Genomic DNA, 135793 nt, shown 5'->3' on the forward strand with positions numbered 1-135793 from the left:
TCAGCGGGCGAGCTCCCTTTCTGGGTGCCTCCGGCCCTTCTCCCTCCTGGAGGGTCCCTCTCCGCCTCTGCCCGCGTCCTCTCCTGCGCCGGGCCCACTCCTGTCTGCTGGCGGCAGGCCACCTGCCCCCTGCTGCGCCACCCCTGCGGCCTTGTGGCCCCAGCTCCTGCGGGGTGGGGCACCTCCGGCCTCCCCCGCCGGGTCAGCCTGGGTCAGCCCGGCTGCGTGTGAGGCACGAGCCCAACGGGAGGCCGGTGAGGAGCCGGTGAGGGCCAGGCCCGGTCTCTGCGTCCCAGCCGTGCCGGGCAGGGGCCTGGCCTGGGGGACAGGCAGCCCCTTTAGACTTTGCCTAGAGACGCTCCCGGCTCAGCGTGGCCGGGGGCACATGCTCCGTCCCTCTGTCCGTGCAGTGCAGCCGGCCGGGGGCGCGCGGAGGCCAGACGCGCACAGGCCGCCACGTTCCTCGGGCGCCTCGGCGAGGCCCTCCCTCCGGTCCGGCGGCCTGTGAGGGGCCTGTGAGGGGCCTGTGAGGGGGCGTCAGCACAGCCCGGCCCGCCTGCCTCCGCCTCTGCCTCCGCCTCGCCATCCAGCTCCCCGGACGGTGTCCGGCCCTGCCACAGGCTCGGGAGGACGCGGTCACACCTTGGACTCCGACTCCGGCGGGGGCAGCCGGCCGTTCCGCTCCGTGTCGCCGCCGGGCCCCGCGTCCGCGCCCTCGCCGGGCCCCTCCTCCTCCGCCCGCTCGTCCAGGCGGCTGGGGATGGACCAGTAGAGATGGGCGTCGAGGCGGGCGGCCGCTTCGGCCAGCTCCCGGGCGCTGCACGACGGCGTGGGCACCTCGAAGGTCTGGTGGAAGCTGGCGTAGTCCACCTCGTAGAAGCCGTCCTCCAGCGTGAGCACCGACGTGAAGCGGTGGCCCCACAGCACCTCATCCACCAGGTAGGAGCTCCGGGCCTGGCAGGTCATCCCTGGGGGGAGGCGCAGGGGTCAGCGCGGTCCCGCCATCCCGGCCGCCCCAAGGCCCCGGCCCGCCCGCCTCTGCAGCCCCAACTCCTACGAGGCGCCGCTCAGGGAGCTTCCCCCGGACGCGGCCCGGGCATCGTCCAGGCCGGGCCCCTGCACAGGCCTTCCCACGGGGCCTTCCCAGCCTGGCCGGAGCGCCTCCTGGGGGCCACCTCCTCTAACGGTGCTCCTCACAAGAGCTAAAGCCTGCCCCCCCCCCCCCCCCCCCCCGTCCCCCCCATGACCCCCCCTGGGCTCCCCGCCCCCCTCACCCCGCCTTCACCCCCGCCATCTGACACCCGTTCAGAACCTCGGCCTCGTGTCTTCTCTTCCAGCCGAACATCCCTGGCTCCCCCACCATTCCTCGTGTGATCTGCCTTCCAAAAACGTGACCTGCTCGGGTGCACACCGGAAGGGCCGCGCAGGGCCCCCCAGCGCTCTGGGGGTGCCAACACGGGCCGCGGCCCGCTGGGTGCAGAGGCGAGGGCTCGCCACTCTCTTCCAGCCGCGGCGCCTCAGCTCATCGGGCCCAACATCACGTTACGTAAACATTTTTGGAAGCTGTATCACATTTTGCTGCAACATTAAGCCTGTGGCCAGCTAAAACCTCCAGTTCTTTTTTCACCAGAGCTCTTCAATGCGGTGCTTACATAAGTGATTTTTTTAAAGCCTAAATGTAGAATTTTATATTTATTCCTTTTAAATGTCATCTTGTTGGGCTTTGGCTCATTACACTTGCTTTTCAAGAGCACTTTGAATCCTGACTCTCTCACCCAAAATATTGCTGTCCTTCCCAGCCTCGTCTCTCTAGACAAGTCAGGCGGGTCCCATCCTTATCTTCTCCACGCCGTCCTCCCCAGTCCTCTGCACTCTGGGGCCATGTCCCGCCCTCCGTGTTGGGTTGGCACACCCACCAGGGCAAGCGACCGTCCTGCTGCCCCTGGGTGTCTCCCACGGCCCACGTCCAGCTCAGAGCAAGGCAGAGTGGAAGACCGAACCTTAGCTAACAGAGCCTGGCTCTTGGCATTGCAAGCCCTGCCCCGAGGTGTCCTGGGGACGTGGGTCTTGCTCTTCCTCGGGCGAAGGCTGCAATGGCAGGGATCCAGTGGGGGAAGGCGGAAGGGGGAGAGGGGACACTGGGGAGAGAGGTCGGTGAGGAACAGAGGCAGGGGCTGGGGCGCCAGGGGGCCGGGCAGGGACCTCTCTGCAGGGACAGCAGATGCCTCAGGGCCTGGCAGGAGAGTGACAACTGTCTAGACAGCAAGGAGAGGGCCTGGGTGAGTAGGAGAGGCAGGAGCTAGAGGGAGCAAGGTGTGGGGTGGTAGAGAAGCACTGGGGAGCACTGGGACAGAGGGTGCTCGAGGAGAGGCTTGGCCAGAAGGGCCAGGGAAGGGGTTGGAGGGCCCCAGCCTGGGAATCCAGCAGAGGCCACGCTCGGGCCACACCTCGCAGCCCCGTGTCACCCACTGCAGCGCTCCTATCCTCCTCCTGCTTCCAGATCCCAAGCCTCAGAGCACCTTGTCTGTGCCCCTGCGTTGGCCTTTTGCCACTGGCTCCCAAGCCCCTCCCAAGCCTGACTTGGAGGTCCTGACAGCTCCTTCTGGAAAGGGTTAGAAATGCTGCGGTCATCTATTTCCTTTGTCAGTGGAAGTTGAGAAAACCTTGATGGGTGGGGAAACTGAGGCAGAAGTGAGCCCAGCAGGCCACCTGTTCCTAAGATCCAGGCTAGTAGGAGTCCCTCAGAGCACCACGTTCAGGGGCCTGGACCTGGAAGCCATGGAGAACTCTCCGAAGCTACCCCTGCTCCCTGGAGCGCCGTGCCTGGAGCCGCGCAACCCCTGCCCTGTGGCCTTATGTCCCCCTCTCTGGCGACAGGCCTCAGGCTCCCCGGTGGTCTCTGCCTTGTGAAGGGGCACGATGCAGGAGGTGACCTTCCTAGGAGCGGGCCAATTGGGGGGTGCACAGCGCCTGGGCCCTGGCTGCGTGCGCTCGGGCGCTGTCCCAGCCCGGTGACCCCAGCCTCGTGGCTGCCACCTGCCCCCCGCCCCTCCCGGCCGCTCCCCGCCGTGCGCACCCGTGGCTTCCACCATGCCCTCCAGGATGACCACGATCTCGAAGTCGTCCCTCTCCAGGGCGCGGCGCGACGCCTCCCAGAAGGGGCTGGCGGCATCGATCTCGTGGCTGATGACCAGCGGGGACACGAGGAAGAGGCGGTCGTCGCCCGTCTCGAAGCCCACGCTGAGGTCGGTCTGGTGCAGCGGGATGAACTCGCCCTCGAGCGTCTGGCGCGAGCGGATGAGCTTGGCGCGGATGGAGGCCTCGACGATGTGCGAGGAGCGCAGGTCGCCCACGCGGAACATGAGGCACAGGCGGCCGTCGCGCAGGGACACCACGGCGTGCGACGAGAAGACGAGCGTGGCGGCGCGCTTGTTGGGCTGCGAGATCTTGACGAACATGCAGCCCACCATGAAGGCGTTCACCATGGAGCCCAGGATGGCCTGCAGCAGCAGCAGCGCGATGCCCTCGGGGCACTGGTCGGTGATGACGCGGTGCCCGTAGCCGATGGTGGTCTCCGTCTCGATGGAGAACAGGAAGGCGGCCACGAAGCCGTTGAGGTTGTTGACGCAGGGCGTCCAGGCCGCGTCGCCCAGGTGCTCCAGGTCGCCGCGGCCGTAGGCCACCAGCCACCAGATGGCGCCGAAGAAGAGCCAGGTGAGCGCGTAGGCCAGCACGAAGAAGAGCAGGCTGAGGCGCCACTGCAGGTCGGCCAGCGTGGTGAACAGGTCGGTCAGGTAGCGGCCCGGCTCGCGCACGTTGCCCTGCTGCACGTTGCACCGGCCGTCCTTCTCCACGTAGCGCTGGCGGCCGCGGCGGCGCGGGGGCTCGCGGCCCGGGGAGCGCGGGGCGCCGGCGCGGGCCATGGCGACGGCCGCAGGGGGCCTGCGGGACCCGGGGCGCGGCCGGTCAGCGCGGGGGCGACCCCCGGCGGCGGGACGGTGGCCCTGCGGCCGCCCCCCACCCCTCCCGAGGCCCCGCCCCACCCCTCCCGAGGCCCCGCCCCTCACCCTCCCGAGGCCACGCCCCCACCCCTACACGACCCCGCGGCCGCTCCCCCTACACCCCTCCCGCGGCCCCGCCCCCACCCGCACGCTTCCTGAGGCCCCGCCCCACCCCTCCCGAGGCCCCGCCCCGCCTCCCGATGCCCCGCCCCCGCCTCCCGATGCCACGCCCCACCAGAGGCCACGCCCCCTCACCCCTCCCGAGGCCCCGCCCCCACTCACACGCTTCCTGAGGCCCCGCCCCCACCCCTACAGGACCCCGCGTCCACTCCCCCTACACCCCTCCCGAGGCCACGCCCCCCACACCTCCCGAGGCCCCGCCCCACCCCTCCTGAGGCCCCGCCCCCACCTACAACCCTCCTGAGGCTCCGCCCCCACCCACAACCCTCCTGAAGCCCCCACCCCCTTACACCCCTACACGCCCTTGCGGCCGCCCCCCACACCCCTACACCCCTCCTGCGTCCCTCCACCCCTCCATCCCCCTGTGATGGTCCCCCACCCGGAGCGCAGGGAGAGGGCTCTCTCACTCCGGAGCCCAGGTGCTGGGGAGGCGGCCCTCCCCTCCCCTCCCCTCCCCAGACGGGACACCAGCCCTGCAGCCCTCCCCTGTCCTCCCCGCACCCCTCCCTCGCACAGCTGCCTACTCCCCACGAGCTGGCGGAAGAGACAGGAGATGCGCAGGGTGGGGGGGGCAGAAAGGCAGGCGCTCCCGCCCCAGGCCACAGGCGCCCCTGGAGGTCCCCGGGGACAGGGTCGGGGACGCATGGGCCGGGTGCGTGCCCCCTGTGCCCTGGGTTCTTTCCGCCCCCGAGGGAGGCAGCCTGACAGGGGGCAGGAGGGCCGTGGGCCCGGGAAGAGCAGCCGGGGAGATGCAGCCCAAGTTCATCAGGAGTTGGGCTTGTGTACCCTGGCCGGCACCCCGCACCCCGCACCCCGCTCGGCTCTGGGTCCTCAGGGGCCCCGACAAGCAGATCAGGTGAAGCACGAAGCACCCACATTTACCTCCCGAGCACCTCGGGTTTTGCCCCGGCAGCTCCCACCCCCCCACACTACCCTGAGCGCAGCCCCCACCATGCGCCCCAAGCTCTCATCCAAGGGAAGCCCACCTGATTTTGCTTCAAATGCTTCCCCCTGAGGAGCGATCTGAGCTGCAGTGTGCCCTGAGCGGGAGGTCCGGACCCCTGCCAGGGAAGGTTCAGAAGGACCTGTTTCTCTTCAACCTTCTCCTCTTCCTGGGAACGGTTCTGGCCTCCCGCTCCAGGGGAACCTGGGTGATGGGGCGGGGAAGGGGCGGGGGACGGGGAAGGTGACAAGGATCACAGATGGCCTGGATGTCTGACCAGGTCCTGGGGAGATACCGCCTGCATGTGCAGCTCCAGCCCCAGCGCTCCAGCATTTGAGTTCTGGGATGAGGTGCTCTGCTGCCAGACCTCGGAAGGCCGTGTGTGTGTGTGTGTGTGTGTGTGTGTGTGTGTGTGTGTGTGTGTGTGTGTACTGGGGTAGAGGGCAGGAGGAAAACCCAAAAAAGATAGTTTGCACCTTAGGGACATCCCCCCCCACACATTTATTTTCCAAGAGGAGTCAGGGGGACACTGTCCAATGAAGATTTGGGTCTTCCTCTGGCCTGAGAGTGGGCTTCGCTTTCCCTTCCCGCCACCGGGATGTCCTCTAGAAGTTCTCGCTAAGCACACACTGGCTCAGAGACCCCAAGTCACGCAGAAAAATACCTGGGTCCCCCGTATCCCAGCGGCAGCCCCAGGAGGGCTTCCGATGTTCTCCCGGGCTCCGAGGCAATCTGACCCCCAATCTGCCTGCTTCGACAGATCTCTCTTTCCCGACAGATCTCTCTTTCCCGGGGGCGGCAAGGAACCCCGCGGTCTGGTCACCGCCAGGTCTCTCACTCTGCCTGGCCCAGGGGGCTGGGGGAGCCTTCTTCTGACCGCGTCCCCTCTCCTGACCTCCTGAGTGGAGGCTGCATATTTCTCAAGGGGGCAGTAAAGGTGTGAAATAGACTTCGCTTCTGCACCTTCCTCCGAAGATCCCCGTTCCCACTCCTTCCTAGTTCCTGCGCATGCCGTGACCCCTCTCTGGAAGGCCCCGGGGCCACATTTTCCTGGATGGCCCTTTCTCCCCTAGGGAGTGCTGGTCAGCAAGAGGCCTTCTGTTTTGGAAGGGGATCTGGTGAAGTCTCCCTCGGGAGCAAGCTGCTCCCGAGCCCCCACTTGCCTTGGATTTAGGAGCCCAAACCCAAGTCCCCCGCAACTCAACTCACAGCGTATGGAGAGGAGAGTAGCCGGCAGCAGAGACCCCTGGGGGGTAGCGTCCATGCCCCTGACACCACCCCTCCCCTGGCCCCCTTGCAGGGTGGGAGCCACAGACACCGCTGTTTCTCCTAAATGTAGCGGCAGCTCTGGCCAGGACTTGCTATCTGTGTCATCCCCATTTCCCAGGCTCCCCTGCTCCTCTCTTGTTTCCACAGCAACCAGTCTGGCGACAGCTCTAGAGCATCCCCCTCCCCTCCCCAGTCCTGGGTACCACTAGAGGCTGAGCCACACGCCATAGCTATTTTTAACCCAAGTCCCTCCTCCTGGACAACTCAGAGCTCGCCTCCTCGCCCCCTCAGGAAAAAAAAAAAAGAAGAAAGAAGAAAAAGAAAGAAAGAAAGAAAGAAAGAAAGAAAGAAAGGAAGGAAGGAAGGGGAGCCCACACGGTCTTCCCTAAGAAGCTTCTTCCTCTGAGAAAATACCGGCCCTGGTGTGTCAGGGAGTAAGGCCTTTGGTCCCCTGGGGAGGCAGAGGGCCCCCTGGCAGCCGGCAGCTCATCCACCACCAGCAGGGGCCTCTGGGTGCAGGTACTGCTCTCACGCAGGCACCATCATGTCTCCCATTTTTGAAGAGAGCGCCCTGATCCAGAAGGAGGTACCTAGAAAAAAAGAGATTCACCCAAGGAAGGGAGGTGGGGTCGGGGGTTCTCATCTTTGTCACTGATTTGTAACGTGACCCAAAGGATTTGCTTCGTTGCCTTGAACCACGGTTGCTCTATTTTTCACAGGGAGTGGACACATGCAAATACCCCATTTCTGCCTGCTTCACAGGGTGCGCAGATCAAATGAGGCAATATAAATAGAAGGGCTTTAAAGTGTGTTTTGTTAATAGCGGAGATTCTAGAAACAACCCAAACGTCCTACAGAGAGAAAAGCCGAGGTTAGGGCTTAAAACGATTCATCCAACAAACTCCTGTGGATGGAGCCCAAGTGCTGGGCAATGTGCTATGTGGGGGGTGGTGACAGATATGACTTTGTCTCTGCCCACGTGGAGCTCGTGGGCCAGTGGGGGAGAAAGACACACTATCACATAGCACATAATGCTAATATTACCCCTGATAACTCGTCAAGCATCATTATGAACTAGAAGGACTCATTTAACAGCCTTGGGGGGGACCCTGTGAGATGGGTATGATCCTCTCCGTTTATAGATGAGGAACTGAAAAGGAGAAAGGTGATTTGCCAAAGGCCACAGAAGCAGAGATCGTAGCCAGACTCCCCCAAGTGTGTCCCCGCCTCACTGCGTGCTCTTCACAAAGCCACAGGCCTCGGCAAGGTAATAGCCGCAGCGGAGAAACACAGTCGGTTACTATGCTCACATATGTAAGTGTCCGTGTGCAAGAGGCACATTCTTGCATGAAAAAGAAGCACATAAAAATATTCTTATAAGTTGATCATAACTGTACAGAAATAGCTGTAGGAACAAGCATAAAAATCAGAACAAGATTTGGAGAAATACAAATAGCTCAATACAAATTGTTCCTTTTCCCCAGGGAAATAATTAAAAGCCGAGAGTGGTGTACAAGTGCCAGGTGTTATCATTAGCACTATCATACCAGCGATGTTGATCTGTTCTTTTCCAGATCCTTCAAGTTGGAATAAGGAGATACGAGCCGGAGGAGCGGAAGATGTAGAAATGGACCCTGGAGGGTGAGAAGTTGCTGGCTGATCCGGAGAGGCGGGAAAGGTCGTAGTGAATAATATAATCTCGGGAGGCAGTGGTTCAAGTCTCCACTCTATGTGGTTCAAGTCTCCACTCTGTCCACTGCCAAGTTTCTTCATCCAGGAAGTGAGAATATGTTATCCATCTCTTGGGGGTTGTCATGAGGCTTACAGGAGGCAATGCCTGCCTGGCATATGGGAAGGACTCAGCAAGTGCTAGCTGGATCTTCCTCACCCACCCTGGCTGCCTTCCTCTGCTCTGGTGCCACCCAGTGAGCCCTGCAGGGGGCACTCTGGGTACGCTGCCCTCCTCTTCCCAGCCCTCCTGCCCCTGTTTCTTGTTGCAAGTGGAAATACCAAGTTTTCAGCCCGAGATTGGCATCAGGAGGGCTGTTACAGCCCCAGTCAACATCCCCGTCTCCTGGGCCTGGGCCTGTCACCTGAGCCTTGAGACTGCTAGCCTGCCCTCCTCTGTCCTGCCAAGAGGCTGCTCACGTTGGTTCTGCCGTGCCAGCAGCTCAGAGAGACGAAACCGGACCCCTAGGCGAGAGTGCATTTGCATAGAACTGGCCCCATTTGTTGAGGGGGGGGGGTGTCCCAGGGCTGAAGGGCCACCCAGAGGGTGCCAGCCAGCCCCCTGCCTCAGTCGGGGTGCCCACCACCCCGCCTCTGATTTATCCCTCCCCACCCCACCCACTGCAGGTCTCCAACTTCAATTCCTTGTTTATCCTTGAGCTTGAACATGGGGAGGGGGAAAATGTTTTCTTAGGTTCCTGGGTACAGAAAACAGGCAAGGTCCCAGCTTTCAGGTATTGGGACAGAGAGAGCAACTGCGCACGGGACTAGTAAAACATGTCGGTACAGTGGTCAACGTGGTGGGAGATTGGGTTTGGAACTTGAGAACATTGAGGGCAGGAGGGGCATGGCCGGAGCCACGTCGGTGGTGGTCTGCAAAGAACCTTGTTACAGAGTAGGAAAGGGAGGCGGCTCTGGGCAGGGGCATTCCTGATGGCATGTAGCTCGGAGACCAAGTGGTACTTTGGGGCAAAAATAAAAAGGGGGAATCCCTCTCGGAGACATAGCTCCGAGCCAAGCTGCGAGGATTGGCAAGCCGAATGCAGTTCAGTTCTCAGCTTGCCCCCTCACGGAGTGCATTTGTGCAGTCCACAAGCTGTGCAGCTGTATGTGGGAACCCTGGGGCCAGCCAACCTGGGAAGGCTTTCTTAAGCGAGATCATGAGACATCGCGGGTACAATCTTGGAGGTGGGAGAGGAGCATGACGGGAAAACAGGAGATGGTTCAGGATACGAGTTTAATGGAACAGGGAGGCCCGTCTGTCATGAACTCTAACAATTTTCATAAATTCAAGGGGATTGAGGGCCCTAGAAAAGTCAGAGCAGAGGGAGGCTATGGTTAAAGTAGCGGATGCCACTGGAGGTTAGAGTGACATGGGGCGAAGCAGAGCCCAGTGCCAGGACAGGTGGGACCCCCCCCCCCCCCCGGGCACCTGAGGCTGGGACACTCTCTAGCCTTCTAGCTCTTTCCAGCACAGCTGGAGGATCAGAGCCTTCTCATAACCACAATCCATCTTGCTTGATAGGATTGGGTGCAGGTTGGCTATGATTTAAAAGTCCTCACTTTCCAGGTCAGGGATGGGTCCCCAGAGAACAGATAGTACTAAAACCTGGGCATCCCAGCTCTTGGGCCTTGGTTATTTCGTTTTATTTTAAAGATTTTTATTTATTTATTTGACAGAGAGGGAGAGGGAGAACAAGTAGGGGGAGTGGCAGGCAGAGGGAGAGGGAGAAGCCGGCTCCCTGTGGAGCAGGGACTCGCTCCCAGGACCCCGGGATCTTGACCTGAGCCAAAGGCAGACTCTTCACTGAGCCAGCCAGGCCCCTGTGGTTGTTTCTTTCTCTCTCTCTTTCTTTCTTTCTTTCTTTCTTTCTTTCTTTCTTTCTTTCTTTCTTTCTTTCTTTCTTTCTTTTAATAAATCTGTGGTTGTTTCTTTACTCCCTGTTGCCTTCCCACTACCACCATGGAATGGAATTCTTATCCATTGGACCCCACTGGAAAGACACTGGAGGGACCCCCAAGTGAAAACACTAGGGAGAGTCCTCGAGTAGTGACGAAGCATCCCCTGACTCCAGTCTAATGAAGGTGAGTTTGAATATATGGCGTGTACGGAAGGCAGAGGGTACCTATAAACCTCAGCAACAGTCCCTGCGCGCCCGGGGCCATGTGGCCCAGTGCGTCCCTCGGAGCCCTCCTGCTGCGGTTTCAGTCATCCCGCTACCAGGTGCCCACTACTCGTGGAGACGGTTCAGCTGAAATGTCGCTCGGGATCCCGTAGTGAGCCCAGGATAGAGTCATCCTTCGTCTTTCCAGAACAGGGTCAAAAAAGACATGAGGCCACAGTTGGACAGACTGAGCCCAAAAGGAGCAGTTGAGAATGAGAAAGACCCCATTTGCTAATAAGCTGACAGAAGAGGGGAGGCCTTCAAAGAGAGCCGGTTCCCCTAGCTGCCATTTAGAGGTGGTCCAGGGTGGGTCCTCCCTGCACAGGTGTGGCCCGGGCCCGCCCGAGAGACCGTCTTACGTGGTGGGCATGGACTTCACAACCCTGGCCAATTTTTCATACCAAAATTGGAGAAAATCTCCAAGCAGACTCCCCATTGCGCGTGTTGACGATTAAGATTCTATTTAACCCACATAGATTCACTCTAGTGTTGCCCTGAGACAAGCTTTGGAGTCAAACACATGTGGGTTCAAGTTCCAAAACTAACACCTTCTAGCTAGCTACGTTACGCAGGCCAGCCACTCACCCTCTCAGAGGCTTGCTTCCCCATCTCAGGTCATAATATATCTGCCTGGCATCATAAACACTCACAAATACTGATGTCCCATGCCCTTTATCGCTGGTTCCCTCCTGGGCCCCCAGTGACTATTCTAGAACTTCTTTAAAATTTTTTTTTTATACACGTGAGCTCTACGCCCAATGTGGGGCTTGAACTCACGCCCTGACCCCAAGATCAAGAGTCGCACACTCTACTGACTGAGCTGGTCAGGCACCCTTAGGACTTCTCTTTTGTAAAAAGATTTAAAAATTAAAAAGGATCATTTGACAATCTGTACAAAGGAATATACACGATGGATATGTGCATATATGTTATAGAACATAACTTAAGAACAAAACTCCATTTAAACCACTCTTTTTAAAGAAAAGATTTACTTATTTGGGAAAAAGAGAGTGGGAAGAGGGGCAGAGGGAGAAAATCTCCAAGCAGACCCCCCAGTGCTGGCGGAGCCTGACGCGGGGCTCCATCCCAGGACCTTGAGCCAAAGTGAAGAGTCAGCCGCTTAACTGACGGAGCCATGTGGGTGCCCCTAAATCACTCTGTTTTAATTAGAAACCTACAGTTCCATTCCAGCTATCTGCACTTTCCCACAGTCTTGCACCTCTGCTGTTCTAGAACTTCCAAGCTCTTTGTAATTGCCCAGTCCACCCTCCACCCTGATTTTTAGCAGATGGCTCTTCTGCTCTACAGGAAAGGCAAAGACCATTTGGGAGGAGCTTCTCCAGACCCTTCTCCCACACCACTAGGTATCCCTTCTGCTCCTGCCCTTGGAGTCTTTCCTCCCTGTCGTCCCAGAGGAGTACCCTAAGTGCCGAGCTGAGGAGCTTGGACTGTGCTCAGGAAGCAAGGGGCATCCTGTTTGGGGCTTGATAGGAGAGCATAGGGACTGACACGGTGAGGACGGGTTGCCTCTTCTTTGAGAATGGAGAGAGGGGTGAAGGGTGGGTGCAGGTCCTGGGCTGTTAGCGCCCTTCCTGATGGCGGTAGTGGCCATGAACTAGAAAGGGACACCGGAGAGAAATATAGCAAAGGGAGACCTGGCAGGATTGGGTGGCTTAGTTGACATGTCAAGGGATGGGGCAGAGGAAGGGTGAAGAGGAGAGATCACTTAGTTTTTAAACCTGTTTGGTCAGGAGAAACACAGAAATAAAGAAGTCATGTGGATTCCCAGCCTTGAGGAGGAAGATGATGAGTTCAGTTGGGGGCCCTGTCTGGGTGGCATGGAAATCCCCTGCCAGCAGCCAGAACTGTGATGCTCTGAAGAGAGCCTCAGGGTGCAGCTCAGAGGTGGTAGCCGGAGCCACATCAGTGGTGGACACTCCCCTCAGACACGGAAAGAGAACCCAAGACTGAACCTTTGGTGTCGAGGGAGGGAGCGGCTGTAGGTTTGGGTGGGCAGGGCCAGTGGGCGAGGATGAGGCTGGAGTGGCACCAGGCCCAGGTCACGGCAGACCTTCCGTCCGAGGTGAGGGGTTTGGATTTTCCTTCTAGGCAGTGGGCAGTCGCTGAAGGCTGTTACATTGGGAAGCGCCGCGGTCAAACTTGTTCCAGAGAGATGTACGCTATCACTGTTTACTCTTAAACGTGGGACTTCGTGGTCTGCAGGATTATTTGAGTGGAAGAAACTGGAGGGAGGAAGACCAGTTAGAAGGCAGCTGTAGGAATCCTGGACCACAACCCCGTGGTGCCGCGCACACCAAGGTGGGCAGGCCTGAGGTGCTTCACAGCGCGGATGCGCTGATTTGGGGAAGATGAGGTGAGGCAGGATGAAGACTCTGGGGTGCCGTCCGGCTGCCCCCTGAGTCCAGCCCTCTTGCTCACTTCCAGATTTCGCTTCCTGAAATTCTGCTGTGACTTTGTCTGCTCAAGAGCCCCTGTGGCCTTCCTTTGCCTTCGGGAACTCGGAGCTGACCCCGAACTCTCCTATTTCTCTCTCTTTACTCCAGGTCTTTCCCCAACACAAACACAGCACCTGTGGTGCCCCGGGGGTAGCCCACTGCCCTCCCCCAGGGGAGGGTGTCCATTTACCCTTCCTGTGGCTTTTAGAGGTGGAACTAAACTGACAATTTCAAGTTTCCTTGATTTTTTTTTTTTTTTTTTGCAACATATCCATCACCTCACTATGGTAATACTGGTTACCAGTTAGTAGTAGTTCAATAGTTCAGTCCGTAAATATCTGTGATCCACAAAGATGGGGAAACAATGTTTTCCTCAATAAATGCCAAGGGTGGGAGACTGTGGATGAGAACTTCTCAAAACACGCATTCAGATTCTGGAAGCCGTGTTTGGTGACAGAAAGGTTGAGGACCACCCACCACCTGGGCTCTGTCTCCCCCCTCCAGCTCCCCCCCCCCCCCCCGCTTCCCTCCACCCCCCAGGGGCGGCTGTTTCCCAAGCGGACTTGGTGATGTCCAGTTCCCTGGGCCTCGGCCGCCTCCGGACGCTGCACACCCCGCCATCGCCCCGGACCTGAACCCTCTGCACCCTTTAGGGCCCTGCTCGGATGCCCCACACCCTCCAGGGCCCCTCAGCGGGGCGACCTCGCGCTCCGCGCGCCCCCAGCGCCTTCGCACCTGCGCCCTTCCCTTAGGGACCGGGGAGCGCTGCGCACCTGGCGCCGGGGCGCACGCAGGGCGGGGGGGGGGGGGGGGGCGACCTGGCGGCCGGGGGCAGGGGGCAGGGGGGAGGGCGCCGGGCCGCCCGGGTTCATTTCCAGCTCCTCCTCGCCCCCCTCCCCGTCGGCGAGCCGGCGCGGCCCCTATCGCTTGGCCCATCGTCTCGCGGCCCGCTTCCTCCCGGAGGCTGTCTGGTCCCGCTCCGCGCAGAGCCCGCGGCGTCCGCGGCTCGCCCCCCTCGCCCCTGCGCCCCGCCCGCCCGGCCCCTCCAATCCCCGCGCCCCGGCCTGGCGCTCCACGTCCCCATTGGCCCGCCGCGCCCCCCCCGCGCCCGCCGCCGCCCCCTCCGGGCCCCTCCATTCACACCAAGTTTGGCTCCGGCGCTGCGGAGGGAGGGGGCGGCCCGGCCCGGCCCAGCTCTGCCCCCGGCCGGCCCGACCCCGGCCCCGGCCCCCGGCCCAGCCCTTATCTGATCCCAGCTCCGGGTTTAAGAGTCCCGGCTCCACCCGTCGCCCAGCTCGGTGCCTCGCTCCTGCCCGCCCCGTCCGTGCGTCCCCGCTGCCCATCCAGGGACCGACAAGGTAAGCCCCCGGGGCCCTGTCCACCGCGCCCCGGAGACAGCGGGGCCCCCAGCCCGTGGGCGCCCCCCCAGCCCGTGGGTGCCCCCGTGTCTGGCCGCACCAGTCTCCCACCTTCGGTGACCCCGAACAGACCCTCCTGGGAAGGGCTCCCCAAGAAGGAAACTCCACCCTGGCTGGTCACCTCAAGTGCTTTAGGCTAAGCAGGGGGCCCGCCCCGATGCCCTCCCTACTAGGCTGACCTGGCCTCCCGCAGGGGCCTCTCAAGAAACACAGTGACCCCCCCCACCCCACCGCACACATATGACCCTGCACCCCCACGCAGCTGCTCCAGACGCACCCCCTCTTCCCAGGATCATCAGGTTACTCCCACTGCCCTGCCAGCTGGGTGCCCCCTCCCCACACAGCGGCACTCACTTAGTGACACCCACTGATCACAAGTTCACACACGGGAAGACGGACACATCCAGCTTGGCTAGGAAGCACTGTAGCCTGGTGTGTCTGGGACCCCCCCCCCCAGCCCGCCCCTACTGGCCTGGCTCTCCCGGCTCCCCCTTCCCCACGTCTCGCCCCTCCTTCCCCAGCTCTCACCACCCCCTTCCCCAACTATCTCACAGTAAAGATCCCTAGGAAGAGCGCTGCAGGCCAGACTGGGCTCTGAAACATTCCCCCTCCAGATGGAGAAGCCCTTCCCCATCCCACTCCCCCCCCCCACACACACCGGAGGAACCGCCACGGGCACCAGGCACCGGGCACCAGGCACCGGGCTAGGAGCAAGAGGAGGGTTGGAGCTTCCGGATTTGGGGGCAGAGAACTGAGCCCTGGGATGGAGCAGGACACAACCGGGGCCGGATGGGAACAGGGCCTCTGGGCACTTGCTAAGCACCCCAGAGTGAGGCAGATGGGAAGTGGGGGTGGTGGAGAACCAGGGCCCAAATCTGGACCCGAGGGGCCAAAGGCTCAGGCCAGGGCTCAAAGCCTGATTCTGTTGCTTATCAATACAAATCCTGGCTAAAGCTTTTTTGGCCAATCTGCCTTAGCTGTGGTGTTTGATGTTTTTTCCCCACCGGGACTGCTTCAGGGAGTTCAGGGTGGCAGGGAGAAGGAGATGGGAGACTTGGAGCCCAAGTGCGAGGAGGCCTGGAGGCTGTCAAGGGATCAGCCTGAGGAGGGGCCAGCGGCAGCCACTGAGTTCCATTGGGTTCCATCCCCAAACCCTCTCCTTAATCTCTACGACTTTCTGACCACGCTCCTGGCACAGTGGTGGGCACCGTCCTGTGCCAAGGCGCAGGGTCTGCTTATTCCTTGGGGTGTCGGCTGGGTACAGGGGACCCAGGGTAGAAGGAAACAGGTGTCCTGGCTCCTCACTGGTTCTTCGGGGAGCAGGAAGTGAGGGAGGGGGAGGGAGGCATCATGCCAGGGAGAGGGGCCAGGGCTGGTCTGCAGAGGAATAGGCATGGCCCAGGCAGTGCCAACTCTCTTTTCCCCGCCCCTCTGTCCTTTGGTGGTGGTGGCGAGGGAGGGAGAGAGGGGGTGTTGGGGGGTGATCTGGGCCAGTCCAGCCTCCCAAAGCCCTTGCCAGCCTGGATCCTGAAAGGAGCTGCTGTTTTCTGAGCTGTCCCCCACCCCCCACCCCCCAGCCGAGCCCGAGCAGCCAACTTGTCTCAGTGGGTATCAAATGGCAATGACTCCATGGAATGGAGGGGTGAGGGGTGGGGGGTGGGCAGGGCAGGGTTATGGGCCCATTCCTTCCGTGGTTCTAATGCAGGATCCCACTGCTGCCCCCTACGCTGGGGAGAAAAAGCCCTGTCTTCCCAACATCTGGCTCACATCCAGGCCACGATCGGTCAGTTGTGTTAGGACGGGAGGGTTAGTTGCCTGCCCACTGGCATCCCCCTCTTCCCTGTGCCCCACTGAGCGGTGCGCGGGGACCCTACCTGCACCTGCTCACTTAGAGCCCCGACTGCTCTGGCTTGGGCCACAAGGGAAGGGCCTTGCAGATGACCCAGGGGCGTCCTTCCCTGTTCTCCCCACGGGGACGCTCAGATCCGGTGGGCTCGGACCAAGTCCTCTGGGGTCATCCCAGGACGGGTGGGATGACAGGCTTAGGGCCCTGGGGGTGAGTCACGGGGAAAGACCCACTTCCTCAGAGGAGAAAAGGCCTCTTGGGCCTCCTGGCAAGACGCTGTGTCTGCATACAAGGTGGAAGATAGGCCGAGCCCCCGGCGTTGGTGGGGAGGGAAGGAGACACGGGGCCTGGAGCCCCCAACGTTCCTGCCAAGGGTTATGTAGGACGGAAGGAGAAAGCTTCCACTGTCCCCCCCCCCCTCGCCTCCCCGCCGGCCTAGATTCTTCTCTTGCCTGACTGGTCAGTGCCACCGTCCAGGCTGAGGCCACGCTGTCCAGGGTAGCGGTGAGGCCCTGGCAGGGGCAGGGAGGCCGCAGGGATGGACCTGCAGGAAGAGAGCAGACTCCCGGCGTCTGGTGCCCAGGCAGGGTGGTTGTGGGGGCAGCTCCTGGAACCTGAGCCTTGCGGGCCGACCCCCTCACCCCCGCTCTCCCACCAGCTCAGTTCGGTGCTTTTCTTCCTTCATCCAGTTTCACATCCACGCGTGGCCATGGCCCGTCTCCGGCCCCTCCCCCACCAGAACCTTGAAAGGGCAAAGAGAAAGGGATTGTGGGAAGAAGTGTCCCGTGGGTGTCGGGCGGCGGGGGGCTGGATTTGGGGCGGTGGGGAGAGAGGAGCAGCTGGCTCTGGAATGCGAGGAGAAGTGGGAACGGACCGGTGTGGCCCGGAGCCGGGGCTCGGAGCAGGCTGGAGCATGTCTGGCCCCTTGGGACGTTGTTCCAGGGGCAGAAGGCCCGGGTGGAGGGCTGGGCAGCCGCCAGCGGGACTTGGGTTAGGCTTTGGGAGGCACATCCCAGAAAAGGAGAGATTGGGAGAGAGCAGAAGACCACCTTCTGGAACAAAAACCCAGCCCCTGAGCCCCCAGGCCGATCGCTACAGCCTCTGCGGGGAGTGGGGATGCTGGATGGGCCTGGGACGACAGGGCAGCTGGCCGAAGGCCCCTCGAGCGCGTTGTCCCCGGGCTGCCCCTGCTCGGGTGTCGCCTGGGAGGCCACGGGGCTCTGAAGGGCATGGCCTTGGAGCCAGGCTTGCTGGGTCCCAGGCAGTGCCACCACTCGCCGCCCCCCTTCCCCACCACCGGGGCTCCTCATCCTTTCAGGGGCCCCATAGCCGTTGGGGAATAAGAGTCAGAATGGGTAAAGGGCTTGGAACAGTGCTTAGCGCCTAAAAAGCGTGCTTGCCGCTTGCCGTGTGCTGCCTCCACCCTCTGGCCTGGCCGCGAGGGCTCCCCACGCCAGCCCGGCCCGGCCCCTGGTTCTTCTGCGGTTGGGTTGAGGTCAGGTCTGGTCCCTGTCCCTCCGCCTTTCCGGAGGAGTGACCAAGCAGCCCTGCCCCCCCACAGCTGGGCCATCATGCGGCCTGCGTGTCCACTCCGCAGCTCCTTTCCCTGCCCCACGCGGACATCCTTGCCGTCAGCCTAGGTCCGAGGAGTGTGAACTGAACTGTCGAGCTTCCCTAAAACCACCTGCTTGCCCATTCGGAGCAACTTCTCCCAGCCCGGCACCGGCTTCTCTGCCCCCACCCCACTGCTCCGGCGGCCCTGCGACCTGCCTGTTCCTCTGGGCCCTTGTTCTGTCCTCTCGGGCTCACCTCCTCCTCTACCCCCACCCCCCCGCTCCTTCCCCGTCTGTCTGGGTGCCCCGGGTGCCCCTGCAGCCTCCCTAACAGCCTCCCTGACTCTGGCTTCTCTCTCCTTGGCTCCCTCCCTTCACCGTGGATCGCCCCTGGGGCTCTCACCACCAGGCACCCGTTTTGTCTGGTCCCTTTTCCGACCCAGACACCCCTGTGGGTTTTCAGATGGACACTCCCCTTCACTGTCTCCAAGACACTTTACTGAAGCCTTGCCCTATCCAGACCTTTTTCGGGGGGGGGGGGGGGGAGATGTGTCCACGGCGGTCCCTGAGCCACCCCTTTTCTCTCTGTCTGGACCCTCACGGAGACCCTCCTGTCCCATCTCCCCACACAGCCCCTGCCTCGTTTCCCGACCGCCCTGTCCTCTGGTGCCCTGCTCCTCAGCATTTGGCTTCCCCTTTGTCGCTCGTGTCTGCTACTTTGCCCCAATGCCCAACGCGATGGTGATGTCGGGAGGGGACGTCCTGCGTCCTTCGTTGCACGGGGGCTGCCCTGGGATGGGGCCGTGCGTGCCCCCACAGCCCTGCAGCTTTTGGACGCCCTGAGGCAAAGGCATCTCTTCCCTCCCTGGACCCCTCTGCTCCTGGGAACAGAGTGGCCTCTGAGCCGCTGCACCCTGGGCAGGAAGCCCCTCTGGATGCTGATTCTGGGGGGAGGATCTGACATGCCTGGGAGTGGGGTGCATGAGTGTAAGACCTCCTATTCGTCTCTCCAGGGAAGTTCAGAATAAGCCCCTCTTCTGCTGACGGCCCCGTCCTGGAGACGGCTTCACCCTGAGAGTCGAGAAGCAGACCCCAGAACCCCGAGTCTCCAGTCCGTTAAGCACGGTCGGCCCAAACACAAAACCTCATGCAGGGGTGCGCTGAGCCTTCCTCTTCTCCCTCCTGGACGTGCCGATGCTGGGCTTATTGGTGGGCGCCCGGGGTGGGGACCGGGCGAAGGTCAGGGGTGAAGGTCAGAGGAGCCAGTGTAGTCCACTGGGGCACACACCTGGTGCGGGGGCTTGCGGGTTGGCAGACCTGTGAGGGCACCTCCCGGGGTCGGGGTACATTCTCCCTGGGGCTGACCACACAGGCCAACGGGCTGCTAGACCTGCCTGGCTGACCCTCCAATGAACAGGACGGGGCAAGTGGCCAGCAGGGCGAGCTGGTCCGAGGGCCCCCAGGGCAGCACTTCACCAGCCTCTTCATGTGGGGAGCCTGGCACACGCCCAGAAATCACTGCGGGCTGCGGGTTTCTTTGGGTTGGATTTATTGCTAGGTTAGAAATGAAAACCGAGGAGGCTGAAAATAATCTCTTGGTTCGTTGGAAAGCAACCCCAAACCCCCTCGCATGTCAACATGAACGATACGTTGTCAATGAAAAATAGCTGTGTTTTTAAAAACGAAGAAATGACGCGTTTGGTGAGAAGGGTGGCGGCGTCTCATGTTTTCACAAATCTTTTGGACGTGCGTCTGAGCGGCAGACAGACGATGCCTCAGGTCTGCGTCTGTGTCCCACCTGCTGCCGTATCCTGTGTCACGCAGCCTCTAACTCCACTGAACACTCACGAGACAATGAGCGCCAGCGAAGCAAATCCCCTTTAGTGTTATTAGGAAGACAGTTCTGACCCCAGCGAGCCTCTGAGAGAGTCTCAGGAACCCCCAGGGTCCCTGGACCACACTTTGAGAAGTGCTAGTCCAGAGGAACTTCAGAAAATAGTTTCAAAAGACCCGCAGCCAAGCAGGTGTCCTGACTGATCTCCTTCAGCTGCCTGGGCTCCTCTGAGCATTCTCACTGGGGGGATCCTACGGGGTGGGGGGATCAGTGGGAGGTGGGGAGATCCTACGGGGTGAGGGAATCAGTATCGGGAGGATCAGTATGGGGGATCAGTATGGGGTGGGGGATCAGTATGGGGGGATCAGTACAGGGTAGGAGGGATCAGTAGGAGGTGGGGGGATCACTATGGAATAGGGGATCACTACGGGGTGGGGGTTCAGTATGGGGGTATCAGTACGGGTTGGTTTAACACGTGGGGCCTGCTCACTAGCTCTGTAATCTTGGGCAAATCATCCACATCTCTGTTTTCTCATCTATAAAATGGGGCTTTTAGAAAGTGCCTATTTTTTTAGAGTTGTTGGAGATTACTTGACGTGATTCTAGTGTGGTGCTGCACCACGTGCGTCAGCCCTTCATCCCAGAGCCTTGGCCCTGAATTCCCTGGGCCATGAAGGTGGGAAGCGGCCCAGGTAATCCTCCCAGGGGGCTTCCCGGGCCAGTAAGGAAAGGGACTTGGCCAAGGTCCTGGGAAGGTTAACAGGATTGCTGGCCCTGAACCTAGGAGTTCTAACTCCTAGCCCTATGTACCCCGCCCCTCAGCCTCCCCCAGACTCCTTGGGGAGCAGGGGTGGGGTGGGGTGCAGAACCAGTGTCCTGACCCGGAGAAGGAAGCAGGCCTTCCCTCCCCCCCAGCAATGGCAAGCCAGTGCCCCAGCCCTGGGGTACAGCAGGAAGCCTCTAGGGCAGACCCAGAGGGCCTCTGGCCATCAATGCAGCTGAAAAGTGGAGAAAGTGAGCCAGCCCCAAGATCTCCTCTGTCCTGCCTTGTGGGGGGCAGTTCTGTAAAGTGGCCTCAGCCTGTTCTCCTGGGGGTTTCTGGCCCCGACCAGAGGAAGTCTTGATTGGGCAACACTGCCTCTCACGTGGTGCAGGAGCCCTGCTTGTCCTGGCCGCTGCCCCTTCCCGTTCCGGGCTCCTCAGCCCCTGGACTGCCCCCAACCCCCCAGCCGAGGTGCCCTGGGCAGTACCTGCGCCCAGCAACCCCTGTGGGCACAGATGGTGTGGTGGGTGGAGGAGGGAGCCGGGGTCCCCTGGGTGGGAGGAGAGGAGCCTCTTCCCCAGCATCGGAGGGGGAGGGCGGGGCAGGCAAGCATCCCGCATCCCGTGTCCCCGGGGAGAGCTAGTCCTGGCCACACTCCCCTGAGGCCCTGAGGCAGGCTGCAGGCACCACCTTGCTCAACTCCCCGACTCCCCGAGCCCTGAGCACACTCCAGGTCTGCACCCCGTGGCCGTTCAGCCCCGTGCACGGCTCTGCTCTCCTCTGCTGCCCACACGAGTCCCTGGGGTGGAGGTAAACCTGAGGCACAAGGTGGGTGGGCTCAGACTGTCCACCTGCTTCGTTCCAGACCCGGCCTGGCCCCACAGCCCCTCCGCCCCCATCGCCACCAGTCCCTGTGGCTTTTTCCACTTGCCAGGGCCCGTGTGGCCGGTGGCTGGTTTGGGGGCCCCTGGCTAGGCTCCCTCGGGGAGCCCCTATGGGCTAACCTCTCTCCCATCTCGGCGCTGCCCCACCCCCTGCCTCCACAGGCAGGCCAGCAGCCCCCAGCTCCCTCCTCTGGGCTGTGGGACAGGGAGAGGGCTGAGGGGCAGGCTCTGCATACTAATGGGCTGCCCATTGTCAAAGCCCCTTTGTGCCGCAGAGCTCCATTGAGGCGGCTCCGGGGCGGGCACAATGGGGGCTCTGTCCCTGAGTTCCCCCAAACAGTCACCTGCTTTCAAAGCCTCCCCCCACCCCCACCCCCACCCGCCCCGTGTCCGGAGGGCCAAGAGAGCGCGGGGGAGTGGGCCCGGGGCCAGGGGGGATGGGTAGGAGGCGACCCCCCACTGCCCTGTCCCGGGCCAGGCCAGGGAGATGGGCACTGGTGGAGAGAGGTCCCGGCTCACGGACGGGGTGGGGGTACAGTCTGTGGACAGAGCTGGAATGGGGGTTCTGTGAGGCCAGCGAAGGGGAAGGGGTGCGCCCAGCACCCACTCCTGGGTTCCACATGCCCGGCCTGGGCTGCGGCTCCCGCCCCTACTCCTCCTCCGCGGGCTCATATATGCAAGGACACACAGGCACACACTCATCTATGCAGCCCCACACACAGAGCCCGACGCACGCTGGAGCGGATGCGCCCAGACCCAGCAGGCCCAGCCGGGGCCCGCCGTGGTCCTCGGGCCACCCACGTGCATATGCACCTGCATGCCTGCCCGCGCCCCACCCCACCCTGTCCCTGGTGCACCCCTCTGCCAGCCGCCGCCGCCCCCCTTGCCCTCGCTGCCCCCTGCTGCTCCAACACAGGTTATAACAAGTTTGCACTTGTTGTGACCTCGAGAATGTGAATGTAGCCCTGGGGCGGGTAATGTCCCGCTGCCCCAGACCGCGCCGCTTATTCGTTAACCATGGACACAACCTCCTCCTCCTCCACTGGTCACTTGAGCACGGCTCCACACCCCACCCCACCCCACCCCACCTTGGGGGTCTCAGTGCCCAGGACCCTGCCCCACGGCTGAGCCGAGCACACTGGAGTGGGGCAGGGGGGCTGCAGAAACCTCGAACCCAGCCTGCCCAGCGCAGGCAGCCAGGGCCCCGTGGGACCGTCCTTTGCATCTGCCCAGTGCACCCGCGTCACGGCCTGAGAGGCAGCGGGGGCAGTTCTCGTTGCCCTGGTTCTCAGGATGGCTCTGAGGGGTGACATGGTGGGTCCGGGTGGCCAGGTGGCGACCACGAGGAGGCCTGTTGCCTCTAGGTGGAGGGTTTCTCCTGGGGTGGCTGGGGCTTACTCTCGGTCTCTTGGCTTCACTCGGGAGACTCGCGCCCCCGAAGGTGCCCGCCTCCCCTGGGAAGGAGCTGTGGGAGTGGTAGGGCAGGGAGCAGGGTGGACAATGGCGACAGGGTCTCGATTCTAGGGACCTCGAATCCTTAGGATTCTGGATCTAGAAAGAACCTCCGAAAGTCACCTTGACCTCCCCGGCTGCGTCAGCCTGCCTCCTTCCATTTCCCACCGGCCCGCCGGCCTCACTCCTGCCACCGATTCTGTGTGGCTGGCGAGAGAAACCCAACACCCCCCGGCCAGGCTCCAGAGCTCTCTGTTGACCCAGAGTCCTCGGAGACCCCTGCTCTGGCCTTCCCGCCCACAGCCCGCGTCTGTGTGGGGTCTGCGGGGACACCTGGGCCTGCCCTGCTCATCTGGGCCTGGGCATCCTTTGGAAGCAGGCAATCTAAACAGGGAAGAGACAGAGGGCCCACCAGGACCCCAAGACCTGGGGTGGGGGGCGGGGTCGCGGGGGCAACTCCCTCAGGTGGGGGGCAGTGCTGACCCTGGTTCGCTCGCCCACGAGTGTTGTCGTCGGACGTTCACTTCCGTGGTGTTTCCCTTCTATCAGAATGGCACAGTGCCCTCCACCTCTCACCCCCCCCAGGGCTCCCCACTCTAGCCCTCACATTCTGGTCTTCCTCGTGCAGGGCACCCCCCTTCCTCTCTGGTGTGTCCTTTTGCCGCTGGAGGTCCCCTCACACGTTCCCTGTTGGAGAGAGAAGCCCCCCTGCTGCCCTTGGCCACTGCGACGGGAGGCTGGGGCGGCAGCCACCTCCACACCTCGTTCTAGATCCATCTAGAATCTTGACGTGTCTAGTGTGTCTTCATGCCCCCCACCTCCTCCACTGCCCCATACTGGTCTTCAAATGGGGGCGGTGGTTAGGAGTAAGCGGGATGGTGGGGGTGGATAGAGAGGCTCCCTCCTGGTGATGGGGGCCCCTCAGACTTCCCCCCGTGAGGGTCGGCGTGGTTCTCTGTACGCGGAACCAGGAGCCCCGAGGAGGAAAGGGGATCCAGGGCTCAGTTCCCTAAACATGCATCGTAAGGACAGGGCACCTTGGGTCTCTGGCTCCACCGGGGTAATGATGAGGACAGACTGCTTGGACAGCAGTACGTACATTTAGATGCAACAGGAAGCACTTCCTGGGGGGAAGGTATTGCTAGGCCAAGGGGAGGGGGGCAGGGAGTGGAACGCTCCTGAAGAGATGGAGGGGTCCACCTTTGGTGTCTCAGTGAGCAGAGGCTGAGGGGCCTGGGAGGAAGTTCCCATGACACCCTGAGGCCCCGGGGGCCGTGAGATCCCCAGCTGTCCTCGCTGGCGTGGTTCTGGGCCAGCCGCCGCGAGGCCGAGGGGCTCTGGAGACCTCAGCGTAGGGCCGTGCCCTGGGCTGTGGCTGTGCATGGCCAGGGGACGAGCTCCGGGAGTCACGTCCAAGGTTGGCCCTATACCGGCTGGCCCTTCACAACCCCAGGTCAGCATAGGATCTCAGGGGAAGAAGTCAGGATTCATGTTCTGACTCTGATCGAAAATCACATGTGCTACTGGCCAGCTGTGTGGTCAGAGGGAAGTGACTCCCAGGCCTTGCTTCCTCTTGGGGGAGCCGGGGAAGCCCCTCGATGACCCGAGGGCCTCCCAGCACGTGCGTCCTGTGGCCCTCGGGTAAGAGGTGGTCACCTGCCTGGGGCTCCTCCTGAGCGGTCAGCTCACCTGCTGCGTCTGGGCTGCACACATGCAGTGTGGGCAGCGACACTGCCCACCTCCCTCCCGGAGCACGGGTGACCCTGCTGCGGGCAGGCCCCGGCTTGTGGCATGGTGGGGCAACCCACACGGGGTGGGGGGCACGTCTGCAGAGGCCTCCCGGGGAAAGTGGCCTCTCAGCGGAGGCCTGGGAGGAGGCCGGAGGGAGGGGGACAGGGCTTCCCGAGGCGGCCCCCTTGTCTGCCGAGAGCCATGGGCGAGGGAAGCACGGCCTGTCCAAGGCCTGAGAGGAGCTGGGTGGGCTGCGCAGGGGATGCCGGGAGGGCCGAGGGAGGACAGCAGGTGCTGGTGCAGGGGAGGCCGGCAGAGCCGGGTGACCCCAGACTCTGTCCCAGCTGCTATTGGGGCTTCGAGGTGGGTCAGCCGCTTCCCCTGCCCGCGCCCTCCTGTCCCAGCTTCTCCGGCCTCCCAAGCTCAGCCTCTTGTCCTAAGGTCACTCAAGGAGCACAGGGCCCCAGGGTGGTCTGGGGGGTCTAGGCAGGAGCCCAGGGCCAGAGCCGACCGACCCTGAACCGTGGGAAAGGGGTCGAGCTCCCACAGTGGACCCCAGATTCCTGGCATGAAGGCTCACCACTATGGGCCTCAGTTTCCCCATCTGGCCCCTCGCTAGAGAGTATCTGGGGAGCGTGATGGAGGAGGGCTGAGGGAAGCTACGGAAAAGGCAGGTCTTCACCCAGAGCAAAGGTTGATGGGGAGACCCAGTCAGTGGCCCCGAAGGTTCCAAAGTGAAAACTTGGACGGGAAGCTGGGAGGAAGGGCCTCCCAGGGATGAAGCAAGTCACGCACAGGGAGGGACCTGTGGGCGGGGGAGCTGTCTTAAGAAATACGTAGCCACGCTGCTGCAGAGGACACAGATAAACAAGATACAGGTCCCAAATCAGTTCAGAAAACACTCTCTTGTTTGGGAGGGTGGGCAGGGTCCTTCCCGAGGGAGGGGGCAGCTGCAGCGAGCCCTGGAGGGGGCCCAGGCGTGGGGAGGTTCTCCTCTGCACCCCCCCTGCCCCCTGCCCTCTGGGAGCCTGCACCCCCTCAAGGCCCAGCCCTTCCCCCCACCACAGCCAGTGCAATTTCTGAGACCACAGATAAAGAAGTGGGGGGGCCCTGGGCTGGGATCTCATAGGCCCCGTCCTCCTTCAGGGAGGGAGCCCCACGGGTCCCTGGGACCCTAAGGAACAGGTCCCACCTGTTTGGCCCCACTGGCAGATCTGGTGACCACTCAGTGGCTCACTGGCCTCCCCACCCAAACCCTTGTCTCCTGGGGCCTGGCCATCCTGGCTTTGAGAAGCCCGCCAGCTGCCTGGAGCCCCTCCCCCCCCCTGCTGGGGGCAAGCTGGAGGGCAGAGGGCTGAAGGGAGTCCCTGGGGAGCCTGGTCTTGGGCATCCCTCGGCAGGTTGAAGGGGTTTGGGAGGAACCTCCTCTTGGGAATGAGGAGCAGGTGGGATGAAGGAGAGGGGCTTGGAAGCCTCCTCCAACTCTGGGGCCATAGTCCGTCGTAGCCCATAAGTCCCTTACCCTGGAGGGGAGGTGGGGGGCTGGGGCTGGTTGAGTGGCATTGAGCCCTGGGGCATCGGGGAGGCAGGGCGAGGGAAGGGCTGCGTGGCTGGGAGATTGCCCCCCCCCCCCCCCACCGCCCTGCTTTCTCGAATTCAGGAGATACTTTCCTTCATCTGCAAAGTGGGATAATAGTAAAATCTTATGAGGGCATGAGGGCTTTACAGACTCCACACGCTCCATCCCACGTAGTCCGGACCATACAATGAGAGGGTTTCCTGCCTCCTTAGGGAGGAGATGGAGCCCTGCGGAGATGAAGAGATGGACTGAGCTCCAGCAAGGCAGGGACCCGAGGGGCCACTAGTGGGGAAGGGTGGGATAGGGCCACTAGTGGGGAAGGGGGGGATAGGGCCCTCAGCTGTGGCCCAGCATGCGGATAACACGTAGGCCTCATCTGTCAGGCTAACGACAGGAAACGGTGTTCTGTGTCACCATGTGCGGGACGAGGGAAATGGGCGGCAGGGGTGGCAGGGGCAGGGTGCGCGATGGCTAGGACAGCCGGAGGCAGAGAGTGGGGGCGGGGGGCAGCCTGAAGGTAACTAGGGCACCCCGCTAGCAGGAGCAGGAGCAGCAGGTGCTGAGCCCCTTGCAGCCGCTTGCAGGCAGAGGAAGCGCAGGAGCCCCTGGGGATGCAGTCGTGGGTCACAGGTGACCTAACCTGGCCGCTGCCAGATGGGGTGCTTAGGGACAAGGGCCACAAGAAGGGGCCGTGACCCCCAAGGTAGAATCAGGCGGGAAGGGCCTTGAAGGCTCCGTCAGGAAGCTCCCGGGGCCCTGGGACCCACTGGAGGGTTCCGGGGAGCGGTGGGATGCAGGCCGGGCCAGCTGAGGGGTGCAGGCCGCGGAGGGGGGTCCAGGTCACTGCAGCGCTCCCCGGGGGACCCACCGAGAACCCGCGGCTGGACTTAAGGCTGCTTGACGGGAACTGAGAGACGCCCCCAAAGGCAGGACTGGTGGGGCCCGGCGCCCACCCGGACGTGGGGCTGGAGGGAGGCCGGGGGCGACTCTGTGAAGGGGGGCACCCGGAGGGGACTCCCTCTGCAGGTGAGGGGAGCAGGCGGAGCTGATGCTGGGCGCTGCAGAGGGCAGAGGTGAGGAGGGACGGTGGCGGGGTGAGAGCCAGAGCCAGACAGCGGGAGGATCCCTGAGCAACCCCCTGGGGTAGGGGAGCCTGGGGGTACAGGGAGGGGGAGGACAGGCGGGAGAGGAGCGACCCGCAGCCCGCGACCCCCCACCCCGCACCCCTCCACAGGCCCGGCCTCCACCCTCTTTGCGGTGAAGGGAGTGGAAACCAGAGACTTCAAGCTGCTTTGCCCCAAATCTTGGAGCCTAGAAGGGGCCACTCAGGAGCCAGGCAAGGACTCCCAAACCAGGGGTCCCCGGGGGAGCCGGGAGGCCGGGATGCCCTTGCTGTGAGAGGGAAGCTGGGCTGTGCCCGCGGGGCGCTCCCTGCAGCGCAAAGGGCCGCGGCTCGGGGTGTCACCCGTGCAGCTCGTGCTCTCAGGGTGGCTGATACTTCATTGCTCATAAATATTATTATTATTATTATTAAAGATTTTATTTATTTATTTATTTACGAGAGACACAGAGAGAGAGAGAGGCAGAGACACAGGCAGAGGGAGATGCAGGCTCCACGCAGGGAGCCCAACGGGGGGCTCGATCCCAGGACCCCAGGATCAGGCCCTGGGCTGATGGCAGCGCTAAACCGCTGTGCCACCCGGGCTGCCCGCTAATAAATATTAGATGGGACCGTTTGATGTTGCTGACATGAGGCCTGTTGGGTTGTTTTCGGATTGGCAGTTTTTTTTTCTTTTGTAGAGCGTGGGGGTGGTGGTGGGGGGTGCAGAGGGAGCATCTCAGGCGGATGCCCCACTGAGCTCGGGCTCAAGCGGGTCAATCTCGGGACCTCAGGGTCATGACCTGAGCCAAGACCCAGAGTCGGACACCCCATTAAAAGGAGAGGGCTGGTGGGGGGCGGGTTGGGAAGGGTAGGGGTGGAGATGCCGTCCAGCGCTGGGGCGTCCTGCCCCCTGGTGGCGGGAGCAGAGGGCTCGCCCGGAACCCCCTTGTCCCTCCTACCCTTGCTCCCTGAGCAGTCCTGCAGCACCCTGCCTGTCAGCAAGAATGCTTGGAGCCTCTCGCCTGGATGATGCCCTCAAGCGGGAGGGGGTCCCTGGGGATGGATCCCATGCGGCGACCCCACAGCCCGGCAGGTGAGGCAGGTGAGGGCCGGCTGCCACAGGGAGAAGAGGTGAGCGGACACCTCGGTCCCTCCGACAGTTGCCCTGTCTCCACGCCCCCGCCGGACCCTGGCCATCTCGTCTAGGTCTCGGTGTGCTGGCAGCCTCCATGTCCTGGCAGCCTCCGCAGCACCCCCTGGCTGCTGATGACCCTAAATAGCAGCAGTGGTGTCTGACCCCGCACTGATGGGGGTCTGGCTCCTCCGTTGAGGTGAGGAGGGTGGACTGACATTGGGGACAGCAGTTCTTCTGAGGCGAGGACACGGATGGGGCCGGCGCTGGAGCTGTGGGGGCACCGGGGCATCCTGTGTCCTCCCGAGCCAGGTGCCTCGCACGGAGTGAGCCGGGGCAGCCCTGCGGCCCCAGATGCGGGGTGGGTGCAGACAGCGGCCGGGTGCCCAGCCGGGGAGGGACTGTGCTCCGAGTGGGGTGGCAGGTGGGGCGGGGGCGTCCAGAGTCCGTGCCCAGGTGCTGCATGTGCCAGGAAGTCATCCTCGCTCCAGCTGGGGAGGGGAGGTCCTTGTGATCCCCCCCACCCCGGGGCGGTTCTCTGCAGGATTGTGGGGACAGGAGACCCTGCCTGGGGGTTGGGGCAGAGCAAGGGGCCGTGCCCCCGATCAGCCCACACCCACACACAGGGGTGGTGCCTGCACAGCCGAGAACATCGGCCGTGGTCCCTCTGTGTCCCTCCCTCTCTTGACCGGAAAACACACAGAGGGGTCAGAAGGGCCAGACAGGGGTCACAGGCTCCCAGGAAATGCTTTGAAGGCTTTTATCCTTTCTTTTGATCAGACTATGAGAACTTTCCAAACGTTGACACAAGGGAAGAAAAGCCTATTCTTCCCTGGGCCAGGGCCTTGGTGTCAAGCCGAGGCCAGAGGATGGGAGGGAAGGGAAGGAGCCGAGGGGTGGCAGACGGAGGGAGGCTCAGTGACTCAGCTGGAAAAGCAGGCCCTGGACACACACACGCTGCCCTCCTTTCCCCACCTCTAGATTTGTGTGCATCTGGCTCTGTTTCTATTTGTTTATTTTCTTGGAGGCAGATTAATGAATCGAGGCATCTCGTCTGAAAAGAACCCCGGACCCAATTCCGTTCCTCTTCCAGCCTCGAGGGCTTACATAACCCGGTGTGCTTTTCTTGCTGGCCTCCCTCTCAGACCCCCTCCTCCTTCCCCCTCTCCCCTTTAAGGACACCCTGAAGCCCACACATGCTTCTCTTCAGGCCCCCAAAGCAGCCAATCTCCTTGGAAGCCTCCGGGTCCCGATTCAAGTTGGAGTTGGTGCCCAAAGAAGAGATAATATGTTTGGGGACGGGAGGCTGAGTGGCCATTTCCTCTTCCCCAAGGGAGGGGGAGGGCTCCGGCTGGACACGGGGTCTCGAAGTGGCAAGGGACCTTGATAATCTCCAAAGACAGGGCACCCCAACCCCCCCCAGCAGTGGTCCTATGAGGCCAAGCAGGGGAAGGCCCCCGAGAAGATACGGGGATGAGCCGTTCTCCGTCACACGTCAGACATCCCAGAACTGTTTTGCTTTTTGGATTAGGTAAGTTTTTCATTCGACTCTATTTTGCCGTTTGTTTCATTGGAAAATAAGATTTTTCCCTCAAAGTCTCTGAGTGACACTGTGATCGCAGGAAGGATACATTACATCAAGCCGGGTGGCTTCGGGTCCCTCCCGGCACACTAGTTTGAGAAGCAGAACGGATGCGATGGCCTGACGGGCTGAGACGTTGCCCGGGGCACCGCTGGTCATGGCAGGTGGAGGCTGCACCTGAGTCCCGCTTCCCCGTCCAGCCCACTTCCCACTAGGTAACGCTTCCCTTAGGCCCTGGAGGGGTCTTAGGCATCCTTGCCCGACCCCCTCTCGCCACCTCCAGGATGCGGTGCTCCGACCGGCGCGGCCTGGGTTCTGGGGCCGAGAGTGCTCCAAAGCCCTCCGTGTGCGCATGGGGCTTCCCCGACACAGGACACGGCGCTGGGGTGGGACGCGGGGGCCAGCTGGTACCGCAACTGCCTGTTTCTGCCCATCTACTCACTTGCGCTCGCCCCACGGTGGTTGGTTCAGAGACACCTTCAAGACTCAACCGACTGCTCTGGTTCACAGCCAGAGTGGGGCCCCCGCCTGTCCTGGGGGCACTGCCTCCCCTTTCTGATCCCATCTCCAAACCCCTAAATCAAGAGGCTCTTTTCTGGAGGAAGGAAAGGGGAGAACAGGAGTCTGGAGGAGGGCTCACGATGCCTCCACCGAGGCAGACCCCCTGGGCCTGGGGTGTAGACGGAGGACCAGAAGGCAGAGTGTGATGGGGAGGTCAAAGGTCAGAGCTGTGATCAGCGGGACAGCACCTGGCCTGCACATCACCGTCTTCACAAGGCAGGACGCAGGAGGCTGAAGGACAAGCCGCTCAGATGCGTGGGGCGACACAGGCCTGGAGGAGGGTGACGAGGATGGAGCGGGGGAGGGGGGTACACGTTAGTGTCGGGAGGCACCAAGTACCAGGGGACAGTAGGGACGTGCCACGCAAACCTAGAAGGGACCAGAGGTTAGAGCACTCTCTCCCACGCAGAGCATCGCTGCCAATCACAGGATGCCCCCTGGGTGTCTGGGCTGGTGACAGGTCCCTGTCTGGTCCCTGCTAACCCCCAGGGGGGCGAGGTGTCACCTTCTCCGGGGATTGAGTGTGGGATTTGCTCAGGAAGGCAAAATCACTGTCTTGTCAGCCTGATGCTGTAGGAGAAAGGACTTTGGAATCCAGCCAAGGTACTGATCTGGGCTCCGCTGCCTGGACGTTGTCACCGGGGCTCCCCCCCCCCCCCCCCCGCCCCGGGTTCCTCAGCGACTGTGACGACTGTGACGGCAGAAACTGTTACACACTCCTCCCAACGGCAGGATGGGATGGGATGCGAAGTGCCGACCGGAAGGTGGGCATTCATTCGCCAAATGAAAGTCGCCCCCTCTTTCTGCTCCCATTTCCCCGAACCAAACGTTAGGAAGAGGAAATACTCCACAGCCAAAGAAGAGAAGCCACTTGGGGGGGGGGGCAACGCCTGGGTGGCCAGTGGGCGAGTGTCTGCCTTCGGCGCAGGGCATGGCCCAGGGTCCTGGATCCAGCCTCTGCCCCTCTCTCTGTGTCTCTCATGAATAAATAAATAAAAACTTAAAAAAAAAATAAAGAAGTCATCTGGCAGCACAGTGAAGGCCTGGCACCTGGCGGGAGGCTAGGGCCCCAGTTGGGGAGCCAGGGCTCAGACCCTCATCCCTGTCATCCCCCTCATCCCCATAGGAGCCCAGGGCGCCCACCTGCCCACCTGCCCTGCTGGCTGCCCCTCATCTGGCCGCTCAACCTTTAAGCACAGGAAGTGGGCCCCAAGGCAGAGGTGCTGGGGGCCGGGGGCGGGGGGCATCGCTGTGTTCCCAGTTGGTCCTACGAAGAGTCTTTCTTGTGCTCCCAACCCTGCAGCCAAAACTGGCTCCTCCTCCCTGGCTGGCTCTGGATTTTTTCAGGATTGTGACTTCTGTGCACAGGGCTCCCTCCCCTTCCCTGGGTACCCCCCCTTCCCCAGGTGTCCCCCCCACCATCTGGATCTTGCCTACCCTTCAGGCCGGTGCCAAGGCCTCCTAGCTCTGTAAAGCCTTTCTTGGGCAAGAGAGGCCGGTATGGAGGACTCCACCCTCGGGTGTTAGTCGCTGATTTTGCTTCCTGCTCTAAATGGGGGATAACAACAGTTCAGGGGTTGCTCCCTTGAGCCAGACATCATCTTTCCCTCTGCAAGTTCCCTGGTACCTCCCGGGTACCGCATCTGGGGCTCTCACCACTTCCTGCCTGTTGGCTTGGAAGGTCCCCAAGGCCAGAATCAATATCCAATTCATCTCCCGAACTCCAGGGTCGGGTTTAGGACCTGGCACCCCGTAGAGGCTAGAGAAAGCGTCCGTCGCACAGACAGGATTCCGAGGCTGGAAGCGCACGGGTCTTCCTGCTGTGACAAGGGCTCCGCAGACCAGAGGGCTCCGCTGGTTTGCACGTGTTAGTGTTGAGGACTAGTTTGGGGGGTTTCTGTGTGTTTGGGAAGAGAAGATGTGAAAAGTTGAGAGAAGATCCAAGCAAGGAGGAAGGACAAGAGGGCCTCAGCGGAGAGGCTCTGGACCAGGGCAATGTCTTGTGCGACCTGTGCGTGGGGACAATGATGCCCACCCCGCGGGAGCCTGCAGTCCGCTCCCGCCTGCACTCCCGACACGCTTCTGGAGTGCCTACTACGTGTCCTATGTTGTGCTGAGCACACATCAGGGCCACGGAAGTGGGTTATGCCTGAATCCTTAGTTCAGTTAGCCTGCTTGGAGTAGAAGAGAGGTCGGGTGTCGGGTCCACCCCGTAGACCGCGCAGGTGGCGATATGCGGGCGTGCATCTGGAGACTCAGACGAGGGAGGGGTTACCAGAGGCTCCGTGGGAGAGGGGTCGTTTGAACAGGGCTCAGAGGTTTATCCTGGGTGCGTAGGGACAGGGACAGAGGGGAGGCCAGGGAGGGAGAGGGCGCGAACGCATGGGCCTGTACGGCGGGGAGTGGCTGGGAGAGTGGTGGGAGGTAAGGCTGGAAGGAGGTTTGGAGGCAGATGCGGGAGGCCCCTCCTGCCCGGTGGAGTCTGGTCTACCCGTGAGGCGGAGACTTTAACGTGTTTTGAGCTGGGGGAGGCACTGGGAGGCTTATGGGGCAGGGGGCTCGGGGGCCAGGACCTGGCCTTGAGGCCCACCACACGTGACTCAGTCATGCAATAAGGATTCTCCTCCGAATACCTCGTGGGCACTGAAGCCCGATAAAGCATTGCAGGGGCTTGAGGGGGCAAAGGTCGAGCAGGAGGTGAGCATAGATGATGGAGGAGGAGCAGGAGGAGCAGATTCCCTGCCATCAGGCCATCGGACGAATGCTGCACCGAGGAAGGGGAGCCCGAGTGTGGCCCCGAGGAAGGGGAGCCCGAGTGTGGCCCCGGGAGCAGGATGGTGCCTTGACCATTTAGGGAGCCCGAGGGGCAGCAGGGAGGAGGGTTGTTCGGGAGTGAAGGCAGGGAGCGCCGGACCAAAGCTGCTTTCAGGCAAAGGGGAAAACGGACCAAGCTCTTTGCTCAGGGTCACTTCCTGCCGCTCCAAGCTGTCGGGTTTTGGGAGAAGGTGCTCGGCTCTTTCTGGTACATCCTCCATGACCCCTGTGTGGGGAGGGCGAGTGGGGGGAGAAGCATCCTTTCCAGCCACTTACCTTGGCCTGATGTGCCCCGGTGCCCGTGGCCATTTATGAGCTCATCCTCTGTCTCCATCTTTCCGCCGATTCAGAGGAGCTCGGGACGGATGCCTCAGGGACTTGTGCTCTCCTGCCCTTTGAGGGCAGCATCTGTAGGGCCGAAGCAGCAGTGGGCCAGGGCTGGGGCTAAGCCTGGGTACCTCCCACTGTACCTTGGCTCCACCTGGAGGTCTCCGTGAGCTCCGCACCCGGCTCCCGTGCGCTCATCCGAGGCTGCAGCCCTCCCTCACTCGGGCCTCCATCCCGGTCGGCCTCCCGTCAGTCTTTAGTAGCAAACTGTCCCCGGTGCTGGGGAAACAGGTGAAAGGCCTGGTTCGGGAGTCAGTGAAGAAGCCACAGATGACCCACAAGGGGGACCACGTGGTTGCAAAGCACTCTGATGTGCTGAAACAGGAGTGTGTTCAAGGCCAGGCTTCACAAGCCCGTGCTGGGGTGAGGCCAGGGAGACGGACACCAGCTATTTCTTTGATGCCTTTGATGGTCATGAGGGGCCAACAGACACTTGAGTCCAGTTCTGAGAGCTAAGCTGGAGGTCGGAGGCGGGGAGGCTTGGAGCAGGGCAGTGTGAACGCGGGTCCAAAGGTGGAAAGGATGAAACTGCAGGCTCTCTGCAGAGCTGGAGCCCAGGGTACGTGCAGAGACGCATCAAGAACCAAGCCAGCGGGTAGGCAGAGACCAAATCCGAACGGCCTTGAAGGCTGTGCTCAGAGGCCTGCAGCGTTTCCTACAGGCAGTCGGGAGCCATGGATCAGTTTTAGTTGCAAGAGTCAGCAGAGCGGTGCGCTGGCCCAGAGCGGAGCGTACTCAGGAAAGGCCCGTGGGCCCACCCGTCCCGGAGAAGGCGGCCGGAGAAGGCGGCCGAAGTGGGAAGCCGGCATGGGGTGCGCTGAGGCTGCGGGCAGACACCGCCGTGGGTGTGACTGGCCTTTGTTTTAGAGGAATAACCACGAGCACAGTTCCTGGAGCGGGAAGCCCGGGGTCTCCGTGTCTGTGTCTTCACCCCTCGGGGGCTGGTTTTGTGTTCAGAGTTCTGGAGACCCTGGCCCAGGGGGTCCGGCTACGACTGTTCTGGGGGAGCAGCACCCTCTAGAGGAGGCAGCGAGCGTGGGTGAGCCAGGTGGGGCAGCGGGAGACCCCATGGGGCTCAGGGCTGGGCCTGGTCCCTTCCTCGGAGCCCCGCCAGCTGGCAGCACGGCAGCGGGGCTTGTTTATCTGCTTCTGACTCGGGCCACCTCGGAGAACAAAGCTGCCTGGCTGTGGGAGGTGGCACGACAGCTGGGAGCAGCTGGAGGAGGCAGACGGAAAGGCTGGCAGCAGCGGGCACACGGCTGGAGGCGGCAATCACAACAAAGCGTTGGAGCCAGGAGCCAAAATCTGCAGCGCCCGGATCTGTAGGCCTGACGCTGGGCTCTGGAAGCTCCAGGCTCTGTCTCCTGTGGCGCAGCTGGGACCCTCCACGCAGGGGACCCCGGAGGCACGTCCCGAGCCCATGACACCCATGGGGATGAGCCTGGATACACGGAAGTTGCTATGATTAAAAAGTTCTGGGGGCATCTGGCTGGCTCGGTCAGGGGAGCGTGCCGTTCTCGATCTCAGGGTTGTGAATTCGGGCCCCACATTGGGTGTGGAGCCTACTTTAAAAAAGTAAAAAGAAAAAAAGAAAGGTTCTGGACCAGGAACTGGAAGACCCAGGTTCTGGTCTCGTCTCTACCACTGACTTGTTTGGGATAAATCTCTGAGCCTGTTTCTTTTTTTTTTTTTTTTAAAGGTTTTATTTTATTCATTCATGACATACACACACACACACAGAGAGAGGCAGAGACCCAGGCAGAGGGAGAAGCAAGCTCCCTGCAGGGAGCCCGATGTGGTACTCGATCCCAGGACCCCGAGGTCGTGCCCTGAACTGAAGGCAGATGCTCAACTGCTGAGCCACCCAGGCGTCCCACTGAGCCTGTTTCTCATGATGACTTTTGTATTTAGTTCGTGGTACGAGGGTCAAATTACATATTTTATGAGCTGCAGCATGATATATAATCGTAGACTTTCATTTTTGGAATGAGAAGCTTTCCCCTGGGCCCTGAGAGCCTCCCTTCCTGAAGATACAAAGCTAAGACTTTGCTGACGGGTCTGGGAACGTCACCGTAGGAGGTGCGGGGAGAGAGGGTGCGCAGGCAGGCGGCAGGCAGGCATCCTGATCCGCCGTGAGTGCAGGTGAAAGCTTGCAGACCATCCCTGCCTCTGTCCAGGCGTTGATTTCCTCCATAGACCCTGCCCAGTGCTGTCCACCCTGCCCTTGACAGTGCTCCAGGGACAGAGCACTGTCTACCTTTGGAGAAGCTCTTTCCGCGTTTGGAAGTCCGGACTGTTACCTGGATCTCTGTCGTAGCAGTCCGGAATCTTTGCTCCTGTGCTGCGAACTCATTGGTCCTGGTGGCTCCTCTTAGATGGCAAAGGACAAGGCCAAAGCCTCGTTCACATGACAGCAACTTCAAACCAAATATCTGCACACAGCCTCTTGTACCCCTAGGTGGTCTCTTCTCCCCACTAACTTCCCCACCTCCCTCAGCCACTCCTTACAGGCTCTGGTTCTGAATCCTCTCATAGCCTGACTGTCCTCAGAGACTCAAAACGGCAGGTGAGCAGAGTCAACAACTTCCTTATTCTACATACTTGAAGAGTAGCTTAGACAGCATCGCTGGGATGCCCCGTCGGTGAAGCATCTGCCTTCGGCTCAGGTCATGATCCGGGGTCCTGGGACTGAGCCCCGCGTCGGGCTCCCTGCTCAGGGGGAGCTGCTTCTCCCTCTGCCTTTGCCGCTCGCCCTGCTAGTGCTCTCTCAGATAAATAAAATCTCTAAAAAAAAAAAAAAAAAAAATAGCACTGCTTGGTTTAACCAAAATGCATCCCATCTTTCCAATCCGGAATGGCTCAGGTGATTCTTGGACTCCAGTATGTACACCTACCTGATACCTTTTTTTGTTAGATTTGGCTCCTCCTGGATCCTGATTCTGCCCAGATCTTGCATTTGTGATCCATCCCTGCTTTGTGCCATCCCCGTAATCCATGTGCTATATAGTTTTGAATAGGATTACTGTCATGAATGTTGAATGGGGTGAGGCAGAAGATAAAGCTCTCTGGGACGTCACAAGAAAACAGATCCCAGGCCGTCATGATCCCCTCAGGAGCACCACTTGTTTTTGTGTGGGTTAGTCCCCAGCATCGGAGCGGCATTCTGCTCATTTTTCTTGGTCTTATCCTCAAGGACAGAAGGAGAGATCTTGTGCAAAAATCTTGCACAGACACACTTTATCTGTTGCCTTGCTGTGACTGCCCATCTAGTAACCTTGTCTTAGAGGGAAGTTAGGCCACTTGGTGTGACTTGTTCTTGGTCACCCCAGGCTGGGTCCTGCCGATAACTGCCCTCCCTCCGACCTTCCTAAGTGCTCACAATCCCCCCCCCCTTTTTTTTTTAATTCATTTGAGAGAGAGAGAAACAGAGAGGGACAGAGGGGGGAGGGAGAGAGAGAAGCTCAAGTAGACTCCCGGCTGGACGTGGACCCAGACACAAGGGGGCTCGTGATTCTAGAATCTTGCCCTGGGTCACTATCTTACCCAGTGTGTGAAATGTATCTTGTTTCTCTTTTTGAAAATTAAAAAAAAAGAAAAAAGAAAATTACGTTCACTCATCCACAACTTTCCAGCACTTCCTCTGTCTGCTCACAGTTCTTCAGAATCTCTTAGAGGTCGCACGACTTTTCCAGTTTGAGGATCAAATGAGAAGGCACGCTAATCTGTAAACTTGAAAATGGCATAGAGATGCAGGCCCTGCACGTGTTTTTTTCAATATTACTACTACTACTGAGTATCGAATGGGGCTTTACTTGGGCTCTAAATAATAATTCTTCAGAATTATGGAGCTTCCCCTTTGCTCCAAGGTAGCTGAGGGTACTGGGAAGTGGACGAGCGGTCTCACCCGGACAGAGGTTCCACATGGGCAGAGGCTGGCAAAACAGGCGCCTGGTTGCCTCTAACATCTTGGGTTTCCTGTCCAGTGGTGGTCGCCAGTTCAGTGTCTGCGTGGGTGGGTGTTTGGACGGGCCCAGATAGTTTCTTTTTCGGGGTGTCAGTTCTTGGGGAAGACGAGGTAAGGGACCAGGGTGAAGGACTGATAAAGTGCAGTGGTTCAGATTTTTTGGAATGGTTACTGTGATGAGCCTCTCAGCTCTCCAGAGGCCAGACTCCCCCGAGATCGCCCTCCTCCCTCCCAGGTCTGGCCACCAGACCCAGAGTCCAAGGGCTCCAGTGATTGAAATCCTTTCTCTGCTGGAAAAGTACAAGTTACTCCTTGGGCAGGGGTGCCGGCACCTTGGAGGAGCAGGTGAGCGGTCTCCTGTTTCAGAGCCTCGGCCCACTTTCTTCGATCAGGACAGACAGCAATCCCGAATTCGAGCTCTTGCAGACGGGGGTGCTGACTACTATACACGAGCCCTCCTACTTCACCCGGTCAAGGCGGCTCGGCCGCGGTGAGCTGCTGTCTCCCCCAGTCCTCGGGGAAATGGTCCCGCACGGCCAGGAGGCCCGGATGGGACGTTCTCCTTCACCGTGGCTCGGCTGCTTGCGTGGGTCCTGTCTGCACTCCTCCCACCCACGTGCACCCCCGGGATCCGGCCTGAATCCCCCCACATGATGCAGATGGGTGATGACGGTGATGGTGATGGTAAAGGAGTAATAGTAATTATAATAACACATAGTGAAATGGTCTGGTTGCTCAGAGAACACCTTGAAGGGCAGAAGGGTGGGCAGTTTCTGCTACTTCCTTGGCCAGATGAGCATCTTGGCGTCCCCGGCGAGTACTGACTTGGGGCTGGGGGGCAGGTGGGGGTATCAAGGGCCCGGGGGTTTTGAGGCGGGCTGGCCTGGGACAGCTTCAGCGGGATAGTCTTTCTTGCTCTGCCATTCACGAGGGTGGGGAGGGATCCTATTTCAGAATTGGAGATCTTCACAGAACTGGTTTTGCGGGGAATGGAGTAGAACCCTCTCGTCTTGCCCCACCTTCAAGGAACTGTGAACTTACGACTCTCTCTCTTTTCTGTCCCTCCCAAGAATTACAAATATCAGACTGCATTGCAGTTATTTGCTCGCTGAACGTGGGTCTCGCTCGCTAGGCGTGAGTTCTTGGAGAGCAAGGATGGTGTCATTTCTATTGGTGACTCACCGGCATCTTGCACAGCAGTTGGCGTGGAGCAGGTGCTCATAAGTATTGGCCGACAGTGAGAACAAATCAGTGGCACCGAGCGGATGTCCCCTCTTCGTTCGCGCTGGGTGGTGGCTAAGAGTTGGCTGGATGTCTGCAATAACCTCCGTTATGCTGTCTTGCTCCCTCCAGATGACGTCTGTCGCCAAGGTGTACTACAGCCAGACCACTCAGACGGAGAGCCGGCCCCTCGTGGGCCCAGGGGTCCGGCGGCGCCGGGTCCTGACCAAGGACGGCCGCAGCAACGTGAGGATGGAGCACATCGCCGACAAGCGCTTCCTCTACCTCAAGGACCTGTGGACCACCTTCATCGACATGCAGTGGCGCTACAAGCTGCTGCTCTTCTCGGCGACCTTTGCAGGCACCTGGTTCCTCTTCGGCGTGGTGTGGTATCTGGTGGCTGTGGCCCACGGGGACCTGCTGGAGCTCGGCCCCCCGGCCAACCACACCCCCTGCGTGGTACAGGTGCACACGCTCACCGGGGCCTTCCTCTTCTCCCTCGAATCGCAGACCACCATCGGCTACGGCTTCCGCTACATCAGTGAGGAGTGCCCGCTGGCCATCGTGCTTCTGATTGCCCAGCTGGTGCTCACCACCATCCTGGAAATCTTCATCACGGGGACCTTCCTGGCAAAGATCGCCCGGCCCAAGAAGCGGGCGGAGACCATCCGGTTCAGCCAGCACGCGGTCGTCGCGGCCCACAACGGGAAGCCCTGCCTCATGATCCGAGTCGCCAACATGCGGAAGAGCCTCCTCATCGGCTGCCAGGTGACGGGCAAGCTGCTTCAGACCCACCAGACCAAAGAGGGCGAGAACATCCGGCTCAACCAGGTCAACGTGACTTTCCAGGTCGACACGGCCTCGGACAGCCCCTTCCTCATTCTGCCCCTGACCTTCTACCATGTGGTAGATGAGACCAGTCCCTTGAAAGACCTCCCCCTGCGCAGTGGCGAGGGTGACTTCGAGCTGGTGCTGATCCTCAGTGGGACGGTGGAGTCCACCAGTGCCACCTGCCAGGTGCGCACGTCCTACCTGCCGGAGGAGATCCTCTGGGGCTACGAGTTCACCCCGGCCATCTCGCTGTCTGCCAGCGGCAAATACATCGCTGACTTCAGCCTTTTTGACCAGGTGGTGAAAGTGGCCTCCCCCGGCGGCCTCCGCGACAGCGCTGTCCGCTATGGAGACCCTGAGAAGCTCAAGTTGGAGGAGTCGTTAAGGGAACAAGCGGAGAAGGAGGGCAGCGCCCTGAGCGTGCGCATCAGCAACGTCTGACAGCCTGGTTTCCCGCCTCCCCGTCCCTCTGGTGTGTCCTCTGTCGGCGTCCCGGGGGAAGGCCGTCACCCCGGCTTCCCGGAGGCCCCCAGAAGCACCCATCCTCCGCCCCCTCTGCTTTAACCTGGCGGCCCGCGGGTAGGCGAGGCCAACTGGAGTCCCAGCTTTCCTTCCAGTGTCCCCTGCACCCTCCCCCAAGATACACAACCCCCCGACGCCGGGAGGGGGGTGGAGAGGGAAGATTAGGCTGCAGTGGCCCAGGACGCCTCAGCCATGCTTGGAGACTCACATTAGGAGGACCGTGCAGTTGGATGGATAGACTCCCCCCGCCTCCCGCCGCCACCATCCAGGTTTGGTGACCTGAGGCCGCAGCCCCCACCCCCTCTCATTCCCCACACGGCTAGTTCCCTGGGGCAAGACTCTGATGGTCCTTTTGGGGTCTGTGCCTCGAGATATAAGGGAATCTGGGTGAATCCCTCCCGGGTCCTCTACCAACCCCTGTTGAAAGAAGTCAGGGTTTTTCAGGGTGGTTCACTTCTGCCGGCAAATTCTGACTGTAACTCAGGAGCTTGGTCACCAGTTTTCCCCCGTTTTGTCCAGTGGGACCTTCCCTTAGGATACCCGGTTCTCCCTTAGCTGCCTCTGCTCCCAGAGACCTGGGGCCGACGCAGGAAATAGGCCCCGGGCAGCATCGCACCTACACGCGTCCTGGAATCAGACCTCTGCAGAGCTCTTGTCCAAATCCCTGACGCTCTTCCGCAGACAGCCCAGGGAGCATGTGTTGCCCTGTGGCCTGTGGATGGGATGGCCCTGCCAGCAGGTCCCCAGGCCCCACAGAGAGGTCTGGAGAGATGTCCCAGACATTTACAGGGCACGGATCCCCTGGGAAAGCACCACTGACCCTACCGTGAGGGAGGAGGAGTAAGCTCTCAGATTTCCAGCCGGCTGTGTGGAGCCCCGGGGACCCGGCGGTGCTTTATTGGGGTTTGGGCCGGGGCAGAACTGTGTGGCTGGCGGACAGCATTGTCCCTGGCACCCCTGCCTGTGCCCCTCTGACAAGTGCCAGCTATTTTGTTAGGCAACGCTGGGAGGGAAGGAGACTACACACCTCCTGATCCAATAACCAGGGTCTCCCTTAGCCATTCCTGAGACTTGGGATAGAGGGTCCCCAACCCCATCTCCTCTCCCCTGCAAGGACGCCACTTCCAGGTGAGTTAGAGGGCACACTTCAGGACATCAACCTCAGGCCATTCCTTGGTCCCTGGTGGGGGCTGTGCGAGGGGCTGAGAAGGGCGTATGGGCACCAGAATTTTCTCTAAAGCCCCAAATCCCAAAAGTGCCTCCACCGACAGTGGCTTGGCATAGGGTCCCTGCACGAACCGTGGACCTGGTCAGTTGTTACAAGCCACACACTTCCCAGAACGCGTCCACGCGCCTGGGGCTGGACCCACGGTCACCTCAAGATGTGCATAAGATCCTCTCATGTGTGTCTTTCCTTGAACTCCGCTGACTCCGACCTGAAGACCCTTCATTCTTCACTGACTGTACACCCCACCCACCAGCACTCCCAAGCTCTCAAGGGAACGAGACCCAGGAAAACGTGAAAATCTGACACACAGAACGGAAGGCAAAGAGCCAGTGTCTGGGCTCCCAACTTTATTCAACATTAGACTTACCGTATTTCTTCCAGGGTGGGGAGGCCGCAGTTCTGGCGTGAGCGTGAGCGCGTGCGCACCCGGACGCCTCCTCCACCAGCAAGGCGTTCTCCCCTAGCTTCCTCTGCACACAGCTGCATCCCTCCTGAGGGTCTGGAATCCCTTCTCCCTGGTCCCCTGCTGTTGGCTCCAGGCCCCCAGGCTGCTCAGATTCTTGCTTAACACAATGAGGACATTTTCTGACTTAACTGTTTTTGATTTTGCTCTGCGACCCCAGACTTTGCTCTAAGTTGCACTTTAACGCGTCCTACTATCCTCTTAATACAGCCCAGCTTCGTCTGCCACAGGCCTCCCCAGAGGACAGTGCCCCCCACCCGCACCCTCCCTGGCTCCGCACAGCCTCTTCCTCGGAGCTGAAATCCTTCTGCAGGCTATTGGACGAGCTTCGGGAGCAGCCAGGTCCGGTGGGACGTGGGCCCCTGACCACACCAACCGTAGACTGGAATGTCAGGGAGCGCTCAGCACCCACAGGAACAGGAGAGTCCTCGTGGGCAAAACAACAGATGGGAGAGGGCACTCAGGGTGTGACGACGACGATGACGGGGGTGGTGCTGACGGACCTCGTGAAACCCGTGAGACCAGTGTCCCCTGGACCAGCAGACGAGACGGAGGCAGAGGCTCGGGAGGTGGGACGTGGTACATAGGGAGGCTGACCCGAGGAGAGAGACCGAGAGAGTATGTGCATGTAGAGAGATGTCTATGGATGTACATAGGACCAAACATGCTGAATGTACAGAAAGGAGATCGTAGCACGGGGTGGATACCTGGCTCTGGGTTCGGGGTCGGACTCCCCCGGTTTCCAGACCTGTGCCCGGTGATCCTGGTTTGCACGTGCAAGCGGGACAGCTGAGGAGGCTTTCAGGTTTGATGGCGGAAGAGGGAGGCGTGGAGGCCGCTCCTCAGAGGAGACGCCCACTGAGGCTGCGGATACTCCCCGCACCCAGGCCCGGGAGGGAGGAGGGAGCGGGAGGACTCGGGCAGCCGCTCGGCCATGGGCACCTAGAACCCACCTACACCGCACTCCACCCCGGCAGTGTCCTGTCACTGTAGCACTTTGGTTTTGGTTTTAAAATAAAAGCACCTTCTGCGTCCTTTTCTGGAAGTGTACTGCATGCCCCCTTCCTCCGCGGGCCCTGCCGGGACGCCCCCACCTGGACTCCACGTGCCGGGACCACGAGCTGCTGGGCCCACAGCCGGCCCGCAGCCACCCAGATGATCCCGGGGCCTGGGGCGTGCGGGCCTGGTGCAGGCGTGGGGGGAGCCCCAGGGGGACAGTCCCCCGAGAGGTTCCGGGTGTCCTCCGCCCCACCTCGTCCTCACCACCTGGCTCCACCAGCTAACAGGACCGTCCAGGGACGCCCGAGGCCCAGCAGAGCAGAGAAGCCGCTACCCCCCTGCTCCGAGGGGTGCCGGGAGCCTCGCACACCTGTGCACCTGTGCGCTCACACGCTCCTCTTGTAGGGTCAGCAGGGGCTGCCGCCAGCTCGGTCACGGCCGGCTCTCGGCTCTCGAAGCACCATGTCCAGGACAGCGGTCCGTCCCCGCGTCAGGGACTAAACCGGGCCAGAGTCACCCATGGAACAGGGACAGAGGAGCTCGTTTGGTTAATTTTACTTTAGTCTCTGCAAAAGAAGCTGCTGAATAAAAAACAGCACGGAGCTGTGTTTCCTCCAGCTTCTCGTAGACACGGAAGCCGGTCCTGGTGTGGGGCTGCCTGCAGGCCTACCAGGGGCGCAGCCAGCCCTCCCTCGGCCGTAGCTCCCTCCTCAACCCGGGGATCCTTTAGCAGAGGACCCTTCACACCGAGTTTTTAAAGGATTAACAGAAGAAAAAAGTCACGGTTTAGCAATCTATCGATATCCAATTGGCTTGGCTCAATCCAGGAATGTTGCTTTGGATCCTATGCCGCCCCTCCCAGCCAGATTCACATGCCCCATGTCCCTTCCACGCTACTGGGTCTGGACATTCCCTCGTGATCCCCGAGGCTCTATAAGCCTCTTCGTTTTGTTGCTGGGCATTTTGCCCCAACATTCAAAGAGATGGATTTCCCTTCTACTCTTATCCATCCCTTACCTGGAAGGCCTGGTTGTCAACAGCCAGCCCTGAACCCTCTCTGATGCTTGCTAATGCGTCCCAGAGTCACCGACCTCTGTTCCCCAGAAAAGGAAGGACAGAGGGAGGGGGAGGAGGGAGAAAACGAGGGGTCTCATCGTCATCAATAGATACTTACCTACAGCGTTCAGGCAACACTGGTTCAGGGATGAGTCACAAGACATATGAGATAGAGGAAATATGAAATACACAGTCCCTTAGGCTTTAAAGAGACTTGCAAACTTGTGAGGAAAACAAGGTAAGTCGCACACACCGAGGGCATACCACAAATGTCAGGGAGGACAACAAGCACAGCCCAAGGGCCAGATAAACCACCACCAACACGTTCTCAAGAGTGAGATGCGTGTGGAAAATACCTCCCGGGGACAGGCACTAGGCAAGGGAAGGTATCCATCTGTGAGGTCTAGTTAGAACACATGTGACATGAGACTCAAGAAAAATCAGCAAATACTGAGTTCCTATTACCTGGAAGGTACCATTCAGGTAGTAGAAGGACATTGAACACACGATGCACGTCCCAGGGAGGTACTTTCTCACTGGGCTTTGCACCTGCTGTTCTTCGCTGGAAACCCCTCCTGCCTGCTGCCCCCAGCCTTGCTCACTCTTACTTACCATGCCCATCTCAGCTGGAAATGCTGGTTAAAAGCTGTGGTGGCACCGCCTACCCATCTTTCATAGCACTTACCAGAGCAGCAGTTTGACTTGTGAATTTATTTGACGGATGTCTGTCTCGCTCACTAGACTTTAAGTGTCGCGTGAATGGGATTCATGTCAGTGTTTGGTCATCAGTACAGCCTGGAGCTTCGCCCAGGACCTACACCTGTGATGCTCCGTAAATGTAGCAGAGCAAGGGAAGGGGGAGGGAATTGTCTCACGTTCACATAGCTAGTACACAGAGGAGCTCGTGTGCTTGTTAAGTATCCATTAAGATTTAGGTAACATATTTCATAAGACATGACATAATTAACTGTCAAAAAAAAAAAAAAAAACAAACTAGTACAATAAACTCCACAGTTTTGGAAGGGGGGAAATTATTTGCACTAGTTAAGGTCTAGGGAGAGTTTTGAGGAGTTGAAGTTAGACTCCAGCACCAAAGGACAAATAGTATTTAAAGGGAACACAGGGGGAAAAAAAGGAAAAAGGAAAAAAGGAAAAAAGAAAAGAAAAAGAAAAAGGAAAAAGGAAAAAGGAAAAAGGCAAAGACAAAAGGGACCCTTTGTAGGTGATACAGTAGGAACAAAAGTACCGTAGGACGAAAGCACAGGGCATAGCTAAAGGATGGGTAATAAACCTAGAATAGAGGGTTTTACAGGCGAGTAGATTGAAAAGGCAGTGTCATGGAGGGACTCAATGTCAGCCTAAATGGTCTATTTTTTTTTCTATAGGCAATTGGGAGCCATTGGAGGTATCTGAGGAAGGAAAGAATCTAATAAAGTACTGTTTATGAACATCAAGTTAGCCGTAGAATTGAGAGACAGGACATGCTAAGCCAGTTAGGAGGCTTGCAAAAGCTTGGGGGAGAGGTAACTGCCACAGATCCTGGTGTAGTGGAGGTGGTCGGTATGTATCATTAATTAAATGAGTTGTTGAAGGTCTGGGCTAAATTCAACGAAAAGAATTTAGAACAGGTTCAAAAGGAAATTACAAAGCAGGCAATGTAAGCAAGGTCTAAAAAAACAAAACAAAGAAAGTGACTAAATCAGCCGGGACTCTAGCAGAAAACAGAGGGTATACTTAAAGAGCTAATAGGGGTAGGATTTAAGGAAGGGGTTATTTATAAAGGTGTGGGCAGGGCTAAGAAGCCAACAAGGGATGGTGAGGCACCCAGGGACTCCCCACGGCAGGAGAGTCTTTACCAGTCTTAAGCCTGGCAGGATGGTTACTGGAAACTGGTGAGAGTTGTAGCCAAGGCAGGGGGCTGTCGCCTCAGTGGAAGCCATGGTCTCAGGCAGCAGGACTCAGCCACGGCCAAAGACCCGCTAGTGCCTCCCCCTGGCCTAAGCTAACGGGCAGCCAGAGGGCAGGGAAGACTGCGTGATGCTGGCCAGTACAAGGCAAAGAAGATGGAGAGTCGATCTGGGAAGGTCAGTATACTGACCGAGGTCGAGGTCACTGGCTAAGGATGCTGGGGACAATCTACGCCTGTGTGTAGCTGGCTGTATTTGGGCAAAAGCCTGGAGGCAGACAGGAAAGGGGGGGATTAGAAGAACTGTAAGTAATAGTTAAGAGGTAACCAACAGCTGAGCATCTCAAAAAACTGCAGCGCTTTTGGAAAGAGGTGAGAAACAGAATCCCTAAGCCCAGTTGCAGAAAGCTCAGGATGGGCTCCTGAAAGCCTGGGATGCTTCTGTCCCGCCTCGAAACCGTAACGGAAGTCGGGCCTCTCTGTCCAAGTTATGTTCCTGGCCTCCAGTCCTTTCTTCAGTTCCACAACTGCTACGTGTATCTCCCTCCTTGGACTTCAGTGATCCAAGCAGAGTTCATTTTGATTAGCTGTTTCCTGTTTCCTTATCTGCCCAATTAGGTGTCTTCCACCTACCTAGTAGGTAAGCTCCATGGGGTCGGGTTGGTTGAAGCCTTCCTGCGAGACACCTAAACCAACCCTGCCGGAGGAACCGTTCCTTAGGTAATTCTCAGACGCCCACCTCCCATATCCTCTATTCTCTGGGATTAAGCCTCACTTAGCTATCGCTGGCGGAGAGAATAATCAGTGCTGGACTCATTGTGACAGTGAATATCAGAAAGATTCAGACAAGGGATCGAATCAGAGAAGGCAGAGAAGTAAATCAGAATTCATCATCGACATTTTATTTGCAGGTCAGCCACACAGTAGTTAGAAATAATCTGAGCCACACGGACCTGCTTTTGTATTCCAGCTCTGCCATTAGTTGATGATGCGATTTAGGAAAATGACTTCACCTCCTAAGTCTTGATTTCTTCATTTGTGAAGGTAGCATATCCACCTTACACGGCAAGTATTTAGCACGATGCCTGACACCCTGCAAATAAGTCCTTAACAAAGCCTTAACTGGCTCTTGGAAATCCTCCTCCTCCTTATCAGCATGGTGATGTGCTGCCCTGTATGTGTAGCTACTATACTGCAAAAGAGGTTAAAAGGAACTACCTACATGAGGTATATAATTACAATAAGGCACATAAAAGGAGAAAAAGATACCAGACTATGAATACGGAATGTATCCGACTAACATGGTCCATCCAAAGGATGAATGTAACTTGTAGGATGGGGGGTGGACAGTCCTGGGAGCTGCATGTAGAGGCTGAAGGGAGTCATTGACTCTCTTTATTCTGGTGGAGAAAACTTCCCCTAGGAAGCCAGGTCAATCTGTAAAATCAACTAAGTCAGGATTTGCTGGACATTTATAATGTGCCTAAAACTGCATCAAATTAGGAGCAACTAAAAAAAAAAAACAACACACAACTAAGGATAAGATATAATCCCTAACCTCAAAAACCCTGCGGTTTCACTGAAAAGGTTATGAATATCACCTAAAATGAATTATGGTATTCACAATTTTTTAAAAAAAAATTTTATTTATTCATGAGAGACACAGAGAGAGAGGCAGAGACCCAGGCAGAGGGAGAAGCAGGCTCCCTGCAGGGACCCTGATGCGGGACTTGATCCCAGGACCTCGGGGTCACGACCTGAGCCACAGGCAGGTGCTCAACCACTGAGCCACCCAGGCGCCCATGGCATTTACAATTCTGCATACGAAGTGCTATACGTGCCCATAGAAGGGAAAGAGCTAGTGTGCGGGAGGCCTTGGTGGGAAATTCAGGGAAGCAGGGGTTAGAGTTGGGTGGGGGACGGGGGTAGAGCTTCAGACGGGTGAAGATGCTGGAAAGACAGTTGGACTGGGAGTTGGGGGTGCTCCCGGGAATGCCCTCCAGAGGGACTCTGGCAAGAGGGACCCCCAAAGTCAATTCAACCTTACCGAGTGCCCACTGTGAGTCTGCTAACGCGCTGACACTGCGGTACAGAAAAAAACAAGATCATCTCCGTTCTCAGGGTCCTGACGGAAAACAAGGAAAGAGGAAACAAAAAAATCAGGTGTCTGGGCACCTGGGCGGCTCAGGTCATGATCCTCATCGGCTCCCTGCTAGCCAGGAGTCTCCCTCTCCCTCTGCCTCCCTCCTGCCCGTGCTGGTGCTCGCTCTCTCTCTCCCCCAAATAAATAAGTACAATCTTTAAACAATCCGGAGTCACAAGGCACTGTGACAAATGCCGTGATGAAGAACAGTCATTTCGAGGAGCCCTGGTGGCGCAGCGGTTTAACGCCGCCTGCAGCCTAGGGTGTGATCCTAGAGACCCTGGATCAAGTCCCACATCCGGCTCTCTGAATGGTGCCTGCTTCTCCCTCTGCCTGTGTCTCTGCCTCTCTCTCTCTCTCTGTCTCTATAAATAAATAAATCAATAAATCTTTAAAAAAAAAAAAAAAGAAGGGTCATCTCCGAAGAGAGGGCGGGGCGCTGGGACAGGGCTCGGGGGTGGGCGGGGTCTTCGGTGTGGGTGAGCCTCTAGAGCCCAGGGCCCTGGCACCGTGGTGGAGGGGAGGCAAGAACGGCGCTCGGCGGCCACTCAGGTGGGCACTCGGCAGGCGCTCCGTGGGCACTCAGCGGGCACTCAGGCGGGCACTCAACGGGCGCTCAGGTGGGCGCTCAGATGGGAACTCCGCAGGCACTCGGCGGGCGCTCAGGTGGGCACTCGGCAGGTGCTCAGGTGGGCACTCGGCGGGCACTGGGCGGGCGGTCAGGTGGGCACTCCATGGGCACTCGGCGGGTGCTCCACGGGCACTCAGGTGGGCACTGGGCGGGTGCTCTGTGGGCACTCGGCGGGCGCTCAGGCAGGCACTTGGCGGGTGTTCAGGTGGGCACTCGGCAGGCACTAAGGCGGGCGTTCAGGTGGGTACTTGGTGGGCGCTCAGGCGGGCACTCGGTGGGCGCTCAGGTGGTTACTTGGCGGGTGCTCAGGCGGGCATTCAGCGGGGGGTCAGGTGGGCACTCAGCAGGCACTCAGTTGGGCACTGGGCAGGTGCTCAGGTGGGCACTCGGCGGGTGCTCAGGCAGTCACTCCGGTGGGCATTCCATGGGCACTTGGTGGGTGCTCCGCGGGCACTCAGGTAGGCACTCAGCGGACACTCAGACGGGCACTCGGCGGGCACTTGGTAGGCACTCAGGTGGGCACTCAGCAGTGCTAAGGTGGGCACTCAACAGGCACTCGGCAGGCGCTCTGCGGGCACTCAGGTCAGCACTCGGCGGGCGCTCAGGCGGGCACTCGGCTGGCGCTCAGGTGGGTACTCAGGCGGGCACTCAGTGGGCGCTCAGGTGGGTACTCGGTGGCGCTCAGGTGGGTACTTGGTGAGCGCTCAGGTGGGCACTTGGCGGGCACTCGGCGGGTGCTCAGGCGGGCACTCAGCGGGCGCTCAGGCGGGTACTCGGCAGGGGCTCAGGCGGGCACTCGGCAGGCGCTCAGGTGGGCACTTGGCGGGCGCTCAGGTGGGCACTCGGCGGGCACTCGGCAGGCTCTCAGGTGGGTACTCGGCAGGCGCTCATGTGGGCACTCGGGTGGGCGCTCAGGTGGGCACTTGGCAGTAGCTCAGGTGGGTACTCGGTGGGCGCTCAGGTGGGCACTCGGCAGGCGCTCATGTGGGCACTCGGCGGGCGCTCAGGTGGGCACTCAGCGGGCGCTCAGGTGGGCACTCGGGTGGGCGCTCAGGTGGGTACTCGGCGGGCGCTCAGGCGGGCACTCGGCTGGCGCTCAGGTGGGTACTCAGGCGGGCACTCAGTGGGCGCTCAGGTGGGTACTCGGTGGCGCTCAGGTGGGCACTTGGCGGGCGCTCAGGTGGGCACTCGGCGGGCACTCGGCAGGCTCTCAGGTGGGTACTCGGCAGGCGCTCATGTGGGCACTCGGGTGGGCGCTCAGGTGGGCACTTGGCAGTAGCTCAGGTGGGTACTCGGTGGGCGCTCAGGTGGGCACTCGGCGGGCGCTCATGTGGGCACTCGGCGGGCGCTCAGGTGGGCACTCAGCGGGCGCTCAGGTGGGCACTCGGGTGGGCGCTCAGGTGGGCACTCGGCTGGCGCTCAGGTGGGTACTCAGGCGGGCACTCAGTGGGCGCTCAGGTGGGTACTCGGTGGCGCTCAGGTGGGTACTTGGTGAGCGCTCAGGTGGGCACTTGGCGGGCACTCGGCGGGCGCTCAGGCGGGTACTCGGCGGGCACTCGGCAGGCGCTCAGGTGGGTACTCGGTGGGCACTCGGCGGGCGCTCAGGTGGGCACTCAGCGGGCGCTCAGGTGGGCACTCGGGTGGGCGCTCAGGTGGGTACTCGGCGGGCGCTCAGGCGGGCACTCGGCTGGCGCTCAGGTGGGTACTCAGGCGGGCACTCAGTGGGCGCTCAGGTGGGTACTCGGTGGCGCTCAGGTGGGTACTTGGTGAGCGCTCAGGTGGGCACTTGGCGGGCACTCGGCGGGCGCTCAGGCGGGTACTCGGCGGGCACTCGGCAGGCGCTCAGGTGGGTACTCGGTGGGCACTCGGCGGGCGCTCAGGTGGGCACTCAGCGGGCGCTCAGGTGGGCACTCGGGTGGGCGCTCAGGTGGGTACTCGGCGGGCGCTCAGGCGGGCACTCGGCTGGCGCTCAGGTGGGTACTCAGGCGGGCACTCAGTGGGCGCTCAGGTGGGTACTCGGTGGCGCTCAGGTGGGTACTTGGTGAGCGCTCAGGTGGGCACTTGGCGGGCACTCGGCGGGCGCTCAGGCGGGTACTCGGCGGGCACTCGGCAGGCGCTCAGGTGGGTACTCGGTGGGCACTCGGCGGGCCTCAGGTGGGCGTCAGGTGGAGGCGCCCGGATCGCCTCCAGGCGTTAACACCCGGGCGGCCCGAGGGGTCGCGCGCCTGCGGGCGGCGGGGAGGCTCCTGTGACCCGGGGCAGCAGACAGCCGCGTTGCGGGCCCCTTTCGGGCCGCCCTCCCGCCCTCCCCGCACGGCCGCCGGCCAGGACACGGCCGCCAGCTCCCGGGGCTGCACACAGGGGCGCCCGCCGCCCCCCGGAGCCCCGCTGGCGGGCGCGCTGCGCAGCTGGCGGCCGGACGCCCCTCAGGGGTCTCAGGCTCGGGGGCCGCGGCGGGAAGGGCGGAGCAGAGCAGAGCAGCGGGGCGCCGCGGCCAGACGCGGAAGTCCCGCCCCCGCCGCAGGAAGCCAATCCGGAGGGAGAGAACCGCGGCGTGGCTCCTCCCCCGGAAGCGGGGCGGGGCGTGGGCGGGGCGTGGGCGTGTCGGGGCGGGGCTCCCTGCCGGAAGCGGCCGCGGCGCGGTGGTTCGGGTCTGCGGGCGGGCGGGCGGGCGCGGGTCGGTGATGGGCCGGGCCCTGAGCCTGCGGGTGCGGCCCGCCGGGGTGTTCGGCGTGGCCTTCGTGGCGCGCGTGGCCCTGGTGCTGTACGGCGCCTTCCAGGACCGGGCGCTGCCTGTGCGCTACACGGACGTGGACTACCGGGTGTTCACGGACGCCGCGCGCTTGCTGTCGCAGGGCCGCTCCCCGTACCTGCGCGCCACCTACCGCTACACGCCGCTGCTGGCCTGGCTGCTGACGCCCAACGTGCACCTGTGCGAGCCGTTCGGGAAGCTGCTGTTCATCAGCTGCGACCTGCTGGCCGCCTGGCCGCTCTACCGCCTGCTGCTCCTGCGCGGGCTGGGCCGGCGCGGGGCCTGCGGCTACTGCGCCCTGTGGCTGCTGAACCCCCTCCCCATGGCGGTGTCCAGCCGGGGCAACGCGGACGCGCTGGTGGCGGCGCTGGTGCTGGCGGCGCTGTACCTGCTGGCGCGCGGGCGGCTGGCGTGCGCCGCCGTGGCCTACGGGCTCGCCGTGCACCTGAAGCTGTACCCGGTGACCTACATCCTGCCCATCGCGCTGCACCTGCAGCGGGGGGCGCCCCCGCCCGCGCCCGCGCCCCCGCCCGCGCCCCGCCGCGCCCGTGTGTCCGCGCTGCTCCGGGCGCTGTGCAGCCGCGCGGTGCTGCTGTTCGCGGGGGTGGCCGGGCTCACCTTCTGCGCCCTGAGCCTCGGCTTCTACCGCCGCTACGGCTGGGAGTTCCTGGAGCACACCTACCTGTACCACCTGACGAGGCGGGACATCCGGCACAACTTCTCGCCCTACTTCTACATGCTGTACCTGACGGCCGAGAGCCCGTGGAGCCCTTCGCTGGGCGTCGCCGCCTTCCTGCCGCAGCTGCTGCTGCTCTCGGCCGCGTCCCTGGCCTACTACAGGGACCTCGCCTTCTGCTGTTTCCTGCACACGGCGATCTTCGTGACTTTCAACAAGGTCTGCACCTCCCAGTACTTCCTCTGGTACCTCTGCCTGCTGCCCCTTGTGATGCCGCAGGTGAGGATGCCCTGGAAACGCGCCGCCGGCCTCCTGGTGCTGTGGTTCCTCGGGCAGGCCTTGTGGCTGGCGCCCGCCTATCTCCTCGAGTTCCAGGGAAAGAACACCTTTCTGTTAATCTGGTTGGCCGGTTTGTTCTTCTTCCTCATCAACTGTTGCATCCTAATTCAGATCATTTCCCATTACAAGGAGGAACCCCCGGCGGAGAGAGTCAAATGTGACTGAGTATGGTCCGGTTCTTCTGCCCGTGTTGTTACATTCTGATTGTCCCCAGTGGACCAGAACAGAGCCTTGGAAAACATTTTTGAACATCGCTGTGCGCCCTACTGAACATTGAGTGTGGAGCGTAAAACCCTGTTCTGGGGCAGCCGGGGGGGGGGTGGGCTCAGCAGTTTAGCACCTGTCTTTGGCCCAGGGCATGACCCTGGAGGCCCGGGATAGAGTCCTGCGTCGGGCTCCTTGCCCGTTGGGCTCCCTGCCCGACGGGGAGCCGGGCTCCCTGCTCCAGAGGGAGCCTGCTTCTCCCTCTGCCTGTGTCTCTGCCTCTCTTTCTGTCATGAATAAATAAATCTTAAAAACAACAACAACAACAACAACAACAACCCTTTTCCAACAGAAATTAAAAGGCACGGTTGCCTTATTTGTAAAGGGGACTCAGTGATTGAGGTCTGCCTTCAGGAAATCTTCAGACTCATTTATCCGGGACATGATGGGAAGTCAAGTTACTTGTTTAAAAATGGGAAGTCTGATGAAACTATCAGATGCTAAAAGATTTTTGTAGAGAAATAGAGGAATGTAGTCAGAGACCTAAGAACTAAGCCGGTATTTGTACCAGTTACACTTTATTGCAGTTGGAAGCTTTTTCTTCTTAAATCCTTCTCCAAAGCTGTGAAAATTCCAAGACTGATCCTAATGTGCAGCTTTTAGATGTCAAGTGTCAAATAATACCACTGTGCTTAGGATGGGAGAGTTCATTCTGTATTAAAAGTGGGGGCTTAGAAAAAGAGGCCAAAAATTTAAATTGTAATCATGTTTCACATATTTGATTATTTAATTTTTCAGCACTTAGTGGCATTAGAATACCATTTGGTTTTTTACAGAAAGGATTCAATTAAAATTCACCCATCGTCAAACTTAAGTCATTACATATTTTAAAATAGCATCTTGCTTTTGATATTTGATATTTGTAGTCCACTAACTTTAGGGACACTTTAGTGTTCTCTTATAGCTCTTTGTTTTTAATTTTCTGATTGCCTGTAGAGTATTTTTCATATGGAATTTAAGTTAATCAAATGTCACATATATTATGAAAATGAAAGTTAGTAGATTTTAAGTGGTACAAAATATAATTGTTAGTAAGGCATTTCCCAGCCTAAAAATACCCCACTTAAGAAAATTCCATGGTGAGACTAAAGACTTATGTGGAGGCTCGGGAAAGCCTAAGAAGCATCCTAAGTAGACATTAGTCTTTTAGACCAGGAACTTGAGGGAGAGAATGTGGAAATCGGAGGCTTTGGTGAGCAGATCCATTTCCTGTGTTACTATAATATTTCTAGGGAAGAAGTGCTTTCAACTGACATCTTTCACGCAGATGGAAACACTTTCAAATGTATACGTGGAAGCATAAGGAAAGTGCCACATACTTAGTTAACAAGTTTGTGTAGAAACTGTCTTTCAACTAAGATCTTCCTTCAAGGAAACAGAAACTTTTTCAAATATTTTCTTGGAATCGTAAGGAAAGTGCCATATACTTAACTCAGTGCCACAGGTCTGTGTAACAAGTTTCAAACAAGCAATGTAAAACAGTTTTTTTTTTAACATAGCCCATCTTGGTTGGGGACTTCCTAGCACTCTAAAATGCAATAGCAATAATAGGAGTTTGAGTTTATGATTGTGGTTTTAAAAGATGAGTAATTTAGCAACATTGTTCTTTCACAGTAAAAAACAAAAACAGCCTCAGAGAAGTACAATATTTCATATTGGTTTAGGCCAAGAAAGACTTTGAGAATAAGATGTGTATAGGCTGAACATAAATAAGAGTGCTATTACAGGCAGCACTTCTTTGATGGCTACCTTTTGGGACCTGCCATTAGAAAGAAGGGAAGAATGGGTGGTTTTGCAGGGGTTGTTGTTAGGTGAAAATAGCAGAGAGCATTAATTGTTGAGGACAGTGACTTTTCTTACAGCATCTAGTCTCATACCCTACATTAGCTCTTATCTTGAGAGCTCTTTGTATATGATTGTTCACTAGTGGCCTTCCAGCCATGGCATTCTTACCATTTTTTTTCATTCTTTTATAATATTTACTTTTTTTTTTTTTTGTACAGCTGGTGGGAAGAGGGTGGGAAACAATTCCAGCATCCCGATATAATTGTCTTATCAGCGCCACCGGTGTAGTGGTATCGTGCAAGATTCCCAGTATAATTGTCTTTTTGGTATTCCTGTGTTTTAGATAGTCATCAGTATATTCCCTTCTTAATTTCATAATCCTGTTTACTTTAATATTCTTCTTTTGTAGCAGCTTACTCCTTACATTGAAATCGCTGAATAACATTCCATGACATGGATATTCATGTTGTAAACGTGTTACTCTTCCATGGTTAAACCTTTAAAATTGCTTCTAATTTTTAATGTTCCAAATAAGACTTTAAACATTTCCCATGTTTTATTATTATTTTTAAAAAGATTTTATGTATTTATTTACTTGAGAGAGAAAGTGAGAGAGGGTACTTATGAGGGAGGAGGAGGAGGGAGAGAATCTCAAGCAGTTTCCATGCGAGTGCAAAGCCCAACCAGGGGCTTGATCTCACCACTGAGATCATGACCTGAGCTGAAGTCAAGAGTTGGATGTTTAACTGACTGAGCCACCCAGGTGCCCCTAACGTTTTCCACATTTTATTTATTTATTTATTTATTTATTTATTTATTTATTTATTTCGTTTTCCACATTTTAGATCATTCTCTTAATGTTCTCAGAATGTTACAATATTCTTAGAAGTCAGTAGAGTTCTGCTGGGTCTTTGGAGAGCTTTTTTGCTATTTTTTTTTTTTTTTTGAGAGCTTCAAATGCATAAGCTGCCCTGCAGGAAATTCTCTACCAAAGAACTGTAGGCATTTCTCAAAAGCTGTAGAGTATTTGTAGCTCATATGCTGCAAAACATTTATAAATTAATTCATGAAATGATTTTAATTTGTCTCTTGAGGACTTTATTTTTTTTTCATTTTTTTTCTGGTTTTATAAACTCTGTCTTCTTTTCACTTGTAGTCCTTTTGAATTTTTTAAAAAATGTATTTATTCATTAAAGACACAGAGAGAGAGAAAGAGGCAGAGACACAGGCAGAGGGAGAAGCAGGCTCCCTGCAGGGAGCCCGACGTGGGACTCGATCTCAGGACTCCAGGATCACGCCCTGGGCTGAAGGCAGGCACTAAATCACTGAGCCACCCAGGGATCCCCCACTTGTAGTCCTTTTGGATTCCTTATTAGTTCTTTAAGAATACCTTAAAATTGTGTAGGACTGTGCCTTATTTCCAAGAGGACCCTGTAATTTATTTTTTCAGTAGTTGCCTTAATGTCTTCAAAATGTGGTCCTTAAATATCTCTAGATAAATTACCTGGATTAGATTCATCGGAAAGGCCAATACTCACCACCCCCCTCCACCCACAGTCCAAGAATCTCTCTAAACCATAGATTGATTGATTGATTTAAGATTTTATTGGTTTATACGTGAGAGACAGAGAGAGAGAGGCAGAGACACAGGCAGAGGGAGAAGCAGGCTCTAGGCAGGGAGCCCGGTACAGGACTCGATCCTGGCACCCCAGGATCATGACTTGAACCAAAGGCAGATGTTCAACTCCTGAGTCACCCAGGCGCCCTAAAACCATAGATTTTAGGTACTGACTTCTTAGGATTTGGCTGGATGACTCTGACATAATATTGTTTTCAAAAGTTGTATAGAACTTGTCTTTCAGTTACTTTTCTGCACTACCACCCAGCCCCAGCCAGCGGTACAATGAGTGAAGATGGAAAATTTCACGTGGGACAGTCTCTAAATGCAACACTGTGTTTTTGTTTTTTCCCCCAGTGCTTTATTATGAATAATTTTAAACATGACCCATAAACCTACCATCGAAATTCAACAATTAACATTTTGCCCTATTTTTTTATACACGCTATTTTTATTATTTATTTGTATATATAACTTTTTCTGAACCACGTGAGGTTGCAGACATCGTTGAATTTTCAGTAAATGCATCACCATGCAGCTCCTAGAAATAGTCCTTTCTTTTTTTCTTTCTTTTCCACAGAAAGCCAAAAAATAATTTATTTCAGTAGATGGCAGAAATAAGAAAGTCATCCAGAAAATATACTTTGGTGTAATTCTGTTGGGACAGATACTCCCTCTGAACATGCTCCCCTCCTGACTGCCTTGTCTCTTGACAGTTTTTAAACACTTTGCTGATTCCCATGTTGTGACCAGGCAGGAGTCATCTTCAAATTCATAGGATCCAAGGAGAGAGCAATGTGCTTCTCAGAAGAATAGCGCCTTCTATCTCAGTAGAGTGCATAAACATTTTACAGAGTCAGCACAGTTTAGGTTAAGTAGGCACATAATTCATCAAAATGTAAAAAAAAAGGCAACAGGAAAAAAATACTGCATTGTAGAATAAGATATTCAAATATGGTGTGACTGTTTAAGGCAGCTGATGGCCCAAACAGGCAAGTCAAAGAAGGCGGTCTGGGTTTGGAGTTGATTTTGCATCTAGACGAATTCTCTTTGTGACAAGAGATAGCAGCACACTCAACAGGTTACCAACATGGTGATGGTAACTCCCCGGGTGGGACCCTTAGGGATGAACCAGGGCACGCAGAAGCCGACGAAGCCCCAGAACACGCTCATCACGATGAGGGGCACCGTGAGGCCGTTGTATGCCCCGGTTGCCGCAGAGCTGCGAACCCCTGCCCAGCCGCCTCACTTTGGTCCCACCCTAAAATAGTCCTTTCTTACAAAACCATAATATTGTTATCTAATGTAATTTAAACACCCTGACCATTTTCAACTTTCTCCCAATTATTTTGTGTTTATAACCCGTAAGTAAGAAGTCTGGATCTTCTCCTGGTCTTTAAAACTAAGAACTGTAGGGATTTACCTTCCACCAAAGTTGAACAAATAATTCTCTGCAAGTCTTTCTGTCTTCCTCCTAGGAGAACCCAGGGCAGGAATCATCCCTGGGAAGCTTTCTAGATACGAGACTCCATGCGTTTAGGTTGCTCATATCCACCTCTGCCCCGGTAATAGCTGATTGACTGACTCTACAGCTTGATGATGGTACGTTGTGGCCTTTCGTGATTAATTGATTTGGGCTCCTATTCCACCGTAGACGTGTATATGGCTTTGGTTCCTTGTCACAGCGACACTTTACAGTTGGTATTTGTGATCCCATTTTATTGATGGACAAAGAGGCTCCAAGATCGGATGAGTCACTGCTAAGTGGCAGGGCTGGAATTTGGCGTGAGTTTTGCCTGCCTGCCCTACTCTGTTCATAATGTTATGTTTTGGGTTTTCCCCAAGTGCCAGGCCCAGGAGATGGAGATAACTGCGAAGTGAATGGGGCTCAGCACTCTCACCAATGTCTTGCCAGCGTGTCCTCTTGATCTTGTATTTACTTGAGGGGCCACGCTCTTGCACGTGTGCAGAAGCTCCTATTATTCCCAGACTTTTCAGTAATTCCAGACCTTTAACAACCCCCTTCACATCCAAATCGCATCATTTCCTAGTGACTCTTGACTTTGCAGTGCCCTTTCTCTCCCTGGCCTCGTCTAAGAAGGGGATCAGCTGAACCGTGTGTTAGCCCGCTGCAGTCAATTGAACAATGGAGGTTACATGACCGTGATTTCCAGAAGGTAAGTGATCGCCGTTAGGCCTCTTGCTGTCGCAGTGTCCGTGGCGCGGTCCATACGTTTACAAGTCACGACTGAGTGTGGCAAGCCAGAGCCTGGACTCGGACAGCTTAGGTTCAAATTCCAGTGTGCGACCGGGGGCGAGCTTCTTTAATCCGGGCAGACCGGTTTTCCGTCTGGGAAATGGGGACAAAACCATAATCCTCAGGGAACTTCGTGCGCGGATTAAGTGGGTTAACGTCCCGATGCTGGCACGGAATGAGCCATTCCTCCTTGCCTCTGTTCACGAGCATTTAAAGAACGAGCCACTTTGGGTCTCAATGAACGCCACCCCCCCCAGTCTAACGGCCAGTCAATATACTAAATGATTGTCTAAACTACCCGCTACTATTACTTTGTTCCTCCTAACCTTGGTTCTAGGTCTTTGAAAGTGTGCAGCACTTTCAGATGTCTGGTTCCGGCCCAACCTCTGCCTGAGCCCATTCCCCTGGGCTGGCTCTCCGTCCTCCCTCACGTGGTGACCTCGTCCAAGGCTCCGCGCTGCTGGTGGAAGCGTGTGTCTCCTCCCCGGGTCGGAAGCATCAGAAGCACATCAGCATTTTTTCAGTGCTGATCCAGAACCATTCATTTAGCAAAAACAAGCGTTTGTATTCTTTAACCCGAACAAAACCCGGACTAACAGGGTATTCCTAGCTGCACAGGCACACTGCTAATTGTTTTGTCTGTGACATGAAATGAAATGACACAGTGACTATGTAAAAATAACGTGGAGCATGGTATTGGAAGCTCAGTTCGTTTCTCAAAGGCAAGTTTTAACCTCTGTTCTCTATTTTTAGGCAATTTTATGTAGAGATCCGGGCCTTGCCAGGTCTTATAATAGACGAGTAAGTCCATGCTCTTGAAAAGTTAGCAGTAAAGACAGAAACGCACCCTATTAAACGCTATGTGAGAGCCACGGAGTGGCGCCGCAGTCCTGTGATCGGTGACATGGGCGAGCAGAGGCTATTCCTGCTCCTAATTTACAGTAAGAACATGGAAGCTCAGAAACAGCGACTTTCCAAGGCCAAACAGCTCGCTAACGGCAAGACTAGATCTCATCTGATTCGACCGTGTTTTATTTTGCAAGTCCTGAATTCCACATGGTGACAGGTGACGGCAGTTGCTACCCGCCTCCCCGTCTAATGGGTCACTCACTCCTGTCAGTGCGACATTCCCAGGTGCCCGCGTCTCCTGGCATCTCACTGTGGTCCTTGCGGGCCCATGGCCTGGAGCCTCATTGTCACTCACTTGTCTGGAATCAGTGGCTCCTGCCTGGTCTTGCTCCCCGGCTCTCCCACCTGCCCTGGCTCCTCTCCTTTGTCCTCCCTCTGCTGCCAGCAGGTCGGATCCTGTCCCCCTCCTGAGAGCAGCACTGGGGGAATCCGCCTGGCCTGCAAGACAGAGCCCAGGAAGTGAAGACGCTTCCTCCCTGTCACCCTCCCTCCAGCCCACAGGGTAACGGGGTTTCTGAAGAGGCCCCCGCCCTTGGCCTTGGCCCTGCTGTTTCTTTTTAAAGTTTTTTTAAAATAAGATTTTATTTATTTATTCATGATAGACATAGAGAGAGAGAGAGAGGGAGAGAGAGAGGCAGAGACACAGGCAGAGGGAGAAGCAGGCTCCATGCTGGGAGCCCAACACGGGACTCCATCCCGGGACTCCAGGATCGCGCCCTGGGCCAAAGGCAGGTGCCAAACCGCTGAGCCACCCAGGGATCACCTTGGCCCTGCTGTTTCTAAGCCTCTGTGGTGCCCCCAATTTTCAAGACCCGACTCCGAGGCGCCTTCCTCCCTCGGGAGGCAGGACCGCGAGCTAACGGCCAGAGGTCAGCCTTGAAGGAGAAGGAAACGCGGCCGGAGCGGCAGGATGTGCAAGCACCTCCGTTACTGCACCTGCGCCGTCCCGGGTGCCGGTCATTTGCCTGTGAGTCCGTCGGCCCCGGGAGGACAGGGCCGGGTGCTGCGTTTCCGTCCTGTCCTCGCACACTGCCCAAGCACTCAGCAAATATTTGTTAAGTAAATGAAGCTGGAGTTGGGAGGGGAGAAATGTTTGTTGAGAGCCCGTCGGGAACCTCTATGCTTTTCACAGATTTCATTCTCAGGACAACTGTTTGGGAAAAACAGTATTTGCCGACAAGAATACAGGCTCAGGTGAAGGGTGGGTTTTCTCAGGGTCAAAGGCTCCCAAGGGAGGGAGCGGCGGTTGGAACCTGAACCTGTCCCGCTAAAACTGTTCCTCGATTGAGGGGTTCTCAGCCAGGGGCAGCCTCGTCGTTGTTAAAGTGGGAGGTGCCACCGGCCTCTGGAGGGCAGAGGCGGGGGATGCCCAGCAGCCCTCCGCGCACAGGACGGTCCCCACGACAAAGACGCATCTGGCCCCAAATGTCAGCGGTGCCCAGATGGAGAAACCCTGCCCCAGACCTTGTGGGCGCCATTGAAAAGCAAATAACCGACCAAAATGAAAGCTTCCACCAGGAAGCCCACCGGGCTGAGGAGCAGCCGTAGGGGCTCAGGGGCGATCCTGAGCCTCGGGCGCGGTGGGCAGGAGGGCTCCCCGTCCAGTCCCCGCTGCCTCGGGTTCCGTGCGGCTTTCTCCCCTGCCTCCACCCGGTCTGTCTTCTTTTCCATCTTCTCCTCCCTCCTTCTTTCCCTCACTCTAATTTAGCTTGGACGAGGCACCCCAAACATTCCCACGCTTCCGGAGCTCTCTCCTAGCTGGAAGGCAGGTCAGTATATGGGAAGCTGCGGGTTTCAAACCGTCAGCATCCCTAGGACCTGGGGACGAGGCCAGAAACGCCGACTTCTGACATCGACAACAGAAAGTGGATGGGATTCATCACTGTGATCATCTTCCCAGGAAAGAACCCACTCGAGAGATTCCCGCTCAGTCCGCTGCTGATAAGGCTTGGCAGGTGCCTAATCTCCATCGGGGTCGGGGAACGCCTCCCCGCGACGGGAAGCAGCGCTCAAAGCCCACTTGTGTGAGATCCGCTGTAATCTAGGAAATTTTAGTGTTTGCCCCAGGGAAGCGCCCTAACGGGGAAGCTTTTAATGACTCGGAAGCGTGGCTGCCTGTAATTGTTGGGGGGTGAGTGTGTGCACATGTGTGCACGTGTGTGTGTGTTTTCTCAGCATTGTAAACTCTAGGAGGAAGGAACCAGCTTTCCTTTATCCGTAGCTCTGGCAACAAAAGTGCAGACAAGCCACTGACAGCCAGAGGGAGTGGGAATTAACGGTGCTGTGTGTGCACGGGCGGCGAGGGGGGGGGGGCAGTATGGAATCACTATTCCAGGTCAAGTGATCCTTTATTTTTTAAATATTTTATTTATTTATTCATGAGAGACACACAGAAAGAGGCAGAAACCCAGGCAGAGGGAGAAGCAGGCTCCATGCAGGGAGCCCGATGCGGGACTCGATCCCAGGACCCCGGGGTCATGCCCTGAGCCGAGGTCGGATGCTCAACAACTGAGCCACCCGGGCTGCCCTAGTCAAGTGATTCTTTATTTATTTATTTATTTATTTATTTATTATTTATTTATTTATTTATTTATTTATTTTTTTTAGTCAAGTGATTCTTAATCAGGAAACTAGGAACCACTGTTGCAGGAGGATGGTGTGTGTGTCTGTGTGTATGTGTGTGCACCCGTATTTTGGTGGAAAATATCTGTAAGCCTTCATTGAAGGGGGTCCTGAGCTCCAAGGAGTGAAGCCCTCTGGCCCTGGTGATGGCCCATAGGTCAGGCCCACAATGAGGGAGGAAGAAGGTAACCGGGGGAGGGCAGGCGAGGCGAGGCCCTCCCAGGAGAGCAGTTTCTCTCCAGCCTTCAGGCGTACAGGTGTGCATGCGTGAGGCCCCTCTGTGCACACATACACGCAGGGGGCAGGGCTGTAAGCAAACATCGGGCAGGACCGAGTCCAGCCTCAAGAATGCTGGAGAGAAGTTCCCTGGGGTCATGGGGGTGCCAGGACAGAGAGAGAGAGAGAGAGAGAGAGAGAGAACGAGCAGATTGCTCTAAGGCAACATTGATGCCGACTTTAGGCCCCAGGTCCCTGGGAGCCAGGGGTCACTGGTAAGAGAAGGGTCCTGTGAGGCTGGGCTCCAGGAAGCAGACGAGGCAGGTACATGGAGTCTTGCCGTTGTTCTCCTCGAAGCCCCTTAGCTAGGGGCCTTATTCCAGAAGAGACTAGGACATGCATCCACTCCCAGGAAAAAGCTGACCGCGGAAGTCTGCAGGGCGAGGAACCAGGAGCTCGGGGACGTCCAAGGGGACCTCCAGTTCCTGATCTTTAGGTCGGGGTTTTACATTTCCAGGCAAGAAGATGACTGTGGGGATGGGTCCCCCAGGACAGGAGACCTTGGTGGTGTTGACGGCAGGCTCGGCCACGGCTGGCTCGGAGCAGGTGCCCTGTGCGGGAGAGTGGAAGGCCGAGCAGCCCCGGCCTCCGATCACCGGTCACCCAGGAAGTGCCCTCGGTGCCGGTTCCGATTCCTCTCCGCGTGGAAATCTAATAGGAATGGGGCGAAGTGCTGCGGGACAAGTTTCACCCGAAGGGAACAGGAGTGCGGGGTGCCCGTGGAACCCCAGAAGTAGAATGGAAGCCCGTGGGGCCCGAGAATGATCTGCAGGAGTGGGAGCCGAGGAAGGGCCTCCGCGGACCCCGCGGCCCACGGCGAGAAGTTAAGGGGCTTCCCCACGCGCAGAGGAAAGCCGTGGGCCGGATTTCCCTCTGCCGACTGGGTGGAGGCGTGTTCTAGAAAGACCCACCTGGAGGTTATGGCGGCCACGCGGATGAGAGGTGAGGGTGGCCCGGGTCGGGGTGGTCATTAGCGCCGGGGACGGTGAGAAGAGCCTGGGCTTCGGAGACAGGACCGATGGCAGGTGGCGAAACAGGGAGGTGGCAAAGCAGCGCCAGGCATTGGCGGGGGGAGCCGGGGGTGAGATGCCCTTCCCTGAGCCGGGAGGGCGGAGGCCGGGGGCTGGCGGGGCGCAGGGGGGGCCAGCACGAGTCCCCCTGTGGAGCCGGAGATGTCAGAAGTCTTCGCAGGGAGTCGGGGCAGGAATAGATCAGGGAGTCAGCCAGAGGTGGCAGGGTGGCCCCAGCCCGGGCGAGAGGGCTCGCCGGGGAGGGTGCTCCCCCCGAGGGGCCTCGCTGGGCAGGGCGGGCAAAAGGGACAGGAAGCGGTCAGTCGGGTCGGAGAGTGGCATTTTGCTTTTAAAGTGCGGCCTCTTGGGGATGCTGGGTGGCTCAGCGGTGGGGCATCCGCTTTCAGCCCAGGACGTGACTCCAGGGTCCCGGGATCGAGTCTCACGTCGGGCTCCCTGTATGGAGCCTGCTTCTCCCTCTGCCTGGGTCTCTGCCTCTCTCTCTCTCTCTGTGTCTCTCATGAATAAATAAATAAAATCTTAAAAAAAAAAAAAAAAAGCGCGGCCTCTTAATTTGTAGCTTCCACATGTACCACTCGGTTTACTTTGGTCACTTGCATTTTTATTTGTGAATCCACTCTCAGACCCCTCTGCACCATGTCACACCCTTCCCAGCGCCACACTTTTCCTTGCCCAAATCTTTGGCAGAGTCTCTCTAACCTCTCTGTGTACTTGAGGGGCTGGCAGGAACTCCCCGTTTACTGGGCCTAGAAGGAAGGCCGAGGCTGCCAATAAATCTCTCCCTGGGCCTGTAAATATTTGTATAAGGTCCGGTAGCGGTATTAAGTTGCCGTGGATAAACCAGGCACAGGCAGGCGGTTCTAATAAACCACATGCAGAAAACCCACTTTGTGGATTATTTGCAATAAAATTTTAATTTTTCAGAGGGTTACGCTAAAGCCCGCCTAAGTTGTCTTTCCGGCCCTTTGCGTATTTCTGGAGTGACTCTCTTTGCCGGTATTTAGCATAATGACTTTCCTTTAAAAGCAGTTCAAGCAAAACACAAGAAGAAAGGTGAGCCTGCTGCTTCCCTGCGGTCTGTGTGTTGATACACGCACGGCAAACTGAGCCATATGAACCATGCGTAGCTCCTCCAGCACAACCCAGTAACTGTAGTAATCACTGAGTCTCCGGGGACCTCACCTTCCTTTATCTTCTCATTTAAAATAAAATTTTCCTTTTTTTTTTTTTTTTAAATCAAACGATACATCCATTACAGACATGCAGAATGTTAAAAAGAAATTTGGAACATGATAATTCGAAGTGCACAATCCAGAGGTAACCCCCAGGGGAGTATCCTTTCTCATCTCTCCATCGACGGTGTTGTTTCAAGTCACACAGTTTAAAATTAAAATGAACCTAACTCTATTTGTTTTCATTTAAAATAAATTTAATTAAAAATAAACTTTAGGGACGCCTGGGTGGCTCAGTGGTTAAGCATCCGTTTTCAGCCCAAGGCATGATCCTGAGGTTCTGGGATTGAGTGCCATGTTGGGCTCCCTGCATGGAGCTTGCTTCTCCCTCTGGCTGTGTCTCTGCCTCTCTCTCTGTGTCTCTCACAAATAAATAAATAAAACATTTAAAGAAATAAAAATAAAATAAAAATAAGCTTTAAGGGGCGCCTGGGTGGCTCAGTCAGTTGAGCATCCTGCTCGTAATCTCAGCTCGGGTCTTGATCTCAGGATTGTGAGTTCAAGCTTGACATTGGGCTCCCTGCTGGGTGTGGAGCCTACTTAAAATAATAATAATAATAATAATAATAATAATAATAATAATAATAATAAAACTTTAAAAAGCAACCCTAAGCAAAATGTTCTATCTTTCAATAATAAATATTTTTCTGGGCACCTTACGGGCTGGGTTGGTGGAGTATGTGACTCTTGATCTCAGGGTTGTGGGTTTGAGCCCCAAGTTGGGTGTAGAGATTACTTAAAAAAATAAGATCTTTTAAAAAATATATTTTTCAAGAGTTTTTTGGGCTTCAGATGACAGCCAGGAGTGTCATAGTGTGGATGTGCTAACTGAGCTATTTCTCCGTCAGTGTTAGCGTTGTTCTGACTTGTTTTTGTGTTCTGCTATGCTATCAGTAATGACATTTTGCAACTAAATCTAGTGTATATTCTGATTTCCTTAGATGAAACTTCCAGAAATAGACTTACCGAGTCGAAGTTTCTGACACACATTGCCAAACTGTTCTACATGTTGTGTATCTTTCTACCAACAATGAATGCCTTTTCAAACTGGACCAAAAAAACCCCCAAAAAACAAAAAACAATTAAAAAAAATCTTTGTCAGAGCAAGAGTGAAAAATGTCATATAATCGGCTTAATTTGTATTTCTTTAATTGCTAGTGAGACTGAATGTCTACCATATATTCATGGCCGTTGACATTTCTTATGTTGGGACTGGCTTTTCCACATCCTGTGCTTGATAATTTCTGGAGGAGCTTGTAGGTGATTTGTAAGACCAGTCATTCTATATAAGGGACATTGATCCTACGTGTTTTAAATATTTTTTCCAGTCTGCCACTAACCTTTTATTTTTTGACTCAAGATGGTTAAAAAGTATAGATAATCAAGGTAAAATTTTTCCTTTTCTTTTCTTTTTTAAGATTTTATTTCTTTATTCATGAGAGACAGAGAGAGGGAGAGGCAGAGACACAGCAGAGGGAGAAGCAGGCTCCATGCAGGGAGCCTGATGTGGGACTCGAACCTGAGACTCCAGAATCATGCCTTGAGCTGAAGGCAGGCACCCAACTGCTGAGCCACCCAGGGATCCCCCAGGGCCTGTTTAGTTTCATTTTTTACATTTGAATCTTTCTCTGTGGACTTTATTGGGTGTCATATAAGAGGTAGAAGTTTAATTCAATTTATTTCAAATGGTTAGCGATTCAAAAATTAATCATTTTTTCCTCCAAAATGTATTTTATTTTTCTAATTTAAATCCAATTAGTTAACATATAGTATACTATTGGTTTCAGAGGTAGAGGTCAGCGATTCATCATCAGTCTTGTACAACACCTAGTGCTCATCCCATCGCGTACCCTCCTCCATGCCCATCACCCAGTGACCCCCATCCCCCTCCCCACCTCCCCTCCAGCCACTCTCAGTTTGTTTCCTATGATGAAGAGTCTCTTATGGTTTGTCTCCCTCTCTGATTTCATCTTGTCTTATTTTTTCCTCCCTTCCCCTATGATCCTCTGTTTTGTTTCCTAAATTCCAATATGAGTGAAATCATACGATAATTGTCTTTCTCTAAGTGAAAAATCAATTAATTATTATCCTCTTACATTTGCTCCCATTTTATTTTCAGATGGATTATCCGGGAAGGCGCTGAACAGAAGTTGCACCTGGACGCCCACAGTCACATCTAGCCTCTGGACACATTTAGTCCAGATAATTTTTGCATTAGTTATCAGCATATAGACATCGGGAATTTTTTTTAAAGGTTTTATTTATTTATTCATGAGAGACACAGAGAGAGGCAGAGACACAAGCAGAGGGAGAAGCAGGGTCCATGCGGGGAGCCAGACGTGGGACTTGATCCTGGGACTCCGGGGTCATGGCTTGAGCCAAAAGTAAACGCTCAACCACTGAGCCACCCCATTGTCCCTAGACATTGGGATTTTTTATACGGAAAGCTGGTTTTACAGATTCTCTTGAACCATCAGAATGGCAAGTGTGGGCTCACTTTCCCCCTTGAACGAAATGTGCAGCCACTGCCCCCGATCGTCTGGAAGCTCCCCACCCAGTGAAGTCTGCTCTGGTCACTTTGTCCGCTGGAAGGCGTTTGAGGTCATGATCACTACCATGAAGTTTTGTATGTTTATTTTGCAGTTGAACCTATTACAGGAACTCTCTAGGACTAATCATGTTTCAGTTAATTGTCTCGATTTTTAAGGCAATTACGCAAAAAATTATAATTTTGCCTTCTCTTCCAACATGTATATCTCCTAATTATTCGTTTTTACCTTCGTACACTCGCCTAAGACTTCTTATTAATTTCGAATAATGGTCATGATAGCAGACGTCTTTCTATTACACCAGATGTTAATAGGAATGCCTCTAGCGTCTGACTTTTAAGTATGAAGTAGACGTTTTCATTCTGCCAAGGAGACATACTTTTGTCGGTCACTGATGTTTTGCTTTCTTATTAAAATCGGTAAAGTATGTTGAATTTGATCAAATGAACTGTCAGCGTTTTCAGCTATTACCCTGAGACTTTTCTCTGAACTTAATACATTATAGTAAGAGATTTTCTAATGCCGAAGCTTATGTGTGTGTGTTTATTACAAACGCTACCAGTACCTGACAGGTTGAGCCCTGATACTACACCTCTCACTCAAATTGTTCATTTAAAACACAAGCAATTAGGAATTCTGCATGTATTTTCATGACTGAGATTTGTCTACTGCAATTTTCTTCTCTTTCTCTTTTTGGTGCTCTGTAGAGTTTTTACACTCTGCATCCACTGCATGTATATTCCTACCCCTGGTCAGGCCTCAGTGGCTTTTATTGTGTCAGCTGGTACATTCTTTAAATCTGCAAGAAGTTAAATTTTCATTTATATATTTCCTTTGTTTTCTGCTTGGGATGTCTTTTATTTTTATTTTTATTTTTTTTTGAATTTTTAATTTATTTATGATAGAGAGAGAGAGAGGCAGAGACACAGGCAGAGGGAGGAGAAGCAGGCTCCATGCACCTGGAGCCTGACGTGGGATTCGATCCCGGGTCTCCAGGATCGCACCCTGGGCCAAAGGCAGGCGCCAAACTGCTGTGCCACCCAGGGATCCCTTGGGATGTCTTTTAAAATTTTTTTGTATTTCAAAAAAAAATTAAAGATTTTATTTATTTATCAGAGAGAGAGAGAGAGAGAGAGAGAGAGAGAGCAAGCATGAGTACAGGCAGGGAGAGGGAGAAGCAGGCTCCTGCTGAGCAGGGAGCTCGACTCGAGGCTCCATCCCAGCATCTTGAGATCGTGACCTGAGCCGAAGGCAGACGCTTACTGACTGAGGCACTCAGGTGTCCTGAGGTCTTTTTTTAATGTTTTACAATTTTTAAAAATAGTTTTATTTATTTATTAGAGAGACAGAGAGGCAGAGACACAGGCAGAGGGAGAAGCAGGCTCCCTGCAGGGAGCCCGACGTGGGACTCGATCCCGGGACCCCAGGATCACACCCTGGGCTGAAGGCTGCGCTAAACCACTGAGCCACCAGGGCTGCCCAATATTTTACAATTTTGTTCGAGACGTACTGTCCATGCAGAATAGTGCATCACATGCATTCGTGCCATTTCGAGGGTAGCAGTGACACTCATGCCCATGAGCCCCGTTAGTGCTGCAAGTTCTTTCCAACCGCATCCCTCTCCCGCTTCCCCGGAGGAGCCCACATTCCTGAATTTTGGGTTCCTGTGTCCTCGCTTTTTGCCTGCGGTCTCCCCCCTCAGCTGTGCACCCCCAAACAAGGTGGTGTCCGGTTTGGCGGCGTCTGAGCCCTGTGTGTGGAATCACACCACAGTTTCGGGGCGCCCCGGGCCCCGCCTTGTGTGTGCCCCTCACCCTCGCAGGGGTGCGGCGGGCGCTCGCTCGTTACTGCCGCCCCGTCGTCTCTGGGCCCCACACTTACTATCTGCTCGGCTGTTGGATGACATGAGTGCGTTGGAGGTTGCCGGGAGAACCGTGCTACCTCCCGGTACGAACAGCCTGTCTGGGGGTACCTGGTGGCTCCGTCGGTTGAGTCAGACGTGTCTCCTCTTAGTTTCTGGACAACGGGACGGGAGGGGACTGTCTGCCAGGGACGTGGTGGGCGGGGGTGTCAGACCCGGTCCTTCATAGCCTTCCTGTCCAGAAATTCTGTGGCCGGTGTTTGGTTTGGCTGCTGAGGGGAGCCCATGTCCCCAGTCCTGGAGGCCCGACGTCTGTGCGGCTTGTTCAGTATCACGGAAGGTTTGTAGTCGGGCCCTGAAGGATGGGGCTGGCTCGGGATGGGTATTTGTATTGTCTTGGGGCCTAACAACTCACAGATGCCTTCCCTTCGGGGGCCCTCTGGCCACCTTGCCCTCTATGGGCCCAAGGTCCCCCTAAGACCCATCAGGCTGTCACGACCTCCCGCTTCTCCCCGGGACACGCGCGGGGGTAGCAAAGGGTGACTTTGTGTATTGTTCCTAAGAGCGGCGCGATAAGATTTACTCGCAGCTTTCCAGGAGAAGACGAATCTTATGTATTACAAGAAGGGATGAAGGACAGAAATCGGGACGTTTCTGGGGCGACGGTTCTTGGGTCTGTTCACCGTGTGACGTGTCTAGCAGGGCAGCACTGTCCGCTCGCGGGTCTCAGAGCTCAGGGCCCTGAGTCTCCGGCGTGCAGCTCCCGCGACCGCGAGGGTAATTCAAGGGTGAGAACCTTCCCGTGGTGTCCGTAGGGCTTGGCCGCCATCTGGCCGTCTTGCTTCTCGCGGAGTGGCCGTGGGGCGGGCGGGCTGGTCCAATCCCCGTCGGGGCGTCAGCCGTGTCAGCCAGTCATCACCTCCTTAGTTATTTAATGACTCTGTGTCTCCGTTTCCTCCTCCATAAAATGGAGATTAAAATAGAATATACTTTCTGGGGACGTTGTGAGGATTAAATGACTTGGACTCTTGGAACAGTTTCTGGGCCAGAGTAAGTACTTAATCAATACTAATTATTCATAATATTATTATTATTACCTTATTTAGATCATTGAGCAGTAAATTTCTCCCTATGCTTTTTTTTTATTAGAGAATGTGATCTCGAGGGGTGGGGTGTAGGCAGACGGGGGGAGAGAGAATCCTAAGCATGCTCCCCACTGAGCATGAAGCTGGACGTGGGGCTTGATCCCACCACCCTGGGATCGTGATCTGAGCCGCAATCAAGCTTCAGACACTTAACTGACTGAGCGACCCAGGCGCCCCCCTCCCTACATTTTAACAGAGATGTTTAAATATTAAGCAACTTGAATCCTGAATGAAGATGAATGGGAAATTCATCTAATGGGAAATTTCGAAGATATTTTAGGTTGTAGATATAGAGACCATTTTCTGGGTTGAGCCACCCAGAGCCTTATACACTTTGCTTAAGAACAATCATTAATGCTCACAAAGTCTCTAAATCCCACGCGCCTCCCATGAGGACACGTACACAGTGACACAGGATCTCAGCTCCGTGATGGGCTCTTCCCGAGAGGCTCCTGAAACACTCGTTCTGCAGTGGAGATGGCTTCCAGCGAGGCTGGCTATAAAAAGAATTTTCTCTGCCATTAACTTGTGTCGTAAAATCAGAGATATGATCCCATGGAAAAAAATACCTCAATTGAATATAAGAAATAGTGAAAGGGAATAAAGGGGAAAGGAGAGAAAATGAGTGGGAAATATCAGAAAGGGAGACAGAACATGAGAGACCCCTAACTCTGGGAAACGAACTGGGGGGGGGGTGGACGGGGAGGAGGGTGGGGGGGTGACTGGGTGGCGGGCACTGAGGGGGGCACTTGATGGGATGAGCACTGGGTGTTATCCTGTATATTGGCAAATTGAACATAAATAAATAAATAAATAAATAAATAAATAAATAAAAACAACAAACAAACCAAAAAATACCCTGATTGATCTGGCAAAAATGTTTTCTTAAAGGAAGGAGTAGCTGATGTGCTTGTCTTATTCCAGTGAGATCATCAGTTCTTTAAGAGAAGGGGGCTGGGGCTCTGTAGCTCATAGTGCAGGACCTTCCAATATCGTAGGCATAGAGAATGTTGCTGAGACGGACTCTTTCTGGGAACTTACCAAGAGCTGTGGGATTCTTTTTTTATTTTTTTTAATTTTTAATTTTTAATTTTTTTGTGCATCAGATTGGCCAGATTTTATTTATTTATCCCTGAGAGACACAGAGAGAGAGGCAGAGACCCAGGCAGAGGGAGAAGCAGGTTCCGTGCAGGGAGCCCAATGCGGGACTCGATCCCAGGACCCCGGGGTCATGCCCTGAGCAGAAGGCAGACGCTCACCCACGGAGCCCCCAGGCATCCCGAGCTGTGGGATTCTTTTTGAAATCAGAACATCATTTTAAAAATTAGTATATGAAGAGACAAAACGAGAAGTCCCCAGATCAGAGGGAAGGAGGGGAGCCCGTCTTGGCCCTGCCTCTCTGATGTGGCTCTGGGGGGCCCCTCAGTGCTTTAGGGACACAAGGATTTGGCCCCTGAGATGTGTGAGCTCCATCCCCTGTGAGTCAAGATGCGGCTGCTGCAGCCGGGACACCAAAGCGACCCGACCGACGCGGCCAGAGGCAGGACCGGAACTCGGGCTTGTAACTGTTCTGGAAGATTCCAAGATCTCCCCTCTGCTTTCTCTGTGTGACCAGACGGTCTCCTTGTTTTGGTTTGCACCTGAAACCAGCGGCATCGACCTTAACCGGCTCCTTTCATTTCCTAGAAGAGGAAACCAGACGCAACACCACAGTTGGCCAGGAGGTGGCACGCTGGGCCGCGTGATCGAGCCCCCGACCTGCCCTCGGATCTCCGGATTCCGGGTCTGCAGACTCCTGGGGTCCCTGGATCTACTGGGGGGCGGCGAGGAGCCCAAGAGCGCTATGAGAATGTTCAACATTGCGATTTACTCACCATGAAACATTTTAAAGAGTTATTTAGCCAGATAGGACGACACATCTCTTGCTTTTCGTTCATTTTCATCACAGAAAACGGTGTCTCTCAGACTGAACCCCTGGGATGCGAAGCGGAGTCGGTGGGGCTCAGCGAGGGTCCCCACACTCTTTGCCACCAGCAGAGCCCCCCTTCTTTGCTTCGCGGGGAGGGCTTCGCGTGATTACAGAGGGTGGGACTGAAGCGGGTGTGAACTCCGGCTCTGCGGTTGGCCGTGTGTGTGGTCCTTGAGACCTTGGATTCTTGGAGTGAAGTGCAAACACCTGCCGGCAAGGCCAAGGGAGATGCCGTGAAAACACGGAGTGTGATTGTCTTCTTTCATTCGAGAAAGGCTTTCTTCTTCTTCTTCTTCTTCTTTTTTTAATATTTTATTTATTGGAGCAAGAGAGCACGAGCAGGGGTGGGAGGAAGGGGCAGAGGGAGAGGGAGACTTCCCGCCGAGCAGGGAGCCCGACCTGGGGCTCGAACCCAGGACCCTGAGATCATGACCTGAGCCGAAGGCAGACACCTAACCGACTGAGCCCCCCAAGGAGCCCGATAAAGGCGTTTTCACTGACTAGTCCGTGATTTCATTTTTAAAAATCCACATTTTTGTGGATTGTGGGCAGCAGGACCTAAGGGCCTGGTTTGGTTCTCCGATTAAGAGTCACAACCTCATACCAATACAATTATTTATGCGAAACAAGACGTGTTCCTGCCAATGTTTTACAGGTGTGATCCTCCCTGCGTGGAGGAACCTCGATGTGTCACCATCTGAATTTGTAAAACTGATGAGACACCAAACAGTCCTTCACCTGAGGATTTAACAGTATCTGACCATTCAGTCTACTTTGAAATTTTAATTTCATCTTCATTCGTTCTGATTTCAAAAGTAACGAGTTTGTAAAGCTGTTACTTGTCTAGATGGAGTGTCTAAGGATACTTTTATCTGGTGGCAGGACAAGTGTGTAAAATTCCGACATACCAGGCGCTCAAGCGATGGTTCTGTTGAGGCCACAAGAACGTCTCCCCCCACCCTCCCACGGGGGGTGGAGGGGGCACCAAGGAGAGCCCAGAGGGTCAGGGTCCCCCGTCCTCAGCTGACCCTAATCCTAGGCCCTGATGTGAGGGACCCAGCCGGGTCCCCAAGAGCGGGGGCAGCAGCGTTGCCCCCACGTGTGCATCCTCGCAGGGTTCCTCTGGTCCCGGACAGCCTACCTACCCTCCGCAGGCCCCCCACAGCCGAGGTCTGCGCCCCCCACGGGGTTCTCTCCAGCTCCACCCCTCTCCCTTCCTGGGAGGAAGCCCTGGACCTGCGGCTCGGAACCTAAAGACCGAGGTCGAGGGGCGCTACAGCCCTGACTCACGGCCGGCCTGCTTCTCGGGGGCAGCGGCCTCCAATCCCAGGGGAGCAGGGGGCCGGAGGCCTAGATGTTCCAGATGCTTCTCGCCCTGCGGCTCTGGGGCACCTGCAGATAGGCCACACAGGGCTATGTCCCTCTCTCGCACCGTTTCCCTGGGTCTCTCCTGACACCCCTGGAGACCTCATCGGCCTGCTCGGGGACCAGAGGATGGGAGGAGGGCGTCGCTGTGGAGCCACGGGTCAGACGATGCCTGCTGGAGGCTCGGAGACCGTCCCAGTGCCTCTCAAACCATAGTGTGCGTCAGATTGGCCAGGGCCGCTTTTTCCATCGTGGTTTCCAGCTGTACCCCCGAGGACTCCGGCCCTGCAGGGTGAGGAGTTGCATTCTCAGCAAGCTCCCCCGAGATCCTGACTCGGTTGGCCCTCAGACGCCGGTGCCAGGGCTGCTCTGCGAGGCGGGGAAGCCCCCGCTACCTGGGAAGGTGCGTGGTTGCTCCCAGGCCAGGGGGCCCGGGGGGCTGGGGGGCTGGGGGGCCCGGACGACCGAGCCTTCCCTGGCCTCTCGGGCTCGTCTCCAGCAGCACCGTTTTCTCAGCCCAGACTGAGTGGGAAGATTCTTGGCTTAATATAGAGAAGGTCGGGCTCCCCAGCCGAGATGCAGAAAGTCATTTATATTAAATTACATTAAATTAAATCACCTCCCAGCTGCCTTGAACCGAGGTCCCCTCCTTCCTCCCTTGTTGCACCTCGTCTTCAGCGCAGTTAGAGCCGCCTGCCTTAATCGAGGTTCTCCAGGGAAACAGGACGACAGGAGATACACAGGTGCACGTGGGGACTTATCACAAGAGCTGGCTCGTGCAATCCCGGAGGCCAAGAACCCACAGCCCGGCGTCTGCGTGCCGGGGAACGAAGGCTGACGACGTCCTCCACGAAGCCACGCACCCCAGGCCCCTGGCCGCTGGCTTCTGCCTCCAACGAGGGAGGAAGGGTTTCCACTATGATCATTTATGAACTGAATACCTCCCTTGCAGAATGCATCAAATATAAAAATAGCATCTGACCCTGAGTTATTCCCAATCTTTTCTTGGCCGGGCGGGGCAGGCGGTGAGGTGGGTGGGTCAGATGCCTGTGCCCTTGGATGAGAGTCCAGCTGGCACACGCCCCACTAATCACGTTCTATCTGCCCCCAGAAGCGGCGTCAGCCATGCACCCTCCACGCTCCTGCTGTTTCTCTTCTCCGTGAAGGTCTGTGGGCTTTGGCCCCCTGTCAGCCCCGATCCACCTGGAGGCCAGAGCTCTCTGATCGAGGGCCCCGGGGCTGCCCAGTGTGTGCACTTGCACCCGTGTGCTCCTCCTGAGGGCCCGCGGTAGGAGGCGGCTCCCCGGCTCCCAGAACTGGAGGGCCACTTCCTCCTTGTCCACGGGGCTCACGTCAATTCAACCGATTCTTAGTACAGATCTCCTGCTGATGAACCACACTTTCATCTCACACTTATTCTCTTCTAAGTTCACAAACACATTAACTACATCTGCAAAGGCCCTATTTCTGAATAAGCATGCATTCTGAGGTTTTGGGTTGACGTGGATTTGGGGGGATGCTATTCAATCCACTGTACCTTCCCACCAGAGTATGCACATTGTCCACATATTTTTTATAAGATTTTATTTATTTGTTTGACAGAGAGAGAGAGAGAGAGAAAGCACAAGCAGGGGGAGCAGAAGAGGGAGAGGGAGAAGCAGGCTCCCCGTGGAGCAGGGACCCCCGACAACATGGGACTTGATCCCAGGACCCCGGGATCATGACCTGAGCCGAAGGCAGACGCTTCACCGACTGAGCCAGCCAGGCGCCCCCATCATCCACATATTTGATCTCAGCCTGGCTGCTGTCCCTCAGGTACTTTATCTAGACAAATGGCTGATATAAATATTTTTTGAAAACTAAACATCAAGATTGATAGATTTTTATCAAATTTTATCTTAAAATTCATGGGTCATGAATCTGGCCAAATGTCTACAACTTTGATTGAATACTGTTGAAAGACAACCCACGGTATAAATCCAAAAATATAGGAGGCATAAATCCAAGACAGTCTTCATCCACATTTTGAACCTAAGGATCAATGTCACACATTAGTGAATAGTTGCTTTTTATTCATCTCTGCCTGTCCATATCTTTGAAATGCATATTTTATACGATGTAGGGGTTTATAAACTGTTCTTCTTTACGTGTATTGGTGAGTGCTGGTGTGTGTGTGTGTTTGAGTCACGGAACCCAAGAGGAAGTGAAAGATATTTACATTTGAGGGGTAAGAGTCTGAAACAAAAGATTTTTTGGTTGGCACATTTGATTACTTAAAAATCCAATGTTCACACATATAAAATTAATATATACTCATTGCAAAAAAACTGGGAAACCTTATCAACACAAAGAGAAAAGATAATGCTCTTGTAATCCCAATAATCAAAATTAACCATCGCTAATATTTGGGGTGGGCTTTCCGGTCTTTTTTTTTTTTGCAAACTGCAGTAAATAATAAATATATAAATATGAAGTGTAAAGGAAAGATCCCTATTTACACACATGCATCTGCAGGATGGCAGCTGCTTCTTGCCTTTGTGAGGGCGATAGAGTTCATCTCAAGGAAAACTTGTTTTAATTTAGAGATATTCCTTTTTTTAAAGATTTTATTTATTTATTCATGAGAGACACACAGAGAGAGGCAGAGACACAGGCAGAGGGAGAAGCAGGCTCCATGCAGGGAGCCTGATGCGGGATTCGATCCCAGGACCCCAGGATCACGCCCTGAGTTGAAGGCAGATGCTCCACCGCTGGGCCACCCGGGGGCCCCTAATTTGGAGCTGTTGGTATGTATAGAGTGTGAGTGGGGGGCACCTCTCACCCCTCCTCCCTTGGGAAAGGGTGTCGAAAGAGGAGGCGAAGCTAAAACAGAACTGAACGGCAACTTTCAGCTGGCAGCTCAAGAGATGGGGACACTTGAGGGCCCAGGGTGCAGAGCGACAGGGAACGGGGCAGGGGAGGGACAGGGGAAAGCCCCGGGAAGTGTAGAAAACGGTAGAACTTCCAGAGGAGCTCAGCCAGGGAGGATGTCCCCATTTCAGGTGTCTGCTGGGACCGGGACACCTGCTGCCCGTCCTGTTGTCACCATCTGCTGCGACTCGACCTCTCAGTAAAGGTGCACTGGGGACGACACCCTTGGATCGTGCTGCGCCGGCTGGAAGAAAGCTTGGAACAGAGTGCAGAGACAAGAGAGCAAAGGAGCCAGCTGGAGCAGAGGCCAGAGGACGGGAGAGGACCTCACGGATAACCAGACTACGCTGCGGATGGAGAGTCTTGTGTCGTTTTAGTGTCAAGCAGGAGGGACCAGCAGCGCAGCCCCCACTGCGGTGGCCTGCTTGCAGCCCCATGTCCTCAGCCTGGGCCCAGAGCCCTTTGCAAATACCAGCGTTTCTGGTGGCGGGTGGAAGGGATGACAAGACTCACACGGCCTTCCCCGAGCTGGCAGTGCTTACGCCCACTTGCACACGTGGTGGCGCAGTGTCTAGGTGTCTCTCCCCCGAGTCCAGGTAGAGGCCCCGCGCCTACATACACACGTGACTTGGGAGTAAGCAGCCCCGTCCCTGCCACGCTGCCCACATCCCTAATTATTTCCTTTAAAACTCCAGAAGTAGGGGCGCCCGGGGGGCTCAGGGGTTGAGCGTCTGCCTTCAGCTCAGGTCATGACCCCGGGGTCCTGGGATCGAGTCCCACATCGGGCTCCCTGCTCAGCGGGGAGCCTGCTCCTCCTCCCTCTGCAGCTCCCTCTGCTTGTGTTCTCTCTCTCTCTCTCTCTTTGTCTGTCAAATAAATAAATAAACTCTTTATAAAACCCCAGAAGTGGAGCTACCGGGTTCGGAGGAACATTTCAGAATGTTTACTGGCGTGATCCTTGTCTTTCCCGGAAGTGGTATCAATGTCACTTCCACCAGCCAATTATCCTTCCCAAGACTGGGTGATATCACGAGTTCATTTTTTCCCCCATAGTGTATAGTTTAAAAAATAGTCTTATTTTTGTTTTCATTTTTTGGTCACGACTCGTGAGGTCGAATGCTATTTTGCCCATCAGCATTTTATTTCTCTGAATTATCTATTTCCATCTTCACCTATTTTTCCTATTAGGGTGATCATCTTTTTTCTTAATGACTTTTGTGATCTCATAAAACAAGAATGTACATCAGGGCACGTGGGTGGCTCTTGGTTTTAGCTTAGATCGTGATGTCAGGGTTGTGAGGTCGAGCTCCACGTTGGGCTCTGGGCTGAGTATAGAACCTGCTTAGGATTCTCTCTCTCCCTCTGCCCCTCCCCACCCTGCTTGCACTTGCTAAAAAAAAAAAAAAAAAAAGAAAGAAAAAAAGAAAGAAAGAAAAAGAAAGAAGAGAAAAGAAAAGGAAAATGTGCCTCTACTGGTTAATATATGCATGCATTTTGTCCTGATTTAGCATTTGCCTTTAATTTGAGTTATGGCATTTGGGGACTGAGAGGTGCTTTCAATTTTCCTGCAGTCAAAATTGTCCATCTTGCCCTTTATGGATTTGGCATTATGGTTTCAGAATCTTGCAAACTCAAGCTCATATGTTTTTGTCTAGCTCTGTTATGATTTCATTTTTTTATGTTCATTTTATGTTCATTTTTCATTGTTATGATTTCCATTTTTTTAAACTTTTGACTCTTTAATCCATTAGGAATTTATGGATATAAAAAATTTATATTTAATTTTATATTTTAATATAATTTATATAAATATAAAATATAATTTTATATTTTATTTAATTTTATATTTATTGATATAAAAAATGGAGCTTTAGGGGCTCCTGAGTAGCTCAGTGGTTTAGCGACTGCCTTTGGCCCAGGGCGTGACCCCACCTTTGGCCCAGGGCGTAACCCCGGGGTCCTGGGATCAAGTTCTACATCGGGCTCCCCGCAGGGAGCCTGCTTCTCCCTCTGCCTGTGTCTCTGCCTCTCTCCGTGTGTGCCTCATGAATAAATAAATTTTTAAAATCTTCTTTTTTTTAATGGAGCTTTAGCTTAAGCACTCTCCTAAAGGCTAGGTGATGATCTCAGCACCCCTTATTAGATAATCACCTGTCTCTGCTGACTGTAAACGCCATCTCTACATGATGCTGCATTACGCTAACTGCTCAAGGGTCCATTGGGCTGTGCTTCACTAGCAGGGCCCTCCCAATATCCCTTCTCCACGTTAGTAATAGGACTTCCTAATTTAGCTGGGCACATGGTTCCCCGAAGTCAAAACTAGGGTGGCCAGCCTCCTTTGCTGGTGCGGTCACGTGTCTACGCGAGCACTAAGGGAATGTTGTATATCGCTTTCTGGCCTTGCCCCGAGTGAGAAGGGCCAAGCTCTTCTTTACGTCTTTCCCTCCTTTCTGACAAATGTGATGTGATGATGAGAACTCTGGCTGTCATCTCGGGCCATGAGTAGAAGTTACTTATTGAACATGATTGCAAAATGGAAGTCCGGATGCCGGAGGAGTTCTTGACGACTTTCCATCAGCTGTGTGTCCTTTACCTTGCTTATTTTTCTCTTATTTATTGCTTATTCTAGTAAATAATAGAAAAAAACAAGCTTCTGTACCATTTAAACTATTGTTAGGCTGGTCGTTGCAGGTGAACCGAACTCTAACGGATGGGGCTGCTCACTAAGTTCCATTAGTATCTGCATATTCGAGTAACGTCCTGATGCCATTGATTTTAACGTCGTAACAAATTTTAAGTACGTGACAATGCAGGTATCTGCCCTTCTTCTTTTTTTCAATATTTTCTTGGTTGTTCTCGTTTGTTATTCTGCGCAGCAGACTTTATGATAATTTGTCGATTTGCAAACAAAAAATTCCTTTGGGATTTTGATTCAAATTGCATTAAATTTATGAGCTAATAAAAGAGCACTGACATTTTTACGATATTTTACCATCTTGGAATATGCCGTGTCTCTCTCAAGTCTTTTTTTATATTCCTCAATATAGGCTTATAATCTTTCCTTATATCAGTTCTATATACTTTTTATATTTATTGTTGAGCATCTTTTTATTGTTTATATTGTTAACAGAACTTATCTCCATAAATTCTTACACTTGAACATAGTTGATTTTTGCAAATTCGTATTGTGTGCGAGAGCAGACAGGAGAGGGTTTAAGGAAATAATGGTTACTTCTGCAGAAGTCTCCTCGCCCCATGTCATAACTCATCTTTGGAGTTCAGGGATCTGTGTCTTCAGCAAATGCCTCAATGGGCATTTTTGCTTGAGGAAGTCACCGCCTCATATTTGGTTTGGCAAGACTCAAAGCAGCCTCCGTGACATTATCATAAAGTGAGAAGAATTTTAAGTGTCTGCAAGCAGCCTGGGAGAGGGGATGAGGGGCCAAGAGCAGGAATGTGAGAGGGGAGCAAGGGATGTCTGGAGAAGGAGGAGGAGGAGGGCTGGAGAGAAAACGGCTGAGATGCTAGTGTAGACTGGCGCCCAGGAATTATGGCCAGTGGGAAAGTCCCCATGTTGAGAAATTAAAAAATGAATTTTTAAGACAATGATGCCTTATATTCAACGTTGTCATCTACACTATTTTGCAATGAAGAAGCATCTTTTATTTTCTCAATTGCTTTGGTTAAAAGTCTGCTACATACAGCAGCTTTGGATTAACTGTGTTTTGGTGAATGAAGGAATAGGGGCAGTGCCCAGTGTAGACCTAAGGGATGATGGAAGAATAAAATCATTATGGGAGGCAAATTCAGCACAAAGACTAAGAATCCAGTGAAATGTAGGAGTCATAGCGAGTGAGAACTGGGAGAAGCATAAAGTCCTCTGAGAATCTCATTTAATTGGATGCTGGGTTTTCCACATGGGATGTAGGATCAAGCTGTTTTGTTTGAATTAATGAGAAAGGTAATTCCAGAAGCCCTAATGGCTCCAACATACTCTGGCGGCAGAAATCTAGGCTACAGCTGTACTTCATGACCTTATTTTGTTATTGATTTTCTTCATTTTTTTTGGTTGATATTAAAAGATCAAATACACAAATGAACAACGGTCACATCACACATGACGGAGCAGTCTGACCCACAACCTTTGCAGCAACCAATCAGGGAAGTCAAACCAGAACCTCTGGAGCAGTCAGCTCAGGACAGTAAGGACTTGCCCAGCGGCAGCCAGCTGGCCCCGTTTCTGCCCCTGGTTCCAACTCAGGCTCACGCAGAGAAAACCATACATGATCCCCAGACCAAGCCCATAGGCTGCACCTAGTTAGCCTGCCCCAGACTCCTCATGCTAACAGCCTCCTAAACGAGCATGCTCATACCCTTCCCCCTGTTTCTGCTTAAGGCCTCCCTGTCTCTGACCTGCCTTTGAGTTTCCAGCAGAGCAAGTGGAAGTGGCTAACTCCTCTGGGAGAGCAAAGCTCTGTTTCCATTTGGGCGGTCTCCCTTATTTCCACGACATTCTTGGATTTTTACAGACAGGCAATTGTGTGAACGGCAATTAAGACTCCCTCCCTTCTGGTAGCTAGACATTTATGTCTTTTCCTGTCTTATTGCATGGGGTTGAAACTGCCGCCACCACAGCGTCATCCGATGGGGTCAGTAGTAACTGCGGTTTCTGACTCTTTACTGTATTGGGAATGTCTCTAAAGTCTTGCCTTTATTATTTTTTTTAACTTTTAAAAAAGGTTTATTTGTTTATTTGAAGGGGAGGGGCAGAGGGAAAGGGAGAGAGAATCTCGAGCAGACTCCCTGCTGAGCACGGAGCCTGATAGGGGGCTCGATCTCATGATCCTGAGATCATGACCCGAGCAGAAATCACGAGTTGGACGCTCAACTGAAGGAGCCACTCAGGTGCCCTTAAACTTTGGCCTTAAATACAACATTGCCTGTTGGCTTGAAATGGATATTCCTTTTCCTATTAAATAAGTATATTTTCATCTCTAGTTTACATAGGTTTTTCTCTTTTAATACCAGAAAGCAATGTTTATAGTGTCTATTGAGTTAATCTTGTAATTTTTCTTTTAATGGGTAATAACATATTAATAGATATTCTAATTTTGGTCCCTACTGTATTCTTACAAAAATAAACCTACACGATCATAGTGTGTTATTCTCCTAACACACTGCTGCATTTAATTGGCTAATATTTTATTCAAAATTTTTGTATCTATATTCATAAGTCAGGTTGGTCTGTAATTTTCTCTCTTTGGTGCTATTTTAGTCAGATTTTTGACTTGAAATCTATCTCATCCACTATTAATATTGTAGAGTCTACTTACATATTTCTTTCACTAGCATTAACAACTGGCTGTTGGTTTGAACTATGTATTTTTTATTTTTTGGTCTTGTTAAGGGACTATATGTAGACCTACCATATTTGGAAGATGCAGTTCTTTGGCAATGATTTACAATTTATTCTAAGCCTCTTAGTCTTTTCAGACCTACACCCTTTTGAGTGAATTTTGGTAATTATATTTCTCTATAAATGTACCATTTTGTTAAGATTTTCGAATAAGCTAGCATAAAGGTTTACATAGAATTTTAATACTCCCTATAGGTGTGGTTATAACCTTTAGTTTTAGTCTGTGGCTGATACCATCCTTAACTTGGTACATTTCAGTTTTCTTTCTTTCTTTTTTTTCCCCTCCTTCTAAGGTACAGACTTTTGTTGGTTTGTTTTGGATATTTATTTGATGTACGGCTAGAGGGCTTCCCCAAGACAAAGGATTTGAGTTTAAGCAGGTTTTTGTTTTTTTCAGCAAGCTGGTTGCCCAACGTGGGGCTTGAACTCACAACCCTGAGAACAAGCGTCACGAGCTCTACTGACTGAGCCAGCCAGGCGCCCCTGAGTTCAAGCAGCTGATTTGGTTGGTGCAGGGAAACACGGGAAGGGAGCAGGGAGGTGACCTGGGGAAGGAAAGAGGAGTCGTTCAGCTAGCCACCGCCGTGGGGACCCGACTGTGATCCGGGGGCCTCTGGGGCCCCCCTGGGGTTGGGGAGTGGAGCTATTTACACACAAGTCTGGCAGTTACTGGGTGAGGTTACTGCTCGTGGGGTGGGGAGTGGGGGGTGTCACGGTGCCCTTCCCTGGCACCTGTGGCCTGTCTTGGCCTTGTGCCGAAAGGCCTCCCACGGTCTCAGAAAAAGCTGTTGTGTGGTGCAAACCGATGCAGATGCTGACACTGGGATTTCTCCAGAAGACTCCAAAGGGATCCTGCCCTGGGTGTTCGGGAAGCAGCCGCTACACACCCCCTGGGTCTTATTTATCAATTCTGCTCTTTCGCAGGTTTCCAATTAATTCCATCTTTCAGCTTTATAAATGTATTTTTTCTGGTTGTTTTTTTTAAGCTTTATTGTTCCTCTTTTTAACCTCTTGAATTACATGCTTGCTTCCTACTTTTTTACTCTCCTATTTGATAATAAAATCATTGCAGGTCAGTTATGAGAAATAATTGGGAAATTACTTGTAAAAGTACTTAGCACAGTGCCTGGCACATAGTAAGTGCTCAACAAATGTTAATTACTAGTTTTATTGAGCCCTTTGAACTTGCTTCTAATTACAGATTTGGCGATCTCCCCTTGATGTTGACACATGGTATTTTCAAGACCATTATTTTCCAAGGGTTCTGAAAATTGCAGTTTTGGTTTCCTCTTTGATCCATGGCTTATTCTGAAGAGTGTTTTCATACCAAGTGGTTGGACAATTTTTTGTTTACATGTTTTTCCGATTTCTAGTTTTGCTGTGTTGTGGTATGCGATGCAGCCACGTGTAATTTCTGGGTTTGGAATTTTTGGTGGCTCGATGTATAATCAATTTTTATTTTAATTTTTTTAAACAGTTTTAGTTATTTATTCATGAGAGACACACAGAGAGAGGCAGAGACACAGGCAGAGGGAGAAGCAGGCTCCCTGCGGGGAGCCCGAAGCGGAACTTGATCCTGGGAACCTGGGATCACACTCAGGGCTGAAGGCAGATGCTCAACTGCTGAGCCACCCAGTGTCCCTATAATTAATTTTTAAAATAATCCCACGGATATTGAAAAACAACATATTCTTTTTTATTCATTTCCTCCTTGCAGACAGTATCCCGGCAATGACTCCGGTCAGAGGCTCTGCACCTTTATGTTTGCTTATTCGATCCGTAGGTACTGACAACGTGGCCACAGCGATTGTTCTGGCCACTTTCTTAACCTGAAGTATATTAAAACTTGGAAGAGTTTATTTGAGCAAAAAATGTTATTTGGCCAAACTGTTTTGGCCACTTCCGCCATGTTTTTTAGAAACTAAAGTTTCACGACAAACATATCTTCACTGCAGATCTTTGTTCTCATCAATTCTTCTATGTTTTGTTTCAAGTCTGGAACTTTAAGTCACTTAATATGTCTTATTCCACCTTTTCATTGTTGAGCACTGAGTCATTTAGTTTTGGACGGGTCTCTTGTGGACACAGGGTGGGATCCATTACGAGAATTTTTGTCACTTAACAGGGCAATATAACAGTTAGATGTATTATTACAACTATTATGTTTAACTTTCTGATGAATTTGTCTGGGTCCTTGGTGTGGCATAATAAGGAAAAAAAATCTGATCTTTGTCCCTGATTCCTGGCATAGAGAGCTCTTAAAATCTCAAGACTCTCTGGAGCAATGGGGTGATGGGAGAGTCTTTTGTTATTTCTAAGGAGCTCCTTTCAACCATGAGATGACCCTAGAAAGCTGTGGGATAGGGGCTGGTCACCAGGCGCCTGGAACCTTCAACCTCTCCTGTCCCCCCAAGTATGAGGATGGGCAGAGGCTGGAGATGGAGTCAATCACCGATGGCCAATGACTGGCCAATGACACCCATGTGTGTAGCACAACCTCTATAAAACCGTGCAGTGTGGGACCTGGGGAGCTTCCGAGTTGGCAAACACACCGGGGCTGGGCGGGTGGCGCCGGGCAATCACGGGGACAGAGGCTTCAGCTGGCGGGACTCCTCCGGACCTTGCCCTCCAGACTGCTTCCTCTGGCTGTTCATTTATGAGCTTTACGATAAAAGAGAATCTGAAGCATATTCAGACTTTGGAGAGTTTATTTGAGCAAAACTCGGGTCGGTGTGATTGAGGAGCCTCTGCTGAAGCGGCGCAGGGAAGGCGTGGAAGCCAGGGAGGAAATGGGGGGCTGTAGCCCCACGCCCCATTGGCCCTGTGCCACCTGTGCTTCCCTAACCTGGAGGTTAGGTGCGGGTCTGCTCCCTAGGCGGCCGGGGAGTTAGAGCTACCTCGGTCTGACGGCCTCTTGTCTCATCAACTGAACCTTAATAAATTCTAATCGCAAATACAGAATTTCCCTGGGTCCTGAGGGTTTTCCAGCAAATTATGGGACCCGGTTGTGGGGCTGCCTTGTGGAAATCCCTGGTTTCTTTTTTTTTTTTTTTTTAAGATTTTATTTATTGATTCATGACAGAGAGAGAGAGAGAGGCAGAGACACAGGCCAAGGGAAAAGCAGGCTCTCTGTGGGGAGCCCAATGCGGTACTCGATCCCAGGACCCCGGGGTCACATCTGGGTGTTCAAACTGGTTCAAAGAGCTTGCAAGAAGTAGATAAAGATATGCAGTTTCATGAAGAAGTCTTATGCTGAGGTCGCTGGGTCAGACTCAGAGCAGGTCCAAGCGTCTCAGGCCGTGAATGCGACCTTCAGGGCTGTGTGCTCCACCTGCCAATAGGTGATTTATTGGATGAAGAGCTTTGTGTTAGCTTCTCAAGTATTGTGAAGTGACCCAGTCAACAGGCAACAGCCCGGCGCCACTCCGGGAGACGCTCAGAGATCTCTGCTCTGAGTTACAGATCTGAGTTTTTGTGACAGACATGCCATTTGTCACTTTTCCCTAATTATTTCTGGGCTGAGTGGAGGTGGGGGACCTGCCCTGGTCCTCAAATATTCGTGCTCTGCTGTGGCCACCTCCTGGGAGACTGTTCCCATTTCTCTCACTAATGGATCACGGGCAGGCTTCGTATCATCCCGGCTAAACGAGGTGCCTTAAATTATGAAAGAGGCTTCTCCAAGATTCATTACGAATGTCTTCTTCCTTTAAAAATGCAGGCACGGGAGCTCAAATAAAGGAGAATCATACGATATACTTGTTTAATGGGCAAACCTAAGCATGTACTGAGCCAGAGAGCGCTTTGCATGGGCAGGGAGCTTGCACCTGGTCCCCGCTCAGTGCCGTCAGCGCCGGGAAGGGGTGAGAGGACACACGATCGGCTTGCGTCATTAACCTCAGCTTTCCTGTGTGAGTATCTCGGTATGCCGAGTGATTGTGCTGTTGGAAAACACGTGTATTTTTGAACCACATGGTCCCTGAATGAAAGCTACCTACTTCAACTGGTACCGTAAGCTCCAGTCTAGAGGGGAAAACCCTAGGTCTCAAGTCGGCTTTTGAAGGGATGTTCTGGGTAATTTTAACACTCGTTTCATCTGCCTCATACAAGTCTACAGACGTATTCATTTTTCTTCTCTTTCTTTCTTGTTTTCTCTTTCTTTCTTTCTTCTTTTTTTTTTATTGCTGTGTAACAAATTGCCACACACATATAGCAACTTGAAAAACACACACATTTGCTAATTCACAGTTGCCAAGACTGAGGAGCCCGGGCATGGTTTAGCACAGCCCTCTGCCAGGGTCTCCCCAGACTGCAATCCAGGCTTTTGCTGGGCCGTGCTTTCATCCGGAGGCTCAATTGGGGGCAAATCTGCTTCTGAGCTCATCCGGGTGTTGGCAGCGTCCATTCCCTGTGGTCATAGGACAGAGAGCCCCTGTGCTTTCCTCAATGTCAGCTGGAGGCTGTTCTTGGTTCCTTGAGGCATAAATTTTCTCCTAATGGCTCTTGCTTCATCAGGTCAGCAAGGAGATCCCTCTGACCGCAGGAAGGGCCCAGTCCTTCTCTTAGGGGCTTTCACCTGATTAAGTCAGGCCCACCCTACCCTAGACAGCCTCTCTTTTTATTGACTCCAAGTCAAATGCCCTGGGGTCTTCATCATATCTGCGAAATTCCTTCACCTTTGCCGTGTCGTGTTCTATGGTTGGAAGCAGGTCACAGGTCCTGCCCATGCTCAAGGGGACCCCCTAGAGGGCCCGTGCACCAGGGGGTGGAAGTCGGGAGGGTCACTCTAAGGGTCTCTATGCCACCGACCTTAACCCCCCCATCGTAGTCAGGGTCCAGACCAACAACCACAATAGGCATTCTAGTGGAAAAGATTTAAGAAATAGGTTAAATAGTCATCGGAGGATTCAAAAGGCAAAAAAACGGGAGGTAGTGAGGTACAAGGGTGATAGGTGCCGGAAGCAGCTGCCCCTGAGGCTGAGGTTAGGGTGACCAGGCTGTGAGCTCGGAGAAGAAGCTGCTCTTCACCTCCCAGGAATGCCCCACGTGGACAAGCCGTGTCCATCCAGGAGGGCCTGCCGAACCAGGCTCAGGGTTCTGGGGCTCGGGGTTTAGGGCTCAGGGCTCAGAGCTGGAGGCTCGGGGCTGCCAGGCTGTGCCGGTCCCCCGGGGGTAACACCAGGCTGGTCCTGGTGGCCTGCAGAACGCTGGTGGCCGGGTCTTCGTGCCAGGAGGAGCAGGCCTGGAGAAAAGCTGTGGTCCCTCCTCCTGCCCCCCAGCCTCTGCCCCGCGTCCCTGCAGGCAGAACCGAAGCCGGCAGGGGAGAAACAAGTTGCAGAGCTGCGCACTGGCCCCACAAAACAGGCAGGAAAGGGCACGCTTGGAACCGAGAGACAACAGCCTCATGAGCAGCGTCCGCCTTCCCCAGGTGAGCGGCCCACACCTGGGTCTCGTGGAGAGCCCTGCACTCGGCCTTCTGGTCCCATACTGGCAGCACCAGGACTTCAGGCGGTCAGTGGATGATCGGCCTGACTTGGAGCCAGCAGGGTGAGCAGCAGTGTGGAGAAGGGCGGCCAGGCCTCGGCTGTGGGGTCCCAACATGGGCTTGCGGCGGGCCTGGCCAGGCAGGGAAGCACGTGAGTGCAGCCCACCAGGGTGGGGGTGGTGGTGCCTGGGGGTCCCCCGTGTGGCTCCTCCAATCCAGAGAGGGGACGCACGTACAGGACTGTTTCACGCTGGAAGACCTGGAGATACACTTGGTCACAGCCTGGCTCTGGCTAGAGACCTAGAAACCCAGATTCTTTTCCTTTTCTTTTTTTCCTTAGCTGGAGGTGCTTTTTGTTTGACATCGTGGCGAAATATCTGTGATATGAAGTATAACCACTTTGACCATTTTTACGCGTGTGGTTGTATAGCATGATGCACCTGCACACTGACCCGCAGCCCTCCCCACCCTGAGCCTCCAGCGCTGCTTCATCATCCCAAACTAGCGCTCTGCACCCCTTAAACAGGAAGGCCCGTCACCCCCTCCCCTCTCCCCTGCAGCCTCGAATCTGCTTTCCGTCCAAGGCATCGGGCTCCTCCCGGGACCTCACCTGGGGGGGATCCTACAACAGTGGTCATTCTGCGTCTGGCTTGCTTCACTGAGCACGAGTCCTTGAGGTTCGTCCGTGTTGTAGCAGGTGTCAGAACGTCCTCCCTCTTCAAGGCTGAACACTGTCCCGTCCCACGGACGGACCACATTTTGTCTGTTGGCCGATGAGCACTTGGGTCGCTCCCTCCTTTTGGTGACGGTGAGTGATGCAGCTGTGCCAATATCTGCACATGGGCGGACAAGTATCTGTCTGGAGTTGCTGCTTTTGATTCTTTTGGGTCTTTGGGTCTATACCCGCAGGAAGAATGGCTAGAGCTGTGCTAATTCTCTGTTTCTTAGAAACCCAGACTTTAATGGGGACCATGGGGGGGCGGGGTGTCCGAGGGCAGGGCCAGGGGCCTTCGAAGGGAGGCTGGAAGCCTCCTCAGGCCTCTGAGCCTAAGCAGCCCGCACCCCTCACCTTCAGGCACGGTGGGGGGAGGGGAGTGAGCCCCACCCTGCGCCGCACACTGTGGTCCCACACCCAGGTCGGGGCACAGGAGCCGAGTGGGGCCCCAACACTGCATGCCACGCCATCGAGGCCAACTGGACTTTCTCTCCGAGTTTTGCTGTACTTGGCAGTCATGAATGTGAATGTCCCCTGTCAGCGCCACGGACGTCGCGGAGGCGCAGGAGCCAATGAGCGCCATCCCCGCGAGCGGACGGCTCACCCCAGCAGGGCCCAGAGGCTCCCAGGACGCCGTCTAAGTAGAAGTGGCCTGGGAGCCACAGACAGAAGGCCCCAGTGTCCTGAGAGCTGCTCGACCGTGGAGGGACGTAGAGGCAACTGGAAGCAGACGAAGCTAATTTCAACAATGTTCTTACCCAACACGCCCGAACGCGCTCATCTCCGTGTGTGCACGATAGAGGAGTTATGGAGCCACTTATTGTACATTCTGCTTCTCTTGGCCTCGGGTGTTTGAGGTCTGGGTCTGTCCTACGTGCGGCCTGCGCGCAGCCTGTGGCGCCGTCCTGGCAGCTCCAACAGGCCGGTGGGGCATTAGGACACTGGGCGTCTAGGGAACAACGGACCTGACCCCTGCCGGGCGTTGACTACTTAGTCCTTGTTTACTCCAGCGCAGTGTTGCTCCCAGGTGCTGCCGTCTGCCGAGGGGGGCAGCGGCATCCTTGGCCCACGGATCCCTTCTTCTATCCTTACAAAGCCCGCAGCATCCGTCCTCTGTCTCTGACTCCGTTTCCTTCTGCTCCCCTCATTGTCTGGGCTCCTTTGGTACTGACTTCTCCTGAGTTCCTTTACAAAGGACCCTCTGGCGACATCAGGCCCATCCGGGTCATCCAGGGTAAACCCTGCCCCCTCCCGTAGCAAGATCCTTATTTTAATTGCATCTCTTGTTGTCATAAACTGTGACAATGATAGGTTCTGAGATTAGGGTGTGGACATCAGGAGGGACGTTATGCAGTCTGCCTGTTGTTAATTCATTCATGAGAGACACACAGAGAGAGGTAGGGACACAGGCAGAGGGAGAAGCAGGCTCCCTGCAGGGAACCTGACGTGGGACTGGATCCTGGGACTCCGGTGTCATGCCCTGGGCTGAAGGCAGACGCTCAACCACTGAGCTGCCCGGGCGCCCCGGACTCTGTTTTTATAATCACGGCATGAGGACACCGAGCAGCAGCCACAGACTTTCCACTTCCACTTCTCACCGTCTGTAGCGGCGGCCACAGACTTCCCACTTCCACTTCTCACCGTCTGTGTAGTCGGCACGTCCTGCTCCAGCAAGGGGCCTCCTCCTCCGCTCCAGCGATCTGCAGCACTGGCTGCTGCTGGGGGCGGTGTGGCCCCCCCGCCACAGGTGGCTCAGAAACCTCTCCTTGGGGCCATCTGAGCTCTTGCTCTTCCCAGTAACTTAGGATCTCCTTGGGGACCCCTTTTCTGTAAAAGGGAAGCTCCCCCTCCGCCTCCGGCTCCCAGCATGCACCCAGCACCCATGATATACTCAAGTACCCACCTGCCACAGGTGCCTGAGTCCATGCAGGGGATGGGGTATCGAGAGCTGCGGTCACCCCGACAAGGTGCTGGGGGCGGGAGACGTCGCTGGGAGAGGATCCTGGCTTGGGGCCTAACGACTGAGCAGATAGCTGGACGTCGGGTGGGCCTTCGGTGTGTCTTGGGTGGGGGGGAGGGTGGGTGCTGGGAGACGGAGAAGCCTGTCCCAGGACAAAGGGATTATGTGGCACCTGGAGCTACCGCCCCAGTGGGCGGCCAGGGAGGCGTTCTCAGCGGCAGCGGCATCTGGAAGGAGCAGCAGATGTGCTGCCCATCAGCCCCAACCCCATCGGCCTTGGGCCTCAGTCTGGCCCCGAGGGTCCCAAGCGTCCCTGCCAGCCCTGGGTGCCCCTCACTCCCTGCTCCCGCCCCATGCTCCACACAGACCTGACAGCCCCGTGGTCCCCCAACTATCCTGCGGCCTCCCAGCTCCCTGCCTTGTTCGTGCTGGCGCCTTCACGTAGAAGGCGTTCCCTCCGGGCTGACCCCCAATCCCTGGATGCCGTGGGATGCCCCCCCACCGCGGGCTGCCTCCCTTCTTCCAAGTCCACGGCTCCTCGGGCCCTCAGCTTTGTGCGTCCTCGGGGAGTGGGGGGCTGGTTGTGCACGGCCAGGAGTGGGGCCCTCCGCGTGCCCCTCGACCCCGTTTCTAGCCGGCAGCTGCCTTGCTTGTGCCTGAATGAAGCGCATCTTTGTTGAGTGGAGCCACAGCAGAAGCAGGTGGCCTGTGGGGTTTTCTCTGTCATTCATGGCACAGAGGCCCATGAGGGGCCCTTCCCGTCAAAAAGGTTTTTTGTTTTGTTTTGTTTTTTGCGACCATCCTTTGAGGCGCGACTCCTGCCCTCTGAAGGTTGATTTAAAGTCCTTTGCTTGAAAATGCTTCAGTGCATTCACGGGGATGAGCTCAGCTCCACGCAAGCCGGCTGCGCGGGGACATTTCCATCTTCCTGCACGTTTACAAGCACAGTCCAGTGGTTTCTACGCAGAGATGTGCTGTGGTTTTCTCTGATCTTCCTGGCACCGTTTGCATATTAAAAAGAGAACTTGGGGATGGTGGTGACCAGAGAGAGCGATCAGCAGAATTTCACATGGGCCTGGGGGCGGGGGGGGGGGGGGCGTCCCAGAGAGACAATCGGAGGGGCTTCCCTGAAATAACTGCTGCTCTGGAACCCCCCACCCCTTGCCCCTTCCCACCCTGCCTCCGAAAGGTTTCCCACCTGCAGCCAGGCCCGGCGAGGAGACCTGACCATGACTGACCTCGGCGGGGGAGGGACCTAAAGCTGGCGGCCTCGTGGGGCCCAGGCACCCACACCTGGGGCTCGGGCAGCGCCTCGCGGGAAATAGGCACAAGTGGATCCCCAGGGCCTCAGCCAGGGGTGCCCGTATCGCCATGTGGTCACTCGAAGTGCTTTCTGGAGCCGTTTGGGAGAGAGGAGAGAGCGAGGGAAGCCCCTGCCCGCAAGAGGAGTCAGGCTGCGCAGGGCCACCCAAGTGGGGCCTGGGGCCCGTTTCTCCAGGGCGCAGGGCTGGGGGCAGCCGGACTGCGAACACTGGACGTCCTCGGTCTCCAAGGCCAGCTTCTCGCAGAGGCTCTCCGGGGCCCAAGGCCCCTGGTCCCGTGCCAGGCGTCGGGGGCCCTGAGGAATCTGCACACAGCTATGCACTCAAGACACGGGGGAGCGCCGGGGGCGTGGAGGAAGCAGGGCGACCCGGAATCTGTCGTTGGAGGCACAACATAGGCGTCTTCTGCGGCCCCGAGTCCTGGCCTGTCTGGGCGCCGTCCTAGTGCCCGTCACCCAAGTGATCCGAGTTGGAACCAGGCTCCTCTTCTCCTTCCGCAAAGACAGCCGCCCCCTGCAGGGCAGGGACCCCAGCCAGAGCTCTGCCTCCCAGAAACCCCTGCCCCTCCATGGCCCCCGGGCTGGGCCGTGTCGGCAAGGGCCAGCCGGTCGCGTCTGGACGGGGGCAGTTTGGACGGCTGGCTTGTTCCTTCTTTCCTTCTTCTTGTCTTGTTTGAAAAACCAATGCGACGCTTTATGTCGTGAGGCATTACCTCTCCCCGGAGGGAGGTCTGGCCCTTGCTGGCGGCTGCTGGGTTGAGCTGTAGGAACGTCACGTCTGAGACCAGAGTTTCTGCTTCATGGGGACCTTGGCCACCGGACGGTCTGACGACGAGGTGGACGCTGGGCACTTTGGGCCGCGCTGCCGTTTCTCCTCCAGAGGAACCAGACGGCCGCCCTTGGAAGGGCCGGGCCCTGGCAGCTGGCAGCCTGGGCTGCACCCGTCCAGCTCCTGTAGAAACGGGCCCAGGCTCGGGGGAGCCCTTCTGTGCGTGGTGTCACATGGGCACCGCGAGTGTAACTCGGGGCGGACGACTTCGGCCTAGCGCGGCTTCCCGGGCTGGACCCGTCTGTCTGTCGCCCCCCGGAGCCAGCCACAGCTGTGAACACCAAAGTGGTGCGGGTGTTTCTGTGCGTCCTTCCAGAAGGTTGTGGAAACCTGGGTGGTCTGGCCACCCCCCCTGCCAGTGGGACTTGGGATCCGCTGCAGAAGTGAGCGCCGCCTCGGGCCCACCGTGCTCTCTAAGCGGGCCACGCGGCCTGAAGCGCCTGCTGGCCAGGAAAGCGAGGTTGGGGCTAGCGGGGCGACGTCGGTGCCCAGAGGGCGCACAGGGTCCCGGCTCTGCCAGTCCCGGTCCTGGGGGTGACAGCCAGCAGCCTCTGCGGCCGCGCCTTTCCCACAGCTCCTCTGCCTGCAGCCCTTGTGAGCGCCTCCCCAGGGGCCCTGGGCCGCAACCTGAGGCAGTGGGCGACCTGAGGTGGCGGGTGACCCAAGGCGGCGGGCAGCTTGGCCGCGGCTTCTCCTCACCCACTGAACGGGCTCGGGGCTCCCCAAAGCCACGGAGCGCCCCACACCGCCACCCAGGGACCTCTGGCTGGCCCGCTTGCCTCTCGTGCCGCTACAGCAACAGGGTCTGTCACAAACACCATTTTGAAGCATTCCAGGTGTGGCGGCGGTGGCTTTGTAAAGGGAAGTTCTCCCCCCTCCCCGCAGAGAGCTCGTCACAGCCCCGTATGTACATGGGGGGAGGCCTGGCTGCACCCGCGGGTTAGGGCGACGCCCTCCAGCTGCCGCGGAGAAGCCCACCCAGCGCTCCCCGGGGAAAGGGTTGTGCACACGTAGATGCGGGGACCCCCGCGGACTCGGTGGGGGGAGCCGGGGTCACGGCCTGAGCTGAAGGCGGGTGCCCACCGCAAGCCCCGGGCGGCCCTGGGGACGTTCTGACACTGGGGACCCCGAGCCAGAGCCGGCCCTGCCCGAGGCCCTCCCGGGGCGTCGCCGCTGCCCCCGCGCTGCCCCCCGCGGCCCCCCACTCCTCTCGGGGGCCCTCGGCCTTCCTGCTCCCTGCCCGTTTCCGTAGGTCGGGGGCTAACGGCTGGCTGCTGGGGCTCCCGTGTGGGACGGACACCTGTCAGCCCGGAGCACGCCCGACCCGAGGGCAGAGTGACTTGGTGACCGTCCTTGGCGGGCACGTCATCCCGAAAGAGACGAGGGATCAAAGGCAACTTTCCACCTGCGAGCAGAAGGAGCAGAACAGGCTGAGCTGACGCCTCCCACGGAGAGGCGGAGAGCAGGGGGGGGGGGTGTTCCCGCCTCTGTCCCCTCGGGCCCTGCCTGGTGGCCTGGCCAGGGAGCGCCACGGAGGCAGGCACGGTGGGTCGTCACCCAGTTGCCAACCGCGGGCCCCTCCTCTCCCGAACACCCTGCTCCCCCCGCGGCCTCCTGTTGACCACCCCTCACACTGACCCTTCGTGTGGGAGGCGGCAGGGGCGCAGCAGCTGGCGAGCGGGCTCTGAGCGCCCTGCGGGTGGGCCTCTCCTCCCGTCCCCCGTCTCCCTCGCCTTCGCCCAACGTAGTCCTCACCCTATTACTTGACGTTACACGTTTGCTTGTGCGTCGCCTGTTGCTGACCCTCCCAACCCCACTCGGTGACGCTGCCGCCCACACCGGGCGCACTGCCTGGCACTTCCCTGGAGCTTCATGAGTATTTGTAGGACCAGGGGGTAGTCGTACGTCAGTCCGCGACGCCGCTGGTAAGAGGAGGCAGCCCCGCAGATTCTGATCAACTCTGGGACATCGAGGAGCTGGAGCGAGGAGCCTGTGCTGTGAGAGGGGGAGTCTGGCCAGGGCTGAGCGCAGCACGGAGATTACCCGCAGGTACAGAGCTGCCTGGCGGCCCGCCACCGCCCTCCTCAGGCCTGGCTCTCCTCAGGCTATGGCTCTCCTCAGGCCTGGCTCTCCTCAGGTCACGGGTCCCCTCAGGCCTGGCTCTCCTCAGGCCACGGCCCTCCTCAGGCCACAGCTCTCTGGAGGCCACGGATCTCCTCAGGTGACTACTTTCCTCAGGCCACAGTTCTTCTCAGGCCACAGTTCTCAGGCCACGGCTCTCCTCAGGCCTGGCTCTCCTCAGACCAGGGCTCTCCTCAGGCCTAGCTCTCCGCAGGCCATGGATCTCCTCAGGCCACCACTTTCCTCAGGCCACAGCTCTCCTCAGGCTATGGCTCTCCTCAGGCCACAGTTCTCCTCCGGCCTCGGGTCTCCTCAGGCCACAGCTCTCCTCAGGTGACCACTTTCCTCAGGCCACAGCTCTCCTCAGGCTATGGCTCTCCTCAGGCCACAGTTCTCCTCAGGTGACCACTTTCCTCAGGCCACAGCTCTCCTCAGGCTATGGCTCTCCTCAGGCCACAGTTCTCCTCCGGCCTCGGGTCTCCTCAAGCCACAGCTCTCCTCAGGTGGCCACTTTCCTCAGGCTACAGATCTCCTCAGGCCCCCACTTCCTCAGGCCATGGTTCTCCTCAGGCCACGACTCTCCTCAGCACCCTCCCGCTCTTTGAATGTCTCCAGTCTCAAACACAATTAACAATAATAAACAAATACAGATGAAAACTTAAAATTCCACCACCAATACTAACATTTACTGAGGGTTTTCTGTGCACTGGGACGTCACCTGGTACACTTCTGTCACATCCCAAGTTAGCCCAGTCGAGTCAAGTCTGGCCAGTGAGACACCGGGCGACCCGGGTTTGGGCTCGGCTCTGCCTTCTGTGGCCTCAGAAAAAAGTACCGCATGACGCCTGGCCCTCTGGTTTTTGTTTTTTGTGGTTTTAATTTGTAAAATAAGGGGCTGGACAAGACCGACAGACTCCAAACTTCTCTCGGCAGCAGCGCGCGACTTTCCTACAAGCCCTGCTCCGGCCGCCCCTGCGTCCACGGCTAACGGCACGTGGGCGGGTGGGAGCTCCCCGGCCTCCTGGCTACTCCGCGGTGGGCGGCTGCAGCGCTCCCGCCTTCCCAGGGGGCCCCCAGGAGGACAGCCTGGAGGCCCCAGAGCCCCTCTCGTGTTCTAGAAAGCCCAGGCCCAGAAGGTGGCGGCCTCACTGCCCTGCTCCCGGGGGAAGAAGCCTTTCGTGACAGAAGCCAAAGGCCGTGCCGGGGCCCCTGCTATCCTTTTCAGGGAAACAGAGGAGCAGGCAAAGCGTGGTGTTCTCGAACTTTCGTGTCCGGTGGAACCCCAGCGCCCCTGGGCAGCAAGTGGATCTGCAGCCCCCTCACTGCCGCCACCTGACTCCCTGGGCCTGGAGTGGAGCCAGGGAAGCAGCGCGGTGCCCAGCCCCCCGAGGGACAGCGTGCCACTGTGCGGGGGGCGGGGGGGCACCCACTCGGGATCCGGGATGCCTGACATGGACAAGGCGTGAGTCGCCGGCCGGCGGCTGCCAGGGCCTCTGCGGACACGCCGGGCTGACCTGGCGGCAGTGCCCACGGCCTCGAGGCCCGGGCTGACTGGGGCTGCCGGCGAACGTTCTTGAATAAACCTGCTTGGGGTCCTGTGTGGCAGCCCCCCCGTGTGTTCGCCTCGATGGACCCTGTAGGCACGCGGCGCTCGGGGCCTCCTCCTGGTGCCAAAGCCCACAAGCTTCCCGCTTCACCGGCCGTGGGTGACAGGCGGGAGCCTTGCAGGGTGTCAGGCTCATGCTCCTCCCCCGCCCCACCCCAGAGCCCCGGCCCTGCAGCTGCAGCTCCCCCACCCCGCCCGCCCTGCTGCACCTCTGGGTCTCCGGGACAACGCGTTGGCCAGGAAAGCCCAGGGTGGCCCTGGACACAGAGCTGGGCCCGCCGGTTGATGCGGGGCACAGAGTCCCCTCATCTGTTCAAACCCGGTCCTTTCTCCCCAGGTGCCTGCCTTTGACTCGCGCACACCCAGACCTCAGTCTGCGCCAATCACGGGGCCTGTACTTCGCAGAGAAAACGGAAACCCCCACATGGGACCCCTTCACTTTCTGCCCCTGCGTCCTGGCCCTGCATCCTGACCCTGTGTCCTGCCCTTGTGTCCTGCATCTGCGTCCGGGCCCTGCGTCCTGGCCTTGCATCCTGCCCCTGCGTCCTGCCCCTGCGTCCTGCCCCTGCGTCCTGCCCCTGCGTCCCGGCCCTGCGTCCCGGCCCTGCGTCCCGGCCCTGCGTCCCGGCCCTGCATCCGGCCCCTGCATCTGGCACCTGCATCCTGCCTCTGCGTCCTAATGCTGCGGCCCAACCCTGCGTCCTGCCCCTGCATCCTAGCCCTGCATCTCGGCCCCACGTCCTGCATCTGCGTCCCAGCCCTGCGTCCCGGCCCTGCATCCTGCCCCTGTGTCCCGGCCCTGCGTCCTGCACCTGCGTCCTGCCCCTGCGTCCCGGCCCTGTGTCCTGCCCCTGCATCCTAGCCCTCCGTCCCGGCGTCCTGCCCCTGCGACCCGCCCAGCGTCCTGTCCCTGTGTCCCAGCCCTGCATCCTGCCTCTGTGTCTGGCCCCACGTCTGGCCCCTGCATCTGGCGCCTGCATCCCGGCCCTGCTCTGCTCACGTCCCTCCAAAGCCCCTGCACTTCAGCCGCCCCTCTGCCCCCCTCAGCCTTCACTGGGAGCTCCTGGGGACAGTGCACCTTGTAAAGCCCAGGCCCGGAGGCTCATCCCCTCGGCTGCCCCGCCCGGGCCATCTCCGTGTGCCTCCATGGGTGGGCGCCGGTCCCTCCCACCCCGGGGACCCTAGAGCTGCTGTCGCCCCGTCCGTGGCGGCTCCCCCAGGGCGCCCTTCGACCACCTGCAGGCAGCTCCCCAGCTTCCCTGCCGCAAAAAACACCTTTTAACCCGGACACTTATAAAGGAAGGCGACCCGGCAGGCAGAAAGTACAGAAGCTGTGCAGGCCTCCGCCCGCTCTGCTGGTGGGGTCACTTACCGGGACTTGCCTGCTACCGGCTCCCCCAGGCCGTGGCTCTGCCACGTGGGTCCCCGTCCTTCCAGACCCAAAGAGAAGCCGAGCAGAGACTCCAATAAAAGGTTTGACCCTTTGGGACTGGCTTCTTCCTGGCTCCCCTCTCCTGAGGCTACCACGGCAGGACATTTGGGGGTGAAGGGGCTTATTTCTCATTGACTTATTTGCCCTAAAAATGTGGGCAGAAGCCTCACGGGATCTAAATTTTATGGCCTCAACCACGTCATCATGTATGAGAGTATCACGATCTAGGTTCTTCCCGGAGCGGGGCCTTGACACGGACTTGGGGGAGCAAGTCTTTATGGGAGGTGACCCGGGGACCCAGCCTGAAAGAATGGGGCACGCAAGCCTGGAAGGGACGAAAGCCACCAAAGGGTGTGTCGATGGCTGGGGTTGCTCTGGAGTCTGCGTGCTCTGCACACGGCCTGCCGCGCCTGCGGGGAGTGCCTCCTTTTTTTCCCAGAAAGCCCTGAAGCAGAAAAGCAGAGGTGCCAATATGGGGGGGGGGGGACGGTCACGTAGGGGCCAACATCGGTGGGGAGGGGACCGTCACACAGGTGCCAACAGCAGAGCAGGAGTCGGGTGAGCCAGAGTCCGCGGGAGGAAGCCCGGTGTCCGCTGCACCAAGGTGTTAGCTGGAAGCCTCCTGCGTGGTTCCCCCAAGCGTCTAGGAGACAGGTGCCGGCAGGTGGAACACAGCGTGAGGGGACCTCTCTCCTCGTGGAATTTATAACAGGAACGAAGGTGGACCCATGTCGCTGCTCTGGGACCCCTCACCCGGGGATGGGGAGACAAGAGTAGGTGATTGGAAAGAGATTTCTTTGGAAACAGCTGTTGTTTTGTTGTGAGCCCCCTGCTGCTTCCACTGGAGGGACGCGAGCCACGTGAGAGGGTGTCAAGGACAGGACTTGGGGAGGTTTTGCATGTGTGTGCCCTGCAGGAGAGCGCCCAAGGACACAGGGGCCCACACCAGGCCCGGGAGAGTGAAAACTGTTGTGCACTGAGATCTGATCCCCCCACGGCCGCGGGAGTGCAGCACACGCCGCAGACCTTGGCGTCAGGCAAGGGACCCGGCGGGCCACCGAGGGCCACAGCCTACTCGCTGGGTCTGATGCCACACGGTGGGAACACGGAGGGGTGGGAGGAGGAGACGAAATGTTTGCCAGACGTCCGGGGCTGCGGAAGGACTTTCGGAGGACCACCCGGGAGAGAGACGGGTCGCCTCGGGTCGGGGTGGAAGAGGGGGAACCAGCGGCAGCTCTTAAGAGCTCACAAGACTGCTCCTCTGAAGAGACAACCTTAATGAGCTGCGAGACCCACAGACAGCAGGGCCGAGGATCTCCTCACCCCTCCTCCGTGCCACCCTCCAGGAGAGGGGCACAGGAGTCGGGGTACTGCAGGGCAGCAGAGGTGCCTGGGTAAGCTGGGAGGGAGCGGGAGCGATGTTTCCCATCGCCCAGGGCAGGCTGCCAGCCTGGGACACGCAAGCCGGGGAAGGGGACGTGGATTTGAACCTAAGCTCAGAATTGCGATCGCGACATGGGACAGGAACTTCTCATTTCTGACCTGGGACAGAAGCCAAGACCACAGTTCTCACTGGGGGCAGGGGAGGACCACCCACCCGACCGAATGAATAAGAGCGAAGGGTGGGGGGCGCCTGGCTGGCTCAGGCCGTGGAGGACGCGGGACTCTTCATCTCACGGTTGAGTCTGAGCCCCACGTTGGGTGTAGAGATCCCTTGAAAATAAAATCTCTGGGGCACCTGGGTGGCTCAGTTGGTGCAGCCTCTGGCTTCCGTTCGGGTCACCATCGAGCTCCACACCAGGCTCCATGCTCTGCGGGGAGTCGGCTTCTTCTCCCTCTGCCCCTCCCCGCCCCCCACCTGTGCTCTTGCTCTCTCTCAAGGAGATAAATGAATCTTTAAAGAAATTTCTAAAAATAAAAAAAATTGTTTTTTTTTTTTTTAAGTGAAGGGACAGAAATGGAGTTGAGGATCGCCATCCATGAGCCAGAAGGAAAATCGGATTCCAGAGCACTTGGAAATCATCCTCTGAGAAGTCCTTTCTCCATATTGGACCGGGAGCGCTGAGGATGGCGGGGTGGTGTGTGCACGTGTGTGCGTGCGCGTGTGTGTGATAATTATCTCCCTCTACTCGATACGCATGACGGACTGTTGGTCCTTGTTCTGGAGACCGGTGCCGTCAATCTGAACACAGCTCCTTTTGGTGGAGCCCCATGCAGCAGCCACGAGGTGTCCCTGCATCTCCTTTCCAGAGAGAGCTGGTCTTCAGCTGCAGGGGTGCAGTTGACCGACAGCCTCCAGGATGCCCCCCCGCACCCCTGCTCCTCCTGGGAGGTCACTGCCCAGCTGTGACAGTTCAGTGAGGGTGCGGGGTCCTTGCCACGGACCCACCCTGGTGACTGAGCACTCAGGGGAGACGGAGACTGTCTGCACGGCAGTGGGTGGGACCCCCGCCCGACTCCGCTTCCCTCCCCCTCCACACACAGGCACCCTCGTTCCCACCCAGCCCGGCACCTGCTTCTCAGAGATCCCACCTGATAGACTCACCCTTTAAACTCTGGACATCACGCCCATGACCTCGCTTTCTTTTCTTTTTCCTACTTTTTTTTTCTCCACGTTAATTTTTTTTTAAAATACGAAGGCCACGTAAGAACGTTTTCATCTACGTTTTCAGACAACGGCAACCCCTAAGGTCTGATGCTCCCCAGTTGAATCTTCAGAAGTCCTTGCCTCATTCTCTTCTTCGCCGCTGAGGTCATTTCTCCTCAAAAGCTTTCTCCGACCTCCTGACGTCAGGGTTGCTGAATCCCCTCGACCTCGGCTCCCTGGGTGAGTCCTCGGGTGAAACCCATCGAACTGGCAGTTAGTTGGCCCTGGTCAGACCTCAGCCCCCGATCTCCTTGAAGCCACACTCGAAATAAAGCTCTTGGTCACTGCGGATCCCTCAGAACTTGACAATGCCCGGGCCTCAGAAGCTGCTCAGTAAGTACCCGACGAGGGCTGAGTCCACTCCCCTGAAGGCATGAGGTGCTGGCACAGGACCGGGACTGAGATCTGCCTCCAGCAAGTCCTGGGGCTTGAGGGCATTGCTCTGGCTTCCCGAGCATAGCACAGACCCGTAGGGTGGAGTATTCGAGAAACCTTTAAGGTTCTCCTGTCTGAGGACCCATCGGAGGCAGATGTGCTCTAGAACGTCCCCAATCCAGGACCGCCCAGTGTTAGCTTGAACGCCAGGGGCGGAGACTGCCTCCAAGGCCACCACGGTGCCCAGGGCAGCTCTGGCACTCAGAGCTCCTCGAGCGTTGGTCCACATCATATTCTCGTAGAACAATCTAGTCTTTCCATAATATTAACAACCTAGTGCAGCTCTCAGGCCCGACGTGCTTTTTTTTTTTTAAAGAGGGTTAAAATGTTTTCTTCCTCTAAACAGTCAAGTGGGAACCTAGCAAGCTTCAAATAAGAATACTTCACTTATTCATCCATTCCAGAAATATTAATTGGTCGCTCCATGTGTCTAGCAGGGGACAGAGATGCCCCAAAAGATGGAGCCCACCCATCTGGGGAGACAAAGATGCTTATGACGTCAAATGATCACAGCAAAATAGGAACTGCTGAGCGAGAGCGGTCCCCCGGGGATCCTGCAGGCCAGGAGCTCTGGACAGGCAGTGGGAGGAAAGGGCGGTGTCTGGGAAGATGGGGGCGGGAGGTGGGGTGGGAGGTGGGTGGGGCAGGGTGTCTAGGAAGGTTTCATGTAGGAAGTGTTTGATGGACAGGAAGCATGAGTCAGGGGGTGCAGCAGCTCCGCAATCAGGCTCAGAGAGAGAACTTCCCAAGATGGACAGGGAGGGGCTTAGTGAGAAAGAGAAGGCTGGAGGCTGCTAGCGGGCAACGGATTTCCCCTCCCACGACAGCCAGCCCATCACTGTCTCCAGCAGCCTCCTGACAGCTTGTCGTCTTCACAGTGGTGGCCAAGTGGGCCGACCTCCTGGAGCACGGAGCTGCTGCCATGGGGGCTCTCCCGTGGCTGCTCCTGCTCTTGCTGCTGCGTGCAGGTGAGAGAGACCGCAGCCCTGGGGCAGGAGAGCCTCCTCCCGTCCGCCCTCCTGTCCCGCTGGGACGTGGGCTAGCGGCGTGGGGCCGGATGCTTGGCCCTTCTGGAGTAAAGAGGCGTAGGGTGCACCTTCAGTGTAGGACCAACAGGTGAGGAAGCCCGGGATGGAGAAGGGGGACCGGCCCAAGTCAAAATTTGGAAGCTGAGGGCCCAGGGAGAAGCCAACCCCTGGTAGGTGCTCGAGTCAGGTGGAGGGAAGGCTGGGGCCAGCGAGGCGGCTGGGGACGGGGTTGAGCGCGGGGCTGCTTCGAGGGCGAGATTGCTGGCACGCACCAGTGCCCCCCCTCCCGTGCCAGGCTCAGCAGCCCAGAGCCAGGCGCCAGCTGCACTGTTTCCGTCTTTTCTTCCTTTTTCTGCAGCCGAAGGGTATTCTGGAGATGATGTGGATGCAGAGGAAGTGGTTGGGGTCCTTCAGGAGTCCATCAGCCTCCCCGTGGAGATACCGGCCGATGAGGAGGTCGAGAACATCATCTGGTCCTCCTCGGCGAGCCTTGCCGTGGTGATTCCGGGCAGAGAGGGACAGCCGACCAAAATCGTGCTGACCAACCCTCGATACCAGCGCCGGGTGAGCCTGGTGGGCCCCAACTACTCCCTGCACATCAGCAATCTGAGCTGGGAGGACTCGGGGCTCTACTACGCTCAGGTCAACCTGAGGACATCGCAGGCGTCCACCATGCAGCGGTACAGCCTGCGCATCTACCGTGAGTTTAGGCCGGGGACCCTGTGGCTGCTTGCTCCCGGCTCTCCCTGAGCTTTGCGTGCAAAGCACCCGTGGTCTCGGGACTCAGAGTTACGGTTTGAGGGGTGGAGACTGGAAGGCACACTGTGCCCGGGGTGCCCAAGCCCGGCGGGATCTGAGCGGTGGCCTCAAACGGAGTGGCCCGGCCCAGGGAGGCCCTGGGCACGCAGGCTGTTCCCCGAGACCTTCCCGGCGTAGCGACAGGGGTCAGGAGCTTGCGAGCAGACCCCAGGGGCCTTTCGCTCCCACCTCTATTCCTCAGCCTTCCATCCTCCCGTGCCATGTGGGGGCTGCTAACCCATACCCCTGTGTAGCCGAACCACATTGCTCAGTGCCTGCGACACTGGCTGATTCTCTACTGTGAATCTTGCAGAGACACTGATTAAACTATAAATGCCCCCAGGAGATGTGATAATGTGTTTTGGGATCGAGGCGGCAAAATGGGATTTGGAGGAAGGCAGGGCACGCAGGTGAGGGACAGAAGGACGTAGGGGCATGGGGGCAGGGGGAGTGGGTGTGGGTAGTGCTCAAAGCGGTTCCCTCTATCTTAGCAGCTGCCCCGGGGGAGCCCGGGACCAGATTTTTCTGTCTACGTGGAGGGGCTCTCGGCCCTTCACCCCGGTATTGAGGAGCTTAAGACAGCAGACCCAACCTGGGCCTGAGTGCCTCAAGGGCTTTGTGTCCTCCCGTGTCCAGGACGGCTGGCGGAGCCTCACGTCTCCGTGAACTTTGAGATGGCTGCGGAAGAGAGCTGCAATCTCTCTCTGGCGTGCTCCGTGGAGGAGGCAGGCCAGGATGTGACCTACAGCTGGATATCCCGGGAGGATTGCAGGGACACCGTGCACGAGGGCTCTGCCCTCAGCGCCTCCTGGAGGCCCGGGGACAGTGTCCCCTCCTACACCTGCAGGGCCACCAACCCCGTCAGCACCATCTACTCCCAACCCATCCCCGCCAGGTCCTTCTGTGCAGGTACCAGGTCCCCAGTGTCAGCCCCTGAGCTACTGCGGGGCCTCGCCACCTCCCTCCCTCAGTTCCTCCCAGGAGAGTACCGGGAACCCACGGGGCCTTGTGCCCCGGACAGGGGCTCGGGGTGGGGGGCGGTGCTCCCAACTCCCAAAGGTTCTCTAGTCTCTCGCTCAGCCTGGATCGCTCCCTGGATCTCAGTTCCTGGGCTTCTGTGATTGGAACATGTTTCCAGAGCCACTTGCAAAGGAATATCAACTGGCCCTGAACTTGGGCCCCCCCGTGGGATGCGGGCTGGGGGCCTGCCTCCCCCTCCCTGTGGCGAGCCCCTCTCTCCTTGCCTTCTTCTGTCCCAGATCCCCGCTTCCCTGAGGAGACGTCGACTTACTCCTGCCTCTTGGCCAAGGGGCTGCTGCTCCTCTTGCTCTTCACGATTCTGGGCGCGGGGCTCTGGTGCGTCCGAGCCCAGAGAGGATGCCAAGCGCCCAGGACCAGGAAACTCGAGAGAAACAGACTCAGACTGAGAAGGAAGGAGCAGCTCAGCCCCAGCCTGGCCTGAGTGCCCCTAGGGCCCCTGGCCTGAGCATCGCTTCTCCCCACCTGCCCCCCGAGGCCTCCCCCCTGACTCGGGGGCTTCTCCTCCCAGGGGGCCGAGGGGCGTGTGTCCAAAGGCCATACCCCCCCACCCGGGGTGGGGGCTGGAGAGTCTTCTTTGGCAATAAAGTCAAATTAGGTGAGCACCGCTCTGGAGGAGCTGCGTGTGGTCCTGGGCTGGGTAACGGCAACCGGTGCTTCCGACGGTCCTTCCTCCTCCGGGTCCTCCCCCCAGCCCGGTGGTTTCCTGTCCGTCTCTGCTGAGCACACCGGAGTCCAAAGCCCCCTTCACAGGCCCCCTTCATATTCGTTATTCAAGGCCTGGCCTATCTCCGGTGCCCGAGGAAGTGAGGCCCTTGGCCCGGCCTGAGTCCCTGAGTCGCTCACAGCCGGAGAGCAGCAGCAGGGGAGCGGGGCGCTTCCTGCTGAGGTCCTCCTGGCCCAGCTTGGCTCCGCCCGGCACCCGGGCACCCGCGCTCAGGCCAGGGCTCCCCGCTCCGACGACCTGGAGCTCCTGGACGGCCCTAGCCGGGTTGTCTTGCCATCGGTCTGCCCCAGGGGGACTGCAGCCCGGCCAACGGGTACCTGCAGGACCCTTGACGGCTGTCACGGCTGGTATCGCTGTCCTGCCCTGTGCTTAGGATGCCCAGGTCGCGCCTTCTCTCTGGACGCTTGTCCTGGGTGCATGCCCCGCTTCAACACACCCGTCCCTGGTGAAGACCCTCACGCACCTGAGGACCAGGTGCTCTTGCTCTGTCCTCCCCCCCACAAGCGGCCCGAATGCCTCCCCCAGGCCTGCAGAGCCCCCGTCTCGGTCATCCTGTCCACCTCAGGGCGTGCGGGTGCCACTCACAGGACTCTAGGTGGTGAGTGAGCCGAAGGACATGGTGTCAGCCACGTGGGGGCCCTGGGGGAGGTGCGGGAGCTCAGGGTTTCCCTCTGCTGCTTCCTGGGGACATGCCGGCCACTCGCTGGGGATGGCTGCTCGGCAAACAGCCATTCAGGCTTGGGGGGAAGGCTCTGAAGGAGAGGCAGTGGCGCCTTTGATGCCTCCGCTGATCCGGCTCCTACAGGGACACGGCTGTGTGTGGGGGTGGCCCCCGGATGGCTGGTACCCCAGGGGAGCCTGCGAAGCCCCAGGGGAGCCTGCGAAGCAGGTCTGAGGGCCTCGGGGAGGGCCGTGCCTCACGGTGCACCTGGTCTCCAGACGAACTTCTAAGAAAAGGAGTATCGGGGACACCTGGGCGACTCAGCAGTGGAGCCTCTGCCTGTGGCTCAGGTCATGACCCCGGGTCCCAGGATTGAGTCCCGAATTGGGGTCCGCGCAGGGAGCCTGCTTCTCCCTCTGCCTGTGTCTCCGCCTCTCTGTGTCTCTGCCTCTCTGTGTCTCTCAGAAACAAGTTAAATCTTAAAAGAAAAAGAAAAAGAGTATTGGGCTGTGAAGGGGCAGTGGGATATACATGGGAGCTGTGGGGACCAAGGACACTGCTTTTGGGAAGACAGGCCAGGCCCTAAGACACCCAGGAGGAGGGTTCTATCCAGGTTCCAGACTGGAAAGAAAGCAGGGCCAGGAGACAAGTGGAGGGGGGAGGCTTCCTACCTACGTTTCTATGCAGGAGATGGAGCCCCTGGGGCCTGGGAAGGATTTGGTGAGGCTGGGAAGCCAGTCCCCCAAAGAGCTCCTCAGGTGGGCAGCAGATCCTCTCTCCCCCCAAGGGCCGGAGCCCTGGTCCCCCTGGAAGGCAGTCGGAGTCTGAGGCAGATTCTCTGTGCCCTTGGCCTCCCCCCAACCCCCCTTCCAGGCCAAGCCTGTAGCCCAATTCCTCTGAATCCTGTAATCAGTTCTGGAATCTGACAGGGAAGACACGGGGGTGGGGGAGCGGGGTTCCCCGTGGCTCTGGGTCAGGCGCAGGAAAAGTGAACAAAGAGACAGACAGTCCTGTGCAGTGGGCCCAGGGCTCTCCCACGGGGTTGGCAAGCCGCTCTCACCCTCTCTGAACAGAGAAGGGCTGAGGCCCCAAACCATCCGGGGACCTGCAAGAAGGCAGAGACCCTCAGTTGGTGGACTCGAAGGTCACGGAGACCCAGACCTCGTCCTCTGCAGGAAACCAGGGTAAAAATCACCTGGTGGCACTTTGCAAAGTTTGACTGTCCTTTGAAAAAGGTGGAAGCAAATGGGGATGGGGTGGGGGAGGGGAGGGTCCTATTTAAGGATCTACTAAGAGTCAGGCACCTGGCTAGCACTGGAGAGGCAGGAAAGACACCTCCTGGCCTCAAGGAAGCCTTCCTGGGGGCGTGTGAAAATGTTATTACCACGAGATGGGACGTAGGCGGTGGGTGAAGGTGAGGGCGACACGGGAGGAGTGGACCCTGCCTGAGCGAAGAGAGGACCGCAGTTCTGACCCCCATCAGTAGGGAGCAGGGATGGGCCGGTCTAGCCTGATGGGGGATGGATGGGAAGACACTGGCAGGTGGGAAAGCGCGGTGACTTGTAGGGATGGCGAGGCTGTGCCCAGGTGACAAGGTGGGGAGGCGAGGGAAGCGGGTCTGGAGAACCTCCAGCCTCCCTGGGACCAGCACGCCCACGGCTAGTGGCTAGTGACCCTCTGGGAGAGACCAAGCTTCTCTCCCGGCCAGGGGGGATGGGGCGGGGATGGGGCGGGGATAGGGCGGGGATGGGGAGAGCTGACCGCCTCCTCTCGCCTCCTCTCGCCTCATCATCGAAGGTTAGAATTCCCGGGCTGCTCCTGCTCACGTTACATAAACTCCTGGTTGGTCGAGCAAACTTTCCCAGAGAGTAACAATCCTGGACTGAGGACAACCCAGAAGAAAAATCTTCATTTTGAGTCTCAGGGACTATTTTTATCAACTTTCACTTCCGGCACGGGAAGGGAAACCAGTTTCGTTCGGGGTTGTTTCCTGCTCTTGCTAAAAAGCCCACGGGATACCTCAGAATCGCAGCCAAGAAGAGCCGTTGGTGGGGGTGGGGGGTGGCCCGGAACGATCATATCGTAAACTTTTAAAAATGGGAAGTTATTTTAAATCCTGAGTTTACAAAAAGTTACTTTAATAACCAAACAAAACAAGCTCATCCTCAAGAACACATTGGAGATGCAGAAACGAACCTTTGGATCAGGGGTGCCGCCCACCCCAGCGGAGGGAGTGGGAGTGGGGGGATCTTAGGGATCTTACCTGCTGGCTACAAGGAGCAGAAGGGTGAAAAAGGCTCAGGAGGGGAGTTCAAGCCTTCTCCCGCCTTGGCTTTCACACTGTGCCCCCTAACCCGTGTTTGGGAACAGTCCTATCCCTGAGGTCCGCGTGTCACCTTGTAAGGTAATGCTGAAAACTGCCACTTAGAATTTTTTGGAGGAATAGTGGGAGAGCCCCACCGCTGCTCCTGCCTCCCCTCCGCCCCCTCCTTTGGCGCCACCTTTTCATCTCAAGCCGGGCTGAAAAGCCCCCAGACGTTTACACCTGGAAGAACTTTGCAGCAGTCGGTCTCTGAGGACGGAATGGATTACAAGCGGGGATGGTGAGCTTCCGGCGGCCCCGGGGCTGGGGACTACCTGGAAGGAGGATGTGGCTGGGATCCTGGTATGAGCAGTTGGGTGTGCCGTGCAGGGTGTCTCCGGGCAGACTGCTGAGGCCACGATTCCCCCATCAGATGCCCCGAAGGCTCCGTGGAGTCACAGGCGTTCAGACTGGGCGAGGGCAGTGAAGGGGAAGGTCCGGCCGCTGGGGAGGGCCCTGACCCTGTATCCCTAGGGGGCCCCCAGCTCACCCAGGAGAAAGCTGAGGGATCCTTAGGCCTGCAGTCTCTAAGGAGATGGGTTTCATGAAGTCCAGGCCAGTGTGCGTTCAGCCCTGCCCTGCACCAGGGGCAAGTACGGGGCGAGTCACCCACTGGGGTGAGCGCCCTGCCCCCTCCTTCCCGGGCCAGCCCCGTTTTCTCCTCAGTGGAGCAGAGCTAGGCCTACTTCCCGGGGGTCTCTGCCCACGGGGCTGCAAAGCCTGGGGTCCAGGGTGGGCACCCTGCCGAGTTCAGGAGGAGAGCACTTCTATCTTTGCCCGTGTGTCCGTGTGTCCAGGCCCCGTGTGGGGAAGCCTCCCAGCCGGCGCCCCCCCCAGTGCCCCGGGTCGCCGGCGCTGGGGCTGCCGCGGGGGCGCCCTGGCGGCGTCGCCCCGGCACACGGTCCCCTGGCACCCTGCGGGAGGCGCCGGGGCAGGGCCTGGGAGCGCGCCAGCGCAGACAGGTATTTCCAGTCGGGCCAGAGCCGCAGCAGAAGCCGCTGGGGGGCAGGAGGGGGGGCGGGGGAGGCGCGCAGAGGGGGGCCCCCTCCCCGCCACCTCACCGCCCCCGCAATCCCCTGGGGGCCCCTCCCCGCCATCCCGGATCCCCTGGGGGTCCCGCTCCCCTCTCCCCGCCCCCCCCCGCATCTCCTGGGGGCCCCCTCCCCTACCCCCTACCCCCACATCCCCTGGGGGTCCCGCTCCCTCCTTCACCCCGCATCTCCTGGGGGCCCCCCTGCCCCCTTCCCCCGCATCCCCTGGGGGCCATCTCCCACCTCCCTCCGCATCCCCGGATCCCCTGGGGGTCCCGCTGCCCCTCCTCCCCGCATTCCCCGGGGGTCCCGCTCCTCCCCCTCCCCCCGCATCCCCTGGGGTCCCGCTCCTCCCTCCCCCCGCATCCCCTGGGGTCCCGCTCCCCCCTCCCCCCGCATCCCCTGGGGGTCCCCTACTCCTCCTCCTCCCCCTCCTCCTCCCCATCCCCCTCCCCCCGCATCCCCAGGGGGCTCTCCAGGCCAGGCTGTCGGGGGTGGCCCCGGGGCGGGGGTGCGGGGGTGGTCCAGCTCCCGCCCTGTGGCTGGGTCCTGCGCGGCGCCGCCCGCCCCCGCCCCCGCCCCCCGCCCCCCGCCCGGCGCCCCGAGCTCCGCCAGGGGGCGACCCGAGCCCGCGGCCGCGCGTCCCGCGCTCCCGAAACTACAATTCCCAGGGCGCTCGGGGGTCGCGGCCGCCCCTCCCCCTCCCCCCCAGCCGGCCCCTCCCCTCGGCGGCGGGCGGGGCGCGGCGGTCTCCAGGGCGACGCGGGCGCTGGGGCGCGGGGCGGGGGCGGGGGCGGGGGCGGGGGGCGGGCGGGGGAGGCGGGCCCGCCCCCTATTGTGTGGCTGCGGGAGCCGGGCCGCGCGGCGCCGGGCAGGTGAGGGCGGGGGCAGGCGGGGGCGCGCGGGGCAGGGGCTCCGCGGGCGGGGCTCCCCGGGGCGCAGAAGCCGAGGTGCGGGGAGTGAGCGGGATGCGGGGTGGGCGCGTCGGGGGCTCCCGGACACCCGGACAGCCGGCGGCGGAGGTACCGCGGGCGCGCGTGCAGGGGCCTGGGGCCTGGGGGCCCCGCGAGGGGGAATTCAGAGTCCGGAGCCGGAGAAGGAGCAGGGGGTCGAGAGCCCCGTGCCGGGCGGAGGACTCGGGGAGGGAGACTCCAGGGCCGAGGGGGGAAGGGGCGGGTGGGATCCTGGCGCGCACGGGAAGGGAGTTCTTGAAGCGCGGAGGATCTGGGCGCTCGGGATGGGGGGAAACGGGAACGTGTGGGGGTGCTGTGCGAAGTGGGGTGCTGGACCCCCAGCACGGGGGGGACCCCACACAGGTGAGGACATGGGCACAGAGGAGGAGGAGGATGCAGGAAAAGCGGAGGAATTCTGGGGAAACCCGGGAGGGAGCTGGGGTTCCTCCACTTGGAAAGTGATGTCGGGGGAAAAGAGGGGAGCTGGCTGGGGCGCGGCACTAGGGGAACCTCTGCTGGGGTGTTGCCCCGAGTTACCTGCCCCGGGGCACTAAGTGGAAGCAGGGGTCAGGGAGAGACGGGAGGATGTTTTGCAGCCTGTCCAGAGCTGGGAGGCCAGCAGCGGGGTGGAGGCCACAGAGCAGAGTCCGCCCGGGTTTGCCGGGGCCCAGGGAGCCGCACCCCGCCCCAGCCCAGGGTGACTGCCCCAGATGCTCCCGGCCCGCTGGCCAGAGTTCCTACCCTCGTGTCCCAGGGCTCTCACCCTGTGCACCCTAGGGCTGTGCAGGCTTCTTGGCTTCTCCTGGGTCACCCCTCGAGGGTTGGGGAAGGGAAAGCCTGGCGGTCCCTGGGCCGAGAGAGGACGCTGGAGCCTAGTGAATGGGAAGCACTGGGATGAGGCACTGGGTCATGCTGTCTGGCAGAGGGAGGGCTGCCTGGAAGCATCCAGAGGGGAAAGTGCTGCCAGCCGCCTGTCCCAGGACCTGCCCAGACCTGGAGGGTGCTGGAGGGGCGGGCGGGGCTCTCCAGCAGGTGGGGGAGGCAGCCCCTCCTCCTCCAGGGCCTGACTCACTGCTGAAGCTGTGTTGGGAGGCTGAGTGGAGAAACAGACCCAGGGTCTCCAGCTTCTGGGGCTCACCAAGGCTGGGGAAATGGGCAAGGACTTGTGTGTGTGTGGGGGGGGTCCCTGGGGGCCGCTTTGTGGGGGTTCTGATCCCGGTTTCAGGCCTCACTGGCTCTGTGCCCCTGAGCAAGCCTGCCTGAGTTCCTCGGGGTCCTTAGTGGTCACTGGGGTGGAGGCGGCAGGACTGGTCTTACGTGCAATCTTGTTATGAGCATCAGGACGAGGGAGGAGAACACCGAGGAGGCTGAGCCATGCGGATTATCCGTCTCCCATTTTCTTGACACATCTTTTTCCAAGGGGATGGGAACCCCAGTTCCCTCCCAGCTCCGCTTTCTGAGCACTTAGTAACCCGGGTTCCCCTGGAGTTCCTCTGCCTTTCTTAGCATCTCTCTACTCCTCTGTGCCGCCTTCCCCGTGCCCTCACCTGTTGGGGCCCCCACCCCGTGCTTCCTGGTTCTTCTAGTGCCCCCACCCCAGCCCTGGGGGGCCCTTACTCCCCAGGGCGGCAGGATCTCCGGTCTCTGCTCTCCTCTCTTCGTTTGCTCTCCCCGCGGCCTTTTTCTAACTGTGGGGTTTCTTCTGGTTCCCGGATCGGCCAACTCTGTGTTGCCTTGGGTTTTGGGTTTAGATCTGCTGGTGCTCCCGGGAGCGAGCAGCTGCAAAAGGTGTTATGTGAGCCGAGCCTTAACCATCCGGAAGAGTGTGAGCTGAAACCTGCCACCCATCAGAAGGATTTGCGGGGCCTGCTGGGCCTTGGACACCCCTGGGCCCCTCCATCTGGGCCCCCGTGGATAGGAGGGGCCAGGCGAGTGGCAGCTGGGCTATGGTTTGGTGCCTCAGAGTGACCATCCTCAGCCTGGTCATCAGCCAGGGGGCTGACGGTGAGCCCGACTCCCTGGGCCCAGGCGGTCCCTGTGGGGACACCCCCAGGAGCGGGGAGGGGAGGGGTAGGGCTGGTTCTGGAGAAGTTGAGGAGCTCCGTCTCTTCACCAAGTCCCAGGGAGCCCTCGGAGGCATGAGGAGCGTCCTCCCCCGGCCCTGACACGGGTCCCCGCTGTGGGCCCCCCCACGCAGGTCGAGGGAAGCCTGAGGTGGTGTCCGTGGTGGGCCGGGCTGGCGAGAGTGCGGTGCTGGGCTGTGACCTGCTGCCCCCGGCTGGCCGCCCCCCCCTGCATGTCATCGAGTGGCTGCGCTTTGGATTCCTACTTCCCATCTTCATCCAGTTCGGCCTCTACTCTCCACGCATCGACCCTGATTACGTGGGTAAGACTTGTCCTCAGGTGGGAGGTTGGAAGGGACTAGCAACACACCAGCAAAAGTGGGCTGGGGGTGGAGGGCAAGACCCTTTAACTGCTCTGCCTCCCTTCCCCCACTGTCTGGCAGGCCGGCCTCGGGTGGGTGGATGCACAGTGGGGTGGCTGGATCTGTGACCTGTCTTCTTCTCCCGGTGGTGGGGGGGACTCTGGCTGGCTGGGGTACAGAGGAGCCTGTGCATGGAGGGTGGGCTGGCGACGGCTGGGTTCCCTAAAGGTCAAGGAATGGACGGATGGGGCCAGGCTGGGTTCCTGCTTCAGGTGGATCCCGTCCAGTGTACAGGCCTCCCAGGGGCAGGGGCGGCGCCTTCTGCACCCCTGCTGGCTCCCTCAGAGGCCTCAGATTCCTCCTAATCCCAGATGGAGTCTTAATCTGAGCGGTTTAGGTTTACGGCAGGCAGGGGCAGGCAGGCCGGAGGACAGTGAGGGCCCACGGTGGGGGTGGGGCAAGACAGCCTCGCGGCCTCCTCTTCAAAGGGGAGACCCTGGAAAGGCCACCTGGAAAGACCTTGATGGGGGAGGAGACCCCCACCTTTCCTCTGTAGTTTGAATCCTGAGAGCAGCCCAGGGATTGGCTGAGCCCTCCGGGAGGGGCCGGCTGAGCTCAGGCAGGTGCTGCAGAAGGAACAGTTTATTTTCAAACTGGGGGCAGTTGTTGGCAAACAGCCTGGTGGGAGCGTGTGTGTCTACACAAGCCCTGTGAGGGTTGATGAAAGCGGGCCCCAATTAGGACAGTGGGGGAAACCGGCTGTGCCCACCAGCCCTCCCTCCCTGCCTCGTGGGCCATGGGGGGTGCGGGAGGGGTTTGGGCGGCTACAAAATGTTGCCTGAGTGAGGACAGGGCAGGGGCAGGTGGGGCGGCCGAGGGACGGGCTTTGGCTGGGACCCCAACCGGGGGGACGAGAAACTGTTCTCTCTGCCCTCTGCCCCTGCTCCGGATCCCTCAGGCAGACGGGCCACTGGGTGGCTGGCAACTTTGCCACCTGGGGGTTTCCTTTGTCTCTCCTGCTCCTTGGAGCTGTGGGGGCTGCATGCAGCGGGGACCCCTGGGGCTCTTCCCACCCCTGCCCTGTGTGTCCGCCCCTGCCCCCTGGTCTGGAGCTCCCAGCCGGCCAGTCCCAGTCAGGGCCCTGGGGGGGAGGAGGCCTCTGTGCCCATTAACTCTCTTGCTGCCTCCCAGTGTGGAAGGGGCCTCTCTGCCTTTGTGTAGGGGACTCAGAGCTGCAGTTGCTAGGCAACAGGAGGTGGAGGTTGCTAAGGACAATGCTGTCCTGTCATAAGCCCTCTGGGCAAGGGAAGGAGAGATGGTCCGGGACTGTGTGTGAGGTTGGTGGCCTAGAATGTGGGAGGGACCGCGCCAGAGCCCGGAGCTCCCAGTGCTTGAGGACTCAGCAATCCACCTGGCGGAGGAGATGGGATTTACAGACCCGCATGGGGTGGCACGCAGATGGGAAGGGATGGGGACAGATGGGGACTGAGGGGGGGGCGCACCGTCTGCAGAGCGCCCAGCACAGCCGGGCCTGAGTGCCTCCGTGGGCCCGGCGCCCAGAGGGTGGGCCACCTTGGCTTGTGCGACGCCAGCTTTCCCAGCGGGCCGCAGACCCACGCCGGCTTCGGAACCCTGGCTTTTGTGCACTTTCTCGGGAGTTTCAAGGTAGCCCACGACGCAGAAGGCACACGTACGTCTTCTCTCTGCCCTGAGTTGTCTGGTCCCAAGCGGTTGCTATTTTACTCCTGCCGAAGCCTCCGGTGCTCCCTGGCGCCTGCGGGGTTCCTCTGGGGTTCCTCTGGCGGGGCAGCCCTTGCAACATCTGGGCGGAGCCAGTGCAGCTTCTTGGACCCGTGTGTGTGCGAACTTGGACACGTGCGTGCACGTGGGTTCTCTGCTCTCTGGGAGCTTGAGAGCAGAGTGTGTGTCTCCTGCTTCCTACATGCATCCCTGCAGACGGGCTGGAGCCCACCAGGCTCTGGCCCTGCAGGTCCCTTCTTCTAAGTGAATTCTTGGGAGGATTAAACATGGTGCCAGTACTTAGGATCCCATGGTCCACGTTCAGTGCTCAGTCTCCCTCTCCTCTTCTTCCTTCTTTGATCTTCTTCCTTCAAGATCGTCCTAGTGGAGTGTTGCCGCTGTTGGTGCGTGGGAGAGGTCGCCTGCTGGGGTCTGCAGGGCTCGGGTGGCCGGGGATGCCAAGCGGGGCAGAGGGGTGTGATTATGTTAAATATTTACCTGCAAGGCAAGGGCTTATCTCCTGGGTGGGGATTTCAACACCTAGCCCATGAGGCAGGCCCGCCCATCCTGGAGAGTCCACACCCCTGGACCTCATCCTTGGAAGAAAACAGCCCCTTGCCTAAGAGCACCAGGCCCGCCCGAATGTGATGGTTCTCTTCTTCCCGGACATTGCTAGGGTGGATGCAGCCTCAGATTCTCTTTTGGGAAGATCACCCTGTTGGTGGAAGGGAAGCAGACGCACGGCTTCAGCATTTCTAGTATCAGGACGGGCCAGTTAGGGGCCCTGTCTGGTTGGCTGGAGCGGGCACATGCGAAGGGCACGTACAGTGAAGGGCACGTACAGTCTTAGAGCTGTAATGGTTTGGGGCAACCCTGGCGACTTAGAGGATCCTGTGTGTCCCCATCTGAGGTTTAGATGTGGTGGGCTGAGGGTTGTAACGGAAGGTAGGCTCAGGGCAGAGAGTCCTGCGGGTGGGCTGTGGAGGGAAGGCACCAGGGCGAGGATGCCCGAGAAGACACGTGTCCAGGAGCCAGAATGTGAAGATTTCCTGCGCATGTGGGTGTGGGAGGCAAGGGACAGGGGTCTAGGCAGTGCCGGGTTCCTGCGTGGTGCGGTGGTGCTGAGGTGGGGAGGAGACCATGTGTCACCAGGCAAGGGGCAGGGTCAAGCTCCTGTCCAGCCTCTGATTTCGAATCTTGCCCCGTCCATGTGTTCTGCGGGGCGTGAGCACCTGCCGAGTGAGGCCGCCCCGTGCCGCCCGCCCCGCCATCCCTGCTGTCCCCACCGTCCCAGCGCCCCGTGCGCCCCAGCCAGGGTGGTCTTCCCTCCTTTGCAGGTGAAACTGAAGCTGGCGAGCTTGTGCAGGGAGTATCCGGCAGTGCCGGGCCGTAGGTCGCTCTGGCTCGCAAGTGCGGGCCACTGTCACTAGGCCACCCCCCTGGCCAGGGACACCCGGAGCTGTGCAGGGAGGCTGCGGAGGGACTTGTGGGGGCCGCCTCCGTCTGAGCCTGGTGGGGCTGCATGCTGGCCCAGGGGGACACGTGTGTGCGGCTATGCTGTGGCTGTGTGGAGCTCCAGCGGGGCCGGGTGCCCTGGGGCGTGAGGAGGCTGCTGACCTTGCTGCCTGGCTGGGCTGGCCTCTGGCCACCCTAAGGCGCTTAGGCCGTTGATAATAGCCCTGAGGGATTAGGGGCTTTGGATGGTGAGGTCTGGGTCCCTGCTGGGCCCCAAACACCGCTGGGGTTTCCAGGGACAGTCCTCTGGCAGGAGGAGAACTCTGGGAGCCAGACCTTGCCCCTGCGAAGCGTCCAGGGGTGGGGCAGGTCCTGTAACAATCACAGGGACAGTGTGTGGCTCTTGAAGCTCCCTTCCCCCAACAGTCCTTGAAGCCACCTGCGGTTCCATAGCGTCTCATCCACCTGCTGGGTTTCCCTTTGTCTCCTCTGGGTCCCAGCTGCTGAAAGGCGGGAGGCGTCTGGGGCTGGGTGGAGGGATCTGGCCTCAGTGACCCCCCAACACCACCTGTGTCTCTCTGGGCCAGGCCCCACCACTTCGTCAGGGTGGCTGCCAGAGCCCAGGCCTGTTCTTGACCCCTGAGAATAACCAGTGTGACCAGGGGGCTCGGGGCTCCTCTCCCAGGGCGAGTCCGGCTGCAGAAGGGGGCGTCTCTCCAGATTGAGGGCCTCCGGGCAGAAGACCAGGGCTGGTACGAGTGCCGAGTGCTCTTCCTGGACCAGCACAGCCCTGAAGACGACTCTGCCAACGGCTCCTGGGTGCACCTCACCGTGAACTGTAGGAAGCAGGTGGTAGAGGAGGGAGGGGGGGCAGTATGCTGGGGACCTGTGGAGGGCGTCCAGTGCCTCCCCCCGCTGGCGGCCCTAGTGGCTGGCTCACTGGCTGCATCCTACCCCTCCCGCGCCACGCCGGCCCTGCCAGTCCTTCGGTCTGGGTGGCGTCTGCCTGCCGGGCTCCGTTGGAACTTCCTGTCTTCTCGGCTCCTGCCTCCCTGGCCCGACTGGGCAATGGGAAGGGGGCTGTTGGGCTCCAAGTGGAACACCGCTCACCTACATACACAGCACGTAGTTTTTTCAAAACACCTTTATGCTTAGCACCTCACGAATTTTCTCACAGCCCTAGGAAGGAAGGAAGGTCATTATTCTTCTCGTTTCATTCAGAAGACTGCATCGTGCCACTGATGAGGGGCAAAGCAGTCTCGAAGTCAGGCCTCCTGACTCCTGGGCGGTGCCTGGGCCACTAGCTCTCCCCCAGCCCTCCATACCCAGGCTGTGTGCAGCCCCTGTGGCCAGGCCCACCGGCCAGCTTGGGGGTGGGCTGGTGCAGCCCTCCCTGGGCCCTGAGTGCGGCAGGGGCGGCTGCTGGGTTGGGGGCTGCAGCCCTGACCCACCTCCCCGGCCCTCGGACGCTGCTCTTCGGGCTCCTAGCCTCTCTGGCACCTGCTGAGACCTCTTTCTCCGCAGCGCCCCCGCAGTTCCTGGAGACACCTCCTCAGGTGCTGGAAGTTCAGGAACTGGAGCCTGTGACCCTGCGTTGTGTGGCCCGAGGCAGCCCACAGCCTCAGGTCACTTGGAAGCTCCGCGGACAGGACCTTGGCCAGGGCCAGGGTCAGGTGCAAGTGAGTCCGGGGCTGGCCTGGGCCCAAGAGGGTGTGAGGGGCGGGGAGGGGGGGGTAGGCCTGGGGCTGGACGACCGGCAAAGGCCAGGCTGGGAGACCGGCCAGGGGAGGGGCTTCGCAGCGGCCTCCGGAGCCCGGCGTGCTGCCTCCCTCTGCCGTCCAGCCTCAGAAGTGCAGGCTCCGAGGCCAGCGGGAGCCGAGGGGAGGCGGATGGGCCCTGACCGTCCCCTCCTGCCCCAGGTGCGGAATGGGACGCTCTGGATCCGGCAGGTGGAGCGAGGCAGCTCCGGCGTCTACACCTGCCAAGCCTCCAGCTCCGAGGGCAGCGCCTCCCACGCCACCCAGCTGCTGGTGCTAGGTGCTCGGTGCTCTCGGGGCAGGGGAGGGCCGGGAACCGGGCCCCTGTAGGAGGGGCTGTGACCTGTGGCTGGGGCCAGGAGGGGTGTGTGGGGACAGAGGGAGCTCCCAATGCAGGCTGGTGCTCTAAAACCAGCATCTTAATTCTCAAGGGATCAGTGAAGGGACAAGTCCATGTTTAGTGCCCAGCAGTGTGGCAGATAAACCCCCTGACCCCCACCCAGCCTCCTCATCTCTATATAGGGAGGTTCATGTCTACGTTCTAGGACTATTACAAGAATGTAACCGAATACACAGTGATCAGCACTTAGTAATTCCTGTCCAAGTCCTTGTAAGACAAGCTGAGAAATGGCCTGGACGCTGCCTGCAGCGCCGCTTCTCCAGGGCAGTCCGAGGAGCTAGCGGAGGCTGCGCTCCTGGGTCCCCCGGGAAGGCCACGCTGGTGATGAAGGGCCAAGTGTGCGTGCAGCTGGAGGGCCCCGCTCAGTCCTGCCCACCCTGCTCACCTTGGGCAGCTCTCCTCACTTCTCTGCCTCTGAACTTTCATTTCTTCGTCCATGAAGCGGAGACAGTAATTCCTCCCACAGGAGGCACTTGTGAGGATTAAAGGAGCGCCCAGGTGCCTGTAGTGTTCTGGGTGCCGGCTCGGAGCCTCAACCCTTAGGGAGGGGTGCAGAGCCTCCTAGAGCAGCAGAGCCCAGGGAGGGGCGAGGGCGGAGGGGCAGCAGAAGGGAGGCACGGTTTGCGGGGACCCTGTGGCCTGGCCCCGGACCGGCGGGAAGAGCGTTCTGGGTGGGGTTCAGAGAGCGCAGGGGCAGGAAGGGCAGTGATGCCATCGTGGGGCAGGGCCCCATACCGACACAGAGAGGTTGCGGTGGTGTTGCCATAGGAAGGGATGGTTGGCGGGGCCGGGAGGGGTTGGATCCCGAGGGCCCACGAGGCTACATCAGGGAGTTGACGCTTCGTGTGGTAGGAGCCAGGAGCTGCTGGGAGTTCTCGAGCAGAAGTGTTCTGCGGCCAAAGTGGGCATTTCCGCTTCAGTGGCCGCAGTGGGGAGCCCGGGTCGGGAACTGCTAAGGTGTCTTGGGGTGAGGTATTGGGTTTCTGCGGTAGGGCAGGACACGAGGTGACCCGGGATGTGACAGATGAGGGACAGAAAGGGTAGACCAGCAGAGAGTAAGCCGCTTCCCCGCTCCAGCACACATGCACACACTTGGGAGCACACATCTGCATGCACAGCTTGTGGGCGGGGCCTCTGGGTGGATGGTGGTGTCCTGGAGGGGAGGGGGACTGCTCTGGGGAGCGAGGGAACTGTGTTCACCTACTGGGTTAGGGCCGTTCTGAGGCTCTGCAACGTCCCCTCGGCTCTCCAGACGGCAGATCCGGGAAGAACGGCAGAAGGGACCTCAGGGTTCTGGGAAGACCATGGGCTGAGGCCCGTCTCTCCCCTGTGCTGCCTCGCAGGCCCCCCGGTCATCGTGGTGCCCCCCAAGAACAGCACGGTCAATGCCTCTCAGGACGTCTCGTTGGCCTGCCGGGCAGAGGCATACCCCACCAACCTCACCTACAGCTGGTTCCAGGACAACATCAATGTGTTCCACATCAGGTGGGGCTTTGGGGCGGGCAGAGGCCTGGCAGGTAGCTTTCGAGGAGCCCCTGGGCTGAGCAAGCCGGGGTCCCTGCCCACGCGTGCCGTCTTGCAGCCGCCTGCAGCCCCGAGTGCGGATCCTGGTGGACGGGAGCCTGCGGCTGCAGGCCACCCAGCCCGACGACACTGGCCGCTACACCTGTGTGCCCAGCAATGGCCTCCGGCGCCCGCCCTCCGCCTCGGCCTACCTCACTGTGCTCTGTAAGCCTGGCCTCCCCAGCCCACTCCCCTGCCCTGGGCCAGGCCTAAGCTCCTGCCCTACAAGCTGCCACTGTCTCTCCCAGACCCGGCCCAGGTGACTGCAATGCCTCCTGAGACACCCCTGCCTGTAGGCATGCGGGGGGTGATCCGGTGCCCGGTCCGTGCCAACCCCCCGCTGCTCTTTGTCAGCTGGACCAAGGACGGGCAGGCCCTACAGCTGGATAAGGTACAGGCCTGGGGCCGGGGTTAGGAAGGGCTTAGCTGGGTGTGCTCCCAGGCGGAGCAGCTCAGTTTAGTTCAGGTCAGTGGCCAGGGACGCACTTCCCCCCAGGGCTGTGTGGTGTTTGGGGGGCAGGAACACAACCTCCATCCGTAAGAAGGGCGCCGCTGGGGCGGGTAGGACAGCAGCACACACACTGCCGGAAGGAAGGGCCAGCCGAGGACGGATCAGCAACAACTTGGAGGACTTTGGTGATGGGCCTCGGGGTGTGGACAGAGGTTCCGAGCAGAAACCAGGTCCTCGAGGCAGGGAACAGGGTGGTGTGTGTGTGGAGCATGAGGAGTCCTCAAGTCCGGGGGGCGTCACGGTGCCTGTGGGCATGTGATGCTGCAGAGAAAGCTCAAGGGGCAGGTTGGGGTCAAAACGAAGAACCGTGGATGCCAAGTGAATACTACATCGTTCTAAGGCGATCTTTGTCTGCAAAGGGTATACATGCCTTGTGGGCTACAGCCACATCTTTGGATCCCAGGGACCCTGGGGCTTCTGCAGTAGGACTCAGTACGTTTTTGCTGAATGTTATAAGAAAAGTCTGCAGGCAACTGGAGCCAGGGAGTTGTGTGAGCAGGGGTGTGATAGCGTCGGAGCTCTGAGCAGGAACTGAGTGTGGCCAGTGAATGGAGGGCAGAGTGGACGCAGGGACCGGGGTTCAGGGCTGTTGAAATGGCCTGGGGGAGGGGTGAAGAGGTCATGGGGGTGGACGGACTTCACGCCTAGACAGAGGCTTTCCCGGAGGACAGACCTGGTGAGCGTTTGGAGGGGGAGTGAGGGATCTGGGGATAGCGGGACAGCAGGGGCCTTAACGCAGAAATAGGGAAGCCAGAGAAAGGAAAGGATTTGAGGTGGAAGGTGCTACCTTTCATCATGGAGAGCTGGAAAGACAACTGGGTGACCCCACACACACACTCGAGCAGGCAGGGAGCCCCCTCCCAGGGCTTAGCTCCAAGGGCCCCCTTGGAGAGAGACTGAGACACTGAGGAGTCAGAGCGAGGTGAGGCCTGGCCGAGGAGCCTTCTGCAGGGAAGCGGCTCCTCCTCCCTCTCCTGCCCCTGCTCAGCTGCTTACCCTAGGGGTCATCTGTCTCCTCTCTCCTCTGCTCTTCCTGCAGCTCCCTGGCTGGTCCCAGGGCCCAGAGGGCTCCCTGATCATTGCCTTGGGGAATGAGGATGCCCTTGGAGAATACTCCTGCACCCCCTACAACAGTTTGGGTACCGCAGGGCCCTCTCCGGTGACACGCGTGCTGCTCAAGGTGAGGCCGTGGACGGGCCCAGTGCTTGGGCCGGGTGGCTGAGGATGCGCCCTGGTGCTGACACCTGCTGGCCCAGGGGGGTGGGGCAGTCACGTGCGGGGAGGGGCTGTCACACGCCCTCCCAGAGGCTTCTGCAGAGGTGGTGCCAGGGAGGTGGAACAGGAGACACACACATGACCCCAAAGTAAGATAGCGCACCTGTCCGACTCACTAGCCTTGGTCTCTCTGGAGGGGAAGGGGTGGAGAGCAGAGAGGAGGCTAAAAGGGTGTGCTGTGGAGGTATATACATCCCTGGAGACGCCCCCCATTTCCCCCTAGCCCCCAGGGTTGCAGAGAGGACAGGTAGGGAGATGGGACCTGAGAGGGGGGTGTGACCGGAGCCCTAGAGAGAGAGCCGTGTGAGGCCCCTCCTGACGCCAGATCTGGCTTGCAGGCTCCCCCAGCCTTTCTAGAACGGCCCAAGGAAGAGTATTTCCAGGAAGTGGGGCGGGAGCTACTCATCCCCTGCTCGGCCCAAGGAGACCCCCCTCCTGCTATCTCCTGGGCCAAGGTAAGGTTCCCGATCCTGTTCTGCCTGCATTTGCGCCCACCAGGCCCCTGCCTCTCCCTGCCCCTGGTCGTTCCTGTGGGAAGGAGGGGGCCATCTGAATCAGGGTGGGGAGGGAACTGGAGCTGCCCTTGGTGAGGGGTGGCTGCGTGTGTCCTCAGGGCTGACCAGTGGTTCTGTAGGTGGGCCGGGGGCTGCAGGGCCAGGCCCAGGTGGACAGCAACAGTAGCCTCATCTTGCGACCGTTGACCAAGGAGGCCAATGGGCGCTGGGAGTGCACCGCCAGCAATGCTGTGGCCCAAGTGGCCACCACCACACAAGTCTACGTGCTGGGTTAGTGGCTGCAGAGCCGGCTGGGGTCTAGGGGAAACCATGTGGGACTGTGGACAGGGGAATTATTTGTGGAGCTCCACGTGGGCTTGGTGGGTGGGGGACCCCTGGGGTGACAGGTCGAGGTCAGAGGCCCTGGGACTCCCCTCAGCCCTTCGCCTTCTCTCAGGGCCGTGACCATCATTCCTCCCTCAATTCTCCCTCTTCAGGTACCAGCCCCCACGTTGTCACCAATGTGTCCGTGGTGCCTTTGCCCAAGGGTGCCAACGTCTCTTGGGAGCCTGGCTTTGATGGTGGCTATCTGCAAAGATTCAGTGTCTGGTATACCCCACTGTGAGTGACCTGGCCCTGCCATTCCTGTCCCTCCCCCCAGCACCCAGGTTCCCCCTGGTCCTCGGCCCTTCCCCCTCCCTCCATCCCGACCCTAATTTTGCTCTATCTCGGGGGGGGGGGGGGGGGGGGGGTAGGGGGATCATAGGTGTTCAGGGCCAGGTCCTGAGACCCCGGATGGCCGAGGGAAGGGGGCAGGTCAGCTCTCTGGACTGCAGAGCCTCCTGGCCCCCATAGTTCATGAGGTACCCCCATTTCCTCATGTCTTCCAGGGCCAAACGTCCCGACCGAACCCACCATGACTGGGTGTCCCTGGCGGTGCCTGTGGGGGCTGCTTACCTCCTCGTGCCAGGGCTGCAGCCCCATACCCAGTACCAGTTCAGCGTCCTAGCTCAGAACAAGCTGGGGAGTGGGCCCTTCAGCGAGATCATCTTGTCCGCCCCCGAAGGTGAGAGACCTCTGTCTCCAGAGCAGCTGATGGGGTGGGAAGGGACTGGTGGGAGAAGCCAGGATATGGGAAGACCTGGTGGGAGGGGGCAGAGGTGCTGGGCAGCTTGGCTCCACAGGGCTTTAGGGAACGTGCTTCAGCTTTGTCTCCCGGGGCTCTGGGAGGATGGCTGGGCACAGAGGTGGTGAGAGGGGACGGAGGGCTTGTCATGTGGTGGCAGGGCCCTGGAAGCCCTGTGTCTTTCATGGTTGTTTGCCCTGTTCAGGGCTTCCCACCACACCAGCTGCCCCCAGGCTTCCGCCTACGGAGATGCCGCCTCCTCTGTCACCCCCCCGGGGCCTGGTGGCGGTGAGGACACCCCGGGGGGTGCTGCTGCATTGGGAGCCCCCGGAACTGGTCCCGGAGACCCTGGATGGCTATGTGCTGGAGGGAAGGCAAGGCTCCCAGGGCTGGGAGGTGCTGGACGGGGCCGTGGCAGGCACGGAGCTGCAGCTGCTGGTGCCAGGACTCATCAAGGTGTGTGTGGGAGGCAGGCACCTCCCCGGGGCTGTCCGGGCCGGCCCCAGCCCCCAAACCTCAGCTTCGCACCCTCCCCTCCCAGCTGCAGTCTTTGTGAATGGGGCTGGGCCCCTGACCCCTGATCCCCTTCCTGGACCCTCGCCCCCAGGACGTTCTGTACGAGTTCCGCCTTGTGGCCCTCGCGGGGAGCTATGTCAGCGAGCCCAGCAACACGGCCAACGTCTCCACTTCCGGTGAGAACCCGGCGGGAGGGCGGAGCGCTGGGCACGGGGCGGGGGAGCCGCAGCCCAGGGTCGCGAGCACCGACCCCCCCTTCGTGGCCCCTCGCCCAGGCCTGGAGGTCTACCCCTCGCGCACGCAGCTGCCCGGCCTGCTGCCCCAGCCGGTCCTGGCCGGCGTGGTGGGCGGGGTCTGCTTCCTGGGGGTGGCCGTCCTCGTGAGCATCCTGGCCGCCTGCCTGACCAACCGGCGCAGGGCAGCCCGCCGCCGCCGCAAGCGCCTCCGCCAAGGTAGGCCCCGAGGCCCCGCCCACCGGGTGGACCCCGCCCCCTCCCCCTGCGCGGGCCAGGTGCGTCCTGTCCGCCCGCACGGTCCCGGGCCCCGCCCACGCAGGCCCCGCCCACCGGGTGGACACCGCCCCCTCCCCCTGCGCAGGCCAGGTGCGCCCTGTCCGCCTGCACGGTCCCGGGCCCCGCCCACCGGGTGGACACCGCCCCCTCCCCCTGCGCAGGCCAGGTGCGCCCTGTCCGCCTGCACGGTCCCGGGCCCCGCCCACCGGGTGGACACCGCCCCCTCCCCCAGCGTGGGCCAGGTGCGTCCTGTCCGCCTGCAAGGTCCCGGGCCCCGCCCACCGGGTGGACCCCGCCCCCTCCCCCTGCGCGGGCCAGGTGCGTCCTGTCCGCCTGCACGGTCCCGGGCCCCGCCCACACAGGCCCCAACCACACAGGCCCCGCCCACCGGGTGGACTCCGCCCCCCTCCCCCAGCGTGGGCCAGGTGCGTCCTGTCCGCGTACACGGTCCCGGGCCCCGCCCACGCAGGCCCCGCCCCCTCCCCAGCGCGGGCCAGGTGCGTCCTGTCCGCCTGCACAGTCCCCGGGCGGGCGGCGCTGAGGCTGAGGCTCGGCGCCTGGGGCCCTGGAGGGCCTGAGCCCGTGTCGCCTCTGGTTGTCCCGCCCGAACAGATGCGCCTCTTATCTTCTCTCCGCCCGGGAAGTCAGCTCCGCGGTAAGTCCCTCTACCTCCTGGGCTCCCTCCTGTGTGCTCTCCGGTGGTTTGGGAGGGGCGGGCGTGCAGCCTGGAGCTTGTCTGCTGTCACCTGTGCCTTTCCTCCACCTCTCCTCTACGTGGGTCCTTGTCTCCGTTGCTCCCCAGCTCTGCTCTATTGGCCACCAGACTTCTCTGGGCCCGATGCTGGTTCTTGGGAGGGGGGCCGGCCCCCTGCCACAGAGCCTGCCCTCCTGTCCTTCCCCAGCTCTGCTCCAGGCTCGGGCAGCCCTGATAGCGTGGTGAAGCTCAAGCTCCAGGGTTCCCCCGTCCCCAGCCTGCGCCAGAGTCTGCTCTGGGGGGAGCCCGCTGGTGCCCCCAGCCCGCCTCCGGATCCTCCGCCTAGTCGGGGGCCCTTACCCCTGGAGCCCATTTGCCGGGGACCAGATGGCCGGTTTGTAATGGGACCTGCCGCGGGGGCCCCCCAAGAAAGGTCAGGCTCTGAACGAGCTGAGCCTCGGACCCCAGCCCAGCATCAGGCCAGGTCCTATGACTGCAGCAGCAGCAGTCCCAGCGGGATGCCCCAGCCCCTTTGCATTGCAGACATCAGCCCTGTGGGGCCCCCTCCCGCAGCCCCATCTAGTTCTCTGCCGGGTCCAGGACCCTTGCTCCAGTACCTGAGTCTGCCCTTCTTCCGGGAGATGAATGTGGATGGGGACTGGCCCCCTTTCGAAGATGCCGGGCCTGCTCCACCCCCAGATTACATAGATACCCGGCCCTGCCCCACCTCATCTCTCTTTCACCCCCTGGACTCTGATGCTGCATCCCCCAGGGCAGGGCTTCCTGGGGCTGGGGCTGGGGCCAGGGCCACCCCAGAGCCCCTGTACACAGCACTGGCTGACTGGACACTGAGGGAGCGGCTGCTGCCGAGCCTTCTCCCTAGTGCCCCTCGGGGCAGCCTCACCAGCCAGAGCAGCGGGCGGGGCAGTGCCTCGTTCCTCCGGCCCCCCTCGACGGCCCCCTCTGCGGGGGGCAGCTACCTCAGCCCTGCTCCGGGAGACACCAGCAGCTGGGCCAGTGGCCCTGAGAGGTGGCCCCGACGGGAGCATGTGGTGACAGTCAGCAAGAGGTGAGGACAGTCCCTGCTCATCCATGGCCTGGCTCCAGTTCCCACCCAGACTTCCCCATTTTCTCTGAATACCCCGTGCCTTCTGGGCTCCGCTCCCACCCTGGGACCAGGAGAACTCGTCTCCTTTTAGAAGCTTTTGCTGAGGTCCAGGGATCTTCAGGGAACCCATGGCCCAAGCTGAGTCTGGGGGACTCTGGGTTGGGGCTTTTTCTGTTGCCCTGCATTCCTCCACCCATAACGCACATTTGTCGCTTTTAACAGGAGGAACACATCTGTGGATGAGAACTACGAGTGGGACTCCGAATTCCCTGGGGACATGGAATTGCTGGAGACTTTGAACCTGGGCTTGACTGGCCTTCGACCCCGACCTGAAGCCGAGCCAGAGCTAGGTGTGAGAGCTCTCCAGAAAGGCAACGTGGCCTCACTCTTCCCCGTCTTTCCTGTCTGTCCCCGGTCGGGCCCTGTGCCCCGGGCTTGCTCCTGCTCCCTTGGCTCGTCCGCGCTGGCAGGACCTAGAGGGCTCCGTGATGCCGGCAACCCTCAGACCTGTCCCTCTCCTTGTTGTGCTCTCTTCCTGCAGATGCGAAGGTTCCAGAGGAGGGCAGCGGCCTTCCGACCACTGCCCAGGCTCCGGGTCCTGAGGCCCGCTGTGCTGCCCTCCGGGAGGAGTTCCTGGCTTTCCGTCGCCGCCGAGACGCCACTAGGGCTCGGTTACCAGTCTATAGACAGCCTGTCCCTCATCCTGAACAGGCCACTCTGCTGTGAAAGCTGGGTGAAGGCACACAGACCTCGCAGAGGGGGGCCCGACGAGACCTAGCTCCAGCCTGGAACACTGCCTCTGCCCCTTTGGTGCCAGGCACAGCCCCTGATGGTGGGCTTGGGGGGGGCGTGGTAGGCTAGAGATGTATGTGCTGGGCCCCCAGAGCCTGGGGAGGAACAGGGGTTTTAGATCTGCCAGTGTGTGTGTGTGTGTGTGTGTGCTGCGCACATGTGTGGTGATGATGATGGTGGTGGTGTTTGTGGTGTGGGTGAAGTTTTTTACAGGTGAATAAAGAAAATCCGAAAAACGTTTGTTTTCTGCCCTTGAGTCTGAGAGGGAGGTGGGGAATTCTCAAGCCTTGAAAAGGAGGAGACTCTTCCTTTTTAGGAACACAGGTGCATGCAGCATCCTTTCAAAATGCACTTGAGTGCCTACTGAGGGCAGCTACGAGAGAGACCAGCCTTCGAGTCAGATACTGAGAAAACAAAACTGGCGAAGTGAATGAAGCCTTTGCCCTTGGCGAGTTCCTCCAGGCTGGCCAAGCAGGCAGAGAATCCATTCCAGCGGGAGGCCGTAAGCTCCGTGATAAGGCCTAACGCCGTGTGCGGCTGCACCAAGGAAGGAGTCAGCAGGGAGCGCTCACAGCTTGTGCGGAGGGTGCCGCATGGTGGGGGGGGGGGGGGCTCCTGCAGCGGGAGTAATGGTAGGAGCCCACGTGCCAGGCCCTGCTTTAAGCTTTTCACACCTATCCTCTTGTTTTCCACAACTCTGATACAAGTAGAGTTACTGGCTGCATTTTATAGACCGTGGAACTGAAGCACAGAGGCCTTAGGGACTTAGGAATTTGTCCAAAGGTCACCCAGCGGGTATGGAGTGGAGCAGGTCAGTAGCTGGTCAAGGGAAGGGAAGCATCCCAGCCGGCAGGCATGGAGCCCCGAGCGCGCTTGGTCTCCCAGGGAATCCCTCGGTGGTGCTGGTAGGGCAGGTTTGGGGAAGAGGGGATGGCAAAGAGGAAGGAGGCAGTGGTTGAGGCCCTTGGAAACTGGGCTAAGGGGTAGCTTCTAAGGAACAGGAGGAACCGCTCCCCAGGGGGACGGCTCAGCAGAAGCCTGAGGCCGGGTCCTCCTTCAGCTCCTACCCTGCTCCCCCACACCCCTCCGACACGACACAACCGCCAGCCTCCTCCCGCTGCGGCCTCCTCTTCGGATCGCTGCAGGGATTAAGGAGGGATGCCGGGTCAGGAGGAGACCAACAGTCGGGAGTGAAAGATCTGAACCCTGGGTCCCAAGGCCCATCACACCCCCGGGGCTCGGGCAAAGGATGACCTCACTCTTGGTTCCTGCCCGGGCCTGAAGTAGGTGGAGAGCAGGAGCACACCAAGTGCCGTCCTGGCCTGCAGCCCCCGTGCTGTCACACCCTGGCACCTGGGGGGAGGGAGGGATCCTCTGTGTGCCTCCGTTTACCTAACCACGCTTTTTCCATCGCGTAACAACGGCCACAGTCTTGAGCTAAACCTTTCCAGGCCAGCAGCTTCCCACCGAGGCACGAGCCTAAGAGCTCGGGGTGCAGGCCGAGGCTCCCGCGGGTGGAGACCATGGCGGAGGCGCGCGGAGTTCGCGCCGCCCCCGCTCCTGGGCCCGAGGCTCTGCCCTCCGCCCTCCGCCCTCCGCCCTCCGCCGCGGCGCCTTTAAGCCTCTGGACGCTCGCCCCGCCCCGGGTCCGCCCCGTCCGAGGCGGGAACCCGCTGAAAACCCCCGGCCCGCGCCGGGCGCGCCACTCGGCCCGCAGCCCCCGCCCGGAGTGCGCGCCGGCCCGACGGTGAGCAGGGGGGCGGCGGGGCGGGGGCGCTCTGCACGCCCGGGGCCGTCGGGTCGGGTCGGGTCCCCCGAGCCCCGGCGCGGCCCCGCTGGGCGCGGAGGTCAGGCGAGGTCGCGGGGCGCGGACGGGGCGCCCCGGAGCTTCCCCGCGCCCCTCCTGCGCGGCTCCCGGGGCACGTGCGGGGCCGCCGTCTGCGTCCTCTCGGTGCCCGCGGGGCTGCTGCGGAGTCGGACGGGGCCGGCCTCGGGCCCCGGGGCCTGGGGGCGCTGCTGCCCCGCCGCTTCCCGCCACCCCGCGCCCCCCGCTGCTGGGAAGGCCGGGGGTGGGGGGGCCCGGGCGGGGTGCCCAGACCACTGCGTCACCGGCGGCGGGCGGCGGGCGGCGGTGACTCATCGGGCTGTAACGGCCCAGGGTGTGGCGGGGCGGGGCGGCGGGGCCGGACCTGCGGGCCCCAAGTGCTCGGGGCCCCGGGAGCCCAGCCCGGGAGCAGCGGGGAGCGCGCGGGGGGGGGGGGGGCTGGGCGAGGCTCCCCGAGGTCTGGCTGCGGAGCCCCGCGCGGGGGGACCGCGGCTGCGAGGGAGCCCAGGGCCACCGGGCTGGCCCCGAGCTCGGCCCCGAGCGCGCCCCCCCCGCCGCCGCCCGGGCCCTCGCACCTGCCTGCACCCGCGCCCTGCCGTGGGGAGCCTCCCCGGCCCGCGCCGGTGCGTGCGGCTGCCCGGTGCCCCCACCCCGCGGGGTTCCCGTGTTTGGTACACAGAAGCCATGGCAACGGCCCCACCTCCCCCTCCCCTTCCCCCTCCCCCTCCCCCCGCAAGCCCTGCGGCTTCCTGTTTGTGCAGCCTCAGCTTTCTCTTCTGCCCGCGGACTTGCCGCTGAGGGGCTGCCCGCGGGGTCACAGGGGTCCACGCCCGGCCTCTGCCAGGTCCCCGCTCGCTCCGGGCGCCCCAGCCCCCCTGCGACCCGTGGGCACAATGAATGGAGCGTCTCTATCTTTCCAGTGAGACACCCCGCCCCCGGGACCCTATCCCTTGGCATCTGCGTGGGGTGGGGCGAGGTGAGCTCCTGCCCAGGGTCTGGGTGGGGCCGCCCCCCTTCCGGGGCCATTGTAACTTCGTGGGTGAGGCTGAGGGCTGTTCCCACAGCTGCAGGCAGCTCTGGTTTAGGTTAGGGCCGGCCCACCCCCCAAGTGGTTCAGCTGTTGGCTTCTTTTCGGATCCCCAGCCCTGGGCCTCTCCCAGGCTGCACCCCACCCCGGTAGGCACCTGGCTGTCTTCCCTTCCTTTGAGGGAGGGCTGCGGAGGGTCCCTCCCCCCCACCCCGTGTCACTAGGGTGGGCCACCCCGGCTCCAGCACCAGCTGGGGCCGCTCAGCTTGCAGCTGGGGAGGAGAATCAGCTGCGGACAGGCTGCCGCCCGTTTCCAGACTCCGCCCCACAGCTCGGACTCCTGGGGCTCTAGGGCAGTGGCCCCAGAGTGGAGCCGAGTAGCCGCGGCTGGAGGCTGTGACACTGCCAGCTGGGTCCAGGCTCCAGAGTGGGGGAGGGGCCCTCAGCATCCCCCCTGAGCCCAGAGGTGGGTCTGGGAGGCCAAGTCTGTTCAGCTCCTGCAAGGGGGACCCTAGAAGGGTAGGGCTTCAGGCCTGCTCGCCCCAGCCAACCCTGGTGGCTGGGTTAATGATTCTCCTGCCCTTTTTCTCCCCGGCCATCATGATCCCTTGGCTTCAGGCCACTTGGCTCCTAGGGGACACAGCCCCGAGGCCCAGGGGACCACAGTGAAGCTGCTCCCAGAAGACAGTTCTGGACGTTGGGCTGGGGAAAGGGGGCTTCCTGGTGGCCACAGCCCTGGCCTCCCCCCTGCCCCCGCCCCAGGCCTCCCAGCCATGCTCCTGTGTGTCACGGACCCCCGGGCTGAATGAAGTAGAGCCAGTGGTGGCTGAGTGGTGGCCGAGCTGCGGGGCTGGCCTGGGAGCACAGAACCTCGTCCCCTTGCCCCGAGGCCTCAGCCACCCTGTGCTTGCCCTCCCCCTGCTGAGAGAGTGGGTGCCTGTGGTGTGGGTCAGGGCCCAGACCGACATTTATCTGGGCCAGCCTTCAGGCCGGGGAAGCGAGGGTGGGTTGCTCTTAATGAGGTATAAAAATAACTGATTTAGGGGGAGGATCTGTGCCGGAAATGTGCTGCTGGATAAGCTGGGGTAGAGGAGTAGAGAGAAGAGCCCTTTTGGGGTGTGGGGGAGGGGGTAGCCTGAGATGAGGCCCAGAGGCGGGAGCAGGAGGGGGTTTGGGGTGGCGCTGAGCCCCGGGGCCCATGGAGGGGGTGGCAGGATTGTTTAACCTGGGGTGTGTGGGAGAGAGGCAGCCAGAGTGACCTCATCCCTTGAATCTGACCTGGCTCGGAGCCAGATGTGGAGAGCAGGAGAGTGTCCCTTTCCTGTCCTTGCACACAGGTGCCTGTGCTGGGGGATCCCCTGTAGGGGCAGCAGCGGGGATGGGGTAGGAAGTGGGGTCCTGGTTCTCCTCAGCCTGGGTAGCATTCCTGGGACTTGCTCTACAGGGTCTCTGGGGTGTGGGACGGGGCAGTGAGACAGAGGGTGGGGCCAGCGGTCTGGAAACCACCTGGTTCTTCCAAACATGCGTTGTCAAAGGAACTTAAACTCTCCTGTGTGTTTCCCCGGGTCTCTCTCCTCTCCATAGGCTTTCCCCCAAAATACCACCTGTGGCACGGGGGTTGGTTCCCTATTCTCACTGTAACAGATCCCTACAAATTCAGTCATGTAAAGCAATACACATGTCGCGTGGTGCGGTTCTAGAGACCCCGACCGAGGTCTCATTGGCTCAAATCAAAGTGTCAGCAGGGCTGCCTGCCTTCTTGGGGGGCTTGGGGGAGAAGCCCTTTCCTTGTCTTTTCCAGCCTTGGAAGGCAGCTGCATCGCCCTCCCCTGACTCTGCTTCTTCCTGCTGCTCTCACTTGCCCGCCTCTCTCCCCCCTCCCTCCGGGTGTAGAGTCCCTTGCTGTGAGGATGCCGCCGCCTGGATGACCCCTCCTGCTCCCCCTCTGTCAAGACCCTTCAGTTCTGCAGAGGCCCCGTGATCTCCTTTCACGGGCCCTGGGGGTCAGGATGGACACCTTTGGGCGGCCGTTGTTCTGCTTACCATGGCTTCTAGAAGGGAAAGTAGAATTGGTTTTGACTGCCTGGTTTCTCATGGGAAGTTCCTTTTGTGTGCTGAAATCTTTTAAGGACCTAGTCAGACCTACTCTTCCAGGAAGCCTCCCAGGCTGCTTCTGCCCCCAGGCTTCTCTACATTTCTGTGACATAGGGGCTGATTGCAGACTTGGACAGTACTCTGTCACCTGCAAGCCTTCCGCTTTCCCGGGTGCTCACTTTGTGTGTCTGTTGGCATTCTGGGACCAAGGACTCCCACAGTCCCTTCCGTAGTCTGTAGCACAACTAGTGGGTGTTGCTCAGTTAAACCCAGAGGCTGAGTGAGGGTGGCTGGTCCAGTTCCCTAGCTCCTGGAAGAGGTTTCCCTAAGCCATTCCGCGTCTTCCTCCTGCCCCCAAATCCTCCTTCCCAGGGCTGGGGTTGGAATGGCCAGTGTGCCTTTGCTAAAGCTGACTGCCCCGAATGGGGGGCTGAACCCCCAGACTGGGTTTTTCTACCCCGTATTCTGTTCCAATGGGTTTTCTACTTCATTCTAGTAGTAGGGCTGTTAAATGAAGTCAAATGGCAGGACTCAACGTGGTAAACAGCCCCTGCTTGTCGTAGGGGCGGGGGCACCCAGAGGTGGCCTGCAGGGGGGCCCTTTGCCCCAGGGCCCCGGGGTCAAGGTGCAAGTTTCCTTATTTGACGGTGCTTCTCTCCCCTGGGGCCTACCCTGCTGGCTGCGGAGTACTGACTGCTGTGCCCTCTCCCCAGCTGCCCCCACAGCCACCACTGCCCTTTGGAATGGCCAACAGGGGACCTGCCTACGGCCTGAGCCGAGAGGTACAGCAGAAGATTGAGAAACAGTATGATGCGGACCTGGAGCAGATCCTGATCCAGTGGATCACCACCCAGTGCCGCAAGGACGTGGGCCGGCCCCAGCCTGGACGCGAGAACTTCCAGAACTGGCTTAAGGATGGCACGGTGAGAGCTGAGCCCTTCTGACCGGAAGTGCCAGGAACAGAGCTCAGCCTGGGCGGGGGTCTGGGCTTGTCCCATTTGCAGAACTGAGGGCACACTGCCTCCTGCGTACCCATCTCCCACAGAGTGAAACAGGGGCCCCTGGGGCATCCACGGGAGGCTGTGCTCTAGACAACGATGCTGGAGCAGCAGAGTTGTCCCTCTGGGCTCAGGCAGGAAGGAGCTAGGGCTCCCTCAGGGTGGTGGAGGAGCTGCCTTCAGGTGGGACAGGAGCCTCGGAGACCCTCGTGGCTTCACCTCTGCACGCCTGCTGTCCTCACCCAGGTGCTGTGTGAGCTCATCAACGGGCTGTACCCCGAGGGACAGGCACCCGTGAAGAAGATCCAGGCCTCCACTATGGCCTTCAAGCAGATGGAGCAGATCTCTCAGTTCCTGCAGGCAGCCGAGCGCTACGGCATCAACACCACTGACATCTTCCAGACTGTGGACCTCTGGGAAGGTGGGCCGGGCTGTCGTGACCAGGGGGACGGGGTGGGTTTCTGGCACCCTGGGGACAAAGGTGTGTGTGTGTGTGTGTGTGTGTGTGTGTGTGTGTGAGATGGAGGAATGGGCCATGTGGGGGGTCGGGATGGAGCAGGGTTTGGGGATGAAGGGAATTAGGAAGCCAGGCTTGCTGATGTCACTGGGAGGGGAGGAACCCTGGCACCAGGACCCCAGGGCCGCTGAGGCCGACACGCCCTCCCCCTTCCCAGGAAAGAACATGGCCTGTGTGCAGCGGACGCTGATGAACCTGGGTGGATTGGCCGTAGCCCGGGATGATGGGCTTTTCTCTGGGGATCCCAACTGGTTTCCCAAGTGAGTATCACCAGGCGGCCCGGGCCAGTCCCTGTCCCTAGCAAAAGGTCCTGCACGAAGTGCTTTCACGTCCCTCATCTCTCCCCAAGTCCTTACAACCCTCCTGGGATGGCAAGGAGACACGAGGAGGTGGCTTCAGAGAGCTCCAGGCTCTCACGGACCAAGCTGACACAGACACCTGAGTGCCCCCTGCCCAGTCCAGGGGACCCAGGGGCAGCCTCCGACCTTGTCCTGACCCCGCTCCCTTTCCATGCAGGAAGTCCAAGGAGAACCCTCGGAACTTCTCGGACAACCAGCTGCAGGAGGGCAAGAACGTCATCGGGTTGCAGATGGGCACCAACCGCGGGGCCTCCCAGGCCGGCATGACCGGCTACGGGATGCCACGCCAGATCCTCTGATCTTCCGGCCCCGTTCCCGCCCTCTCGTGAATGGTTAATATATATATATATTTTTTAGCAGTGACATTCCCTGAGAGCTCCCGGGGCCCTCAGACTCCCCTCGGCCGGGTGGGGGCCTGGCCTCCCCGGGGGTGCCCCCTGGCGGGCTCTCCCCTGTGCTTACTAATACATCCCCTTCCTTAAACCCACCAAAACTGGACCAAGTGGCCTCTCTTCTCCTGGGACCAAAATCTGGGGGCCTCGCCACCCCCCACCCCTATACCTCTCCTCTTTCCCTTTGGCTCCTTTTTGCCCTGAGCCCTGCCCTCGATCCGTTGCTTGGCCGGGGCTCGGGGACGCTGCCTCCTGGCCTTCCCTCCATGAGGATGCCTCGCCCCTAGCTGTGGCTGCAGGGACTTAATTTATAGGGAGAGGCCTGTGGCGGTGGCCACCCCAGCCACAGCTGTGCCGCGCTCACCACACAGCCGGGCAGTCGGCCCCTGGCAGGGGCCCTCTTGGTTTCCCATTTTTCATCCCCCTTGCTGTGGCTAAGGGGTGGGCGGGAGGGGATGGGGGGAGGGCTGCCCGCCATGGGCCGGGGCTTGAAAAACCTGAGTCTGCTGATTGAAATAAATGTCTCTGTCTTTTTTTGGGTGGTCTCTGGCTGTGTCTGGGGCATGAGCCCTCCAGCGGGAAGGGAGGCATGTGGGGCCAGTTCGGTGCCTGGTGCAGGGAGAGGTGAGAGGGCTGAGATGAAAGGCTGTAGTCCTCACCCCATCCTCCAGTTTCCTTCCCTGTCCTCTTCTCTGTGGATTTCGAGGAGGGTGGATTGGGGTTGGGCACAGCTGCCCTTGGGGCAGGAGGGCGTGTGGGGAGTGTCCACACTGGCCTAGGAACTGGGCTGCTCTTCCAGCCACTACAGCTTCTTAGCCGCTGCAGGAGGGTGGAGCCGACAATTGGCACTGCCCTGAGTCCTGGCAAGTCTCTGGGTGCCAGGCCCCCCAGGCAGGCTTGGGGCAAGGTGGCCTCTGTTGCAGTTGGCCAGGCCAGCTTGGGGGCCAGGGCCAGGGGTTGCAGTGGTGCGGAGGAGCTGACGGGCTGCAGTGAGCAGGGAGTGAGAGCTGGTGCCGGAGGGAGGATGCCCTGGTGATTGATCCCACGCACTTGGGAACTCGGTGCCTGGAGAGCAGAGGAGACAACTTCCCTTCTGGGTGGGTGGATGGGTGGCCTTGTACCAAGATAATCAATTTTGGGGTCCGGTTGTCTGGAGCTGGCCCTGACCACCCTTAGTTTCTAGTTCCTGGGTGTCACCTTTACCCCATGGCCTCCCCATGGGACCTGGGACTTGCCAGGAAGATGTGCACAGACCTCAGGCCAGCCCCCTACACCAGGATCCCCTACCCCCTTTCTGCTTCAGGGCATGTTTCCTCAGAATTGTGCCTGAGGGTGACAGTTACGATGGGTACTACTCAGCTTTCATTCTCTCTTCTCCCACTGCCCCGCCGCCGCTCCGCCACCGTGGCTCCCCTTGCCAAGAGGCACCTACTGTGTGCTAGGCCCCCTGCCCAGACCGGACCTGAGGGGTCAGCTGGGAGGCTCAGCCCCGTCCTGAAGGATCCTGACAACACTACAGGAGCTGGAATTTGCTTGCGTGCTACACTCCCTTGGGCTGAGGCACAGATAAGATAGGGCTGCAGCCTGTATGCAAATTCCCAGGGGATTAGCTGTCGTCCTGCCCCTTTATCTCTGGTTCTCCGCAGGCTTGTGGGATGCCAGAGAGACTGTGATGTCATCGCAGGGAAAACATTGAACTCACTAATTGTTACTAGAAAACCAAGTCATTTGCACCCTTCCCTGACTTAACTATTTATAGCTACGGATGCTGGATGCTGGATGCTGGCCGCGTGCCTCCTGACTTTCCTGGGACACTCCTCTCCTTCCAGAGCCCGCACTGCGACCCACGACTTCCCCCAGGTTCCCACCGTAGTCCACGAGGCGGCTGTTACTGTGTTACCACCCCCGTTTTGTTCCCACACACACAGTGGGGCTCGGTGTCCCGCGGCCCCGGAAAGACTCTGGGAGGGGCGTGGGTTTGAGCCCGGGGCAAGGAGCGGCTCCAGGCTCAGCAAGCAGCAGGGCCACGGGGAACCGAGGGGCCAGGGAAGTGGGGGTGGCAGGCGCCTCTCATCCGAACAGTGAAGATACTGGCTCCTTCCTCTGTTGCTGTGAGGATTTTGCCAGAACCTGTGCAGAAAGCCCGGCTTGGGCCCTGGCACAACAGCACGTGCCCCAGGATCGGGCGAGCGGGGACAGTGGGGTTTGCGCGGACGTCTTGCTTGCCGGGAGAGATGTGATGCCTGGTGGCAGTGCTGCCCCGAACCAGCTCGGAGGTGACCAGCCTCCTGCTCAGAGGTGCCTCCGGCAGCCGTGTCCCTGCCCCAGGAGTAACTCACTCTTCAAGGCAAACACCCACTCGATGGAGCCCTGCTTGGTTAGGGGGCACGCCTTCTTCTGGCTACGATCACTACCACCCACAGGTCCTGTGAGCAATCTCCATGGCTCCCCTCAATCCACCTCACTTGCAACTTCAGCCCCTTCCTTTTGGAAATGGTCTGCATAGACACCTCAAAATTTGCTTTGTTTAGCATTTTGTTCCATGTGGGGCCACGGCTTCATGCCTCATCTGGCCTCTTTCATCCCTCCTGGCCTTACCCCCTTTGGGGTCCCTAGGGTGGGGGGGGCCAGAGCTCCTCTGTGTAGCACCTGGCTCTCAATGGTCCTCGCACCCACACGTTTGTTACAGCCGCCAGGACCCTCGTCCCCTCCAGGTCTCCCCACGGCTCTGTCCTACCATCTTTGTTCAAATGTCACCTCCTGAGTAAGGCCTCCCCTGGCCAGCCTACTAAAAATTGCACATTCCACCCTCGGCCTGCACCCTGCTTTCTCCTATCACCACTTGACACACAGTGTATTTTACTTATTTGTTTTCTGTCTCCACCCACAGAATGTACACTCTTTAAGGGCAGGTTTGTGTTGGTTTTGTTGATGTGGAGAAGTGCCTGGCATGTTGTAGGTGCTGGATAAATATTTGTGGAACAAATGAATGCATATCACCTTATTCTTGCGTTCCTGAATCTCCTGGCCCAGTGACCCGGTGCTGCCAGACCAGGGTTTCAGCAAGCCAGCCTGTCATTGGGTCTGAGATGGAACCAGCTCATCTGTCAGCTTCCAGTGCTCTCCCATTGTTCATTTTCAGCAGATGAAAACCTGAGAATACAGGGCTCTGGACAGCCAGGAGTGGACCTGAGGAGGGGCTGGAGAGCCCCGGGTGTATGTTCTCGGCAAATAGAAGGCACCTTGAGGGTTTGAGGAGGCAGGAGGAGGTAGGAGCCCTCCTAGGTTCATTTACTCCTTGCCTTCAGCCTTGAAGTGAAAATCACTGCAGAGGTGAAGAGAAAGTAGGCTTGGCTCCTCGTGACCCAAAGGGAAGACTTGGAGAAGGAAGGCAGGAAGAGGCAGGGGGGGAGGAGGAGGAAGAGGAAAAGGGCTCCTGGTGCTCAGCCTAGCTTGGCTCACCCTTGGGGGAAAAAGCATAGGTCTGTGTGGTCTCCTCCTATGCATCTGTGTCCAGGTGTGTGAGAATCCGCAGGGCCGGGGGTCACGGGAGCAGGTGCGACCAGAGGAGCCTGCGACCACGCGTGGAGGCCGCCTGTGAGCGTGTTTGCCAAGGATCAGGGATTATGGGCTCAGAGAGGTGTGCGTCCTGTGTGTGTAGGCAGAACGTAAGCATCTGTGAGTTTGCACATGGCTCCGTGGAGAACAATATGTCCCATTCCTGCCTTTATGGCTGGGGGAGGCCTT

General features: G+C 58.4%; 6 protein-coding genes and 2 long non-coding RNA genes across 19 annotated transcripts; 6 read left to right on the plus strand and 2 right to left on the minus strand.

Annotated features, from left to right (window-relative positions):
• Window positions 1–212: 212 nt before the first annotated feature.
• KCNJ9 (potassium inwardly rectifying channel subfamily J member 9) lies at window positions 213–6484 on the minus strand. 3 transcript variants are annotated; one of them, XM_072759708.1, is made up of 4 exons: window positions 6334–6462; window positions 5168–5328; window positions 3077–3942; window positions 213–968 (listed from the first exon to the last, which is right to left on the minus strand). In XM_072759708.1, exons 3-4 carry the CDS (start codon window positions 3921–3923, stop codon window positions 637–639), a joined length of 1179 nt encoding a protein of 392 aa, XP_072615809.1. In that variant the 5' UTR covers window positions 3924–3942; window positions 5168–5328; window positions 6334–6462; the 3' UTR covers window positions 213–636. The 3 variants fall into 3 exon arrangements, with proteins under 3 accessions (XP_072615809.1, XP_072615810.1, XP_072615811.1); XM_072759709.1 differs by having other exon boundaries at window positions 5168–5242; window positions 6334–6438; XM_072759710.1 differs by lacking the exon at window positions 5168–5328 and having other exon boundaries at window positions 6334–6484.
• Window positions 6485–6859: 375 nt separating this feature from the next.
• Window positions 6860–10206, plus strand: LOC140599083 (uncharacterized). The gene is made up of 3 exons (XR_012001816.1): window positions 6860–6979; window positions 7968–8034; window positions 10124–10206. It is a non-coding gene; the product is annotated as an uncharacterized lncRNA (long non-coding RNA).
• Window positions 10207–11256: 1050 nt separating this feature from the next.
• Window positions 11257–14596, minus strand: LOC140599084 (uncharacterized). Its single transcript, XR_012001817.1, has 2 exons — window positions 14515–14596; window positions 11257–12529 (listed from the first exon to the last, which is right to left on the minus strand). It is a non-coding gene; the product is annotated as an uncharacterized lncRNA (long non-coding RNA).
• Window positions 13882–42643, plus strand: KCNJ10 (potassium inwardly rectifying channel subfamily J member 10). Of its 6 annotated transcripts, none has more exons than XM_072759712.1 (3): window positions 13987–14100; window positions 38415–38558; window positions 38698–42643. In XM_072759712.1, exon 3 carries the CDS (start codon window positions 38698–38700, stop codon window positions 39835–39837), a length of 1140 nt encoding a protein of 379 aa, XP_072615813.1. In that variant the 5' UTR covers window positions 13987–14100; window positions 38415–38558; the 3' UTR covers window positions 39838–42643. The 6 variants fall into 6 exon arrangements, with proteins under 6 accessions (XP_025842049.1, XP_072615813.1, XP_072615817.1 ...); XM_072759714.1 differs by lacking the exons at window positions 13987–14100; window positions 38415–38558 and adding exons at window positions 27862–29567; window positions 29659–29833; XM_025986264.2 differs by lacking the exon at window positions 38415–38558 and having other exon boundaries at window positions 13882–14100.
• Window positions 42644–50960: 8317 nt separating this feature from the next.
• PIGM (phosphatidylinositol glycan anchor biosynthesis class M) lies at window positions 50961–56315 on the plus strand. Its single transcript, XM_025986327.2, has one exon. The coding sequence runs from the start codon at window positions 51029–51031 to the stop codon at window positions 52274–52276; it is 1248 nt and encodes a 415-aa protein (XP_025842112.2). The 5' UTR covers window positions 50961–51028; the 3' UTR covers window positions 52277–56315.
• A 44359-nt stretch (window positions 56316–100674) lies between these two features.
• Window positions 100675–103334, plus strand: SLAMF9 (SLAM family member 9). Its single transcript, XM_025986382.2, has 4 exons — window positions 100675–100836; window positions 101255–101596; window positions 102331–102603; window positions 102954–103334. The coding sequence occupies exons 1-4, from the start codon at window positions 100791–100793 to the stop codon at window positions 103154–103156; spliced, it is 864 nt and encodes a 287-aa protein (XP_025842167.1). The 5' UTR covers window positions 100675–100790; the 3' UTR covers window positions 103157–103334.
• A 2554-nt stretch (window positions 103335–105888) lies between these two features.
• On the plus strand, window positions 105889–125070 carry IGSF9 (immunoglobulin superfamily member 9). 4 transcript variants are annotated; one of them, XM_025986331.2, is made up of 21 exons: window positions 105889–106723; window positions 110218–110470; window positions 110664–110852; window positions 114772–114924; window positions 115611–115765; window positions 116006–116123; window positions 117587–117728; window positions 117826–117971; window positions 118055–118197; window positions 119357–119497; window positions 119931–120047; window positions 120227–120377; window positions 120584–120707; window positions 120977–121152; window positions 121418–121668; window positions 121820–121904; window positions 122004–122180; window positions 122853–122895; window positions 123143–124003; window positions 124265–124392; window positions 124584–125070. In XM_025986331.2, exons 2-21 carry the CDS (start codon window positions 110413–110415, stop codon window positions 124766–124768), a joined length of 3543 nt encoding a protein of 1180 aa, XP_025842116.2. In that variant the 5' UTR covers window positions 105889–106723; window positions 110218–110412; the 3' UTR covers window positions 124769–125070. The 4 variants fall into 4 exon arrangements, with proteins under 4 accessions (XP_025842116.2, XP_072615819.1, XP_072615820.1 ...); XM_072759718.1 differs by lacking the exon at window positions 105889–106723 and adding an exon at window positions 108315–108388; XM_072759717.1 differs by lacking the exon at window positions 105889–106723 and adding an exon at window positions 108438–108535.
• Window positions 125071–126435: 1365 nt separating this feature from the next.
• On the plus strand, window positions 126436–132580 carry TAGLN2 (transgelin 2). Of its 2 annotated transcripts, none has more exons than XM_072759720.1 (5): window positions 126436–126581; window positions 130494–130703; window positions 131025–131199; window positions 131453–131555; window positions 131812–132580. In XM_072759720.1, exons 2-5 carry the CDS (start codon window positions 130524–130526, stop codon window positions 131951–131953), a joined length of 600 nt encoding a protein of 199 aa, XP_072615821.1. In that variant the 5' UTR covers window positions 126436–126581; window positions 130494–130523; the 3' UTR covers window positions 131954–132580. The 2 variants fall into 2 exon arrangements, with proteins under 2 accessions (XP_072615821.1, XP_025842118.1); XM_025986333.2 differs by lacking the exon at window positions 126436–126581 and adding an exon at window positions 127408–127635.
• Window positions 132581–135793: the final 3213 nt, after the last annotated feature.

The sequence above is a fragment of the Vulpes vulpes genome, chromosome 5, assembly GCF_048418805.1.
Source record: "Vulpes vulpes isolate BD-2025 chromosome 5, VulVul3, whole genome shotgun sequence".
NCBI classification, from domain to species: Eukaryota; Metazoa; Chordata; class Mammalia; order Carnivora; family Canidae; genus Vulpes; species Vulpes vulpes.

Bases quoted from the DNA above. Each gene is read 5' to 3' on its own strand.
- KCNJ9 (XM_072759710.1), bottom strand. From the start codon at position 3,923: ATGGCCCGCGCCGGCGCCCCGCGCTCCCCGGGCCGCGAGCCCCCGCGC. The intron at 969-3,076 runs GTGCGCACGGCG...GCCTCCCCCCAG, and splicing joins GGGCATGGTGGAAGCCACGG to GGATGACCTGCCAGGCCCGG.
- KCNJ10 (XM_025986264.2), top strand. From the start codon at position 38,698: ATGACGTCTGTCGCCAAGGTGTACTACAGCCAGACCACTCAGACGGAG.
- PIGM (XM_025986327.2), top strand. From the start codon at position 51,029: ATGGGCCGGGCCCTGAGCCTGCGGGTGCGGCCCGCCGGGGTGTTCGGC.
- SLAMF9 (XM_025986382.2), top strand. From the start codon at position 100,791: ATGGGGGCTCTCCCGTGGCTGCTCCTGCTCTTGCTGCTGCGTGCAG. The intron at 100,837-101,254 runs GTGAGAGAGACC...CTTTTTCTGCAG, and splicing joins GCTCTTGCTGCTGCGTGCAG to CCGAAGGGTATTCTGGAGAT. The intron at 101,597-102,330 runs GTGAGTTTAGGC...TCCCGTGTCCAG, and splicing joins GTACAGCCTGCGCATCTACC to GACGGCTGGCGGAGCCTCAC.
- IGSF9 (XM_025986331.2), top strand. From the start codon at position 110,413: ATGGTTTGGTGCCTCAGAGTGACCATCCTCAGCCTGGTCATCAGCCAG. The intron at 110,471-110,663 runs GTGAGCCCGACT...CCCCCCACGCAG, and splicing joins CATCAGCCAGGGGGCTGACG to GTCGAGGGAAGCCTGAGGTG. The intron at 120,048-120,226 runs GTAAGGTTCCCG...GTGGTTCTGTAG, and splicing joins CTGCTATCTCCTGGGCCAAG to GTGGGCCGGGGGCTGCAGGG.
- TAGLN2 (XM_072759720.1), top strand. From the start codon at position 130,524: ATGGCCAACAGGGGACCTGCCTACGGCCTGAGCCGAGAGGTACAGCAG. The intron at 130,704-131,024 runs GTGAGAGCTGAG...GTCCTCACCCAG, and splicing joins ACTGGCTTAAGGATGGCACG to GTGCTGTGTGAGCTCATCAA. The intron at 131,200-131,452 runs GTGGGCCGGGCT...CCCCCTTCCCAG, and splicing joins GACTGTGGACCTCTGGGAAG to GAAAGAACATGGCCTGTGTG.